Below are 143,188 nucleotides of genomic sequence, written 5' to 3'. Positions count from 1 at the left end.
AACAAAAAGAATGGTTTTTACCTCTCTACTACCTTCAAAATCTCAAGGTCACCTCCATGCCAGGACCTAAATTGTGCCAAGAATCCTAAAAGCCAAAGAGTCAGGAGTATGTGATTTTTAGTCTTCTCATCCATGTGGTGGAGTACAGGGACACAGAAGGTGATAGACAGTAAGTGCCAAAGCACAGGATCCAGCACAAATTCTGGAAGCTTGTTCCAGGGACCCTCTGCATCAGAACCACTGGGGGTGCCTACAACCAGGCGCTAAAAATACATGGGCAGAATCCCGGGAAGCTAGGCATCTGTATTTTTTTTAAGTTTATTTATTTATTTTGAGAGAGAGAGAGCACATGTGAGTGGGGGAGGGGCGGGGGGGGGAGAGAGAATCCCAAGCAGGCTCTGCACTGTCAGCGGAACCCAATCTCACACATCGTGAGACCATGACGTGAGCCGAAATCAAAAGCCACACATTTAACCAACTGAGCCACCCAGGCACCCCTGGGCATCTGCATTTTTACAAGAACCTCGAATAATCCTCATACCCACTGAAGCTCAGGTCCTCTCAATTATAGGCAAAAAAGAATTGCCTATAAAAGAGGCCAAAAAAAAAGATCCAAAGCAAAATGGCTCCTACATGAAAATTATTTTTCTATTTTAGTGACTCCTATAAGTTGCATATTTCCTACGTCGTTTTAAGTCATCTTAAAATTGCAGATTTTGTAAGTTCGATTTAGTCCTCAAAAAAATAAATAAAACCCAACTCTTTTGTCTCACAAACGAGGATAATAAAGCACAGACAGGTTGACAATGTTCCTTACAACAAAATATTTTTAGTGAGAAAATTTTGTGGATCCAAGAAGTGATTGACAACCAAATAAATTAGATTTCATCTCAGAAGACAAGTTACCAGCCACCTTAGTATTACCTGCAGAGAAAACAGATCTTGGGAAACCCTTTATCCAGAAGCTACAAATGGATAGCTCAAGACACAGAGATAATCTTTTGTTCTATACCAGGTATCTCTTAACATTTGAGCTAACATCTAAAATTTGGGAGATTTCACATAAAAATGCATATATTCAATTGCTTTTGAAAAATTAAAAGAGCTGACCATTTGGGGCCCACATTCCCAACTGGCACTTCTGTGAAGCAGCTGCCAAATGGCCATCCAACCTCCGGTGGTACACTCTCCAGTTTACTATAATCCCCACCAGTCCTTACTCTCTCCTGGAATTTCAGACTGAGGGTCAATGTCCATTTATCACCAGGCTTGCCGTTTTCGCTGTTCAGAAAGATTTCTTGTAACTCTCTGTGAACCAAAAGTACAGTAACAAATATAGACAATGAGGCTGCGTGAGTTCTCGGACCTTCCCATTTCATTAATTTTTATTGCCTGCCTGGCCACTGGGGACAATCTGCCACTGTGGCCTTAGTATCCGGTAGCATTTCCGTCCTGAGGACAAGTAAGCATGTGGCATACGGTCTGAACTCCAACTGAGGAGAGACCCCGCCTGGTCACCTGCAGAACAGCACCCTGGAGAGCTCACAAGCTTTCTATTCTGGCACGCAGAGCGGTTAGGCGTGCTTCTCCGTACAGAACACCACAGCGCTGTGTTTGAGGTAATTAGTTTGGCTCTAAAATTAGCAGTTAAATAAATGTTAATGAACAGCTGTTCCCAATAAACAGGATAAATTGAAATTAATAATTGCCGTATTCATTTAACTAATGAATTACCCACTTTTTAAACACACCGACATAACGTGTAATCTCCTGCCAAGCCAGGCCAGTCTAACGAAATTTATTTAGTGGCAAAATAGGGCAAACTGGGAACTGAGCAGGGCAGATACTGTGCCACGCGCTCTAAAGGTACCAAGAAAACAGAGGACCGCTTTGCCTCCATCTACTTTAAAAGGTAAAAATAGCTGACTGACTGTGATCCAAACACCAGGGAGAAGGGAGTAATTGCTTTTTGCTAAAAGTAGGATAAAGTTGTGTCACGTGTTTCCCAAAGGGCTTTGGTCCTGACACCCTCACCCTATCTCATCCCTTATTTGTTATTGAAGCTACTACTTGCCCATGACTCGTTAAGGAACCCAACCGGGTATTGACGAAGAAGTAGAGAACCACTAGAAATCTTGAGTTCTCAAGCAGTGAGAAATCATGAGCTCGGGAGGGACGTGGGTAGTCCTGACGATGCCAATTACCTCAGTTTCCCCATATGCGCAATGCAAACATCAGTATCCTCACGGGACTGTAGTGAGCTTCGCCTGAGGTCATACAGGTCAAACAGCATATTTATTTGCCACATAAACTGCTTATTACGTAGTCATTTCCCTCTACACCTCAAAGGAAAAAGCAGATTCCAAGAGGCCAACGTGCCAGTCAGCTAAACCTTGATTTGCCAGAGCCTCTGCATTCATCATTCACACAACCCTCATTTAGTGTGTCAGACTCTGTTGCAGGCAGGGATGCCACCGTGACAAGGGCTCTGCTGGGTGGGGTTCACACACAATTGTCCTCAAAAGGGCAGACACACTGGTGATGCGCAAGGATTTCCAGGTGAGTAACCTCAGGGGACTTGAGAAGTGGCTACAAGGCTATAACTAGAATAAAAGATGTGAGGAGACACCTCCCTGAGAGGACCCCGAAGCCAGCCATGGAAAGACCTCCAGGTAAAGAACAAATGTGAGGATCTTAAAATGGGAACATCTGGCATATTCCAGTTAGAAGATCAGTGTACAGTATAGTGACACTCTTTGAGTTTCATTTTTAAAAGGCCATTCCAGGTGATGTGAGACAAAGGCAGCAGGAATGAGAGAAGTAGGAGGCTCTTGCACACAGTGGCTTCAACTGGAGTTCATATACTGCCATGATCTACCTCCTGGCCCCCTTTTGCAAAAGGATCCTCACTGCCCCAGGAATTCCCCCAGCACACTTTGTTTGTTACACGATATAAGGTCAATATTGAAGGGGCGCCTAGGTGGCTCAGTCAGTTAAGCATCCAACTTCAGCTCAGGTCATGATCTCGTGGTTCAAGGGTTCAAGCCCCGCATCGGGCTCTGTGCTGACAGCTCAGAGCCTGGAGCCTGCTTCGTAGATTCTGTCTTCCTCTCTCTCTGCCCCACTCGTACTCTGCCTCTCTCTCTCTCTCTTTCTCTCTCTCTCTCTCAAATAAATAAAACATTTAAAAATTTAAAAACAAAAACCAAGGTCAATATTGACAGAAGGTGTTATGGTGAGTACTACACTCTCTTCCTCACTAGGAACTGACCTTGAACGGAATGACCGGGCTGTCTGCACAACTCTTAACCACCACCCCTGTTCACCCCTTTGTCCCTCTTCCTACTCACAACATCCACACGCTTGTTATCAGAGTGCTGTGCAGATGGGGAGACTCAAAATGGTTGTGCTTAAAATATTAAATAATCACAGGCATATGCAGTGTTTCAGATTGGCTTAGAAATGCTAGCCTGCCTGGCTTGAATCCCAACACCGCAATTTCTACCTGGGAAACCCTGGCCACCTCCTTCTTGTGTTGGTTTCTCCATCTTTGGAAGTGGGGAGGAAGGTCCCTACCCCTGAGAAGGTCAATTGTAACACATGAGAAGGTCAATTGGACATAAGCATGTCAAGCATATAGAAAATGCTCAGTAAGTGTCAGTTGGTACTAACAGGCTCTCAGTACATGGAGTTCTTCCCTGATTAACACAAATTTGTTCCACCAGTGATCCAGGTGTGGCTATGTAAGAGACAGTTGAGGGGTGCCCGGGTGGTTCAGTCGGTTGAGCATCCTACTCTTGATTTCAGCTCAGGTCATGATCCCAGGGTCATGAGACTGAGCCCTACACCAGGCTCCACACTGAACATGAAGCCTGCTTAAGATTCTCCCTCTCTCTCTCTCTCTGGACACCGGGGTGGCTTACTCAGTTGAGTGTCCAACTCTTGATTTTGGCTCAGGTCATGATCTCATGGGTTCATGGAGTCAAGCCCCATGTCAAGCTCTGCACTGGCAGTGTGGAACATGCTTGGGATTCTCTCTCTTCCTCTCTCTCTGTCCCTTCCCCAATTGTGCTCTCCCACCTCTCTCAAAGTAAATAAATAAACTTAAAAATATTTTTAAAAGATTCTCTCCCTCTCCCTCTGCCCCTCTCCCTCACTCTCTCTCTAATATTAAAAAAAAAAAAAGAGACAGTGGCCTTCAAAACTAGAAGCAAAGTTAGTGGTAAAATTACTTAATCGACAGGAGGTTTGGAGTTTTAGATAACAACTAATTTATAGATCTACTGGCAAACTCTTTAGTCTCAGCAGGCATTTCTTTGAAGCCAGTACAAGGGGCCCAAAACTTTACAGTAATCTAACATCAAGTGCAGGCAAAGTTAGGTGAGCCAGAACCCGCATACACACATGGGGGAGGTATACAATAGGATCGCCAGCTCAGAGGCAAATTTGGCCTTACCTGATATGTTCTGAATGTGCATAATTTTCAACTCACCATTTCACTTCCCAATCTCTCTTTTGGAGGATACCTGCTATGGTATGGATGTTTAAGTCCTCCCCAAAGCCACAAGTTGGAATCCTACCACCCATTCTGATGGTGTTAGGTGATGGGGCCTTTGGGAGGTCATCAATGGTTGGGTCATGAAGGTACAATCCTCATGAAGGTGTTTAGTGCTCTGGAAGGTCAGGTGCCAGCATGGTCTGGTTCTGGTGAAGGCTCTCTTCCGGGTAGGCAGAGCTGAGGGGGCTCTGCACAGTACTACCCAACTGTGAAAGTCGACTTATGTATAGTGAAACACTACAATCCCTAAAACATATTGTACTAGAGAAAAACAAGATGAAAAGTTGTATATGTGGTATAATAAATAAAAATAATGGTTTGTACTTTTATACACACATTTGCATGAAAGAAATTGCCAGTTGCCTTTTCCCCTGTTTTTTCCTAACAGAACCATGATTTTATTTATTGTAGCAATGAATGTGGCTGAAAGACTACAATTCCCAGCATCCCTTGCAATTATGCCCTAATGACTCAATTCTGGTCAGTGAGAGACAATCAGAAGTAAGTCCAAGTGAGACCTTCCTACATTCCTTCCACGTCTGGCCCCAGATGTGGACATAATGAATGCTTTTTCCCCAATATTGGACCAGGAGGGGACCCTGAGGATGGAGAAAATGAACCGGGGATGGCAGACTGGTGCCTGGATCCCTGATGACATGGTGCCAGCCCTGGACTGCCTGCACCCAGACTTTCCTTCTGTGACAAAGAAACTTCTATCTTACTTAAGCTATTTTTATTTGAGTTTCCCTATCACAGGCAGCCAAATCTAAATCCTAAGCAATACAGAAGCCAAATCCAACAGTCTGCAAAGATACACTCGACTCATTTCAGTTATCATCTGAAAGGAGGGCATGCCTGCAATTCCAGAAAGAAGTCCAAGGAAAATACAGCTCTTTCTCCTATTTCAGTTCTTAGAATCCATTCATGTCTCTGTACATCTAAGAATGGAGGTTAAAATAAAAGGGTACCATGCATGTTAAATGAAAACGAGAGAATGAGGCAGAGTCTGAGGAAGCAGCAGCTGGCAGGGCTCAGGGCCTCAGGTGCTCTGGAGCCGCTTCTCACTGAGTTGCTGTATGGAAGCCACAGAAGGGCCTGGCCATTTCAGCAACCACCTCCCCAGGGGACGCTTACCCACACTGTCAGCTGAGGACCCCCTTCGGACACACTGCACCTGCGGACTGACCGCCAGAAACCACCCAGCAGGCAGCAAGCCTGGTTCCTTCCAGATAAAAATGAATCCCAGCTGAGATATTTGCAGGGCTTTGTAGTCACTGAATCATTAGATCCCAGAAGGTGAGAGTTAGATTCATTTGCTTTCCCTGTCAGAAGGGTTTTGTCTTTCACCACCACTATTTCTAAGTCAGGAGGGAGGCGTATGGATGTAACAAAGATGATGTCATGTCAGACTTCTCCTGTATAGTCAGAGCAATGCCTTCCAATGCCATCCTGAGTCAGCCAAGGGCCGAGGAAGAAAGCTTGACTTACATATTCTGCTGGTCTTATGGTATCTCGCCAACCAACAAAGATAAGAGAAGCTAACGGGTTATGTCACTAAGATTTCACATCCACATTCAACTCACATTCACCAACTTTGGTTTACGTATTAGCAAAATCAGCAAGAAGTCCCAGATGTCTCAACAGTGGGGCAGAAATGAAGAGCAGTTTTTCCTGATTTCAACATGTCTGACCTCTTTTGTTCCAGATTTGACAAAACCCCAACCCTGAACAGCCCAACCATCAACTCCCTCTATGCACACACCTGTAAAGCCTCGCTTGCACAGACCAGTATCCTAACAAATCAGCACCCCCTATCTCCAACAGGCATTAGACCAGACCCAATTCTGCTGTTCCAGAATGACCACATCTTCACTCGTCCTAATTCTCCCATCTTCCACCTTCGGTCCCCCTGTTGCTTGACAGTCTATATCAGGACAATAGTGCTAGACAGGAACTCCCACACCTGCCACCTCAAATGGAAAACCTCCATGTGTCTGCACCCATCTGTTCCTTCTGTCCTCTTACAAGAGCAGAGGACGGCCCGCCTCCTGTTTGAGGCCAGTCTGCCACACAGGATCTGGATTCCCTACATGCCTCGCTTTGCAAAGCAATTGCTCCGTCTCTGGTGTGATCCATCTTTCCTTGGCTTCTCCCAACCCACGTTTACTCTAGTGAAGTAGAAGGTCTGATGTTGTTACTAGGAGATAGGGTCTCCTAAGAAATACTAGGGAAAGCTTCCCAGAAGAAGCAATGCTTGAGAGATCTGAAGGATGAGGAGCAGTTAGCTCGGGGGACAGGGGGGGCAAGAATATTCCATGCAGTGGGACCTTGCATGTTCACAGGCCCTATGATAGAATAAAGAGAGCACACGGTGCTTTCAAATTAACCTGTTAGAATCACTCATGTATTTTTTACTGGCAAAAATAAATCCTGAAGAAGCAAAGTCTTCTTGACACATTCTTAACAACCAAGTAATCTTCATCTGGGAGCTATTTTAGTCTGCTCAGGCTGTTGTAACAAAATGCCACAGACTGGGTGGCTTGTAAACAGAAATTTATTTCTCACAGTTCTGGAGGCTGGTAATCCATTATCAGGGCACCCGCATGGTCAGATGAGGGCGCTCTTCCTGACCATAAACTTCTCATGGCTTCTCATGGTCATGGCAATAATCACATTCAGGAGGGTTTCACTCTCAGGACCCAATCACCTCCCCAAGGCTGTGCCTCCTAATACCCTCACCTTGGGAGTTAGGATTTCACCATGAGTTTGGGGGGACACAAACATTGATATCATAGCAGTAGCCAATAAATACATGTGGCTATTTTAATTAAAATTAGTGTAACTAAATTTAAACTATTTAACAATTAAAATTAAAACTTTAATTATAAATTAAAACTAAGTATCCAACTCCTTAATTGCACTAGCCCATTTATACTGGGCAATACAAATGTAGAACATTTCCATCATCACAGAAAGTACAATCAGACCTTGCTTGTCTAGACCACTGGGAACAAAAGAGTGGATACAAGATTCATAACAACGTTTATTTGATTTTATTTTTAACTGTATTGTTTGCGTTAATTATAGGAAGATTAGTAAACTAACGGTCTTTGGTTAATGTCACAAATTTAGTGATCCATATTCTTCTATAAACTTGTTAGCAAACGCAGTTTTCCCTACAAGTAGTTTCCCTCAAACACTTTCCAAGTTACAAATCTACAATCCTCAGAAGATAACTATTTAAGCCGACCAACTCAGTATTACAAGTTCTTTGCCCATTTTGAGTGAACACTTGGAAATTCACCTTTACGCTGAAAAGATGATAGGTAGAGATTTCAGTCAAATTTTATATTTCCCAATGTTATTATTCTGTCCTTCCTCTTATGTCTCTAAAGGATAAAGAATAACCTGAATTCAAAAATACTTGTGTCAATATCCTCTTTACTCAATATTTCTCATCATGTGCCATAGAGCTCATTGCCTGTGGTTTCAACTTTAACTAAAGCTGTCTTGGGGGGTTTAAAATAGTTTTGTTCCAAAGCTGTGAGGTCAAGAAAATATGGCAAATACATGGCCAGGTGGCTGGAGGGCAAAGCAGAGGCCATGGTTAAGATCAATCCGGAGAAGCAGGCATGGGCAGGACTCTGGAGAGTTTAACTTGAACCTAATGGGCAGGAAGAAGCCACTCGAGTGTTTCAAGAGTAAGAAGGAACAAGGAAGAAGGAAAAACTTGATCAAATTCGAGTTTTCCAAAGACGATTCTGGTTGCTGTGTGGAGAAAAAGAACAAATAAGAGTTTGGAACAGGCCGAAGTAAATGCACACAGACCTCTTGGGAGGCTGTACATCAGTACTTGAGGGCAGGCGCCGGCCGGGTCATCAGCCAGAGGGTCACGACATTTCCCCAGTCCTAAGTCAAGAAGTCACAGGGAAACAAGATAGAATATTTGAAAAACAACCTCACAAACCTGAGTGAGTGGTCATTCCCACAAGATTAGGCTTATTATAAATACTTACTACTTATGATAAATACTGATTGAGACTCAAAAAAAGAATTTGTTGAAGGAGAATTTTTTACTTATAGGCAGCCCAACTCCTATCTCAGGATTCCAAAACAAAAATTTATGATCACCTTGAAATTTTAACCCAAGCAGGATTAACGACTGCATGACTTTCCCCTGAAATATTAAAGCAATTCTACCTTTTTTTCCCCCTATATTCCACACTCCTCCCTTATAAAGACATATGATGGTAATTTCCTTTTCTAGGAAGAGACAAATAAGTGTGGGCCATTTATAATCCTAGGATTCTTGGCAGACCACAGGGCAAATTCAGTCTACTTATGTGTCTTTTTTATCTGAATGATGCTTTAGAAGAAATTAAGAACTATTTTCCAATCAGCGAATTTCACAGAGAAAATTGCAATACTTTCTTCTCTTGAAAAAAATCTCAAGATCTGACAACAACGGAGCTTTCTTCAAATGAGGCAACTATCAGCTAGCAACGAATGCAAGCTGGTCCTTTCAGACCCAGAAAACCGATCCAGGTCGGGAAGATCTCCACTACCCACACACAACCTAGGTATTTGAATTCACACCCCCATTTGAGCAGTCAGCAGCAAGGTACTTTATTCCCTCGCCCTCTGCTGGCAAATCAATGCAACTGCACAAAACTACCACATAAATCCAGTCGGCTGATTACCATCTGCAATTATCAGGTCAGCCTCTCAAAAAAAAATTCTCCTCCACCATATTCCTGAACTTCTTCTACCATCCAAAGATATGCGTTCAAGAAACACAAACTGAATTTGACTTTAACAGACAACTATTTAGGAAGTGAACAAGCGCTTCATGGGATCAAGCCCCTCCACTGCACTATCGTGACAGCCCAGCGCCTGCTTAGGATTCTCTCTTTCCCTCTCTCTGTGTCCCTCCCCCACTCCTGCTTTTTCTTTCTCTCTCAAAATAAACAAACTTTTTTATAAAGTGAACAGGAATGACAAACAGCAAATCCATTTAAACCATTCTCTTATTACAGTTAAGATTTGTATGGAGCACCTGGGTGGCTCAGTCGGTTAAGCGTCCGACTTCGGCTCAGGTCACAATCTCGCGGTCCGAGAGTTCGAGCCCCGCATCGGGCTCTGGGCTGATGGCTCAGAGCCTGGAGCCTCTTTCAGATTCTGCGTCTCCCTCTCTCTCTCTGACCCTCCCCCGTTCATGCTCTGTCTCTCTCTCTGTCTCAAAAGTAAATAAACGTTAAAAAAAAAATTAAAAAAAAAGATTTGTGAAGAAAATGCAGAATTATTTCATTTGCATAACAAAGCCTTGATTTCCCTCCCCCCAAATAATCAGAACAAAATAACTATCCCCCACCTTCCTGCATACGATTAAAGCCTATCAGTTTGGTCCTGAAGTTTTGAGAGCAACACTACATTTAGTCACTGTGATGCTCAACTTCTGGTCACAACATGATACTCAAAGTAGCCATCACAGAAAAGGGCTCAAAACGCAAGAGGCTCTTTGTCACTGAGCTGATGCCAATGCAACCACCGTCCAAGCAGGGAAAGTCACCAGGCCTGCCCAGTCTGCATGCAAACATTTTATAGCCCACTGCAACCTAACGCACTTTGACAGCTCTATTTTGCTTTTTTTTAAATTTGTATTTATTTATTATGTTTTTTAATTTCTCTGTGCATTGTGGTGCTTGAACTCATGATCCCAAGAGCAAGAGTCTCACGCTCCACCGACTGAGCCAGCCAGGCGCCCCTGACCGTTCTATTTTGAAAGACATTTATTTAATTAGAGATTTCTGCTCTATTTTTACCACCATTCTCCTCACTCTAGAAGATAAAATATGACAGGAAAGCCAAGCCCTGCTTTGATCCCACCCTGCAAGTTAATCACCACATTCCTAACTAGCAGCAGAACTGCCCAAGAATGTAAAATGCCAAGTATTTTGCAGCTAAACTGGAAATCGAAAGGTAATTGCCAAGTGTACCTAATCCAAGACTCTGGTGGAAATACGATAAACCCCACAGGTGTGTACAGCCAATCCAAATTAGCAACGCTGAGAATTGTAATTCTTACAGAATTGTTTCAAGCCTTTCAAGTACAACCTGGGATCCCAGCAGAGCTCTGTCCATTAAGCAATTAATTAATCTTAAAAAATTGTTTGCCTTCAACTACATCTATTTGCTTACAATGAATGTACGTTAGTCTTTTAAACTACCAGCTTCCTGGGAGTCCCGGAGACCCTCTCCAGAGGCCCATGAGATCGAAACTCTTTTCTATTAAGACTAAAATTTTATTTGCCTTTCTTACTCTCACACATTCATGAGTGCGCAGTGGAGTTTTCTAGAGTCTACACGCTGAATGATACTTCAACAGACTGAATGAGAAGCAGATAGGAGAATCCAGCTCTCTTCTATTGAACCAGGTATTGAAAGAGATTTTCAAAAACATAGAACATCCCACAGTGCTCACTAGAATTTTGTCTTAGGAAGTGTGGTTATTTCTTAGGCGCCTGGGTGGCTGAGGTGGTTAAGCGCCCGACTCTTGATTTTGGTTCAGGTCATGATTCCAGGGTCGTGGGCTTGAGCCCCTCACCAGACTATGTGCTGAGTGTGGGGCCTGCTTAAGAATCTCTCTCGGGGCGCCTGGGTGGCTCAGTTGGTTAAGCATCTGACTTCATGATTTCATGGCTCGTGAGTATGAGCCCTGCATCAGGTTCTGCGCTAAGAGCTCAGAGCCTGGAGCCTGCTTCCGATTCTGTGTCTCCTCTCTCTCTGCCCCTTCCCTGCTTGTGCTCTGTCTCTCTCTGTCTCTGTCTCTCAAAAATAAATAAACATTAAACAATTAAAAAAAAACTAAACAATCTCTCTCTCTCCCTCTACTCCTCCCCTGCGAGCATGTGTGCTCGTGTGCACACATGTGCTCTCTCAAAAAAAAAAAATTTTAATGTAGTTATTTCTTATAAAAACTGTTACTTATGTTAATATGTTAATGGGCCATTACCTTTAAATGAATTAACATTTAAAATTTTTTCTCAGCTTTAGTTTCTAGTAAGGTCAATATAAGAAAGGTATAATCCACACCAACAAAAACTCTGAGGGGGCCTCAATAATTTTTAAGAGTGTGAAGGGATCGGGACACCTGGGTAGCTCAGTCGGTTGAGTGTCTGACTTCAGCTCAGGTCATGATCTTATAGTCGGTGAGTTCAATCTCCACATCAGGCTCTGTGCTGACAGCTCAGAGCCTGGAGCCTGCTTTGGATTCGGTGTCTCCCTCTCTCTCTGCTCCTCCCCCACTCACGCTCTGTCTCTCAAAAATAAATAAATGTTAAAAAAAAAAGAGTGTAAAGGGATCCTCAGATCAATAACTTGCAGAACCACTGTGTTAAACAGATTTCCTGTTGTTTATTAGATTAAGCAAGCTCTCTGCAAGCTGGTTTCATCTTAAATAATCTTTTTTGCATCACTAATGAAAAGAGGGGTCAGGTTCAGAATTCAACCCTCAAAGCTCCCTGCAGACCTCAGCACACTGCCCCTACTTGCCAACCCTACAGTCTTCACGTCTCCCATGGAGGCATTTCCATTCTGTCCAGTGGCTCAAGGACTGTGCTATATGATGATTACAGTCATCACAACCCATCATTTTTTCCACGGGTGAGCTTTTACCACTTGTCAGGCATGTAGCCTTCAATATCTCATTAAGAGGAGCTTCGAACAGGGCCTGGACTGTGATAAGCCCTCATTCAGTGTTGGCAGCGATGGCTGCCTTACAATCGTCTGAGGAGGAATGTATGCTAGTCTCCCTCATTTGCAGTTAGACACCTGTTACTTGCTCACGCGCACACAGCTACCAAGCGGCAGAGCCAGGATTCCAAGCCGGCTCCATCTCAGTCTCAAGTCCAAGGGCCAAACACTGCTGCTCATGCCAGTCTTTCTCACCCTTCGTGGTATAGATAAACCCTCTAGGGTTCTTGGTAAATGCAGATTCTGACTCATGGAGTCTAGGGTACCTGGGAGTCTGCATTTCTAACAAGCCCCCAAGAAGGCCAAAGCTGCTGGTCCCCGACGTACAGCTTAGAAGACTGTGCCACTGCCCTCTCATTAGCATCTTTAACCCTTTTTTTTTCTCTGCGTTCATTTCCCTCTGTCTTTACTGAGATGTCTTTAGCCCAATTAAAAGTGTTTTTCATCTTTGCCCCATTCAACAAGAGTCCCTAACCTTCCTTCAACCCCTGTTTTTTGTCAGTCGTTCACAGGCACTCAAACTACCTTTAGGACACCACTTTCACTCTTTTCTCCATCAGCTGAGCCAGTATTTCGAGCTGTCACAAGGGGGCACCGTCTGCTCTTCGGTAGTGCAGACTCAGCATCACAGTCTTGGTCTGGATGACCTATGGAATTGTGTGATTTTGCGAACTTATTATTAAAAATGGACGGGAACTGGGAAAATCAAATTGCAGGTGGTGACCAGAAGTATAGGTCTCAAACACAGCACAGATGAAATAGCAATAGACATTATGAAGGGTGCCAAAAGGCAATAAGAACTATCTGGCCTTAGTGCAGGCTTTATGACAGTCCACTGTGTTTGTCTGTGTAAGATTAAAAAAAAAAAAAAAAACAAGATGAAGAACTTGCCTGATTCCAGGGCACCTCGCTGGCTCACCTGGGAAAGCAGGTAACTCTTGATCTCAGGGTCGTGAGTTCAAGCCCCATGTTGTGTGTAGCGCTTAACTGAAGAAAAAAAAAAACTTGTCTGATTCCAGGAAATATGTCAAATATTAATTCTAAAGACAAGTTACTGGGTATTTTATAATATTTATTAACTACACTTTGAACAGAGCTCTGCCTCATTTTCCATAGATCACCTCCATACACACTTCAGGTATAAAAGCCCCTTACACCACTATGTTACACATATTACATAGTAAGAAAGATTCACTCGTCATGGAATCTAGTAAAATCCCATTCGCAACTGTATACGTATATATAACTTATTTGTAAATATGCATAAAGAAATATGTCGAAGGGTCTTCAGCAAATAAGCAGGGCTGTTGTTGAAGGGGAAACTCCAAGAGAAAATGTTTAGACTCTGGTCATCATCACAGGACAAATAGCTAATTCATATCAAGCACATAGACAGTGTCTATTACACACATTTCTACCATTCCCCAGGAGCTGATCCCATACCTTCCTTTGATAATTCATTACCTCGGGTTCCAGTTATTAGAAAGAAAATTAACTTTGGGGACATATTAAGGCTTTGGAGCCAAAGACAGACAACCTGGGATCTAATCCCAGGCCTACCACTTACTGACCACATGACTTTGAATTAGTTGCTTCCTAAAATGCAATGCTCAGGATTGAGTGGGCAAAGGCCTGGTAGTGGAGGATGTGAAGAATTCAAGGATTCAATATTCAATTGTCCAGGTAATCCCAGTACCCACATAACACAGGAAATGCAAATGACCTTAGCAAGATTTAAGCCAGTTCAATGGTCTCCAGTGTCATTTGGCATTTATGGGCAAGGATGGCTCTTTCTAAATAACTGCTAATGCTGGCTCTGAGTAAGAAATATACCCAAGGTTGACGGGAATGGACTGACTTTGATCAGTGTCATGAGACCCTACATAAGTCCTTTCCTCCCAGACATGCGCTGTCCCATACAAACATAGAACAGAACACTCAGCAGCCATTTCAGAGATGTAGATCAACTGTTCAAGGTTAATTACGACATAATATGAAAAAGCCAATTTACAAAGTCATCTGGTAGCATTTTGTCAAAGTGACGTATTACCTATGATATATCTTTGAAAATATACATATCAAGTTATCTGGGATGTGTCACATCTCATCCTTCCTGTGCAGCCTTCCTTAAGAAACCCAGAAACTCTCCTGCCTTTCAACTTTTAACCCCTTTTCTAGATTCTCTGAGTGAATGATATACTCTGGAGTTTCAGAGACGTACCTCACAGGCCTCAAGAGTAAGTGAGGGGTGCTCAGATAATAGAACTATGATTCACTCCCCTCCTGCTTCAAAAAGAGCTGCTTTCATCTTACCTGTTGCAGATATTGGGCTCCTAATAAAAGGTTTTCCACAGCTAAATTAAGAATCAGCCCTACTGACCACAGTATTAGCTTGGTACATGCTTTACATTCCCAGTGGTATCATCTTATGTGACACTATGGATGATCTTTCACCAAAGTACATACTGTCTCCTCAAACAGCGGGCCTCAAAGACTTTACAAGACATTAGTCCTCCTCCCTTCATATATCCACAATTATTACAATGGCTTCATAGATTCCTGTTGAACAACTGAGAGTAGTTCCACTAGAACATCCATCTTTACAGAGGCGGTCAGCTAACAACAACCAAGATAGTTCCATCAAAGACTGGGACTCAATGGCTACAAGTCTCCCCTGGCTTTTCTCATGACACCTGAAATCCTGTTTTACTGTCATCTCACACCCAAAAGCACGTCCTTCCCAGTGGCATTTTCGAAAGCTGTCAACAATTCCTCAAATAGAATTTTAAACCAAATACAGTATTATGCTCAAAAGTAAAGTAATTACATGGAGGGATGCCTGGGTGGCTCAGTTGGATAAGCCTCTGACTTCAGCTCAGGTCATGATCTTGTGGTTCGACGTCAGGCTCTGTGCTGACAGCTCAGAGCCTGGAGCCTGCTTCGGATTCTATGTCTCCCTCTCTGTCTCTCTCTGCCTCTCCCCCGCTCATTCTCTCTCTCTCTCTCTCTCTCTCTCTCTCTCTCTCTCTCTCTCTTTCTCTCTCTCTCTTTCTCCCTCAAAAATACATATTAAAAAATTAAAAAATAAAAAGATTAAAGAATAAATAAAGTAATTACATGAATCTGGACTTGGGTCAACTTGAACAATAGATATGAAAAAGCAGAGTTGTGCTGTCCAGTGTAGAAGCCAATAGCCATATGTGACTATGTCTATTTAAATACTTCAAATCAAATAAATTTTAAAATTCAGTCCCTCAGCTATCTTCACAGCATTTTAAGTGCTCAATCACTATATGGAGCTAGTGGCTACCATATTGGAAAGTATAAATATAGAATATTCCCTTCATCACAGAGAGTACTGTTGCATAACATTGATATCAAGGCGACCGAGTCTACCATTTCATAAAGTGTTCTGAAGGACACTAGCCTGGTAAGATGCTATAATCCTGTCTAAATTAATCTGGAAAATTCTGCCTCCACACCCCCTGCCTTACAATGTATCAGAGTATTAACATCCTGAAACCTCAAGACTTAAGCTCTAGCATCAGATCTAAGTTCGAATTCTAGCTCTGCCACTTATTAGAAGTGGGACCTTGACAGAGTTACTTACCATTGAACTTCAGTTTCTTCCTTTGATAAATGAACTTCTTTGAATTCATTTGAACTCCTTACTATTGTCATGATAATAAAATGAGATACTACATGTAAAATTTAGCAAGGTGCTTCACAAATACAAAAGCTTTAACAAATATAGCTCTAATAGTTGCTTTTTGAAATGCAGAGAAGCCCTATTTAACTTTGTTTAGTCCTGCATTTCCCAAATTCACTAAGAATTTCTTTAAGAATACATGGAAGAGAGAATAATACCGCCCCCCCCCCAATAAAGAGGCCTGTGCCCTAAGAACCTGTGAATATTTACCTCACATGGAAAAAAAAAGACTTGTCAGATGTGATTGAGGAAAGGATTTTGAGATGAGATGACCCTGGATTATCCGGTGGGCCCAATGTAATCACAGGGGTCCTTTATATGAGGGAGACAGTAGGCTCAGAGTCAGAGAAGGAGATGTGATAACAAAGCAGAAGTCAGAGGGGGCACCTGGGAGCAGATGCTGTTCTGCTGGCTTTGCAGATGGAGGACAGCCCATGAGCCAAGGAGTGCAGGCACCTTCTAGAACCTGGCCAAGAGGAGGAAATGGAGTCTCCCCTAGAGCTCCTAGAAGGAATGCGGTCCTGCTGACACTTGACTTTAGGACTTTTCATCTCCAGGACTGTAAGATGGTTCGTAATGTTTTAAGGCACTAAGTTCATGGTAACTTATTACAGCAGGAATAGGAAACTAATACAGAATACCTGAAAACATCTCTCAAGCGACTGATGTTCCGTTGCAAGTCTTATCTGGTGGGAAGAGCGGGATCCAGAATCGGGAATCCAGAGTCTAGCTCAGTTCAGCAACTAACAGTTTTCTAACTATTATCAGGTCAAAATCTCTGGGGCTTTTAAGTTTCTTCTACCAAATGATGACACTATCAACTCCTTTATCGGGGCGCCTGGGTGGCTCAGTCGGTTAAGCGTCCGACTTCAGCTCAGGTCACGATCTCGCGGTCCGTGAGTTCGAGCCCCGCGTTGGGCTCTGGGCTGATGGCTCAGAGCCTGGAGCCTGCTTCAGATTCTGTGTCTCCCTCTCTCTCTGACCCTCCCCCATTCATGCTCTGTCTCTCTCTGTCTCAAAAATAAACATTAAAAAAAAAAACTCCTTTATCTAATTTAAAAATTTTTATGACAGTAAAAATGATAAACCTACTTCATGAAAGTAACTCCAACTTACTTATTTCAACTTTCGTCCATTCCAAGTATGGGGGATGGGGGGGGCGGGGTGGGATAAAATAATGCAGAAAGTAGAAAAGTTTTACAAGAATGTCCTGAACTTTCATCAGGGATTTAGAACGAGGGGCTGAACAAGCATATGTTAATGCGCTCAGCAGCAAAGCTACCTGAACCAACATTGTGTACCCAGGTTGAAATATTTGGAATCAAGTTCTTGCCTCTTTCCCTCTCTGTCCAAACATCTTTTCTTTCAAAGATGTGGAGTTATGATATTCAGTCATTAAGGACATTTAATTTAAAAAATTTTTTTAACTTTTTATCCCTCCCAAGGATAAAAATGCAAGGACAAAACTTATAGACCACAAGACCTTCCTCTCCCATTTTAAAAAGAAAAAAGAATCCCAGACTCAGGGGTGGCAATGTACTCTTCCTTTCTTAACACACCATGGGGAAAGGAGCTCAGCGCCGCATCTCTGAATACTGCACATTTCTTCCCCCGTTCGGCTGGTGCACAGGTGATAGACGATGCCAGGCGCCACCTGCTGGATTCTGTGGACACAGCTCTCTAGTCCGTGCCGAAGAAACCATCCCATCAGGACTGGCAAGAAGGTGCAAAGAGTAAAATACAAGAAACCTCTGAACTGTACAGTTGGAGTAGGCTGTATGGTATGTGAATCATAGCTCAACAGAGTTCTTTTTTAAAAAGAAGGTAAAAGAAATGGACATGGCAATGGAATTTTGATTTTTTTTTTTAAACTAGATTTTCCTCTGAATGATGAGACCTGTCATTCCTTAAGGACCCACAACAAATGATACCCTACAAGAACAAAGTAGCTGTAGCCAGGGATGGGCTGACTGTGTCCAAAGCAGGATTTTAACCATTCTGGGCCCAAATAAATATTTTAGTCTTTTACTTGCTGAAAGGTTATTCCTTTTGTGCCCGTATAAAACAATGTGCCCTTATAAAAAAGAGAGAGAGAGAGAGAGAGACCTGTGTCATCTTCACTGCGATGAAATCAATCCCTGACATAGTGCTCTCCAGGATGTCTTTGACCAGGGCCTCTGGTTACATTATAACAAAAACCATAGCTACAATTATCATTCACATTGTAACAATGTAAGAACCAAACAAACTGTCAGGAAGGGAAAAAAAGGTCAAATTAAATACACCATAATATCAACAACAGCTGTGTTTCAATGGGACTTGGAGTGATTTTTTTCAAAAGAAAGTTTCAAGTTCTGCCTAAGCAGCCAAGATGTACCAACCTCCTTATACTCTTACTGTCCTTCACATCTATGTCCAAATGTTATCCTCCATAAAATCAAAACATGAACCATTAACCAAAAAAAAAAAAAAAAAAAAAAAAAATCCTTGGCAGGAAAAATGGCAAGACAATGTGAAAAACAAGAAGCATCAACCCCACAGCTGAGATTCGTGGATCCCAGCCTGTGCCCTGCTACCCAGGATCCAGCGGCCTCAACAAGTCATGTCCACAGTTAGAGCATCAGTCTCCCTACCTGGAAAAGTTTTGACCCACACAGCGCAAAAGGGCTGCATTCAGATATAACAGACTCACTTTTTAGGGGCAGGGTTCAGATCTCCCGGCTCCCAGTTGGCGGAATTTGAAATCTACAGGCTAGCTATCCCTACAGTGACTTCAGAGGTACCTAACCAATAGCAGAAACAGGAGGGGGTGCTGTCTTGTAGGCGTGGCCACCCAGACCCGGCCAGACCCATTCACCACTCATAGACAGACTGTCACTCAGCATGCACCTGCAGCCTGGAACAACACTCCAAGATGCTAGACCCGAAGTAATGGGATGTGCCAGTCAGGAAGACCCCACAGCCAGAGCTACTCCACAGAAACAAGGTAACAGTAGTCCAAAAGATAGCATGACCCGTGGCCCTGGGAAAAGGGAGCCTCAATGAACCAAAGCCATCAGCAAAGAAGGAAACCCAACCATGTGTCATGGCTCTTCCTCAACAGTGGAGTGGGAGAGAGGGGAGAGTAAGGAGTCGGAGTCCCTGAGGGCTAACCTAGAGAATGCCCGCACAGCCAGAGCTGGGCACACTCAACGAGCTCACCAACTGCTGGTCAGCAAAGCCCAGCCTGATCCACTCTGCTCCTCCCAGAACTTCCTGGGCAATGTTCAGAGCCTGCAAACCTACAGGCAGAAGGAGAGATTAACTCTCAGACACCCAAAGCAAACCCTGCTAACTCCTCTGATAAGAGATAGCTGTTTTCCGGTGTGTTTCATACGGGGAGACTGAATTCACAGCACTGATGAACTCAAAAAAGGCTGTGGCAGAGATGAGCAGGTCGGGGCAGGGCTGAGACTTCCCGTCTGCAGGAGGCCTCTGATGGTCAGACCCTCCCCCACCGGCTCTTAGTTTGCTTCAGGTGCCCACGATGGCCACCCTCCTTGCGGCACTGTCACTGAAGTTTCCTGTCCATTCATCTCTCCAGCTAGATTGCAGCTGCTTAAGAAAAGGAGCTCTTGCACTGCCTGCAGCCCCAAGGTTGAGCACAGATGTCTGGTGTTTGGCACAGAGGTGAAGTGGCTCAGTGAATATTCACTGAAAGAAAAGTACACAAGCTTTGTATCCCCAGAGCCAAAGGGCTCAATACCTGTTGTTGGACTGAACTATACGAGTTTCACAATGGTGATCTTAAAGAACACTACCCCACAGCTTCTTTAGGGGTGCAGGATAGCACAGTCCTTATGAACACCAGTTCTGGAACCCCAACTCTGGGGCCAGACCCACCCGGCTCGCAATCCCAACTCTGCCATCTATTGGCTGTGTGATCTGCAGACCCATGGGAAAGTCCTTTCAGGTCTCCATGCCTCAGCATCAGCATCTGTAAGAGGAGGGTCTTAGCAGTAGCACCGTCCCCAGAAGCTGTCCAGAGGTTCAGTGCACAGGACGCTTAGCACTAGGGTTGGCAGTTAGGACTCCTCCAATCAGTGATGTTATTATCACTATGCCCTGGACCTGAGCTATAGGGTAAACTTTGCCCAGCCCTGCTAAGAGATCCTACTTAGCTCTGCTTTTATCAAAAGCCACTTACGCACACCTAAAACTAATATAACACTGTAGGTTAACTACCCTGGATTTCTTTCTTTTCTTTCTTTTTTTTTTTAAGCCACTTAAAATCTTGCCCACCACTTTGCTTTGGGTTCTCTCTCTCTCTCTCTCTTTTTCTTTTTTTTTTTTTAGCATTTATTCATTTTTGAGAGATAGAGTGTGAGCAGGGGAAGGGCAGAGAGACAGAGAGACACAGAATCTGAAGCAGGCTCCAGGCTCTGGGCTGTCAGCTCAATGGAGGCTTGAAGCTGTCTGGGTTCCTTTGAAGTTTAAACTGGCTGAGGTCGTTTGCAACTTAAAATTTAAAAAAAAAAAAAAAAAGTCTATGGCTTACATTATCTGTTTTATTACTACAGCTCAATTTCCAGGGGGCTTCCTCTTAACGTCACCACCATGGGGGTGTCCCCATGGAAGAGCAGCCTGGGACCCATCTAGGCATTTGGGGGTGGGAGTGGCGGTGGCATTGCTGCTGGGGGCTTAGCATGAGTATGGAGTGGAGGCAGAAGGCTGTGTTGGGAGTCCATTTCCAAGCTGGGGAACCAGCACCAGAGACAACAAATTCTGAAACTCTCCCTTTCTCTCTGCTGACCTCAGATGTCCTCCTTCCCCGGCCAGCACTTTCCTTTGGGTCCTTCTAAACCACAATCTCTCTCTGGCTGCGTAATTTGTGTCTGTAAATCACAATCTCAGAATAGAATATCCCTTCTCCTGGAGCCAACTGAGCATTCTAAGAGCAGGGACAGATCTGCTCTTTACCTTTTATTTCTCCCTCCCAAATGACTCTTAAAAAGAAAAGAAAAGAAAAAAGCTTTATTGAGGTATAATTTGCATACAATAAAATCCACCCATGTTGAGTACACAAGAGTTTCCATACATTTAGAGTTGTGTAACCATCCCCACAATCCAATTTTAACACACTTCCACGACCTCAAAAAGATCCTTTGTGCTTATCTGCACTCACCGCTTTTCCCACCCCAGCCCCAGCCCCAGGAAACCACTAATCTACTTTCTGTCTCCGTATTTTTGTCTTTTCTGGACATTTCATCTAAAAGGAAATTTACAGCATGCGGTCTCTGTGTCTGGCCTCTTTTCACTTAGCAGAGTATTTCTGAGGTTCACCTATGTATGCTGTAGCATGAGTCATTCCTTCATGTGGCTGAGTAGTATTCCGCTGCATGAATGTAATTTACTTAGTCATTCACCAGTGTGGGCATTTGGTTTGTTTCCAGCATTTTGGGATGGGGAGGCTGCTTCCCCTTTTCATCCCAAATAACTACCCATTTTATTTCTGTATTGTACTTGCTCAATCCACCTCCCTCTCATAATTTCTCCCCACGATCCCTTCTATCAAACAGGAAAGGGGCTAGATGAGGCAACTTTCCAAAATAAATAAAAATAGGGAAACCTGACAAATGTTCGCTATGCATACAACTTAGTCCTATATTTCAGTGAATATGTTATCAACAAAGATCTACTTACAAATAAGAAGAAATGCATATGGTGGGTTTTCTTCCTTTAGGTTTGCTAAGTTATATCTAGCCTTTAAATGGAAATGATGTTAACATGAAGAAAAAGTGGATACAAGCTACATATAACACTTGTCAATACCTAGATGCACAAATGCTGATGTATCAAAAGAAAAGCAAAAACTTGGACTAGGTAATTCAGCTTGCCAATGGAGAAAATTCCTTTTTGCTGCAAGCATATAGTCTCTTTAATTTATTTATTTAAAGTTTATTTATTTTGAGGTGGAGAGGGGTGGAGAGAAAGAGAGAGACAGGGAGAGAGAATCCCAAGCAGGCTCCATGCCATCAGCACAGAGCCTGATGTGGGTCTCCATCTCACATCTCCACAACTTTGAGATCATGACCTGAGCCGAAGTCGAGTTGGATGCTTAACCGACTGAGTCACCCAGGCGCCCCTCATTTTGATTTTTATGGTTAATCCATAAATCCAGGAAGGATACTCAAAAACCCATTTCTAGCTTTCAAATGGTTCAGAAAATAATATGTATGTGTATATATACACATATAGGCACATATGTAGGTGTGTATATACATATATATGCATAGAGAGAGCAGATGTCCCAAAATGTTTATAATTGGTGAATCTGGATGAAGTGCATATGAATTGTACAAGGTCTTGCATTGTTTTTTCTGTAAGTTTGCAATTATTTCAAAATAAAAAGTTAAAATAAATTACCTCCAGAAAATGTGAAAAACTCAGGCTTGCAGTTCTTCAGGCCATACATTTGGTCTCTAGCTGGACCACCAAATTCGTCTCCAAGTCCATTTTAACAGGCTGGGGAAGAGCCACATAACGGGACTTAGTTTCCTTAGGCATCTTTTAAAGATCAGACTTTGGAGATGTTAAAGCCTTCTTGAACTCATGTAGGTAGCTGTTTGTCTTACCGATCTTCAAGAGCCTGGACCATCATAAGCTTGAAGCTATGATACAAAGGAGTATTTGTTTGTGGTCCCAAACCGCTGTCCTCCACATACTTCAGCTAGTGTATAATTCACACAGTGTCCATTTGCTTCCAGCAGTGCTCAGTGAGTTTCTGTGCACCGCCCCCCATGTTCCTCCCCATGAGATGGAGGGGGCCTCTTCGCCCCCCACAAGTGCTGCTGCTGTTGAGGTGTCTATTGTTTCACCGTCCAAAGCGCTAACTGGGGGTTACGGCGCACTGCTGGGACAAGGCACTGCCCCCCACTACTGTTTGCTTAAGCACCATGACTTTCCAGAAAGAAGGGGAAGGCAGACAGACAAGGAAAACCAGCACAGACAGCTTTCCCAATATTCAGGGGCTGCTTATTCTGGCAGTTTAGAGCTGAGATGGCTCAGGCTTTGAGAAATTTTTCAATGCCATTCCCTTAGTTTCCAGAGACAAATTGATAGAAAACAGAGCTAGTACCAGGACCCAAAGGTCAGACTGCCAGCCCAGCACTTTTTGTGTTGGACACAAAGCATTCCTGGTTCCGCCAGGCTTAGAGTAGGGCGTGTCTTCGTGGCGATTCCACAAACCCCTTTGCCCGAATGACCCTAGCTCCTCAGATTCCTCCAGAGCACCTTTCCACTGGCCACCATAGAATGTCAAGACTGGTTCTAGAATCGTTTTTTTTCTGTGAATCTTTTTTTCTACTTTAACACGTAACTTCCTTTAAAATGCCTAAGGCGCCTTCCCCATAGAAATTGTTTATTTTTCTTTTATTCCTCCCGTCTAGGTAACTCCTCTGGGAGTTCTGTCTGCAGAGCAGCCTAATTCATCATTTGGTTGCCTTCATCATCGTCATCAGTTGCTGAAATGGTATTCAATGTGTTCTAGCTCAGAGTCTAACTATCATCACTTCTAAAGAAACTTGCAATCGTGCGACTAAATTTAGAGTCATTTGTAATTTGATTTTTCCGTAGGACTTCTTTGCAGTTTTTGTTTTCCTTCCTCAGCTCTGCGTGTTTGCTCTCAGCCGGCTGCCGGTGGGGTAGGATGGGTGAAGGCAGCAGCCCATCTCCGCAGGGGGAAAAGCGGCATCTGTCCTTGCTTCAGATCAACCCGTGACATCCACATCCCCTGCGGACTTGTTAGAAATGCACATTCTTGGGCCCTGCTCCAGACCTGCTGCATCAAGTAAGTGGGTGATTCTGGTCCAGGTTTCTATGCAAAAGACTGACTTGCTCAGATGCGGGCTTTACTGAGTTACAGACGGCAGTCAAGATTTTAGAAACAGCTGGCTGAAAACGATTGCCTGACTGGTGCACGACACCCCTCCCCCCCACCCCAGGAACAGAGCCCACTTACATGTATGTTGTCCTCATTTATCATTTATGAGTCTCTGGGGCTTTGACCCCACAGGGCTGCCGATCTGACACGAGGCTTGCTAATGAGAGGCACCCGAGCAGCCCTGCTGCTCACCATTCAGTGCAGCAGAGACGCGTCACATAAGGCAGAGTCGGGTCCACGTTCTTCCACACTCTGCTCTCAGGAAACAAGCAAGGGGAGGGTCCAGAGGTGTCATCTGACACGGATGACAGCCTATTTATTTCCTAGGCAAAAGAGCCGGGCAGGAAGACAGAAAGAAGCTGACTTCTGTAAGGACGAGCCGCATGGAAGAGGGGATGCTGGCAGCTGCCTCCACAGACTCCAACTCCAGCACCATGAACGTGTCGTCTGCTCACCTCCACTTTGCCGGAGGGTACCTGCCCTCTGACTCCAAGGACTGGAGGACCATCGTCCCAGCTCTCTTGGTGGCCGTCTGCCTGGTGGGCTTCATGGGGAACCTTTGCGTGATTGGCGTCCTCCTTCATAGCGCTTGGAAAGGGAAGCCATCCATGATCCACTCCCTGATTCTGAATCTAAGCCTGGCTGATCTCTCTCTCCTGCTGTTTTCTGCACCCGTCCGAGCGACAGCATACTTCAAAGGGGTTTGGGACCTAGGCTGGTTTGTCTGCAAGTCCTCTGACTGGTTCATCCACACGTGCATGGCAGCCAAGAGCCTGACGATCGTCGCCGTGGCCAAAGCATGCTTCATGTATGCGAGTGACCCAGCCAAGCAAGTAAGTATCCACAACTGCACCATCTGGTCAGTGCTGGTGGCCATCTGGGCTGTAGCTAGCCTGCTCCCCCTGCCAGAATGGTTCTTTAGCACCACCAGGCTTCACGCAGGTGTGGAAATGTGCCTCATGGACGTCCCCCCCGTGGCCGAAAGGTTCATGGCAATGTTTGGTAAGCTCTACCCTCTCCTGACGTTTTGTCTTCCATTACTCTCTGCCAGTTTTTATTTCTGGAGAGCTTATGGTCAATGTAAGAAACGAGGCACTAAGACTCAAAATCTGAGAAACCAGATGCGCTCCAGGCAGCTCACAGTGATGTTGCTGAGTATCGCTGTCACCTCTGCTGTGCTGTGGCTCCCCGACTGGATAGCGTGGCTGTGGATCTGGCATCTGAAGGCTGGAGGCCCAGCCCCACCACAAGGTTTCATAGCCCTGTCTCAAGTCCTTATGTTTTCCATCTCTTCGGCAAATCCTCTCATTTTCCTAGTGATGTCAGAAGAGTTCAAGGAAGGGCTGAAAGGCTTGTGGAAATGGATGATAACCAAAAAACCACCAACTGCCTCAGAGTCTCAGAAAACACCAGCTGGTAACTCAAATGTCCCTCCCGACAATGTTCCATCTCCAGAGTCCCCAGCACCCATACCAGAGAAAGAAAAGCCTGGCTCTCCCTCCTCCAGTGTAGACAGAACGGAGAAGGCACAGATCCCCATCCTCCCTGATGTAGAGCAGTTTTGGCATGAGAGGGACACAGTCCCTTGTGTACAAGACAATGACCCTACCCCCTGGGAACATGACGATCAAGAGACGGGAGACTGTGATAAATAGATTTTCCAAGCAAAACAAATTGTGGTTAATGTATTTACTTGCACTGCTGCTTGTCGATACTGCAGACTTTACGACATAACCCATGGTCCAATTACTAACGCTAGGAATTACAAAAATGCTTCACAGTATGCATTTTCAAAATGTGCCATTTGGTAAGTAGAACACCGTGTTAGGAGTCATGGTGATGTTTCAGAATTATATCCTGGCTATCCAAAGAATTAACTTCAGTGTTGTGTGAAGATGCTTTCGTCACACGTGAATAGAAATCCCAGACACTCTGTCCCTTGTTCACAACTTCTCTCTTACTGGGTACTCCTTAGGACTACCCTGTACTGGCTGGAGTAGAGCTTATCTTTGTCAAAGGCTGGACTCCTTTACTTTTACTTTCTTCCTGAACCTGCTAGCCTTAACTTCACTTAGCAAACTTTATTTCACTTAAGCTCAAAATTTACTTTATGAAAATCCATGTAGATTTTCCATGCCTGAAGGTTGCCAGAATAAGGATCACCACTTCATTGTGGGCTGATTTCAAACCGTGGCTTATTTTGGCTAAGCTGCGCCTTACACTAAAACCTGCTTCGCTAGTCTTTGTAAAGAGGTCTCCGTGAGTCTTCATTTGCTAAGTCAGAGGATTTTTGCAGCTTAATTAGCATGACACTCTAAATTCTGATATGGAGAAAGAACTTTAAAAACCACCCTTTCTCTTCCCAATTACCTACGCTTCCAAGATGCAGGAGCAAAGTACTCTTCTACAAGCTGCTATCAATCTGTTCCTCCCGATACCTCCTTTCTGTCAAGATAAATATAAACTGTAGTTAATGACAAAAGTATTAATTACTGAAGGCAATCCTCAAGTATAAAAAAGGAACAGAGATGGTGATCTTCCTTTTGTTAAATGGTACTAAATGTCCCCTGAACACTGAACTCATTGCACCCTGCCCAAGTTTTAAAATACCTCAGGGTCTTTGTTACAAAGATGATCAAGAGTAACAAGGAAAAAAAAAATAATAGGAAAAGAAAAAATTCTATGGATACAGGACAGAATTTGGTTAAGAATAGAAAATAAACAGCACAAAGGCGATGGAGAAAGAAAAGCAATACTACTAAATTTTGTGTTCCCACTTTACCAATATAATTCAAGTAAAAGGCAACAACTTCATTTTACAGCAAGGTAAATCATACCCAATAAAACAATCATTATGATACATTTCTCCCCTATTAAACATAAGGATATTTATCCATGATTCTTGATTACTTTATAATGGAACTCTGGGGTATTTTCATTGTGTGGTTCCCTCAGAAAAAAAAAACTGCCATTTTGCCAAGCCATGGGGAACTTAAAATACAAAAATATGCTGTGGATGGAATTTGTGTTTTTTAAAAAATGTCCAGTCTATGGGTTTTAGGGAATGTTTGTCTTTACAAATGGTCGTGGTTTGCTTTTAACACAGAAGATAGGGCTGATTTCATTTTATCTGGTTCATTACAAATTTTTATTTTAAGGCTCACAAGATCACAAAGTACAATTTAACCCAAATACCGTTTTGTGAGACAGTTATACAAAGGGATTACCTTGAAAACTGTGGTGAACTATTTGAATTAGATTGTTCACTATATGATATAGTAAATGCTGGATGTGAGCTTCCACTGTTTTGACATTTTAACTTGTAAACAAATAAAAATTGCTTTACTTCAGATAGTTTTGGAGACTTAGAGCTGTCTTTGTCTTGAATGCGCCTTTCAAAATCATCACTTGGCACAATGGGGCTTTATGGGGAGGTCAGACCTTAGTATTGACATAGGTCTCAGGGTAAACTGTATCACATATCTTTAAGGAGTTTGACAGTAAGCGCCAAGTCAAGATGCGGATACTGAAACACAGTGTAATTATGATGACCTTTTCATTAAAAACCTAATATACAGAGTCCTGACTTGGTCTTTTAAAGAAATCTGCATAGTAAAGCTTGATTTGCACCTTAAATGAACAGTCAATCCCAAATACTTTACAACAGAAGTAGGAAATTAGGATAGGTATCACCAAACCGTTTTTTTTTTTTTTTTTTTCCACACTTTTCAACTGTGAGAAGCAAAACAGTGAGTGGGCAAACAACACTACGTGGAATTCAGAACAAAATAAAGCATTCTAAGAGCTTTCACTTTTGCTGGCCAGTTATATTCCTACAACAGCTGTGCTCCTTTTGGCAAACACTTCAGCTTCATGCCTCACAGAACTTAAAAATCACTCAATGGGTTTATACAAATGACCTTCAAAAAAAGGGGGGAAAACGGGAAAAACTATCTCGTTCATTATCAAATTGTACAGGTTAGGACCTTAGTCAGTTAATTATAGTTTCTCACATACATGATTTCTGTAACACTTAATATATTTAAGCTAAGTACTAAGTAATGTTAAGTGTGAATGAGTCTGTATGCATGTGATCTGTGTCTGTGTGCACAGAACATACAATCTACTGGTATTTCCTCATTTTAGGTTTTGCTGCAATCACAGGAGATGGGAGAGAAAAGGGAAGATACGTTATCCAATTAACCTATTTTTCTTAAACATGGATGTGGTACTCTGAAATGAGAAATCTATGAAGGAATGAGACAGGAATCTTTAAAGTGGGGAGGTACAGGGGCGCCTGGGTGGCTCAGTCGGTTAAGCGTCCGACTTCGGCTCAGGTCATGATCTCGCGGTCCGTGAGTTCGAGCCCCGCGTCGGGCTCTGTGTGGACAGCTCAGAGCCTGGAGCCTGTTTCGGATTCTGTGTCTCCCTCTCTCTGACCCTCCCCCATTCATGCTTTGTCACTCTCTGTCTCAAAAATAAATAAATATTAAAAAAAATAAAAATAAAAAAAAAATAAAGTGGGGAGGGACAGCTAGAAAGAGCGAGTGGAGGTCAAAGGTACATTCCACGGTATGATGTGCAGGGCACACTGAAAGGGTGCCAAGAAGACTTCACCATCAATTGTGTTAACATAGAGACAAAAACAAGAAAACACACGAACAAAAAACCAGCATCTTCTTGCTATGAGGCAGTAGGATATTGCTAAGAGACTGAGCACCAAAATGGTTCTTTACAAATTCCTTCCCTTTTATACTGCAAATAATTTATTATATTCAAGCCTTTAAAAACTATGTGATATATAGGATTGGAAGTCAACTTTCTCTGTGCCAAATTACAGTTGCTACTGCTTTAACGAACAGGTTTAAAAGATGTCTTTGTTATAGGTTCCACAACAATAATCATATACAATCCACATATATAAAAAGGGTTGGTTTATTGTAGTTCAAATACATAAACTGAACATTCAAACATCTTAAAATTAAACTTTAGAAACAAAAGTTTAACATTCAAACTGGAGTATAGTTTACAGGGAACACCCAAGAAAGATAATTTGTTGTCTAATCCAGAATATTTGATAAAGATCACTTAATGGTAAATAAAACGTGTTTAACCATCAGTCCTATTCTGGCCAACATGTTAGTTATGACCGTGGTTCCATACCTGAGAAGAAATTACTAAATAAATCTTCTCTTAGGCTAAATAAGACTTGGCCTAGAATTCAGAGGGGGTAATCAAAGCACGTAAGTGAACAAACAAAACTAAAGTGTTCTTTAGAGACAAAGGTAAAAGTGTGTCCATTATAATAATCTTAGCCTCTGGAAGATAAGAATTCAATTTTCAGTGTTTTCTCTTTTACCCGCTTTAAAAAACAAAATCAAAACAAAACAAACCCTAACTTAGGTTTTCTTGGAGTCTGTGGTATTTGCATCTTGCAAGTTCAAACCACAAATGCTCTTACGTCTTGCATGTTTAACACTGCTAGAAAGAACGTCACCAAAAGTCACTGACTTCCACACCTCATAAAAGGATGATTTTTAGCTTCAAGATTTTAGATTTACTAGAGACAGCCTATATTTGAGTATGTATGTCAGTCATGCCACACAAAGAAAAGCATAAATTATTTCCAAAGTGTTCTCTGTTCAGAAACTGTTCACGAATGCTTCTCCTTCTGTTCGTCAGATGGTTCTGCAATAGTCTGACTAATGCACATACATGTAAAAACCTGGAAATTGGCTCATGCAAGCGTTTTTGAATTAAGATACCCCTGTGGAAGAGTACTGAGAATTATTTTGTTGATCGTCTCGTGGGCTCTGACGCTGTGGGAGGTGGGGGTGGACCCCGGCGATCCAGGTCATCCACATAGGCCACAATCAGTTTACGCCTCTCTTCTGGCACACAGTCTAGTACTAGATACCGTTTGTCGTTCTGCAAAATTTTTTCTACATCTTTCAGGTGCTGATCAGATTCCTGGATTAGCTTTTTGGATCTGAAATAAGAAAACAAGTCCAAGAATTACTGACTGCTGTTCACAGGTCTTTCAGAAATGAGCTGGAAATGTCCATCTAGTTCCTAATTGTGTTTCCATTTTTTTTTTTTTTTTTTTTTAAGAAAAATTTCACTGCAGTGGTCACCTTTGTAAATCGCCTCAGCAAAGACTCCAAGGAGTGAAAGGGCCTCAGAAGCTGAATTACCCTCCCACCCCTACTGGTGGTCCCTCCAGATCAGGGCTGAGGGTGGGTGGGTAAATCTTGCCCGTGCTGTACCTGTTCTGTGGATGAACAGAGGACTTCAGTCTGCGGGGCTGCCAATCCCAGCATCTTTCACAAGCTTTCACTTTCACATCTTTCACTAAATTAACTATAAAAATGTAGAAAGAAGTCTTACTTCACATCTAATTTAAAAGCCCAAGCTGATGCAAAACATTAAGGATCCTGACCAAAAAATCCAATGACAAAATACCTAAAAACCACACCCTCAGCACTATCTATCCTCCCGTGCACATACCCTTCATTAAGATGTTTCCAATTTTTCTCTTAAAGGAAGAAAAGCTGGAGCATGAAACAAAACTGCTTTCCTGTGCACTGACTGCTAAGCATCGAGCATTGTAAACTTGTTTTCCTGATGGTAAAACGGTTGGGAATGTGGAACTACTGGGCACGTTACAGAGAAATCTTGTCTAGAAACTCTGATTTTTATCGTTTAAAATTTTTATTTAAAAGTATCCAGCAAATTGCTATCATCTGGAAAAAAAAAGTTTTTGCTGAGCTTAAGATGATTTCAAGCTTAAGAAATGTTCCACAACACTGAATAGTCTTCACAGGAGGCAGAGACAATGGACAGTGAAGGATTGTTTAAGAAATCTCTTCACAAATACAACTCTTATCAAGCGCGGGGGTACTCCTAAAAAAGCAGTGAAGTAAAAACAAAAGTGTGTTTAAAAAACTGGATGGGTGGGTAACACAAAATAAGAATTGACATCTGGGCCCTTTCTTTAAAAAAAAAAAAAAAAAAAAAAAAGTAAGGTAGACATGGGCTGTATTTGGCCTTTAATAAAATTGGCTTCTTCTTATTCCTAAAAATTAATAATGTCAACATGTGTGTGAATGCATAGAATGCTCTGGCCATTAGAGTAAAGACTAGTAAAGACAATGACTGCGGATATGAAACATTTCATTGCACACACCTATATGTTATAAATTTGGTCTCTTTCAAAAGCGTCCTGAAGTCAGCTTTGGCTGTGATGTACTTGTCTCTGATGTATTCTTCAAACTCTCTTTGTTTTTTCTGCAAAAGGACAGTAAGATTTAAAAAAAAAAGTCACAAATTCCAAAATTACTATCAATTATTTATTAAACCGGTAATTTGTAAGTCACATCATAAATAATTCCAAAGAAAAAGGCTAGAAAGTACATTTTTGTTCACACAGCATTCATTAAACTGCAAAATACGCAATGTACATTTTTAAGGCAAAAAGAAGCCAAGAACAAGGAACCACTCAATATATTAGCAGTAGCTAAAGCCCGAGGGCTTGCAATGTGCTGAGGGTTTTATCAGGATATCTCCTTTTGTGTTCCTAACAACCTCAAGTGGTAGACACTCTTGAAAATAAAGAAATTAAGGGGGTATTTCCTGTAGACTGTACTTCTATCTTCTAACACCAAGACAATAATGTGGTATAACTTATGGAGAACCCCAAATAACATTCATAACTTAGTACTAACTGATCCTGAGCATTTAGCTTTTCTAGTAAGGAACAGGCATAATGGGTATAAACTCTTTGGGCTAATATTAATATTAACAATAATAATAATATTAAAAAGTATTATTGTCAATTTAAACAATCAGAAAAGTTAGAAACTAAGACTAGACCTGTCAGCTATCGGTCCACCACTCTTTCCCAGCCATGTGTACTTTGTGGTCCACACATCTACAATTCATCTTAAGGAAACAGGGGGAAGAATAATAGCTCTATGGGGTTGTGCACCCTAGACCTAGAGAAACCAACTGGGAAAGGAGAATGATGGGGAGAAGGAACAAATGAAAGGCCAAGGGATAAAATAAGACTGCGGTCAGCTACCCTATCCTTGGCATCATTCACTATTTCAGAACCCAGGGGAGTTCACTTTCCACAGAGGAGTGAGAGTGTCCCAGAACAGGGCTCGGCTTCTATAAACTTCCCCCATCTGCAGTTCCTCTACTCCAGTCTCCGGGGCATGTAACAACAAAAGATCACATTATGGCATTCTGCTAACACGGCTCTGGTGCTCTGACAGCCTGGTATCCATGGCCAGGTTGAAAATGTCTATGTAGTGGGACCTGACTATACCAGAAACAAAAACTACAGCCTCAGTAAAGCTCTAACACCCCAGAACACAGGCTTAACCCCAAGGATGACATTTTTACAGTTTCTACTTTGCTGTCTTATTAATGTATAGCGCAAGATAAAAAATATGACCTTAAAATCCAGATTTACTTCTCATACTCTTAAGTTATTCACTTAAAACCATCCATGTCAGTTTAATCAAAATACATACTGGTGGTGCTGATTAAGCCCACATTTAATATTTATCAACTGACAGTAAATCTCAGACAAAATCCTCTTACCCTGTCACTGGAGGAGAACTTAATGCACCGAGGATCTTCCTTAATGATTTTTTTTACTTCTTTCCATGTGGATGTTAAGGTAATCTTTGAAAGGCAAGGAATAAAAAAAACAAATACAACTCACTTTCATCGCAAAGATCAAATGGTGGCAGCACATATGGTACACAGTATTGCACACTGACCTACAATCTCCTGTAATAATGCCCAAATGTAATTGGACTAGCCCAAATGTAACTGGACAGGAAGCAGCTTTAATACAATTTCTTTTTGTTGTTGGCCACAAGAGTTATATTCATGGTCCTATTTCAAGGTGGCCTAAGACAATCACCTGCAAACCCTGGATCCCCATAGGCAACACTGTAACTTCTGAAGAAACACCACCAAAAGGAGATCAGGTATCAGAAGAAAACGTGAACGACGGAGGGAAAAAAGGGACCATGGGACCAAACTGAAAATGGAGCAAAAGATGCAATCCACTCAGTCTATCATTCTATCATTAGGAGGGATCAATGATCACACAACAAAGCCCAATATCAATCACCAGGAATGTGAAAACTGCGGCAGGAAGTAATTTCTAAATAGTTAAGAATGCCATTAACATTTTACTTAAAAAAGAAAAGAAAAAAAAAAAAAACAGAAAAGAAAGTGTATAAAACCCATGCATTCCAGTAAGAGATCTAAAGACCACGACACTACAATGTTTTTGGAATTATTCTTAAAGACCCCATCTAGATTAAAACAAGGAAAATAAGAGACTTACTGCAGAAGTTTCATCTAGAAGTTGCCTAAAGTGCTCCCTCTTCTTTTTGGTAAGTGCTTCAATGTGTTCATTAAAAAGCTTCTCTTTCTCCTCTCTTTCCAACAAGGATCCAGATTCCCAACGGTGATCTTTTCGGAGAGTCCTCCGAGTATCAGACCATGACACATCTGAAGAACGCACCTAAAAACGTACCAGAAAATTCTATCACCAAAGATCTCTTTTTTCACATTTCAACAATAAAAGGCTTATTTATCTAGTTTAGGAACGATACAATTAATAACGGAAGCTTCTGGTGACTCCACCTTAAATAGTCACTAAAAATCTGCTTCTTTAAACCAGAAATCCCACCTCTCAGAGCTCACCCAAGCAAGCTATCAAGTATGGATTCAGAGGTGTAGAAAGATGAAGAGAATTACTTTAATCGTACTTAGGCACTCTATTTAACATCTTACCAACCTTGAGTAGGAGAAATGGATAGAAATAAAACAGGAAATATCTTGCTACAGAACTAAAGAGGTGACAGGAAAAAAACCCACCAACAGATCTTGAGCTCAAATTTGTACTTATCAACTACATACTGGAAGTGACATTTCAAAGCATAAGCAAGAATTAACATGGCCAGTAAGAGAAGACGTGACAGATCAGGCTGGTTCAACAACCAGCACAAGATTATGCTTCACTGCTGGTAATGGCAATACAAGTTACTGCTAGTTACACCACTGCCAATGCTAAGAAATATGGGAGGCTAAAAAGACAGAAAGGTAAGAAAGAAGAAAAATATAAAAACATTTATTTAATCAACATTTATCAAGCACCTAAAAATGAGTCAGCTGAACACGGAGCTTGGTACTGGAAAAACAAAGACAGACACTACCCCTTCCTTCAAAGGACTCAACTTTTTTAAGAGAAGAGAGGCAAGTAAGCAAGTAACGGCAAAAGCACATAATAAGTGCTGTGAGGTGTATGCTGACCACAGGGCAGGCAAGGGGAACAGTGAAAACAAATCTGCCTTAGATGGGTCAAGATCAGCCTCAAAGAAGAGTTATCTGGGTGTGCTCTTGAAAAATGAGTTTTCAAGCGCACTTGAAGTATTCTAGGTGGAGGGATTAGCATGACTAATGCCAGAATTCATTAAGTGTAAATATGGTTCATTAGAACTAAGTGCAGAAAGGCTAGAGCTTAAAGGGGCAAGAGAGAAAACCAAAGAGGGTAACATAACATGAAGGTGGTGGGGGGGTTAAGGAATGAAGTCATATATTATGCTAAGACAACTGAATTTTAGATGTTTGCAACCACTAAGAGTAGAGAAGCTTCTCTCTGTGAAAGCAACAGGGAGAGTGACAAAATCAGATTTGGTTTTTAGGATGATTTCTGTGACTGCGATAAAGAGAATGAATGTGGGGAAAAGTAAACGCAGGGAAAGAAATCAGTGAATGACTGTAACTAGCCAGAGAACAGAAAGAGGAAACTCAAAACATACCAGTAGAAGCAAGGGAAGAAATCCAAAGAACTGACAGTAGTAGTAGTAACAACAAGAGTCCTTATGAAAGAGAGAAAAGAAATAGTAGGAGAGATGGTGACACAGAGAGGGGACAAAACATGTGGACCATGGCCACAGCAGAGTGGCCTCGGTGCACTGGCTATACAGACAAAACCCTACACACCTCAGCAACCCTGGGTGATGTGCAGAAGCGCTGGCAAGAAAATTCCAGAGTATCTATCTCCTGGGGTCAGTACACCTCCAGTCTAGACCTCATACCATTTACATGTACAATCATTCATCACCACAGTGGTGACCCTAAATCACCAAGCAAAAGGTTTAATTCTATTCAGCACATTTTGTTTATTATTATGGCATGTAAGTGTGTAATAATTTAAGATGACTTCCATCAAGAATAAAAAGTTACCTTTGAGACTAAAAGATTATACATTTTTATATGTACAAAGAAACTTCTGAAAATGTTAAATAACAATGGTTTTCTTATTCTAGTGGGTGCTAATACTATTTTAAAACACTTTATGAAACAACTTACCAAATTAGATCTCTCAGATTCCATTTAAAGAATATTAAAATTTGCACTAACAAGACAACCTAATAGATCTCTAATATTCAGTACTTAAGGGACAGGGCTGGGGGTGGGGGGGGGGGGAGGAGAGGGGAGTGAGAGGAATATATACCATGTCAGATAAAAGAGCCTTGAAATTCTGGATAGCTTCTTCTCGTTTGTGTTGCTCTCTCTCTCGATCTATTTCTTTTGTTTGTTCTGAACGTGCCTTTTGAACCTCTCTTTCTCGTTCTCGAAGGCTTGCCTCAATGCGGGCTTGCCTTTCAAGCTCCTTTTCTTTTTCTGAGTCCAAATTCTATAAAGTAAAATTACATTATCAAGATATGTTCCCAGAGTAAGTGGCTTGCCAAATACAGAATTTCAAACCTGGGTTTTACCAAGAATATACATTAACACTGTACCTCGTTTCCAAATCAACTACATGTGCTAGAGATCCTTATATTAATTATACTGACAGGAAAAATTCCAAATCCCAAACAGCAGCTAATACCTTTATGATGCAATTAAGAATTTTCTTATTCCATATTTATAGTATAAATAAACACAATAGTTACCTTGGCTATTTTTTCAATGTACTGTTTGAAAAGGTCTTCTCTCATTGAAGAACTATCCACTGCCTTGTAACGTGGATCACTTTCTACTTTGTCTTTTACTTTGCTCCATCGGGACTGACTGTCCAAGTGATGATTAGATAACAGTTCAAAGAAATCCGATTTAATCTGTATTTCAAAACATTATCAGGGAATGGGGGGTGGGGGGAATCCACCATGAGAAATTCCTCATATGCAAATGTTTACAACCAGAAAAAATTGTTCACTTACCTTAAAGATGAGAATAATAACTTTTTAAATTCATTTATTTATAGTGGAATAAATTTTAGTCAAAAAGAGTATCAGAATTGCTCTTTCATGATAAATATAAAAATCAACAGACATAAACTCTCATTTAAAATCTACCAAACTCAAGATAAATCATTTTCTCCAGTCAAATTATTCAAATACAGAAAAAAAATTTTTTTAGGTTGTTAACTTTTTCATTTCAGCAATGCCACGTTTTTATAAGAAATAAGAATTTATATTTATTTTTAGATAACAATCAGGTTTATGAACTGACAGTAAACTACATTTTAACATCAAGTTAATAATAATGACTTATTTTAAAAAGTAGATGAATATAATTTTTGTTTGTTACAATAGGGGAATTTAGAAATAGATGAGCACAAATAACAAGTCTCATTCATTAGAAACTTGGAACGGTACTGCCAAATGTCTAAAAACAAGTAAAAAGCAGGGTAAATTTTTGTATTTTAATTAAAAAAAAATCAATGCCTGTACCCTTATATATAAATTATAGGATTTCTATGATCATAATTAATCATTACTTTAAAAACTATATTCAGATTTTTGGTATTTTTTAGCATTAAACATGTATACCTTTATAACTCAAAACTGTTAATAAATTAACATTCTGAGCCAATCAAGTACCAACTCAGTAAAATTACACCAAGGTTATTAAAAGATATTAATCCTTTGGTAGCAACATGTACAATACTTAGACTCCTTCTCCCAAACTGTAATTCTTATTTTTTTAAATAGGGGATAAAGAAATAAAGAAAGCGTTTATTTTTACATAACTTTGAGGACCTGTTTTAAAATTCAGTATCATTCAAGTTATCTTGTACGCCTATGAGGGGAGACACCAGAGGCAGGCAGTCAATTCAATAGAGAAGTCAGACCATGTCAAGAACCTCTCTTCCCTGTAGGAATTAAACATGCTGGCTTCCCACGTGACCAAAGGAATCAGAAATTAGAAATGGAATCACATTCTTTCTGCCTATTCCAAACTCTCATCTCCCCTAACAGAGAATTAAGAGAGGATAATGTCATTTCTGGAAAACACTAGTAAGATTATAAGAAAAGAGTTTCTTTCCTATTAGAGAATTTTTTAAAAACCAAGAGCTAATCAGCTGTGGATTTCTTTTACTACTGAACTTGGCTCTTAACTTTGTAGTAATAAGAAATACTCATAAATCCAGTATTTTCACACAATGAAAAAGCAACTACTTGATATAGTGATGTAACAATTTTTCTGTTCATCTTGTCTACTTTGTATCTGACATGATGAACACCAAATTCCTAGATGCCTGTGAAAACTAGAAAGCAAAATTTACAATATTTATGTTAAATAAAACATGCAAGCTATTTTAAACAGGAATCTTTCCAAGCCAATTTCCAAGTCAATTTATATTGACTTAAGACAATTTTCAAATATTAGACACAAAGCCTAAAAATGACTATCTTACAGTTTTAAAAATGTGTGATGTATAAACAGTGAATTTTAAATAAAATTAAATTTTAACTTCCTCTCACTGTGGATATTACCATTACAGGCTATACATGGCTTACCAAAGCTGCCATTTGTATGAGAACTATCAACAACTGCATAAATGTCAAAAAATTTAAGTTACCCATTAGCAGCAATCCAAGACTCCACATTCCCAATTTTCTTCTCTCCCCAAATCAAAGTACCTTACCATCTAGGCTGTTCACTTTAACAGGGGAAAACAGTCTCCTAAGCCTAATGTACTGTAAAATACTTAACTTGTTCAGAAGAAAATTTAAGTGAGGAAAGAGAGAAAAATGCACTTCATGAGAGGATTAACTCTATTGTGTGCAACTTCAAATGTGTTGTTCCAAAAGGTATCTTATTTGAACCACAGTTTTATAAAAATGGGTTATACAGTATAATAAAATTTAAAAAACCTTGAAGGTAGCTACTTTGGCAGACAAACCAGTCTAGCAAAAGTAAGCAGAATTTTAGGGGCATTTTTTATAAAATGGAAAATTACCAGTGAAAGCTACCTGCAAATGATTTTTCTCTTTAGCTTGAAAATGTCTACCAAAGGTGGGGGCTACTTCACCAAAAGTCAGTGTCCTTTACAGGTTTGTGACTTAGCAAAAAACTTTTATTATCTGGCTGTTAACTGCATTACCTCAATACTACAAACAACAATTAGAGAATCATAAGAATAAAGAAAGCAAATTCCAATAAACTAGCACCATGCTACGAGCACTAATCTTACTATTCAATTACATACAGCTAAAATGGGGTTTAAAAAAAAACAGTATAGACAATAAACTTCATAGGAATAATCATTAAAAGTCATTAAGAAACTAATAAAACTTAATTAACCAGCTACTTCTCAGACCGTGAATGTAAAATACACTGTATTTAAACTCTTAAAGATTTGTTCCCAGGGCCTAGTTAGTAAGTAATTTTGCATTCTTTAAATTGGCTGAGAAAGTTTCACTTATTTCCTGCCTCTTTTTTAAAAATTTAGTAAAGGTACAAAGCCAAACCTATAACTTAGAGAATTATTTTACAACCGAAAGAAAGTAAAGCTGAATATAGTAGGTTTATTTAGATGCAATATCTATTTAATTTACTTTAACACATTTTGGGCACAACTCTCATCACTTCATGAGGAAAAAAGACTAAAAAAATGTAAAGTACCGGAACTGCGGGAGGCTAAAGTCACCACACAGAGATACCAATTCTTTCCTCACTAGGGAATCCCATTATACTTTGCGTATCAGTGATTGACAGCTGTCAGACTGAACTGACTGACAGGCCGCACAGCACAAAACTGTAAAGTCTATCCACTTGTTATAAAACAGAATACACAAAATAGTTACAAAAAGAGTGTTTAGAAAAAGAACATTGGTTATAAATGCAAAGAGAAAAACATTCAATTTGTATAAAAGCAATCACACAGTATCAACTATTTATTTTACTTGGTATTCTTTAATCATATAAGGTATTACCAAAAGTCAAAAGTAGCAAACAATACATTAACATGATTCTAATTCAGCATACACAATGTTTACACAGAACTCAATTCTGCACATTTCCTGAGAAGCATAATCATTTGCAGAAAAAAAAAAAGTTAATGGTGAAATAATAATTCTGGAAGAATCTCCACTGAAGCCCAAGAAACCAGATAATCAGGAAATCTCAGGTATTTCTGACAAAAGTTATTTCATCCAATACTGTTGCTATTTCCAGTGCAGGAGGCTTGAGCCCATTAAGAATGGTATTACTTCCCTCATGACATTCCTTAATAGAATTTGTGATGTTTTAACTTTGTGGAATGAGAGCCCATTTTAAATGTCAAAAATGATTAGGCTTCAGAGGTTCTTCATCTCCATCCACAAAGCACACAGGGGGACTAAAGAGAGCGGCTGCGTGTTCTGATGGCCCGCGCACCTCCGGTGCGGTCTCCACCCGCCTGCCTCCCCAGTGGTGGGCTCCTCTCCGCTCCTGACACCACTACCAAGTGACATTTGGAATTCATTAATCTTTCATAGCTGACCTTTATTTCTGATAAGCAATAATTTATATGTAAGATATGTTTACTAAAAGATTAGAAAGTCACTAAAATGCTGTTAGAAGGCAAAAAAGATAAAAAAGCTTTTTAAAATTTAAAGGTTACCGCTTATTACGAATCTTGAATTTTAGCAGGCACCAGTGAGTAGAAAGATCTAACAGTCAGTTCCGGGTGTACTGGGCAAACTCAGTATTAATAAAATTTAAAGCAAATCTATGTACTTTAGTAAACTTATTAAAATAAGCATTATGGAAGTAAAGTGACTGAATACACACACGTAAACAACTGTAAAAGTGAACTTACAAAGCTAACCAGTCTGGGGGTCCTGTGATCTATGCCCATGAATGAGATCAGAAACATGGCCCCAGCTTAGTCTCTTCCCATTCACGCTCCTGTCAATCACCTCATCTTACCTTCTCACCTCTGGTCTTCGAATCTTCTTTCTCTTTCTTCCTTGCAGCTGCCACAAATTCATTAAACAAGGCTTCTCGATCTTTCATCTTTTCAATTGCTTTGAATCTTGAATCTTTAGCATGCTTGGCTGCAAATTCACTAAAAGTAGCTCTGTAACAAAATGGCAAGTGTGCTAACTTTGGTAGAACTATTTCTGCTTATAGAAAGGTATAGAAGAAGATACCATTTTTCCAGCCAGAATATGTGCCAAAGACTCACTGAGTCCCAACATTTGCCTAAAGAGTAAACAATGAGCTACAGAAAGGAGTACAAGAGGGCTAAAGGGTGAAAATGTGGTTGGTGATTTGTACGCTGTCAAGCATGACACTGGGGGATAACACATCAGAGAACAAAAAATGTATGTGCTTCAAGAGACTTAAGAGCTCATCTATTTCCACACTAAGAAGAGGCTGAGTCTTGCTTCTAGCCATGGTGGAGTTAACTACCGAATTAGATCTCCTTCCAGAAACAACTGTGAAAGAAGACAAATGTATGAGGCAAATGATTCCAAAACAGTGCATAATAGGTAGGGTAGTAGTAAGACTGAGGAAAGGCCCACTGCCCTATGCCGCCGGACAATTTCCCAAGGTACAGAGAGCTACAGTCCAAGCAGAGTACAGCAGTCCCAAGAGCTACAAGTAGTAAAGATCAGAGTCTGGGTGTTAAAATGGCAAGGGAAGAAGCTCTAGAAAGATAGTACCCAGTAAATATACCACAAGGTGATTCCCCATGAATAGATGGCCAAGGCTGAAGGGTACAATAGCAGGGAAAAACCGCATCCCCTGCCAAAGTGCTACCTGGTTAAGAGCAAAAAACAAATGTTAGAAACTGAGTAGTGCAGAAAAAGAACAGCATTAGGACACTAAAGTCCACAAAAGCTGCACAATGGAGACAAAGCTGGACTGTTGAGAAACTTCCAACTTCTGAGACCCACACTAACAAAGCCTTAAATCAAAGCTATATTCAGGTGATCAGCCTGTAACTAAACTGCCTGCAAAAACAAAAATCCACTCTTCAGAGTAAGGGAATAGACTTTCAGAGTGTCTATAATCCACTATTTTCAATATTCAATCAGACAACACTAAACATACAAAGAATGTATAACCCAAATCAAAAAAATTTTTCAATCCACAGAAACTGAACTGAAAATGCTCAGACGCTGTTCTGGAAGAGACAAATCCTTTAAAAATATTGTAAGTATATTGAAAGAATTTAAGAAAAATAGATTCAAAGAACTAAAAACATGGCCTTAATGAATGAATAAAAGGGAGTTTTAGCAAAGACACAGAAAATAGGAAAAAAGAACCTAAAACTAACTGAAAGGAAAAATTCATTGGGTGGGCTTAACAAAAGAGTAGACCTAGAATAAAGAGCTACTGACTCCAAATTAGATCAGTAACAGTTATCTCATCAAAAGAATACACACAAAAAAAAATTGGGGTAGGAGGGGAATAGTCTCAGGGATTTGTCAGATAATTAGAATTCTAAAAGAGAAAAGAATCAATCAGAACAGAAACAATGCTGATCAAAAATTTTCCAAATTTGATGAAAACATCAATGCATAGATCCAAAAAGCAAAGCAAGCTGCCAAGAAGGCTACATAAAAAAATGAGGCCTACGAGGGATAATGAGGCTCAGTATAAAAAAAAACTTTCTCCACAAATAAAAGGCATTTATAATTCATACATTTGGATATATTTCAATATTTGAAGCTTTCACCTTACGTAATAATTTGTCTTATAATAAATACTCCCATATTTTGCAAGTTTTTTTAGAAGGCAAAGCTAAATCTTACTCTCTCCCTTTAAAAACTGTTTATTTCAATACAAATATAGAACACATCTTCTTAGGTGTTAAAGCAAAGATTATATTACAACTTTAATTGTAAATAAACTGGTTAACTTCAGAATTTAGTATTTAAAACATCAACTGAAGATTACGAGTACCATTCATAGCTAACATTTGCTATTTTGAAGCTTTGCTAACCAAACCAGGATTCTAATAATCTTTTACATATAACTATCGTTACTCACAATACCTAATTTCATTAATTCAACACTTTTTAACAACAGGATACATTGCAAACCTGGTTTGAATAATGGATAGGTAAACTTAATAAAAGTTTAAATAAAATAAAAACGTGTATCCCAGGAACAGGATGACATACACGTAAGTCCACTAAATCTGTTTTGTTTTCACGATAAACTAAGCACCTTGCATTTTAATTTTAAGAGAGAATTACTACTATGATTAAAGAATAAACCTGTTTTTAAATGTAAAATTGGGGCACCTGGGTGTCTCAGTCAGTTAAGCATCCAACTTCGGCTCAGGTCATGATCTCGCAGTTCATGGGTTGGAGCCCCATGTTGGGATCTGCACTGACAGCTCAGAGCCTGGAGCCTGCTTCGGATTCTGTGTCTCCTCTCTCTCTGCCCCTGGCCTGCTTGTGCTCATTCTCAATCTCTTTCTCTCAAAAATATACATTAAAGGGGTGCCTGGGTGGCTCAGTCAGTTAAGCATCTTGGCTTCGGCTCAGGTTGTGATCTCACGGTTTGTGGGTTGGAGCCCCACGTCGGCTCTGTGCTGACAGCTCAGAGACTACAGCCTGCTTTGGATTCTGTGTCTCCCTCTCTTTCTGCCCCTCCCTGCTTGCACTGTCTCTCTCTCTCTCTCTCTCTCTCAAAAATAAACACTAAAAAATAATTTCTTTAATAAAAACATTAAAAAACTACAAATAAAATATAAAATCAATTTCTAAAAGTGAGAATCATTTTACACATATTTATATCATTTGTAATAAAATAGGTAAAATAATTATTTTTCACTAGAAAAGACTAAAATGAAATTTTAGCATTAGATGGTGATAGAGATTTTTACAGGACTCATCTCTCAACTCCAGAAAGTGCTGCTTGGTAAACAGACAGTCACCCTTTTCTCTCAGGGAGAGGTGAGGGTGGATAATAGTGGTAGGAGACTGGGAAGTGACCAGGAACTGACCCAAGGAGATATGCCTTGAAATTTCTTTCAATCCAAAAAGAAAAAAGACATAGAAATAGGCACTAAATTCTCCCCAGTCATTTTTTCCTTCAGAATAAACTCCAATGTTTTTTATCTACAAAACCTAGTTATAATATATAGTCTCTTCCCATTTCAAAGAGAATTTAAGTTAGCAGACATATTTTCTCAATTTTAAGTTTTTCCTCCTCATTTTCTGCTACTTACTAAATTTGGTCCTAATCTCTAGGGTCACGTTAAATGCATCAATATAGCAATACAGCACAATGTCCCAAGTGCTAAGACTTCTAGTTATGTGTCTCATGGCTTTATTTTCTGAAGTAACCTGCAAGGTACAGCTTGCTCCACCAATTCTGTCAGCCCCAAAAGAGCGCCCGCCTGGGTACTGGGATAGAGCAGTAACTTAATTTGTCAAATCCACAAAATGGAAATCTCTTCAGAGTCTCAGTTATTGTCAGATCCATAAGGGTTTTAATAAATAAGTGTATTTTGCTGAATCATTTGAAAATAAGCTGCAGACATCATGAGACTTCATCTGTAACTATTTTAGCATGCATCTCCTCAGAGCAAATCCTTTTTCCTCTATAACCACCGTACCCAAGAAAATTGTGAATTCTCTAATACCATGTAATACCAATCCATCCATGCTCAAATCTCAACTGCCTCCCCAAATGTCTTTTATAACTGAGTCACAAGTACTGACCCATGAACTCAATGTTTTGATTAACCAAAAAGAAAGGACCAAGACCCCTCGGAGAGTCTGAAACTCTACTCTCCCCTGACAAATGTTACGTTCTTCAGAGCTCCAAATACTCTATTAACTTTATTATCTGAGATGTGTATTAATGCCCTAAGTTTCTCTTCATGTTTCAAATATAAAATTATAATATTAAATATACTTTCTCAAACAACATTCTCTCCTCTACTTGCAATGACAAAAGTAACCGTTTCAACAAGATGAACTTTTATAAAAAGTGCCATTTAAACAAGACACTCCATAATTCTACCCTACAGTTTTAAAAATTATCCACGTTATGAGGTATTCACAGCAACCAAGTAACAAACACTATTGCCAAAACTAAACCATAAATAAAAAGTAATTTTCTCTTGCCTAGACTATTCTGTATTAACACTGGAATCCAGTTGAAATCCTACATTCACTTGGGTAAGGTATGAGACAAGCATATAAATCTATACTGGCTGTTTTAGAAGACTGAGTGAGATAATGAGATAACGTGTGTATACATATATGTGCTTCAAGTGCATGTATGTATGTATGTATAAGTTTGTACATACAACTTTTTAAGTGCACGTAAGATATCCGCTAAATGATGCTAAATATTATTTTTATGATGCTAGTCACGTAAGTTTTAAATGTCTCCTCTTCTTCACCCCATTACACATACTCAATAGGCATTAACAATCAACTGAAAATATCAGACAAAAACATATCTAGACACTGCCTCTCACAGAGCACAAGAGGTTCCTCTAAAGGAAATATATTAAGAATAAAGATTAGAAATACATAACCAATAATGAAATAAACTTTTCAGGTCCAATTATCCAAAAGATACATATTCTCTTAGCTGATCTTAGAAGAAAGCACATACATATTTTGAAATGTTACAGTAATGAACCATATACCTTGGATTAAATTTTGCTTCTTCCATCATTTTTTTGAAATCTTCCTTGGCTTGCATTATTTTGTTTTTCTTTTCCCTGCGTTCTTCCTCTGCCCTCGTCTTTACATATTGATCAAATACCTATCACAAAAATAAACCAATTGGGCAAGTTAGTCTTCCATAGGAATAATTTAATTACCAAACTATGGAATCTGTAAGAAAATACTGAGTCAATGTCTTTGTCCAAACTATAATAGAAAAAAAAAAATGAATTAGATATCTCAATTGTATGCAGATTATCTGTAGCAAGTCTCACTTTAAAACTTCAGTTGACAGTGTTACAGAAGCACACAAGCCCTCTGCTGAGACTTCCAGAACAAAGTTAAAAGCCCCTTTAATTTTCATTGTCCCTGATTACAAACTGAATACACGCATATTAAAAAAATTTCAGGGGATATAAAATATATAAATTACAATCCTTCCAAATCTCTTCTAGAAAAAAAAACGTTAGGAGTATGGAACAGATAGTTTACATTTATTTCTGTGCTTCTTTTTAAGACATAATTATCTCTACCAAAATGTAATGCTTTACATCTATCCCATATTTTCCCCCACCTAATCATGTACAGACAAGATAATAAACTGAACATGCACATCTATTTCCTTTCTTCCAATGCCAATACAATGACGAGAGGATTTCCCTTTTTAAGTCACAAACCAACAAGACCAGGCAAATGGGAAAAAGAAAGAGCAAGTCTTGAAAATGAAAAGCACAAGGATAAGCAGTAAAGGACTGGCAAAAATGAGAGAGCTGACCCAAATTCAGTGGTCAAGAAAAGAAAGAAACCAATTCTTTTTTTATTAGAGAATCCTCAAACAGTTCCAGAAGTGACAGCACCAGATATCCATGGAAGTGAGGGCAGAGTACAGCTACAATAAGGCTGTTTAAGAAGGAGTCCATCAGAAAATCTCCCTTGCCAACAGCATGTATCTGGGGGCTCTGCCACTCCTGAGCCTCAGTAAAAGGCAAGTGATTATTCTCTAGAACCAGGGTGGGCAATTCACAATCTGCTGGCCAAACTTGGCCTGCTGCCTATTTTTGTACAGCCCAGAAAGAGTTTTAACATTTTTTAAATAGTTAGGGAATAGAGAATTTTGTAACATTTCATGACATGTGACAATTAAATGAAATCCAAATTTTAGTGTCCACAAGTAAAACTTTATTGGAATAGCCAGGCTCATTCCTTCACATCTATCTACCTGTGGGTGCTCCTTCGTTACAGTAGCAGAACTACACTACTAGGACAGAGACCAAATGACCCCCAAAGCTAAAATATTTACTGTCTGACACTTTATTTTAAAATCTTGCTAATTCTTGCTCTAAAAGGTAAAGCAGTATCTCTCAAGGTAAAGGGGGGGGGGGGGCATACCTAATTTAACATACTAAAGTTAAGTTTTATTTTCTAATAAAACTAACAAAATATACTGTAATCATAAAACAAGAAAAACTTAAAGAACAAAAAGAAATCCTAAAAATTAAAGGACAGAAAAAATGAAAACTCAAATTAAAGGATTTCACAATAAAGTTGAGCAAGTCATCCAAAAGAAAGGGGCAGAGGTAGAAAATAGGTGAAAAGAGGGCGCCGGGGTGGCTCAGTAGGTTAAGTGTCTGACTTCAGCTCAGGTCATGATCTTGCAATCCATGAGTTTGAGCCCCGCATCAGGATCTGGGCTGATAGCTCAGAGCCTGGAGCCAGCTTCAGATTCTATGTCTCCCTCTCTCTCTGGCCCTTCCCCTCTCGCATGCTATGCTGTCTCTCTCTCTCTCTCAAAAATAAACATTAAAAAAAGAAAAATTAAAAAAACAGGTGAAAAGAAAATTTAAGTACGAGACCAAAAGGGCAAATTCTCTGTCCCAGAATGAAAAAATAAACAGGTTGGAAACAAATGCAAAAAAACAATGTAAGAAAATCTCCCAGAACTGAAAGACAAGAGTTTACATACTAAAAGGACCACCAAGCACCCAGCATAATGGGCCCCTTCCACCAAGGTACACAATCACGGTGAGATTTCAGAATGCTATACACTAAGAGGAGATCCTACACATCCACAAAGGAAAAATAAACAGGCCCATAAACAAAGGCCCATAAACTGATGGCTTCAAACACAACACTGAAAACTAGAAAAAGAGCTACGTCTTCAAAATCCTGAAAGAGAAAGATTTCCAATTTCAAATATCTTAAACAACCAATTTCAAATTAAGGGTACAATGAATGTTTGCAAACACGCAAGGCTCCAAAGTTTATCTCCCATGCATGTTCTCTCAAGATGCTATTACAGGGATGGAATGGGTCAAAAGGGAGTAAACCAAGAAAGAAAAAGACTTATGATGAAGGAAACAGGTGAAGTCTCTACCCCCAAAAACGAGATGAGGGAAATCTCAGGATGATGGTAAAGACTGGTCACCCTCAAAAATAACAGCTGTATGTCAGGTGTAGAGGGTAACCAGTCTGAAATGAAGCAAGTCACACGCTCTGGAAGAAATGTCTTTAGAAAGATAAAACTGGGCAGCACTCTATTACTTTTCCTAGCATATTTTACAGAAATATTTGTCTCTTTAAAGGTGTGCATGTACATCTTTAGAAAAAGTCAAACAAAAAATGTTCTTTACAAAACTGAAAACTTTATTCCAGGTCAGGCCATGTCTGTCTACCAATCTTTAATAGCTGTATAGAGATACCTACAACTATCTCACCATCTCCCGTCAGGCACATTGGCCATTTTCAGCACCATCCCAATACAGCACTGCAATAAATCCTGAAAGCATGTGCAGGCTGACCCATGTGGAAAAGAGGGTTCTTCTCAAGCCCTCTCTCCCTTTTTGGTATATACTTTCTTATTTGTAAAAGTAGTGAACTACAAATAAGCCCAATGAATTTATATTAACTTTCTTTTCAGAGGCTGGAGAAAACTTCACAACCCTTCCTCTGGGATATCCCACACCAAGGTTAGGAATCGCTAGCTGAGATCACCTTCTCAAAGAAAATTAGGAGTTCTGGTATGCTTCCAAGCTTCTCCTAATTATTTGTGTCATGCTTCCAAATACACTTGAGCTTTTTAGGTCCCCTATTTTAAGCGGTTATTTTCTTAAAACATCAACTTGTGAATGTTACAATAAACACAACCAAAGTTGTTAAGTTTTTATAAAAAATTTCTAGTAGACTTCTATAGATGTGATCAAAACATCCATATTAAAGAGCTACATCGTCTAAGCCAATGTAGCTTCCAGGGTGCTATATTCCATTTCTTTTTGTTTTTATTATTTTTTCAAACAAATTGTTTTGATGTTTATGTATGTTTGACAGAGACAGAGGGGGACAGAGGGCGAGCAGGAGAGGGGCAGAGAGAGAAGGAGACACAGAATCCAAAGCAGGCTCCAGGCTCTGAGCTGTCAGCACAGATCCTGATGCAGGGCTTGAAACCATGTACTGCGAGATCATGACCTGAGCCAAAGTCGGATGCTCAACCAACTGAGCCACCCAGGAGCCCCTTCTTTTCGGTTTTAAACAACTTTACTGAGGTATAATTGATATACAAAAAGTTGTTCATATTTAATGTATACAACTTGTGAGTTTGGAGATAAATATACATCTAGGAAACCACCACAGTCTATGACGTAAACATATCCACCTCCAAAAGGTTCCTCCAGCCCTTTTGATTTATTCTTATTTTTAAGTGATATTAAAAACCCTTAACATAAGATCTATCATCCTAGCAAAAATTTCAGTATACGATATAGTACTGCTAGTTATAGGCACTATGCTGTACAGACCTTCAGGACTTAGCCATCCTGCATAACCATTTCCATTTCTTAATCTACATAATTACACAGTATGCTCACTTTGTGAAATTTATGACATTTAGATTTTAATGTATGTATATTTTTCTTCAACATAGAAGTTTGTGAAAAGTATGGGTGTGATACTGTGTTTTAAGAAAATATATATATTTGCCATTTCCAACATGGATGGAGCTAGAGTGTTATGCTAAGCAAAATAAATCAGAAAAAGACAAATATAGTATGATTTCACTCATGTGTGGAATTTAAGAAACACAACAAATGGCAAAGGGAAAACACAATGGCAAAGGGAAAAGAGAGAAGCAAACCAAGAAACAGACTCTTAAGTACAAAGAACAAATGGATGGTTACCAGAGGGTAGGTGGGTGGGGAGGTGGATTAAATAGGTGACAGGGATTAAGGAGTGCACTTGTGATGAGCACCAGGTATACCTGGAACTAATATTACAATATATGTGAAGTGGAATTTAAATTAAAAAGAAAAGAAGAAGAAGAAAAAAAAAAAATATATATATATATACATATATGGTCTCTGTCCTGGCTCCTGGCAAGAGCTCTTAAAACCCTTTTAATTTCCTAAGTGATAGGAGAGACAGGAGCCTCTACTGTTGTACCTGGCTTTTGTCCTGTCGCTGAATTAGATAAAGGAGAAAAGAGCAAGTTTATGTTATTCATACCAAGCCCCTTTCAACTACATCAAAGTTAGTGTCAGGAGGTGATTTCTGGAAAGTCTCTCTAGATAACCACAGGATGGCAGATAGCTGCCAGTGGAATCAACCATGTGATTAGAACACTGGAACTTTCAATGGCTGGTGACTGAGTCCAATCACCAATGGTAAATGATTTAATCAACCATGCCTATGTAAGCTGTCCCCATAAAAATCATAGCCAAAAGCATTCAGAGAACTGCGAGCTTGGTGAACATATCCATGTACCAGGAGAATGGCACACTCCAACTTCACAGGGACAGAAGTTCAGGGACTCAGGACACTTCCAGACCTCATCCCACGTCTCATCATCTGCCGTTCAACTGTACCCCTTATCATATCCTTTATTATATTATAAACCAATAAACATAAGTGCTTCCCAGAGTTCTGAGCCATTATAGCAAATTATTAAAGCTGAGGAGGGGAACAGGGGAATCCCTGAGTTGTAGCTAAACTGAAGTGTGTAGAAGGTACTACTTGTGATAAGCATTTGAAGAGAGGGAAGGTCTCGTGGGTCTAAGCCTTTAATCTATGGGATATGATTCTAATTCCGTGTAGTGTCAGAATTCAATTTAATGGTAGGACACCAGCTGGTATCAGAGAACTGACTGATATAGAAAAATACCTACACATTTGACGTCCAAGTATTCAATGTATAGAGGAACAGAGTTTTTCAAGACACCTCTATTATTTCATTTCATTCTCATTTCAATTTAATTCAATTTATACTTTGATACTGATCCAGTAAAGAGTGGCCAAGATGGCCAGTTGACAATGAGTAACTATATTGGTAACGTATTACTATTTGTAATACATCGACCTTAAAAAGCTCTCAATAACACATACTACATTAAAATGCTTATTTTTGAAATAAGCTACCTTTTTTTTTTTTTTTTTTTTTTAAGGAGGCTTCATGCCCACCACTGAGCCCAACACAGGGATTGAACTTACAACCCTGACATCAAAAGTCAGATGTTTAACCGATGGAGCCACCCAGGTGCCCCCAATTTTAAGTGTTAACATAACTAGTCTCTACCTCAGAGTCTAATATCCTGCATGGAAATGGTCTGCTTCTGTTTAAAAATGTTATTCAGTTTAAAACTTTGTCAAAACAGGGGCACCTCAGCAGCTTCGTTGGTTAGGCATCCAACTTCAACTCAGGTTATGATCTCACAGTTCGTGAATTCAAGCCCCGAAGTGGACTCCCTGCTGTCAGCATAGAGCCCACTTCAGATTCTCTGTCTCCCTCTCTCTCTGCCCCACCCCACTCTATCTCTCTCAAAAATAAACATTAAAAAAAAACTGTCAAAACAAAAAACAAAACAAAACTATTTCTGACTCCTCAAGTGATCTTTTATCAAAAACAAGATTAAATGAAGAAAATCTTAAGTTAAAACTTATGGTTACAATTATATAAAATACTTCTAGAATGATGTAAAATATACATAAATATACAGATACACGTAAATCTACAGATAGCTAGAAAAGTAAAAGAGATGCACTTGCACACAGACATTTTCAATAAAATTGTTAGTTGTTTTAAATCAAAATACAAATTTCAGAAATGGAGTTACAAAGTGCAAATACACGACCTAGATACTTAATATGTAACTTAAACTTAAATTTAACTTAAATATGTAACTTAACTGGTTTCTCCCTGATTTTACACTCTCATGCAAATAAAACTAACTACTAAAAAAGTACACATATTAATTCCAAATGTTTGCTTCTCCTTTCATTTCTTACACTCCAGTTTTAAGAATTTTACTCAAAAAGGATGAGAACCTTTAAGTAGTCTTTATTTAAATGGAAAAATGCTTGATATTTTTCGTCTTTTTAAGTATTACTCTTAATAAGAGGTAACACCACCAGCTTACAAAATGCCTGTAAAATTGGGAAAGAATTTTAGCTCTCAATACGCACTTGTAATTTAACTCGGAAACTATAACACTCAGCAGCATGAAGAGTCACATCACTAAGGTTTTAAAGTAATCCTTCAGGGATATTTAGGTTAAGCACTGCTGCAGGCGTTACACATATAGCAATGAACAAAGTTCCAGCCCTCAGAATTTATATTCTGCAGCCGCAGAAGACAGTAGATAATTTTAGATAATTAGAGCTGTGAGTGCTATAAAGGAAAGAAAGCAAAGAGACACATGGCTCAGAAGGCACTTGGACAAGCACCTGAATAAAATCATGGGGCATATGCAAACACCTAGGGGAAGAACACTCCAGACAGAGGAAGAGCCAAGTATCAGAATGTACCCAGCTTGTTCAAAGCACAACAAAGGAACTGTGGCCAGAATGAATGAATCTAAGACAAGACCTTCAAGAACTATGAAGATAAGAGTGTAAGTATAATCCTACAAGCCATGATAAAGAATTCCAGTTTTATCCTAAATGAAATGGTAAGCAATGTACATTTTTTGAGCAAGGGAACAGTAACAGTGCCTTAATTTGCCTCTTAAATGTAAAATTAGTCTGGCTGCTATGTGGAAAAAGAACTTGACTCCAAAAAGCAAGAACAGAAGGAAGCAAAGAGGTCAGTCAGGGGCTACACAGATGCTGAGAAATGGTAACGGTGCCCTGAACTACAGTGTTAGTGCGGTAAATGGTGAGTAAGTTGTATTTACAAGCTTTTGGAGGTAGATTTTGCTAACAGACTTGAAATGCACAGAGGGGAGAAGTAAGGAATCAAGGATGATTTATACTTTTTGATAGAGACCATTACACACAGTTTAAAACACACACACACACACACACACACACACACACACACACACACACACCCCTACTGTGTTTGAAATGCAGATGCAAGTACCTTTGGAAAATCATGCTTTTCTATTACACAGACTAAAATACATGTCTGGCACAATGTAAATTTCCTCTCTTTATAAAAAGTTTGTGATGAGACCTACATGCATAATGGCACAAACAGTGCAGAGAATTACGCCAACTATTAAATTACAAATCAAGAATAGACTACCAAATGAAATCTTGTCGTAGCTCAATAGCCCTCTAGCAAGTAGTTCAACATACTCACCATTCTACAGAGCTCAGTGTCAGGGTGGTCCAGGTAACTCAGAAACTATGTAAGTTGGAAATATGCAAGGATTTAGAGGACGAAGTGATCACTGTGAGAGGATATGTATTGCTGAATCATCACAGGAATAATGGCACTCAATAACATGGCAAGTCTAATTCATGTTGACACTAAATGAGCAGAGACCCTGAAGTGTCCATCAATTCTTTAAGCTTATGATGAAGAGACATTCTAACAGATGGTGCTTAGATGTAGACTTGTGTGCTTAAAACGTAAACGGGTCTCTGAGTGTTGTCTACCTACCACACACACTCATGCATATATACTGGCACACAGAGGAAGGCTACAAGACCAGGGTCCAGTCATGGTCCAATCAGTCGGGTAGGATTGTAGGTGTTTCTTCTGCCTTTCTACTCGTCTGTATATTGCTATTTTTCTACTATAAATCTGCAACATTTGCCCAGTAAAAAGTATATTAATAAACGCATTTAAAATGAATTTTGAAAACTCCCTGATACAACATCAGCATATTATGAGGCACAAGGACAGGATACTCATGAAGCAATACCCACGTCCATAATAAAGGCAAAAATATGCAAGTATTTCTGAGGCAGAAATGCCCACAGAGAGGGTAAATGTGTTCTAAGATATGAGACTATGCATTTTGAGTACTGTGTGTGTAGGGGGGGAAAGGATGGCATTTTATTCCTTACGTTTTTAAATTATGCTGTTAAGGGATATACATTTTTTAAATAATGTTATTTTCCTTTTACCTGTTTTCTCTCTTTAGGATTGAGAAGTAAGTACCGAGGATCAAAAACTATCTTGTGCAACTCCTTCTCCCACGTTGAAAAAGCAGACACCTTTAAAATAAAAATGTATTGCCTCATAATTAAGTTGGCTCTAAAAACATAAAGGTCATATAATTTTCCTTGAAATCTACAGGACATCTGCTTAAAAAGGAGGCATAATAAAAACCATACTGAAGTTTCCATCACTAATAAATGACAAGCAGTGGGAGGCTAGCAACAGCAAATTTCCACACTAATTGGCTCTGAACATTTCTGTATTATATACAAATAACACACACCTAATTACTCATTAAAATAACCACTACTGTGTGACATTTTAAAAATCAGTACATCAGAAAAAGCCTTGAAGATTTGCATTTTGATTTCCCATGCTTGCTCCAATCTTGTGAACAATGTTGCAATTTTAAACTGAACAGTTAAACTTATTCAAATGAATCTGTGAACATAACCAAAACGTCAAAACCCCTCTCAATTAAGCTCTATTAATAATATCATAAAGTACCAGTTCTCCTTTAACCAAAAGCCATTCTGAAAGTATTAAAAGAAAAATTACATATACCTTACCTATCCCATGTCGTCCGCCACTCTGTAATGTTAATACTCTGTTAATACTCATCTTATATTACTCACCAAAATTTAATGACCCAACAAATGTTGGATCAACATTTGACCCAACAAATAACATTAAATGTTATTTGTATTTAAAAGGACAGTAAAAAGGCATTTAGTCAAACATGATACGATGAGCCAAGAAAAAGGCTGCTTGAGAGAGTACAGTAATTTGATAGGCTTCCCTTACCTCCCCCCCCAAACATGAGCACTAACCTTAGATTTGACCTTTTAGCAAGACATATTTATATTACTTATACAAAACAGAAATATCTCCCCCAAAGATTGTTTTCTGACCCCTCTCTCTAGCAGCATGTCCTTGAACTGCTTCATTCGGGCCTCCAGAGGGACAATGGCCCTTTCTCGGGCAGCTTTAATTTCAGCTTCCATGGCAGCTTCTTTCTCTGAATCAATGTCTTTATTATCGTCTCTCCTATAAAAAATAAAATATAAGGCATCAACTGACAAAATATTAACAAGGAATCTTACTAAAATCTTTAAATCAATGGAATATTCAAGACTCACTACTGAGCAGCATATTTTTGGCAAAAAAAAATTATATTGAGGGTTTCAAATGAACTCTAAGGGATAGGCAACTTTCATTATAATAAAGTTATATGAGCTTCTAATGATGTTACAATGGCTATATTGTGCTGTCTCTCTGTCTGATACACAAAATGAACTACCTTACTTTCAAAAACAAAAAAAAACTAACATTGCAATAAAACTCTATGTGTTAGAAACAAACAGCACAAAACATAATTTTTAGTTCTTGAAATGATATAGGAAAAATAGTATTTTCCAGAATGTTTTACATTATAGATCCGTAAAATATTTTTATCTAATAAAAACTGGTATAAGTCTTAGTAATCTCAAATATTTATTTTGAAAATAAAATGCAAATATCTGCAAACTTGGCCAAGTGGTTATGTGAGATATATACCTTACCTACCTGACATCTTTTTTACTCACTTTCTGGGTGGTAAGTTGAGATTTAAGTTGAAGGACAGGTCCCAGAGAGCAACATAGGCCCAGGAGTAGTTAGATGGAATTAGAACTGTTCATCAATGACTAAACTACTTCTTTTTCCTCCAAAAATGCACCTCAGGGCTAAGGACAACCCTGTTGCTGTATGGTACTCAAGTGAGATTATAAACATGAAATTGAGTCACCTCTCAAACATCTGCACTATGAAGAAGGCCCATTCATATGAATAATCCAAAAGAGAAAGTAATTCAATAATATTTGGGTGTGTCTGAGCAGATCTTCCTCCTTAAATATGATCTGCTAAGTATCAAAATGAAATTGGTTCATACTCCCTACACAAACTTAAGGGAATTGGGAAAAACAAAACATCACAAATCTCAAAAGCATGCTATATAGGGAAGTGAAGGTAGCCCAAGAGATTTAAATGGCTAACCCGCAAATATGGTTAAGTGAGAGGTAATTAGCAATTTAGGGAATGAATCAAAAGAAATAGAAGACATAGTCCGTGACCTGCAGGAACTTAGCGAGATAGGCTGTGACCTAAGATATGCACAAAACAAACAGGTAAAAGTAATTTGCCAAACAATATACCCTCTTATAATAATTTATTTAAGAACTATTTAAATAAACAATTAAAAGACATCCAAGAAATATAACTAATGAAAACAAATAACCTTTACAGAATTATACTAAATGAAAATGTCACAATACAAACTATCACTATCTATCTCAATAAAAGAAAGAAAGAAAAACTAAGCCAGGAAAAATAGGCTTTTAACTTTGTACCTAAATAGAGAAGCTCGGGCAATCCACATAAAGGACTTCTTTGACATTCTCCTGATAAAAGCAGTTAAAAACCTTACAGAGTTGTCTATAAGAACAAACAATTAAAAACAACCTAAAAGTTTAACATTGTAGGAACATCCAAAATTATGGTTACATAAACAGAATGAATACAGTCATTTACAATAATTAAGAAAACAAATGTCTTATTCTAATTTTTTTTTTTTTAAAGCACACAAAGTCAGTTGATTACAACTAATAAAAGTATTTACATATTTGGTCAAGAACTAAAAAGTCAACTGCAAAAATGAAAATAGCTGTGTTACTTTGGTTGATTATGAGTGACTCTCTTTAACATCTTAATGTCTTTAATATTGTCACTAATGATTTTTTAAAAAGAACCACCCTTCCGAGGGTTTGTCTCACTGATTTCCTTGCCATAATTTGGCTGCATTCAATCTGTCCTTTTCAGATAAGGACTATGGATCATCCAGTTCCTAATAATGTCTTCAAACTTTCCGTTTTGCTGCTAAATAATGGTCCCATTCCTCCCCTCCTCCCGCCACAGCCAAATACCATCTACCTCCCACCTATGATCCCCCTTAATTAGTAACATTCCTATTTCACTCAACTACAGAGCACTGGCCAATCTAATGCTCCCACTTATGGCAGTCTCTTTCTCTCAAAGCTCGTTCTAAGCTCACACGTTCCCTCTACACCAGGTATTAATAACCACAGACTCAAGGAAGAGCTAGGTGACAAGTATATAAAAAAAAGAGGGAAGTCTGTGTATCTATAACTATGAACTTTCTGAAATGGTGTCTGTTAGGGTCTACACTAAAGGAGGAAGTTCATTTTTTATAAAATTCCAGCTTAATGAATATCTGAAAATAATTTATCAACTAATTCCTAAAATGTCACTTGGCTTCATAATATACACTTAAATAACCAAATATTCTGCAAATCTAGCAACAGTAAGGACACCATTTCTACACTCTAAAGCAAAGCTTTCTAATATCAGGCCTTAGAGAGCAATCATGACTTCGGTCTCCTAACAACATACATATTAGTTGTCACATCCACAAACTGACTGTGACTTAATTAATAGCTATAATCTGCCTGAATTACATAAACTATAAGTATTACTTACTTCCGTTTTTTGGCTTTAACAGGTTCATCTTCATTAAGTTCTTCCATTAATTCCTGTTCTTCTTTAACTGTAAGATCAAATTTAATTAAACCTTGTCAGAATATAAAAATAAGCAAGCAACAATCGAAATACTTAAGTACTCATCCTTCTGCTACCCACTACCAGAACACTTGCTTTAATAGTATGAAAAAGTAGGTACAATTTATAGTTCACTCACTTGCACTCATAGAGAATTGCCATTTTTGGATGGACAGCATTGTCGGGGTCGGGTGCCCTGGCAAAAACGTATCAGTTATTATTATGAAGTTACATGCACATATTACACAATCTTTTCTTTTAAAAAGTCACCGTTTCCATAACATATCCATCCCATAATATTCTCTCCTTTATAAAACATTAAACAAAACACAATTCTATACTTCTTATATTAATCTTCCCTTTATATTAAATTTCTAATTCACTTTGAAATGTTTATTCATGACACATGGGAAAAACTAATGCCTAGTGTCTTTAGCAACAGACAGGGAAAGTTTCACTGATTTGAAAGTGACTCCTAAGCAAAAAATGTAGCACCAAATATACACAATCCATGAAGACTTCTCAATTATTATAAATGACATGGATGAGAATTTATTTCATTGGAAGTATTAGTGATTCATTTATGCTTCTACATTTGATGAAGGGGGGCTCTATAAAAACAATCATATCAAAATGAAGGCAAATTACCAATAAAAAATATGCAATCAAAATTATGTATAAATATTGGTATTCATTATATACATTGAAATGCTGCCTGAACATGAGGTACCTTAAAAGATAATCTCTTAAAAAGGTTTGTCTTTATATTGTCAGAAATAAGGCTTGCCTTCCCTAAGTTTCAATTACTTTAAAAGACTAAGCTTTGGGGTGCCTGGGTGGTTTAAGTCAGTTAAGCGTCTGACTCTTGATCTCAGCTCAGTCCTGATCTCTTGGCCAATATGGAGCACCACATCGACCTGCTTAAGATTTTCTCTCCCTCTACTTCTACCCTGACCCTGTTCGCTTGCTCTCTCTCCAAATAAGTAAACAAATAAACAAAAGACTAAGCTTTCATAGTTTACCAAATTTTGTACTTTACAAAAGTTTAATAACCAGTATTTTAAAAATACTCTGTACAATTTTATTTCAAAAAATATTACTATTTACAAAAGGTGCTAAAAGAACACTGAGAAATGTTTTAGTATTATTAATAAGCAAATAGCAAACCTTAGCAAAGCCAACATTATCTTGGACTAAAAATCTTGATGAGGCAATTAAAAAAACACACATATGAATATCTTACAAAAAAAACTGTCCAAATTCTCTATTTTTTTTTTAATAACTCTGTTATTGAACTCAAACTAGCATCGTGGACTATTTCCCATTTCTCATGGACTATAGCCCATTTCTCAAATTTGTTATATTCCTTGAAAACAGCAAGCTTTCCTAAATGGCCTCATATTTTCTATAAAAATATTAAAAGAATGTTAAAATTAGAGGACAAATTCCTAATTGAAAACTTACTTAGTTTCTTTACTTCTTCCATTCCTTTTTTATGAGGTGGCTCCTGAATAATTTTGTCAACATCCGCCCTTCCAATCAGATCATCAGGTCGGTCCCACATAGAGAGACGGGTGGTAGGATTATAAAAGAAGACCCGCTCATCACCAGTCCAAACAACACACCTACAAATTGATTCAAATATCAGTTTCTCAGGTTATGGAACATATTTGACACACAGGTCTCTTACTGTCATCCAGCTAAAGGAGAGGTGGTGGTGGTGGTGGTGGTGGGGACACCTCCAGACAGCAGGAGTTAGCCAAACATGACTTTTAAAGGAGAGAGCTGACTGGCAAAGGTTAAGAACAGCAGCTCAACACATTAGTGGATAAAACCAGGAAAAGCAAAGTAATTCATATAATTAGTAACTTGGTCTGACTCACTCAATCTGAGAGTGCTGCATTTTTACCTACCACAAAAGATGAGTTCAATGGCAACAAACAAGAATGCTATCAAGCAGTTCTAAAGCTAAAGAACAGACCACAGCACAGTATCTATTACATAGTTCTTCTATATATTTCTTACCAAATCAGAATTTTACATACTCAAATGCAACCTGCTATGAAATCTTTAATATCTCATTATATCTAATACAAAAAATAAGAAAGTATTGACTGCACTATGATACCATAGCCCACTACAGTTCACTGTTCCTGTTAATTATAACAACAAATTCAGACAAAATAGAAAAAATAAGAACATATCTGTACAGTTTTTAAAAAATAAATATTTAAGTTTGGAAGAGAGTCAATGTTTACAGCAGCAACTGCAAGGGTGTAAATTTCCCACTTTTCCTCCCTGAAATCTCTGCCCCGAGAGCCCCGAGTCACACAGTAGCATGGTCAGAGTGGCAAAGACAGCAAAACTTCCAGTAGAAACCAGGTCTCTATGGTCAGATAATTAAAAGTTCATCAACAGCTGCCAAGCCAAGTTAATCCAGATGTTGAAATTATCAGACAAAACCTCTATTGCTGAAATAATCAAAGACTTTCAAGAAGCAATTATAACTGGAGTTCATGAGATGAAGAAAAAACCTGAATGAAAACATGGTTCTCATTACTGAAATAGAAACTGTAAAAAAAAAAAAAAAACCCAAAAATTATAGAGATAGAAAATACAGAAATGAAGCAAAGGAAAAAGACAAGCCAAGAAACTTAGTCTTATACCACAGAGAACAAACTGCTGGTTACCAGGGACACGGTGAGTGGGGAGAAGGGTGAAACAGGAGATAGAGATAAAGGAGTGCACCTGTGATGAGCACTGGTGTGGTATACGAGTGCTGAAGCCACTACTTTGTACACCTGAAACTAATATAACACTGCAGGCTAACTATACTGGAATTAAAATAAAACTAAAAAGAAAAATACACAATTGAAATTCAATTTCTCTAGCATAGAGATGAGAGGAAATGATTAGTGAACTAGAAGATAGATCAGTAATTATCCCACCAGAAGAACAAAGGCAGTAAAAAGAATCAACAGAGATTCAGGAACTAAAGTGACTATGTCAAAATGCCTTATGTAAACGTCACTGGGATCCCAGGAGGAAAGGATATTGGGGCAGAAAAAAATTTTGAAGACACAATGCCCCCCCCTCCAAAAAAAAGTCCAAATTTGGTAAAAGATACAAATATTAAAGAAGCTCAGCGAACCCCAAGCAGGATAAACTTCATGAAAACCATACTTACAACCAACATAATCAACCTGGTAAAAATCAAAAATAAAGAAAAATCCTTGCTAGTTGCTAGTAGTTAAGAAAAACTATGGCACACTACAAACAGGGGAACAAGTCCAATGACCATGGATTTCTTACCAGATATCCTAGAGGCAAGAATACAGTAAAACAACATCCTTAAAGTGCTGGGGTGGAGGGAAAAAACACTGCCAACCCAGAATTCCCTATACAGCATAAACATCCTTTGGGAACAAGGGCAAGAAAAGATATTCCCAGATGAATAAAAAATAAGAGACTTCATCTCCAGCTGACTATTAATGAGCATGGGGATTTTTTTTGGCGGGGGGGGGGGGAATAATGGAAATGTTCTAAAATTGAATACGGTGATGGATGCACAATTCTGTGAATATATTTAAAATCAATGAGTTGTGCACTTTAAATGAGGGATGTAATTTATCTCAATATAGTTATATTTTTAAGAAATAGCTAGACAAAAAAAGTATATGCTACAGGATTCTCGACACGATATTCTATAAAATACAAAGTAATCTAAAATAACAGAAAGCAGAGGGACACTTAAGGATGGGATTAGAGGGAGGGATGGACTACAAAGGGATACAAGGAAACTTTTGGGATTACTAGAAATGTTTATTTTGATTGTGGGAATGAACTTGAACTATTTCAGCTCATTGTACTTCGACAATTGTACTTAAAACACATAAAAATGAGAAATGTAACTTTTGATATTGGGGTTTAAGTTTGAGCCCCACGTTGTGTAAAGAGATTACTTAAAATCTTTTTTAAAAAACTGACAAAATGTGTAATGTACTACCAAACCAAAATCTTTTGTGGAAATGGACTAGATATGTTTTGTCATGGAATCCAACAAAAAAAGCAAGGCTCACCGATCCTAGGGAAGACAAAATGCTTCTACTTCTGATCTCTCTTTACAATTAATTTTAAAAGCATAGGGGAAGATAAGTGTTATTATGTTCCATTAGAGTAACCCTGAAAGGGGTACCTGGCTGGCTCTGTAGGGGGAGTTTGTGACTCCTGATTCTCAGGGTTATGAGTTCAGGTCCTGTGATGGGTGCAGAGATTATTTAAAAATAAAATCTTTAAAAAATAATTTTTTTAAAAGAATAATCCTGAGATACTTAAGCCATCTTGTTAGATGTTTAACTTTACTGGGAAAAAACCTATCCTAAATTTTCTATGCCAGTTTTTAAAACACTATTTAACTGATATAAACAGTAGTAACTACTTTAAGACAGAGATTCTATTTTACTAATTGATGTTGGCTTCAAAATACCAAAGTGTGCCAATATAGCTCCAATATAGCTCCAACAGTACTAGCGGTAAATGTGCAGTGACGTTTCAGAATTAACAGGGGAAATAATGGACAAAGAATTGTGTCAAAAAACTGCCCTGTGCTAATAATATGAAAGATAAAATGTTTAAGGGTGAAGTATACTACTATCTGCAACTTTTAACCCATGAAAAAAATAAGAATGGTTGGAGATGCATTGAGGGATGAAGCAGATACGATAAAATGTTAGCTGTAAAAGTTAGGTGGTCAATGTTTGGTGCTCGCTGTTCTAGAAACATTCAATGTTTCTCTCTGTTTCAACTTTTTCATAATAAAATCCCACCGTAAAAAAAGCTCTGGAAACAGCAACAACAAAAAACTTACAGAAACACAACAGCAAGCTAATTAATTAGTAGACCTGTGCCACTCTCAGTATATGCAGAAGAGAGTAAAAATTAAAAGATAAATTTTCCTAAGTTAAAACGCAACATGGACTACAACACACATAAAGCATGGCAAATACAGGCAGCCCTCACTCTGCACTTTGTGGGACACTGTAAAAATAACTGCAAGTTAAATCTGTATGATGCAATCCTAGTAAGCAATGGAAAAAATTAGTTAGTCCATGACCTTTAAAAACTTTTGTTGAAACATTAAAAATTCTCTTAGAACCAGAAACTAAAATTTACTGATCCTAAGGAATACAAAATACTAAATTTGACCTCTTACTTTAAAAGAAATAATCAAACTAATGCTGTGAAATACTAGGGAAAAAAAATCCCAACACAAGTAAGGGAAATATGAAACTTCATGTTTTACATTTAGCTTAACTCTAAAAAACAGTTCTTCAAAGAGCAACATCTGAAGATACCAAGAGATAGATAAATCTGGTTATCCAAATGAAGTGACATACTCTGCTCAGCTGAGTAATTTGTTTTTTCTTTTTTTAAGATTTTTAAATTTTTAAGTGTCTCTAGACCCAGCTTGGGGCTTGAACTTACAACTAAGATCACAGACCAACTGAGCCAGCCAGGCACCGCATGAGTAATTTGTTTTGCTTAAAGTTACCACTTACCCATTTTATAAGAAATAGAAAATAATTAATTAAGGAATTAAAGTTCTACTGACAATACATTCTTTCACTGACAAAACTTGGAAAATCATCTGGACAAGCAGGTATCCTTCATGTATTCAGATGGACTATAAAAGCACTAGGAACACATAGCTGCATATGGGGACGTGGACTTCTTAAGACCCAGAAGCTGTAAACAGAAGATCAATAAATTTGATTTCATCAAAATATAAAATTTATGTATGAGAAGACAGCAAAACAAAAATGAACAAATAGGGAGAAGCTGTAATGTATGTAAAAGTCAAAGGCGTTAAGAGAATGCATAATAAGCTCTCTCCTATCATTAAGAAAAAGACAAATCCACAAAAAAGATGAGGAAAACTGTGAAGAAGCTATCGACAGCCAATGAACATGAAATAAACTCAATTACACCATGTATTCTGGAAACATCCAATAGGACTCCTTTTCTTAAAAGGTTACCAAAGATTTAAATAGAGTATCCCTACACTGGTGTGAGGGAGAGAACACTGGTAGGCTATTGCAGGGAATATTAACTGGCACAGTCCAGCCTGTCCCCCCAAAAAACCTTTCTGAGGTCAACTTAGCAGTATCTACCAAACTATTAAAGAGGAGTATCACTTGATTCAGCAACTTCACTTCTAGAAATCAATCCCAACAGAAATGCTTGCAAGTGTTCACAAAGAGATATGTGTAAGGATATCCTGAATGTCAATTTTTGTAATGCTGGAGGGGTGGGGGAGGGAAGACAAACTAATCACCCATTTATAAAAAAAATTATACATTTATGGAAAATCATGCTATCACAAATATATTTGTACAAAAACAGCAAAATTTCTGGGACATATTTAGTAAAAAAAACATGGAAAATATATTGTTTTTAAGACACTATAATATGCACGCACACCACACATAAAACTCTATACACATGTATACAAACAAATAGCAAAGGGTCCAGAAGTTGTATGAAATCAAATTTTTATTAATGAGAAGGCTGGGTGAAGGTGGAATTCTGTAATTTTTTACTTCCTGTAATTCGTTCATATTGTATGTTTTTACAGATTCACATATTCTTTTCTAATATATGAGACTGACGAGAAAATAAAGCAGGACACAAAAACTATAGATATAAAACAGAGAAAAAGAGGTTTAGAGGATAATAAATACAAGAGACCTGACATGCAGATAACATGTTCCAGAAAAGGAAAAAAAAAACAGGTAAAAAGAAGCAATAATGAAACAAACTCCAAAAGACAATTTCACTCATCTGGAGAGAAACCCAAACTTGAAAACTGATGAGGCCCACAAAGCTTCAGCCTGGTCGGTTTGAAGTTGGTTACCAGCTTTTCATGTACAATACTCAAACTCAGAAACCACAACCTAGGAAAATATTCGCTGAATAGACTCTTTCCATAACTTTGATTATGGATCCATGGTAGATATTTTGCATAATTATTTTTAAAAATGAGGGTATCACATTGGTAAAGTGAAATATACAGAAAACAATTATTCCAAATGCCTTTAAAACACAGTAATTTGACTACACATCCCTGGAGGGACATATCCTGAACATAAAAATAACGGGGAGAAAAAAAAGCCTGAACGATCTTCAGTATCGCACTGTTAATGACAGTGTTGGTACTGTTATTGTGTGACCTGTTGTGTGAGCAAAGCAAATGAGGGGCACCTGGGTGGCTGAGTCAGTTAAGCATCTGACTGATTTCAGCTCAGGTCATGATCTTAGGGATCCTGAGATCAAGCCCCATTCTGGGCTCTGGCTGGACAGCACGGAGCCGGCTTGGGATTCTTTCTCTCCTCCTTTCCCTGCCCCTTCCCCGCTCACTGAGGCCCACAAGCTCCCTCTCTTTCTCTTTCAAAATACATAAATATTCAAAACAAACAAAACAACAAAAAGAAAAGAAATAAATATGTCACTATTACTCAGAAACAGGATCTTCAGCAGAAAAGGGGATACTGAATTAAAACAGATGATGAAATTCAGTAAAAATCTTGTACTAAACCTGAATTGCAAGTAATGATATGAACTAATGATGTATCTTTAAATGTGTGCATGTTCAGTCTGTGTCTCCCAAAGAGACTTAATAATGACTTATTCAGTAATAACACCTATCCCTAGATCCTATAAATGCCACTTCCCACAAAAGGAAACCAGGCTCCACAGCAAAATGGCCAAATCTAGGTCTGAGACAGGAAATACATGAGGAAAGCCAGGAACATCTTTGCCAAACACAAAGTAAGGAAGGTATCAAAAACAGGGTTATAACAAAAAACCCTGGAGTCAACCTTAAGAGGTTTCACCCAGCCAAAGATGAAACAACAGAACTTCAATAAGGATATTAACTGTAATGGATAGAAGCATATAAAATATATTAAGGGGCGCCTGGGTGGCTCAGTCGGTTAAGTATCTGACTCTTGGTTTCAGCTTGGGTCATGATCTCACAGCTCATGAGATCAAGCTCCACATCGGGCTCTGCACTGACAATGCAGAGCCTGTTTGTGATTCTCTCTCTCTCTCCCTCTCTCTGCCCCTCCCAAGCACATGCTCTCTCTCTCAAAATAACCTTTAAAAATATATATAGTTAAATGTATGAATTTACAATACTCAAACCAACTCATTATTCTGAAAACTTCAGCACTATTGACATTTGGGGCCAAATAATTAACTCTTGTAGGGAGCTGTCCTGCACATGGTAGGACGTTTAGGAGTATCACATCCCTACCCTCTAACGACTAGATCCTATATACTATTAACACCTCCCAAGTCATGACAACCAAAAAACATCCCCAGACACTGCCAAACATCCCCTTATGAACTATTCTTGCCAAAAAGATCAAATCTGAATCTCATCGTTTCTTCTGTATCTACTTGATAGTTTGCAGGAAAATCAGGAACAGAAGACTCAAAGAATACCATCGGGATGCAACAATAAAATCCAGACTGTGAGTCTCCATATAACAAATATATTTATCTTTTAAATGACAAAAATGACAAAGAAAAAGCAATGAAAATACAATGGAGGGGAACCTATAGATTACTAGACTTAAGAAACAATTCACTACAACATGTGGACTGTGTATGGATTACATAGGCTGGAGCAGGAACAGGAGAGAGAGCATTGATGCAGGTAGAAGAAGGGCAAACCAAACAAAAGGAAAGAAAAAGTCTACCATTCAACTCTTCAATAAAAAGTCAACTTTATACAGTTCTATAAATGTAATCATGTATGTGGATATACACACAAAATCAATTTACAAGTATTTTAAACAATAAAAAGTAGATTCAGAATCTCACAGTGGCTCAAGTCTGTAACTATGTATGACAAACATTAACGAACAGTACCATGAAAGGAGGAAGACAATGTAGCAAATGAGTTTTAGGTTTGAACACCAAAATATTCATTAGATAAAAACATCTACTTGACATATTTGTTTTTTAAAGCATCTTTTCTTTCTAGATGATAAAGTATGTAACAATCAAATATGGTAATTAAGAAAAAAAGAATTAAATGGGGTGCCTGGGTGACTTGGTTGGTTAAGCGACCGACTTCTGCTCAGGTCATGATCTCACAGTTTGTGAGTCTGAGCCCCGCGTCGGACTCTGTGCTGACAGCTCGGAGCCTGGAGCCTGCTTTGGATTCTGTGTCTCCCCCTCTCTCTGCCGCTCCCCTGCTCATGCTCTGTCTCTCTCTCTCTCTCTCTCTCAATAATAAATAAACGTTAAAAAAAAATTTTTTTTAAATAATAAAAAAAAAAAAAAAAAGAAAGAAAGAAAGAAAAAATAATTAAATAAAGTAACTTACTAAAGTAAGCCAAGTACATACCACGGAGTACCAGGAATAGGGGTAGTAGCTACTGGCTTTGCCTTCTGGGCAGCCTTTTCTTCTTCAGTCATCTCCTCTTCTTTGGGCTCCTATAGGAAATGATGTTACTCCCATTTATTTAGTATCACAAAACTATACTGAATTACTACACAATACAAGTAACACTGCAAACACCTCAAAGTGCAACCAACATAAGATTGGTTAGTAGCACATGGAGTACAGACTCTGAGTAAGAATTTCTAAGAAAATTCTAACTCCTTGCTCCCTAGACAGAGCGCATTCTACAACAGCAGATGCCAGCAACAGCAGATGGTTCTATCTTCCATCTGCTTAGGAGCAGAAATGGAGAACATAGTATAGAAAATTAGAGAAGACCTCTTCATTTAAGGTTATGTCTTTCTTCTGCTAACTTCCTTACTAATAAACATGACTACCTCTGGTCCCTGACCGAATATAGGAAGCTTTGAAAAAGCAGAGCTCTTTCAGTACTGTATAGAGATCATTCCATGCCAGAAGACAGATAAAATATAACATTCCCCAAATATAAAACTGTACTTATAATTTTACCATGTACCAGTCTATAAATAATCAGGAGGCTAGAGATTGGGTCCATGCTCTGGTCCAAGGCCCTTTCTTTCTAGGGGCCGTGGTTTATTATAAGTAATTTAACACAATTTTCAAAGGAAAAACTACATGACAAACTTCAAAGAACCCTAAAACTTCAGAAAGAAGATTATAACAATTAAGTGAAACTGTATCAGATACGTTTTCAAATTACAAGTAAATTGTACCCAACAATTAATTCTGGCTCCCAGGTTAACGGGTCGTGGCCCTTTACCTCCTTTATCTCCTTTATTGGCTCTTCCTTAGGGTCTTCCTCCTCCGTCTCCATTGGCAGAGGTTCTTCAGAAGGTTCTTTAATTGGCTCTTTAATCTTCTCCTCTAATTTTTCTATTACAAAGTTAAGACAATGTCACTTGTTGGTTTTTGGTGTAACTTTCCAAGAACTTTCAGAGACTAAGCAGGTAAGATATTCAGAACTAGGGGTGCCTGGATGGCTCAGTCAGTTAAGCAACTGACTTCGGCTCAGGTCATGATCTCACGGTTTGTGGGTTCGAGCCCCACATCGGGCTCTGTGCTCACAGCTCAGAGCCTGGAGCCTGCTTCGGATTCTGTGTCTCCCTCTCTCTGCCCCTCCCCCACTTGTGTTCTTGTCTCTCTCTCTCTCTCTCTCTCTCTCTCTCTTTCTCTCTCAAAAATAAATATAAAATGTTAAAAAAAATTTTTTTAAAAAAGGATATTCAGAACTAGAAGTTATTAACCACAAAGATGAAATGTTCTTCTCTGTATCATCATCAATTTCAATCTAAAGCACTGGTAAACTTCAAACTCCTCACTATACCATGAGAAAACTGTCACTCGAAAAGAACCACTCATTTCAGAGAGACATGAAGTCTTTCAAGCCATTCATGTATCATTTGTAGCAATGAGTCACTCTGTTGAAAGGGATGAGATACTAAGATACTTAGAAACAGGAACTGGTGGTAAGAAAATTTTGAGTCTTCTTCATCCAAGACTTCAAGGGCCTCCTGTTTTCTTCAGGACACATACAATATTCATATTTCAATATACTACCAATGTCAGTAATTACACAACAGAATAATTATGTAATTCCTGACAACAGAAAAAAAAAAAATCTATGTGTGTGTATATATGTGTAATTTAAGATGGATGAAAAAATCACAAACATGGAAGTGGAACTGGCTTTTTAAATAAATACATGCTTATGAATTCGGTAAAAATAAAGAATCCAACAACTACAGAATTAGCAAATCCTGCAAATGTGCTAAAAAGGAAGTAACTCGGAATTTCAAATAGCACTCTATTAATAGCATCCCAGTTTTTACTACGTCTCAACAAGTCATGAAAACTATACCTTTTTCCTTTAGTTCTTGGGGTTTTTCCCAGGTTGATTCTAATGTTCTATTATTATAATAGTATGTCTTGCCATCGGCTGTTTTATATTCAGTCCACTCAGAAACTGCTGTTGCTCCAGCTAAGGTAGCAGGTGAAGCCGCAATAGCAACCTGGGGATGGATCATAGGTACGATAGGAGGGGCCATTCCTGGCAATACACCTAAAAGAAGAAGCAGCAGCAGTTAGGTCCAAGCATCAAACTGCAATGCAAAATAAAACTCTAAGATATGAGCTAAATCCTTCTATTAAATATTAATAAATGAATGAGCAAGCTGGAACAAAAACAAATCATATAAAACGTGAATCACTTAATGCTATTTCCCTGTTCAGTTCTAAAGTCTAAATTCAATTAGATTCAGAAAATCAACTCAAGAAGTAACTTAAGAACAGTCAAAAATTCGGGTCACATTTAAGATGAAGTCTTAACCATAAACTATAAAAATCATGACACATTCTCTACATGTGACTAGAAATGTATTTTTATAAAAGATTTCTCAAATTGTAATGAAATCAAGGTAACAAGCATATTTCCTGAAGCAAAATTATTTCCTAGTTCTAAGGTACCTAAAAGGGTACGAATAAAATTCTCAGTTTTAAAGTAAAAGACTGAGTTCATTATCAAATCTACTTCAACAGATAAGTGATTTAGTCCAATGTCCTTTTTAAGTGTTTTGTCAGTTTAGTCTTTTCCTTAAAAAAGGTCATTTCTTCTATTTTTTTAAAAGATAAGCCAAGGTTAATATTCTTTTACAATACAGCTAAACAAGCTGATATTACACAAATAATTAAGGATATATGAATCCAAATTGAACAAAAACCCTCAAAGCCTCTTCTAGGATTTAAGTTTCAGGCAGCTATCTTCAATAACTTTACAATGTAAATTTATACTACACACACAAATATTCACACACATATACTCACTAGCATGCAAGCATAATCACATCACTTTACACATGGAAATGATTTTTTTATATTTAACTTAAAAACACAGATCAAAATAACAAAATTAAATGTTATGAGTATGAGAATGAAGTTGTTTACACTTATTACAAAAATTAAGATATAAAGTGATCTGACCTTATTTGCTTTTGTGAACCAAAGAAGCTAATACTACAGGCAATCGGGAAAATTAAGTGTTGGCCAAATATGACAACTGCATTTATACTGCTCATTAAAAAGAAAAATATAAAAAAATCCACTCACTTGGGCAAAAGGAAATAAATAAAAAGGATAAACAACAACATTCACTACCATGCCAACTTACAGACAAAACAAACTAAGATGGTTTTAAAAATTACCGGTCTTGGTGGTAGCGACTGTCTTTACATACGGGCAGCTGACTATTTGCATCATTGCTACACCTGTAAAATGGATAAGCAAGCATACGTTGGAAAGCTGCCATGGTATGTCGGCTACCACTGGGATTCAGGGAAATAATTGACCACTACAATTTAGGATGCTATTTCCAATGAAAAAGACCAAGAATGGAGTAAAATTTCTTTGTGTTTGACATTTTGTGGGAAGTAGTGCCAAATCTAAGGATAACTAATTCTAAATTATAGCATCAATTACCTTTTTATCAAACCAGCTCTGACAATATTTGAAGGAGTCTCAAGAGTTTAAATTCAATGAAGGAAGCCCCTTCATTATACAGACGTAACAAGTTCTCACGTGGGACATTCCCCCACAGGACATCAAACCCATGCTGCTGCTGCTTAGATACCAGTGAAAGGCAGATGCAGCATGACACTGACAAGACACTTTCTCTGTGCTGCTAAGTGGGAACTACATGCAGAAGCTGAGGCACGGAGCGTAACCATGCAGAAGTAGAACAAGAGTAAGAAAGGACAAAGAGGGGTGCGAGAGAAAGGAAGACAGTAAGGTATGAGATGGATTCAAATATTCCACTGCAAATAACATTTTAAATAAATGGGCATAGATGAAGAGAAGGGTAGCATTCAGCTAATGACAAAATATCCATGTTTACTGCCTGCTCTGGGGAACGGCACAGGCTTGAAACAATGTTGAAGCAGGCTGTTAACATAAAGAGAGCCCCTTTAGTATCATTAATGACTACATGGGCTGATTGTTTCAGAAACCTCTATTATTTAAGCCAACTAAAGGAGTAGCACTTGTATTAAAGAATGGAAATTACGTACAGTTCTTAGAAGAATGAAGACTCATCATGATGCATTACAATGGTGATAAAAAGGGAATGAAAGGGAAAGCTGGAAAACTAAGACTGATTAATTGAAGAAATCCAAAATGAAGTGTGAATTTAAAAAAATTTTTAAAAGAAAAGGCCAAAGGCAGGAGGAAAGGGAGTTCAGGGATTGAATTATAATTTCTATTTGTTTTGGCTGAAAAAACTAAACCTAGTTTGGTACCAATAAAAATTCAAAATAATATACTATTTGCCCCACTAAAGTACAGGAAAAGAAATTTCTCTTAACTTAGAGGTGAAAATTGAAATTAAACCCCTGGGTTTGTAAATAATGTACCTAAGTTCACGCACACACACACAAAAATACTGCCAATTTTTGAAAAATGTCTTTAATTTCATAATTACTATTTTAAATAAAGAATATTAAAGCTAAACTTTCTATTAACTCTGAAATGAAAACAAAAGCACTGGATCATAAAAGCATGCTGAGTTAAGTTATATGTATAATTTTGTTTTCCCTGATGTTGTAAGAAAGCAATGGAAAAATTCATTTGGTTAAGGAAGTTACAGCACATATTAAGTTTAAATTAGTATAAATACTGCCATCTGCAGGACCACTGAAACTATTAAGCAAGCACTGGAAATTTAATTCTTAGACTATATGAACTTTATTCTCAAAAAATGTTCTCCAAAACCATCCCCCAAAAAGTAATTTTAACTATTCAACTTAAACAGAAGAAAACCAAATCTATTAATATTTAGGCCTAACCACCATTGTTAAACATAAATTGGGCCAACACAAAACTCCTGTATTTGACTAACAACACATAAACCATACTGAAAGGTCATATTATATTTCTTCTCATGCTAAAAACATAAGATAAACTTCATGTTTTCTTTGAGGGTGATTACATACAAAAGAGTCACAAAATTACCACATATCTAAATGTTTAACCTTCTATTTCAAGGGAACATCTGTTCAATTTTCCTGTAACTTTACCCTCAAACTGTGTTCTACTAGGAAATTAGAATATTCCATTTAGCATTTTGAATAGTTCTGATGTCACTGACAGTAAGTTTCTTAAATTCCAAATTAAGATTTTATAGTCTTAGAAGACGTGCTAGAATTCTAATCCAATCCAATCCAATTCTATCCCCAATTCCAACTCTTATTCCTGTACTTCACCTACAATTCTTCCACTCCTTTCCTTTATCTTGTTTGACGATCCCTTCCTTAATCATTCTCAGTAGAGCCATACATTGCTATTACAGATAGAACTTAAAACTCCAAGATAAATTATATCTAAATCTTTCCTGTCACCTTACTGCCAAATTGATAAAAAGAAAAAAAAAATGATAGAAAAAGAGATCAATCCCATCATATATGAAAGATTTGGGAAGGAAAAAAAACAAGTATTCCCTTTCTTTCTTTTTCACTAAAGCACCTTGGAGAACCAAATTAAAAGGGAATAGGAGAGGCACCTGGCTGGCTCTGTCAGTACAGCGTACAACTCTTGATCCTGGGGTGTGAGTTCAAACCTCACATTGGGTGTAGAGATTACTTAAAAATAAAAATAAAATCTTTAAAAAAAAAAAAAGGGAGAATGAGAAAATGAACATTAGCATCAAAGATGACTTACTATATAAACAAATATTATGATTACTTTCTAGAAGACATTAACTCTCTTTAAAGAATCTTTGGCAACCTGGACAAAATTTTACAGATTATCTAACTCAAGGTCTCTTCCAAATGACCTACAAAATGACATTAGTGGCTGCCATTAACTAAATGCCTGTTACTGCCAAACTTCATAGGTACCACCTCATCTGCTCAAATGGTCACCACCATCTGTTCTAAACTTTAAAGTGGGGGTAAGGGTCAGAGAAGATCATGACATCAAAACAGAGATATAAGTGAAGGGATTTTATTATAACAAAATTCAACATTCTATAGAAATGAATTTTTGCTACTCTGTACCTTTCACCCACTGGTCCTGTTGAGAAACTTCAAAGCAAAACAAAGTCCTTTTAGTAAGCCTCTCAATTACTTCAGCAATATTATTATGCTACCTCTCAATCTCCTCTCTACAGAATTAACAACCCCATGCTCCTTGAGATCATTCAGAATCCAGTATCTGGTCTGAATACTACCCCTGACCAAGACTGGGAGAGGCTATGACTAATGTCAAGCTATTCTCCATGTATCACTTAGTTTTCTACAAAAAGTATATCCAAAGGGTACCCAAAAGCTTGTCTTAAATTTAATTTTGAAAAAGGGTAATCCCTAGTATGAGGAAACTTTTTGGTTTCCCTTTTACTTTCTTTCTAGTGATGAGTTTCTTAAAACATCGCATATTGGGCATTATCCGACACTACATTAACAATGTGCAAAAGGTTTTCCTATAGGGAAAAAAAAAACACCACTAATTCTTAGAATTTTGGTTTTTCTTTCTTGCTAAGGTATAAAATCTAAGTGACTGCCTCTTTTCCAAGCAGGCACAAGGAAAAAGACAGTTAGAAAAGCGGTTATAATTAAAATATGTGCAAATCTAAGAAACGGATGTAGTACAACCCTCTTCTTACATAAAAACTAGTACAATACAGTGGCAATAATAGTGGGAGGAATGTGAAAACAGGAGACAAGAGGCCTACATTCTATTTATCTTTGCCACAAACTTCACAGCAAAAACTGTGAACACGAGGTCTCTACGTCAAAAGCTTCCAGTTGTAATACTAAGAGAACAGACGTGGATTAAGGGATAAACGTGTTTGTCAACAACAAATGCATTCAAATTAGGATGCCCAACACTGTCACTGTTTAATCCCTACAGGGAAAATTCTACTCCACAATCTCACTAGAATTGCTTAAATGTTTACACAGTGCAGGTTATACTTCCCTTCACAACTGTTACAAGGGTTAAGTTCTGGCTTTGCTTTAGATCAATTTCTTATAGTTAGGTGACTAACACTTTCCTCCCAGTAAAACAGTAATTAAGAGCATGGTATTTGGGTCTGGAGCACCCAGCTCAAATCCCAACACCATCACTCATTAGCTATGCGTCAAGGGCAAGTAATTTAGCCTGTCTATGTACCTACCTCCTAGGATAATTGCAAAAATTAAACTGAGTTATCACATGTAAAGTGCTTAGAACAGGGCACAGTATAGAAAATCACTTAGTATCAGCTATTAAGAACTTGTAATTTCTCAACTTTACAGACTCAATCCTTTAAAAAAAAATTGCATTTGAACATAGTTACAGGAAAAGATGATCATTTTTAATTCATTGAGGCCATTATCCAAAAATGAGTGTAGCTTCAAATGTGGCTCTAATTTTAAGACATGTAAACAACAACAAAAAAAGGACATTTACCAAAACTGAAGAGAAAATATTGCCGTTAGCCATGAATCTTTTAAAAACATTTCAAACAGGTGAGATTCAAGGCAAATTTCAAATGCAACAGACACATGAGAACAAACTAACTGACAATATGAAAACATAGCTAGAAGGACTATTCTCATCCATTGATTTACCTGGAAGCGGAATTGGCATGCCAGGAAGGGGAACACGAAACGGAGGTACCATGACTGGTGGAAAAGCAGGTATTGCGGCTGCTGGCTGAGGTACTGAGTGAGGAACAGCAGGAGGTAACGTCTGGGGGTGCGGCTGGGGAACAGTTTGCACAGGTGTGGCTGTAGGAGCAGGAGTTGAAACACTAACTGTAGGCGTAGCAACTGAAACAGCAGAACTTGGGGTCTGATCTTGTGTTGTGGGTGCTGATAAAAGATAAAACAAAAATATGTATCATTCCTTCATAAACCATTTCACTATATTCATTCATCATTCACTCATTCAGTTAAGTATTTAAGAGCCCATTCCATGCACTGCAAGAAATCTGTAAAAAGGTCTCTGTCTTCTAGAAGCTTGAAGATAGTTAAATGAAATATAAAAATTAAAATATAAAGTGAAATGCGATAAATGTATAGGAGTATAAATCAAGACGCAAAGACCATTTCTAACTGTGAGAGGGTACAGAAAAAATTATATAGTGTGATGATAGGCCTTGAAAGATTAGGATTTCAACAAGGACAATGACAGAGTGGAAGAAGAAAATAAGTAAGTGGTGGGAAAAGTGAGTAAAAAGCCAAGAGGAGGTAGCAAAAGGGAATTGTTTAGAAAATACAAGGCAAGCAGTCAACTAGTAAAACAATAGGCATACCAAAAGAACCAGTGAGTTATGGCTGGAAAGCAGACCAGAGGCATAAAGGAGAAGGCTTTGACAGAAGGCTAAGGAGTCTGCACTTTACTGGGTAGGGAAAGGAAGAAATTATGTAAATGTAGAGAAACGACCTAGAAGAATGCACACCAACATGTATGTACTCATTACATCTGTGCATGCCTTTCACATTTTGCTACATATCCTTCATTAGAGTTTAATTTTTTTATAAGAATGCATTCATGTGTTATTTGTGCGACTTCATGAATGTAAAAGGGGTGCAGGGGAGGCAAAATGAAGGTTTCTGTATGGAAGAGAATTAATCAGTGTTCATTTGATGAATTAACCTGGCAGATGAACAGGAAGGAAAGGAAGAACAGAGGTGGGAAAATCAATTTCAACCTACGTGGAATTGTCCAAACAAGGAAGAACAGAGAGAAAAAGATATGCAGTGACTAATGACTGACTATGAACAAATGGAGTAAAAAACAAGTTGGGTTTCTCTACAGTTATTTCAAAATAAGAAGGTAAAAAAAAAAAAAATAATAACAACTCAGGTTTCCAGTGTGAGAGACCAGGAGAATGTGAAATTTGGGATAATTTATTTCCAATATGTTATTTTTAAGTATCAAAAATAAAACATTTCATCTTTAGTTATCACATTTAAAATCAAACTGTGACCAAAAAATAAAATTTGTATTTTATACTTCAAAAGTTACAGTACTCAAATGTTATAAAACAGTTTTGTAATTTTATAACCCATTTAGTTCTAACACAAAACTCATTTTTGGTAATTCATTGGTAACAAATATTTCATGGGTTTTTGTTTTGTTTTGTTTTGTTTTTGATGTAGAGAAAAATTTCAAACTACCTGTACTGGACTAAGAACGAATTTATCAAATCAAATCAAATAAAACAGTGCATTCCCAATCTGTATGCCAATTTTATCCTAAGGGAAAGCGCACTGTTTAATACAAGCCACCCAATACTCCAACTGACAAAATTTGTATCTTTTTTCAGCTCCTAATAATGAAAAACTCACTTAGGCTGGGAAGATGTGAGCAATTTCATACTTGTTAATGAGGGACTCACCTTGGCTAAATAGACAGCAGGGCCAAACAAGTATCTTCAGGGGCCCAGGAATGAATTGTTGGTCTAGCATAGACCTAGCCTTAGGGTACAGTATCATATTAATATAATTTTATAACAGTGTGAAAAATACAAATTACATGCAACATTTGCCCAGTCCCATAAATATACCACTTAGCATTTGTAATCTACTGTAATGGCTGAAAATATATCTAGTTATTCTTCCCAACTTCCCTGAGAAGCAGGATTTCATCAGCATTTTTCACAAACTTGCACCGGATAAAATTAGTTTATGCTCAACTGGGGCTAAAATATAAATTTCTTAATTTTTATTTTCATTTACCCACAGGTCTATACTGCAGTTCATACAGTTACATATTTTTTTGTTATGGTAATAATATTTAGATATAATTACTAGAGGTAATCTTACCAGAGGTAAGATAAAAAAATACTGTAGTCAGGAAAGAACAGGAGTTACAAAAGCACCAAATTTCAAGCGGAAAAGAACACCAATGGAGATGGCAAAAATTTATTCACTCAACCCATTCCTCCTGCTGACACAGGATTTTCTAAATTTGATTAGTGGCCATGAGTCATGAAAGGACAGAGATAAAGGCAATGAAAGAATTCAATGGGAAACTAGGAGAATGGTAGCTAGGACTTAATGCTCAGAAAAATTCCTACCAACTCCTTTTGCTAAAATAACTAGTAAAATGCTAGGCCTCAAAATATACTACTTATCCAGCCTCAGATCTTAATGAAAAAAGACAAGCGAGTGCAACAGATGGAGAAATACTAAGATTGTAGTAGGACAACACTTCAGGATACTGAACCAAGTGAAATAAAAACAGACGTCCGGAATACTCAGAAAGAACATCAAAATTAATGTTTAAAGGCAGTAAAAAGAACACCCTTTTGCTATTCTGTTCTTAGAATAAAGGCCTCCCAATCACTGAAGGGCAGTGCAAAAAAGGACAAAAAGGAGTTCTGAATAGAACAGCTCATAACAGCAAGACAGGTATGGGCCTATATGGACAGACCATTCCAACACAGAAATGGAATATAGGACAGTTAAATTATTTCACCTCCAACCTTCCTTAAAACAAAGTACTACTATTTCTCCTTCCTAAGAAGAAAGGGAACAAAGCATAAGCAACACAGAGTCTCCACATAGAACTGCAATGCTTTTATTAATCCCTTTCTGCCATTACCACAACAGGTACCCCATAAAACTGGCAGTTTCCTGTCTTACCACACAGGTTTTTAGACGCACTAGCCTCTAAAATGGCAAAGCCCCTCAGCCAGCTGGCTATGGTCACTGTTACGCTTCTCTATCAGAATTCACCTTAGCTAAGAAAGAAAAGACTTATAAAGCATTATTTACATCTCCCTACTAAGTGCATTTTCCCCCAAGCTGTTAACAAAATATCAAGTGCAGCCATTAAAAAACTGTCTCCAGGGGCGCCTGGGTGGCTCAGTCGGTTGAGCATCCAACTTCGGCTCAGGTCATGATCTCGCGGTTTGTGAGTTCGAACCCCGTGTCAGGCTCTGTGCTGACAGCTCAGAGCCTGGAGCCTGCTTCAGATTCTGTGTCTCCCTCTCTCTATGCTCCTCCCCTGCTCACATCCTGTCTCTCTCTCAAGAATAAAGATCAAAAAAAAAAAAAATTTTTTAATTGTCTCCATATTAGGTATACCTTACTTCCTCAGTTACTTTTTGTATCAATCAAATGCAATAAAATTGGAATCTACTATGATTGAATCTCTCTCATTTACACATTTCTTTCAGGATAAAACACACTAATAATTCCCAAGTCCCTGAAGCTAGGGCACTTTTCTTATTCTCATCTATTATCGAGGTAGCAAGATAATCCAACTTCTAATCACCTATAGGGATAACTATGCATCTTCATACCAGTATCATAACAAATAATCATATCAATAAAATCATTATTTAAATATTTTGGACCTCAATCTCAGCCTATAAATTAAAAAGATACATAAAGATATATAAAACATATATATAAACAGAAATCTCCCAAAGCTAATAGTATACATATTAATGACAATTGTTTCAAACAAATTAAAATCTTCTCTCCCCATTCCTAAAATCTATTATTACCTCTCATCCTTTTAGAAAAAGTCTAACCTTGAGGCCTCTGTGACATTATACCTGAAAATTCTCTTACCCTTCTGACTGCTTCTATCTCCACTCCCCATTCATCTGCCCGTATCCCATTCTAAAACCTACCTACCTCTAAATGAGATTACTGAAAAGTTCCTACTAACTTCCCCTTATTTCAATATTACCCCTCACCGAAAAAAAAGAACACCAGAAAAATCTTCCAGAACACTTATGCTAGACCCTGGAACCTGCTCGCCTCACCCATTTGCCTGGTTCTTAAAACTCTCTATAACCTGGTCTCACTCTTACTCAATCTGTTAACCAATATAACTCCCCCTCCCCACCTCAGAAGAGCTTCTTAACAATCCAATAAACTGCATTTATCCTCATCTCCTGACCTTTGTTTATGATGTTCCCCTTACCTGAAAGACCGGTCTTTACTTTCAAATCCACTCAAATCCTACTGCACATCCTTCACGATCAACCTCAATACCCACAGTCCACCCACTTACTTGTCTCTCCCTTTTCTTGAATTCCTGCACCTTCTATTTTCACCATATAGCTGTGTACACTACTCTCTAATTGTTTCACATGCATTATTCTTGCCTCAATTAGAAAAACTGGAAGCCCTGTGAGACAGGAACCAAGACTTCTACTTATGTTACAAACCCCACAGCACCCAGAGTTATTACTTGGTCAAGATGGATAGCTACTCTGCACTTCCTAGTTTAGCTTTGTGAATTCCAACAGGACAAATAATTTCTTCTACTAATGGAAATTTCTGTTCTTTTTTAACCCAAAAGGCTTAATGTCAAAAACGTATTTTAAGTAACGTGAAGGATAATACCTGAAACACTAGGATCATTTTGCAATGCAGTCCCTACCTGTCCATTTCTCTAACCCCTAAATGAAAATACATGCTGGCTGGTACTCACTTGATACTGTCTGCGAAACCGAAGAGGCAGTTGTTGTGGTAGAAGTGGTAGAGGATGGGGTGGATGATGATGTTGAAGTGGACACTGCAGGTGCTGGGCTACTGGTTGTAGGGGTGGAAGCTCCTACTGCTTGTGCTTGTACTTGCGCCTGCACCTGTGCCTGCGCCTGCGCCTGAGCCTGTGCTTGCGCCTGGGCCTGGGCCTGGGCCTGGGCCTGGGCCTGAGCCTGGGCCTGGGCCTGGGCCTGCGCCTGCGCTTGAGCTTGTGCTTGTGCCTGCGCCTGAGCCTGCGCTTGAGCCTGGGCCTGCGCCTGGGCCTGCGCCTGGGCTTGGGCCTGAACCTGAGCCTGGGCTGCAAGCATAGGTGTCAGTTCTGACTGCTGAATAACCTTAACTCCATCTGGTTTGGTCCATGCAGATTCACGTGTCCGAGCATTATAATAATAAACCTGCAGAGGAAGCAAAATCATTGGTATCCCAGAATCTGTCAACTATCATTAAAAAACACTAACGCAACTATACCTTCTCTTAAGAAGTATTAAAAAAAAAAACAAACAAAACTTAGAAAAGAGGGAAAAAAGCTTAGAGAAGAGAAATTGGCTGTTGAAACCATAGGTAATGATAGGTATGAAACTATTAAGTAATTTTCCCCTTCTCCCCCTTCCCCTAATTTTCTATAATGAGCACACTACATTTTTAACACAAAAAGGAAAATCGAGGTTCTATTTTATGCGGAAAGTTAAAAGCAGGCCTTAGAATGCTCTCTTCAGAAAGCCCTGCTTGCAAAGCTGGCGTGTGACTGGCATTTGGAAACCTGAATTTCAAGAGGGTTCCCATCATTCCCTGAAAACCCACAACCACCTTGGCTCAGGTGAGCTTCCTTGGTAGACAACACTTCACACGTGTTGTAACCATTCCATGCTGGAGGAATTAAACATGTCCTATGTAATTCCATTGACAGGATTCTTAGAAGCTTGTGCTTGGTCTCCTCCAGTCTTTGCCCCATGTACCTTTTTTCCTTTGCTGGTTTTGCTTTGGATCCTTTCACTGTAATTAGTCTTAGCTGTGAGTACTCTTATATGCTGAGTTCCAGAAGTCCTCCTGGCAAACACTAAACCTCAGAGTTACTTTGGGGACTCAGAATCACAGATGAACATGTACAAGCACTCCAGACAACCTTATGTCTGTGCAGAAGTCTAATCCAGTGAGCCTTTCTTGAGTTCTACCCTATCCAGTGCTTATCTGAGACTCATTTTAATTGGCAAGGATACTGTCGTTGATCTCCACCTGCCAGAACTCTTAACTTTTACTCTTGTCACCAAGATCACAACCTAAATATACTTTATAATTTACCTTCCCATCTGGAGTTTTATTTTCAACCCATATCTCCTCAGTAGGAGGCAGTGCTGGAGTACCAGGAGCAGTCACAGGAGGCATTCCTGGTGGAAACATCATACCCGGAGGAGGAGGCATGGTTCCCATGGGTGGAGGCATAAAAGGTGGTCTCTGTTAATTAACAACAATAATAATGGTCATTTGTACTTCTCTTTTTTACCTTCAAATTAGTAAATTCTACCCAAACATCAAGTACTATAAGAGAAACTAGTTTCCCTCTAGTAGTAAAAACTAGTCCATGCAAATATATTCATCAAGGTTATAGAAGTTACTCTTTAACAAAAATGACTACTAAACAGACTAGAAGGAAATATATGAAAATACTAACAGGGTGAATAGCATTATGGGTGAATCTTGCTTTATTCTTTACACTTTAACTGCATATTTCATACAGTGGGCACTGGCTACTTTTCAAAAGGAAAAAAATGAGTCATAGATCTTGTTTAACACTAGGCACACCAATGCCTCCATAGGTCACCTATCGCAGGAACCAACCATAACAGAAACATTATTTTATAAATAATTTTCTAAGAAAAGAAAAATCGGCTCTACCTAACCCTTTTATTCTCTTTTCCCGTAAGAAGCAACTGTAAGCTAGGAAAATATTCGTCATTTTCTATTTTTTGAAGCAATACTAATAATGTAGCTCAAACACATAAACATCAGTAACTTTAAAAGACACAATCAAATAGTTACCCATTTTACTTTTAGTGGAAAATAAGAATTTAAATGACATAACATTATAATTAAAAAAAATCCTGGAGCCATTACTGATCCAATCCTCTCTCTGATAATTCCTTCACTGTCATTCTTCAATGACTGCTGACACAAGACCCTCAACCAAACAATTTAACTGAAACTGCTATATCTTAGCAGAAAAGTGGCCTGACATTTAAAAACAGATTCTGAAAAGGAATTAAAAAGATTTCCTCTATAATTTATGAGTAACATTAAAATTCAATTATTCAAAGCATCTTATTCTGTGTCATGCAATGGACACTATAATGTGAAAATGCATTTCCTTTTCCTAAAAATGTCTTCTTTTCCATACTCCAGGTTTTTCTGGATTCAGTTTCATGTCTTTCCAGCATCAGCACACAGACCCATGTTCTCTGAAATAACCACCCCAAATAGGTCTCATGCACCGTTAGCTGGAAATCATTTGGATTTAAAGTAAAACCACACAATTATCCACAGAGAACAAGAAAAGCATCACAACATTAGAAAGTATCACATTACAAATCTGATTTATTTCCATTAGAGGGTTACATCAGTCCATTACATTTTACAATATTCTACAAGTAGATTTAACTCTTGAAAGCACAAATAAGAAAAAATCCACCTATAACAAGTTATACCAGTCAGTAGGTCAAAAAGTGATTTCTTCTAATCCTAGGAAATATAAAAGCATTTAACATTTTGTTTAAGGGTGGGGGTAGGAACTATCCATTACTTGGAAGGCAATACAATTATTAAGCAAAATATTAAAATTTTGTGTCTCTTCCATAAATATAACCCTATCTACACTGAGTTAACATCGCTTAAATGCTACATCATTACCCTTTTCTATTTTTAGTAAGTTCATTCTTGATTATCCAAGCAAATGGAGGGCAGATGACAGCACTGTATTTATTTGGTTTCAGGGGTGTGCAGGCTGGATAAAGTAAGAAAACAAAGATATATACTCAAACAAAAAGAATACATTCTCAAAAGTAGACATTTGAGACTTGATACCTTCATGACATCATTTCAGACAAATAAATGAGTCTACATAAACTAGAGTAGAGTATTATGCTTCAGGTTAAAATACCAGAAAAGTTTTTATTTAAGGAAATCCCACAATAATTCTATTTCTAAAATTGTAAGATAACCCTACTTTTGCCCCAGGGAGACAAAATCTAAATTCTATCCTAGGCATCATTTTCCTGGGAGAACTGCTCAGAAATACAAATACTTCATAATATTTAAATACTTACTGGCAACATTTATCATTGAAAACATATTACCCCCCACTCTATGTATTAAGATTTCAAACTTCGTTTCCCATAAAGACGGATTACTAGAGACAATTCTCAAGATATAAGGCAGGTAAGAACTACCCTACTGATTCCTAGTTTTATATGTATGTTTTTCTATGGTTTTTCACCATCTAATAAATTCCCGTTCAGAATTTCTATACTAATTATGTTGTTACTACTGCTTTTGGAGCAACACATTTACATATGGATGTTTTCTTTAGCTCCCATTTTCCTATAAATGAGACTAAGAACAAGTTTTTAAGCAAAACTCATACACAATATCAATACTGACACTGACAAACAAATGACAACTTCTACATTCTTTACCTGGAGGTGTGGAGGGCCCATTGGTGGAGGAATCCCTCCTGGAGGAGGCATTGGCGGCATATTGGGATCAAAAGGAGGACGTCCAAAGGGGGGCCGAGGTGGTGGTGGAGGGCCTCGCATCATACCAAAAGGGGGAGGAGGTCGCATGAGAGGTGGTGGGCCTCGCATCACTGCATTTGGTGGGGGAGCCGGGCCTCGGAACCTCAAGGCCTGCTGTTGAGCCATCCTGTGTGGGAAAGCAATGTATAAATTTTTCCTTCTCAAACATATAAAATATAGCTATTCATCTCTAATTAAAATCAAACTTAAGAGGCCCTTAAGATCAAGTGGAGCTGGAAAGTCATCATTTCACAACCATCGTGGTAAAAAGTGCATCAGTAAGAATGATCAGTGGTCACCAAATCCAGGAGGAAATCTGGATAAGGAGGAAATCTGGATAAGGATGATATCTGATGGTCTTAAAATGTCTCCCCACATGCTATTTTCAGTTGCAGGGCAGGATGAAGAAACATCAACTACATATTAGGGAAACTGGGCAACACCCTGACCAAGTGATCAAAATTATTATCACCTAAAAAGAATAAATGGGGGTGCACCTGGCTGGCTCAGTCAGTTGAGCTCTGGACTCTGGATTTCGGCTCAGGTCATGATCTCAAGGTAGTGAGATGGAGTCCCACGTCCACCTCCTCGCAGGGTGTGGAGCCTGCAGATTCTCTCTTCCTCTCCCTCTGCCCTCCCGGCTCATGCGAGCACGCTCTCGCTCTCTCACTCTCTCTCTCTCATAAATAAATAGATAGGTAAATGGACACCAAGTGACTGAGAGGGATACACAATCACCTATTCCGAGCAAGAATGTATAACCTCAATCTAATTATGAGGAAATATTAGACAAATGCAAAATGAGGAATGTTCCATTAAAAATAAGGGAGAATGAGGGCTGTATTCTTCACAAATGTCAATGTTATACATAAAAGACAAAGGAAGGCTGTGGAAATATCATAGATTTTAAAGGACGCTAAAGAGATGACAACACAATACTAACTCTAGACTGGATTCGGTACTAGAGAGAAGACATGCTAATAGGATATAGTGAAGTAATGGGCAACGCTGGGATATGGAGAGTAAGTACTGTTATCTGTGTAAATTTATGAAGTTGTTAACTTATCATTACAGAGGAGAGTATGTCCATTCTTAGAAAACAGACACTTTACTATATCTTACCCTCAAATGGTTCAGAGTAAAAGAGAACATGCATACATGCAAATAATAAGGCAGAGAGGTAAAATACTAAGTGTATTAACTTCATTTTTGCAACTTTTGGAAATTACTTCCAAGTACAAAGTTTTTACAGGGGGTGGGGGGTAGCAGCTTAAGAGATCACGAATATTCTTTAAAGGATAAGCCCTTCGCTACACTGAACCCCATCCCATCCTTCAACCTCTAGGTCATCACCCTGGTTTGTTTTTCCCATGGCATTTAAACAGATAGGAAGTATCACATAAATGGTATTACCTATCTCCTCTCACAAGTGCTTTTTTTAAAAAACAAAATTTTTAAAAATATTTTATGCTACCATGTATCAGGCAGTGCTCTAAGCTCTTTTTAAGTCATTTAACCATCCTTTTTTTTTAAATTTTTTTTTAACGTTTATTGATTTTTGAGACAGAGAGAGACAGAGCATGAACGGGGGAGGGTCAGAGAGAGGGAGACACAGAATCTGAAACAGGCTCCAGGTTCTGAGCTGTCAGCACAGAGCCCGACGCAGGGCTCGAACTCACGGACCGCGAGATCATGGCCTGAGCCAAAGTCGGACGCTTAACCGACTGAGCCACCCAGGTGCCCCTCATTTAACCATCTTAACGCCGTGATATGGATGCTACAGGTGACCCTTGAATAAAACAGGTTTGAGCTGCACGGGCCCACTTACAGGAGAATTTTTTTCAATAAATTCAGTACAGTACTAAATTACGTTCTCTTCCTTGTGATTTAACATTTTTTCTCTAGCTTATTTTATTGTAAGAATACAGTATATAATACATTTAACATACAACATACGTGTTAATCAATTGCTTATGTTATGGGTAAGGGGTCTCAGACAAGAGTAAGCTATTAATAGTTAAGTCTTGGGGGACTCAAAAGCTATATTTCAATTCTCAAATTGTGGGGGGTGGGACAGCATCCCTAACCTCCACATTGTTCAAGGGTCAACTGCATTATCAACTTCATTTTAAAGATGAGGACACTAAGGCACAGAGAAGTATCACTTGCCCAAGACCTCACAGCTGGTTCAGCAGTAAAACCAGGATTTGAACACAGGCAAACAGTTCTTAAACACTACACCATGCTGTTTATGTAAGCCTCTCTAGAGCAGGAATTCTGTCTTGCTCTCCTGTATATTCCCAGCACATAGTAGGTCTCAATATTTGTTGAATAAGCCAATATTTAGGCACTATTGTACCTAAATTACCTTACAAGTAAGGTATACACATTATAAAAATTATTTTTAATATAATTTCCTTATTCTTCTCAAAAGCTACTATAACTCTTTATATATGAAATTTACATTTTTGTGCCCATGAGATTAATAGTTACATTCCTTATGTATATCTGAAAATAATCATTTTCATACTCTCTTCTCACCAGGCTCTTCCAACTTTCCTACATCCTTCAACCCTCTGCTTAAGATTATCCTTTGAACTTTCTCTAAATTTTCCACACTGTAGTTCAATTCTGTCACAAAAAAATCCTAAGAACTAATATGACTTCCATGAGAACACTAGGATTGTAAACACATCCAAGAGCTACTATTCCAAGAGTATTTAACCAAATTTGCAAATTATCCTGCACTCGGGATTGCAAAGTACGAGGTAATAATGGTGATGGCAAAAAGAAGTAAGGATGGGATCAAAATAATCAGTCTTCATATTATACACACTCCCTAAAGACAGACAGGAAAGTCTTAACCTCTGGGCAGAAAAAAAGTGAACCACCAAGGAAAGATACTGTGTTTCAGTCTCAAGTTAATAATGTACCTTAATCTTCTGATTTCCTTTGAATCTGCCTCTCCCTTTACAGAAAAATTACAGTAATTCTTTCTTTAGATTTTCACTTCCTAGTTACAGGCTGAAGTTAAGTGGTGAGGCTTTTGAATCACAAAAAAAGTCAAATCAGGACTCTGCCTTTTGTTGTTAGGCTAGTTACATAATTTCTGAGCCTGAGTATACTCAGTATTAGTATACTAATGTAAATTAGCAGGGGCAGAGAAATAAGACCTATCTCCTATCTCCCTGTTCAATGAGATAATCCCTGTGAAGCATTTAGGATAGCATATGCTACCCAGTAAATTATCATTACCTAGCACAGCGCTCAACTTCAAAAAGCAATGTCAATTTGACTAAACAGCTTAACTTTCAAGTCTGCCACTAAAAATGGTGACAAAATTCACAGAATTTCCTCCATCAACAGCCTAAAGGTGCCACCTTCTGATGTCAGATATGTATAGCACACGTGTTGAGCTCTCTGTACACGCAGTTGCATCCCAACAACCTCACCAGAAACTTCAAGTTGGAGTAAATGAACTGATAAAGTACTTGGAAGAGCACCTAACACTTAAGCCCCCTGTAAGCAGGAGGTATTATTACTGTGGCCATAACATTAGTGTAACAGTAGTGTTAAATGGTATTAACGTGAGAAAGCTAGCTATACTGTAGTGTTAGCTACATTACTATAATTACTATTATTAGAATCTCTATAACCTGACCTCTACCGACCTATTTTTTGATCAAATACTTTAAATAAAAGTTCATTACCTTGAAGCCTGTGCACTTGTTCCCTCGGCCTGGCATGCTTTACCCCAGATGTCTACATAACTGGCTCCTTCTCATTCGGCCTCACTTCAGATGTTACCTCAAACTCTTTTCTAACCCCAAACCCAGTCCCTCTCTGGCTCGTAACCCAATTTGCGTTTTCAATTATGATACATGTTACGAAGAAATCTTTCACTTGTTTACTTCTGTGTTCTGTCCACCCGCTAGTATATAAGATCCTTTTTGGCATACTGCTGCATCCCAGGGCCCAGGACAGTAACTGTTCAAGCATTACTCCTGCAATGGTCATGTAAACTGGGTACTTCCTATATACCAAGCACGGTTACATGGACGGTGTTTGTACTAATTCTTGTAGTCCTCACAATCCTCATAAACTTACCAGTTAGGTAAGTTTGGCACCATTTTTACAAAGGAAACTATGGCACAGAAAAATACCTTGTTTAAGGGAGCTGGCTAGTGGTAGCACCAGTGTATTCTTATTCCCATTTTACAGTTGAGGAAATTGAGACTCCCAAGTATCTTGTCATCAGACAAAGTATTAACAGGTAAACAAAGGCCTTGGATAAAAGATCTATACAAATACGACTCTACAAAAGCGTTCTTAATGGTCTTCAACCATTAAGGGACGGGTGGCATTTGGACCTCTAAATAAATTTTGTCTACTGTAGGTTATTTGCATCCCTACCACTTCTAACCTTTTTGGAAAACAGAAGGCTCCTTACAAGAATAGAAGACTCTTTTTTTTTTTTTTACAAGAACAAATGTATCTCCCTAGGATATACAATCTCCCCAGTGGTGAAGACAATGCTGCAAATACTTTAATAGGAAGGACAAAAATAGAGAGATGCTACATCATGATATATGGGAGTCAAATTATGTGGTAAGACTGTGAGGAGACCTAGACCCTACCAATTACTCAGTGACCTTGAATAAGTCTCTTCACACTTGGGAGGTTGATCTCATTTGATATGAGGTTAGTTCAGTTTAGAATTTAGATCAATCTTAATTAGCATGGAAGCTCCTTGAGGACAAAAGTTTTTGGTCTGGTTCAAGGCTCCCCTGCCAGCAGGTACCTAGGTCAGTGACTGTCACAAAGCACACACTAAATGTAGGTCCATAAGTAAACCATCTGTAATCTCCTATATTCTTTTATTTACCATATATCCATCCAACACCTCCCTTGCCAGGCACTATGGCAGACACAACATGATACACATTAAGAATACAAACACAAAAATAAGCCTCAATTTGTACCATCAAAGAAGCCACATAAACAGATAATTTCTCTTACACCATGAGAAATGCTATAATCAGTTATTTTATATAAGTAAAAGTTTTTACAATATGCTCTGGAAGCAATTTCCAACCCAGGAGGCTAAGATCTAAAATATTTGCAAGAGAACACCTAATTTAGAACCCTATTCAAATCACTTTCACAACAATGTCTAGACTACTAGTAACAAAGTCTAAAAGGCTACTCTGTAAAATACTAAAATGCAAAGTAATGTTCCCAATAAGGAGGTAAGTAACTATTCCCTTGAGATCACAATCAGTAATAAACTTTCCATCACTAATACTGAACCACCCTGACAATACACTTTGATCACTCATTACTAAGGTACATATGGGGTTTAAAGGGTATGAAATTCGCCCCTGAAAGAAAACAAGATTTTACTCCTGTCAAGTAAGGATTTCTCTGTGTGACAATTCAGAATTGAGAAGACAATTTTTTCCTGAACACTTGAGTAACAATACCCATTTCTTTCTACAATTTCATCTTGAGCTCCAGACAATACTAGAGAGTCCTCATAACCTACACTGCTCTTTTTCATTTTCAAATGCTGACAATGGCACAATTCAGAATGAGAGCTGAACATCTGAAATGTCATTTTCCCTTACCCAGAAAAAAAAAAAGTACCAAACATACATAAAGCTCAGTATCTCTTTTCCTCAAAAACCACTAAAGAATTTTACTTTATCAAGACACTTTTACTGTACCAGATCTTAATTACAAGCCCCATAGGCACTAAGATACCAAAGGAAGAAAGGTCACTGCACTCTTTAGGGCAATGGCGTAAGCACGAGAATGGAACAACGATCCAGATTGCTGGCTCTGGAGCCTGACTGCCTGGGTTCAAACCACTTCCTGGAGCCACAATTCCATCAATGCGACCTTGTCCTACTTCCTCGACCTCTACAAGGTTCAGTTTCCTCACCTGTACGATGGGCCAGTAACTTAACTGAAGAGGGCTCTGGTCTGTGGCCTGCAAAAATGACAATAGCCAACTACCCCAAAGGCACACAGAAACACGTACCAAACGGCTGTCGCTATTGCTGTTATTCACAAATGCGGCATGAGGCATAAACGGATGAGAGAGAAAGGAAGAAAACACACAGGAAGTTCAGAAAAAGAAGCGATGAGGCGAAGAAGTAACAGGACAGACGTGGGGACCCCCGAGGGCCGCGGAGGGCGTGGGGAAGACTGAGCCAGAAGTGGCGAGGGATCCCGAGGAGTTAAGTGCGGAGTGGAAGGGGTCGAGGAGGGAAAGCCCGGCCCTCGGCGGAGCTGAGCCGGCAGGAAGGTTGAGGTGGGCCGAGGCGGAGGCGGCACGAGGCTGAGGCGGGGCCCCAAGGCGGGAACGCCGGACCCGGCCCGCAGGCCGCAGGCCGCGAGGGGCGCTGGGGCCCAGGGAAAACCGCAGGGCGCGCCCGGAGAGGGCACAGGAGGCCGCGGCCCAGCCCCGGCTCGGCTCTCTCATTCAAGCCACCTTCCCCTTCCCCCTTCGCCAACCCCATGCGGTCCTGGCCCCGAGCCGCTGCGGCTCCTCCGCCCACCCCCCGACCGCGGATCTCCGCGCGGCAGGCCTAGCCCCTGGGGCCCCACTGTGCTGAGATGTAAGGGAGGACAGCGCCCCTTACCTGAGCTCCCCCGGGTTGAATCGCTCACCGTCCCCCCCGTCCCCGCCACGCTCCGCCATTACAGAGGGCCGCGTTCATCCACCCGCCGACTGAGCGTCCCCGATTGGCCGGTCGGATCGTCAATCCCGTGCGAGGGCGGGGGAGATCGCAGAGATCAATGAAATGATTGGTGAAGCTTTCCATCAATCTTCAGGCTGAGGGCGGTATCTGCCTTGCGATTGGCGAAATGGCCCGCCGACTTTGAAAGCGGTATCCAGACAGCCAGGTGATTGGTTACTCGGAGGCTATATGGGAAATGAGACTAGAGCAACGAGAAGCCGCCGGCGCCCTCTCGCGGTAAGCAAAATTAGGTCCTCCCACGTACTGCCGGGCCTGCGGTAGCCACGTGTCTGCCGGCTTCCAGGAAAGCCAATTGTGGAGCCATGTTGGCCGCTTATGGGTAATAGTGGCTCAGGCAGAGACCCTTTCCATTGCGAGAGCCAATCAAAAATCGACCTGAATTGGACCTAAGCCAATCACAGAGTTGCTGTGGAAATCAGCTATTTCCCAGCTTTTCAGAATCGTGTGTTCAGTGACCACCCGTTGATAGCCACGTTATTAATAAAAGATTATTAACTACCAAAGTGTCTCCTAAAGTGTATCGTCATCTGATGAGTGTTATAAGTTGCCGTATTAAGACAAGTGGGAGATGGCAAACCTCTGTGCAATTTACAGTAGAAAGCATCTGCCCTTCATGCCTCTCTGAATTCAGCACACCCTGGTACCCAGAAGGAAGTCTGTTTATTGCTCTTTTTATTAAAGGGAAAATGTAAATAAATAAATAAATAAATAAATGGAAAATTTTAAAATAAAGCTGTAGGCTCTAGGGTATTAAAGGCATAAAGATGATGAGCCCTATCTATCATGAAGGAATTCAAAATATTAAAATAATAATACATAATTTTTAGTCAGACCTAACCACATGTACGAGGCACTGTCCTGAGTACTCTCCATGTACTAGCTCTTTTAAGTCTCATAAACACTGAGAGGTGGGTACTGTGAATAGCTACAGTTTATACATGAAACTGAGACACAGAGAACTTAGGTAACTTCACAAACTCGCAAATGGCAGAGCGTAATAAGGGCTCTCTCCTCTCTTTCTCTCCTCTCTTTCTCTCTCTCTCTCTCTGTGTCTCTCTCTCAAAAATAAACATTAAAAAAATGTTTTTTAATGTAGTAAGAGCTAAACACAGCTTCAACTGGTGAAGGAAAAGAATGCAGAGCGCCTGGGTGGCTCAGTCGGTTGAGCGTCTAACTTCAGCTCAGGTCACGATCTCTGCGTTTGTGAGTTTGAGGCCCGCATTGGGCCCTGTGCTGACAGCTTGGAGCCTGGAGCCTGCTCATTCTGTCTCCTCCTATCTTTGCCCCTCCCCCACTTGTTCTCTCTCTTCTCTCTCTCTCTCTCTGTCTCTCAGAAATAAACAAACATTAAAATAAAGTTTTTTTTTTAAAGAAAAGAATGCTTAAAATTTCACTGACTATATGACATCCAAACAAACTGGAGCCTAAGAGTGGGAGTTAGATCCCTTTTTCAGTAGCAGCATACATCCCCAAATCATGCCAAACTATTCTGAGAATAATACTGATATAGATGGCTCATGACAAACTATTCCCCAGTGCTGAGGGGAAATAAAGCATCCCAAAATAGATACCTTATAGAAAGCAAATCAGTGGCATGTATAAAAGATGAAAACAAACTGTCAGTTTGAATGAATGGAAGAAACACTTCGCAGTTGTAATGAAAGTTTTATCATTTGATAGTTTTATTACTTATATCTATCTATAGAGAGAGAGACATTAAGATATTTATATCTTATTTTATCATCTTCTTTTTAGATATGTAGAGCAGGCATACCTATATATATGTACCATATGTATATGATTTTATGTTTAAGTATTTCATTGTTTCATTGCCATAGCTTATTCACATAAACATGAGCTTGAAATTTGCATATTTTGCACTCAACAGTTACACAAAATATACAGCAAATATCTCATCTGAGCTGCATCTACAGTGAGCCATTTTATTGAATCAATGTGAAAATATAGTTAGAGGGGCTCAGTGCATCTTGCAAGAGACCAAATGCAGTTCCCTATGGCCAAAGCATGATAACTCAGGTTACCGAAAATGTGCATAGCTGCACAGAACAGAACAACAAATACTACTGTTGCCAAATTGGCAACAATTGAATTACAAAGCCTGAAACTTAGTCTGTCAAAGTGAGGTAAAGAGACAGTGTTTGTTTAAGACTAATTAATATCATCAGGGCTTTAAGTTTTGGCTATGAAGTCATCCTGCAGAAGTGACTCTTGAAACGTGGTTCCAATGCAGAATCCGGCATTTCTGAACACCTACCTTAAACCTATGGTAGGTACTTTGCATACACTATGATTAATCCCCTCAGCAGCCCTACAGGCAAACATATTGTCACCAGTTTATATGTGGAGAAACAAAGGCTCACGGAGATTTCATAGCTTGTGCAAAGTGACATCCACACAGCCAGTAAAAAGTGAAGCTAGGGTTTCAAGCACAGATGTATCTCACACCAAAGCCAACTGGGGACTGCTAAATCCCACCCAAACCAGAAAGATAGCATAGTTAACAGACCATGTCTGCCTCTTTCCTCTAGACTGAAATACTTTGAAAGGACTCTATTTTCTTCACTGAATCCCCAACATCTAGCAGAGTGTTCATTCACCTGAGAGGCCAGTGTTGTCTACTGGGCTGTGCAGCTATATTATTCCTCGTTGGGGGAAATAATGGTCTTTGAAACATTGGAAGAGAACTCAGTAATGGAGATACACCTGCTGGCTACCTAAGAGGCAATATGGATAGCTAATTGATGAAATGAGATCAGGATTCTAGTCCTGGCTCTATGAATTACTGGCAGCATAATCCTGGGCAAATTACTTGACTTTCCATAGCTTCAGCTTCTTTATTTGGAAAATAAAAGAGCTGCCATTAGGTTTCATAAGTGTCCATTTACCATGGCCTAGGCAGCAACGAACAGGCCTCAATAAGTAATATTTGTTAACTGAGTTGCTTTGGGGCATTTTGCTAGCTGATGCTTTACCTAAACGGTTAAAATCAAGATAATTTTCAGCTTTTTGCACATGTCTACACGAAGACATTGAGCTATCAGCTAAGAAACTAGAACAATATTACTCTATGAAGAGTAAACATCATACTAAATCAACATGTGGGTCAGAGGCGCAAATAAGAATAGTAGCTTACCCCTGCTTTCTTTCTTATCTGTGTCTAGTTGTCTATATCTGGGCAACAAGTTGCCCCCAAATTTAACAGCTTAGAGCAACAAAATTTCTTATTTCACAGTTTCCATGGGTCAGGAATCCAAGCTCGGCCTCTAGCTGGAGGTCTCTTGTGAGGAGGCAATCAGGTTGTCAGCCAAGGGGGAAGATTCACCTGAAGTTCAAGGATCTGCTTCTAAGTGCTCTCATCTGGTTGTTGGCATGTGTCACTTACTTGCAGGTTCTTAAAAACTGAGGACACCCCCATGGATGTCTCCATGGGGCTGATGACAACATGGCAATTTGCCTCTCCTACCATAAGCAATCTAAAAGAGAAAGAGACAAAATGCCCAAGACAGAAGCAACAGATTTTTTGTAACTTAATGTTGGCAGTGAAATTCCATCACTGCTGCCCATATTCTGTTCACTAGAAGCAAACTGGTAAATCCAGCTCACGCTCAAGGGGAGGAGATTACCCAAGAGTTGAATGCCATCGCCAGGGGTCATCTTTTAGCTCTCAACTTCCACCTTACTTCTCCAGAAAGCAGTGTTCAGAGAGAAAACCTGACTTCCTGCTATTTCCCCTCTTAGATTCTTTTCCTGTAACACCCCTCATGTCTCTGTAACATTCCAATCACTTGTTACTACATATTGTAACAATGAGCAGTGTGTATATGATATGTTTTACACATATTGTCTTGTTTATTTTCCTGTCAACTTTTTTTGTTTTTAACGCTGAAGTACTTTAAATTATAAACATCGTAACATTCTACCACTAAATACATCAGTATGTATCTCTTAAAAAAATACATAGTTTTCTATGTATCAAATATAACATTTTCACACCTAACAAAATTAAGGGTAATGCCAAGTCTATATTCACATTTCCCCAGCTGTCTCTAAGATGTCATTTTTAGCTGGTTTGGCCAAAGCAAGATCCAATTCAGAACCATGCAATGCATCTGGTTGCTATGTTGCTTAGGTCACTTTTAACCTACAAGAGTTCCTTTTATCAGGACACTGACTTGCTGAAGATACCAGGCCAGTTCCACCCTCTGGATCTCTCTGATTGTTTCCTCTAACCCTTGCATTTCTGGAAGCTGGAACTTAGATCCGAAGACTTGGTTAGACATAAGTTGAACATTTTTATGAAAAGAACTTCATAAGTAGTGCTGTTTATTTCAGTTATAACACACCCAGAAATACAGGCATATCTGATTATCCCACCCTTAATGATGCTGAGAGTGACACTGGGTTACAGCAGTGACAGCTCTATCCTTCCACCGTAACCAGTGTACTATCTGCACTGTTAATAGTTACATCTGGACTCTAGTCAGAAACCAGGACTATTTTGGGCAAAATTGGATGAACAGTAATCCTACCTATCAACCATTAATTTAAACGGTTTAACGGTTTTATCTTTCCCTGAATCAATATTTCCTCGGGGTGGCAAAATAACAAGTTTCTAATTATATGTTACCTTCTATGTTTACTACCTAACAATTCTGCAAATTGGAGATTTCCCTGAACAAGAGGAGCTATTTACTTACCCAAAAATTCAGTGTGTATTTTAAAAGGTAGATAAATGTGTGATTCTTTCCCTTTATTTGTGAACTTTCAAAATAAAAAGGTGTTTTGAGAGCCGACTCAACTAGAGACAAATTGGGTGTTTTTCTAATTCCTTTCTTTAAGTTTAACATAGACTCATGGGTTGTCAATAGATTCATTCCCTTTCAATTAACTAAAATCAATAATAATTTTTGATGCTCAAATTTCCATAGATTATCCATTTGTTCTTCACAACAATCTTCTTTTTTTTAAGTTTATTTATTTATTTACGTTGAAAGAGTGAAAGAGAGAGAGAGAGACAGAGAGAGAGAGAGTGTGTGTGAGCGGGGAGCAGTAGAGGGAGAGGGAAGGAGAGAATCCCAAGTAGGCTCTGCACTGACAGTAGGGGCTCAATCCCATGAACACTGAGATCATGACCTGAGCTGCAATCAAGAGTTGGAGACACAAATGACTGAGCCACCCAGGTGCCCCAACAATCATCTAAGTAAGGTATCATTACTATCCCCTTTTACATATCAAGAAACTGGGACAAAGGGAAGTTAAGTAACTAAGAAAGGAAGTAACTAAGCTGGCTCAGAGAGTAACTTCAATGTCCAATTGAATCTAGATTCCAAGACACTAGGGAATGAATTCATGTTTTTTCAGTTCATTTCTCTTGAATGTAGCTCAGTGCCAGTCAATAAATCAGTCAATGAGCAAACTGATTAATTGATGATCATTTCTAATTGACTCACAAAAAAAGTTATAATACCAACTGAAGACTTTCAGATTAAATAACGTAATGACTGGGATTAACTTCAAAATAAACAAGCGTATGGGAATGCAAGCTGGTGCAGCCACTCTGGAAAACAGTATGGAGGTTCCTTAAAAAACTAAAAATAGAACTCACTCTATGACTCTACAATTGCACTACTAGGCATTTATCCAAGGGATACAGGTGTGCTGTTTTGAAGGGACACATGCACCCCCATGTTTATAGCAGCACTATCAACAATAGCCAAAGAATGGAAAGAGCCCAAATGTCCATCGATGGATGAATGGATAAAGAAGATGTGGTACACACACACACACACACACACACACACACACACAATGGAGTATTACTCGGCAATCAAAAAGAATGAAATCTTGTCATTTGCAACTACATGGATGGAACTGGAGGGTATTATGCTAAGTGAAATTAGTCAGTCAGAGAAAGACAAAAATCATATGACTTCACTCATATGAGGACTTTTAGAGACAAAACAGATGAACCTAAGGGAAGGGAAACAAAAATAATATAAAAACAGGGAGGGGGACAAAACAGAACAGATTCATAAATATGGAGAACAAACTGAGGGTTACTGGAAGGGTTGTGGGAGGGGGGATGAGCTAAATGGGTAAGGGGCACTAAGGAATCTACTCCTGAAATCATTGTTGCACTATATGCTAACTAATTTGGATGTAACTTAAAAAAATTAATAAAAAAAATAAAAATAAAAAAATAAACAAGCGTAGGGAAGTACAAGGCAGGAGAGAGGGTCATAGATGAAACAGGGATGACTGTACCTTGATAACTGTTGAAGCTGGGTCATAGGGAAGTGATAGTTTATGATGCTATCCTCTCTACTTTTTAATAGTTGAAATTTTCCACTAACAAAGAAAATATTCTAAGGCTTGAAACATTGAAATGTAGGGAACTACATAAAAGAGTGTTTAAACTGGTACACAGCAAAGTGTATCTGCTTATATTTTTAGTCTATAGTCTGACAAAAGATAGGAGAACAAGAGCAAACTGATGATACCAACTATTCCAACACAAGCTAAATTAGATATGTAAAGAGTAAGGTCTCCTCTGTAGTCATAATGGTAACTATACTTACCATAGTGAGCTTTGCATAATGTATAAACTTGTCAAATCACTTTGTTATGCACCTGAAACTAATGTAACATTATATGTCAACTATACTAAAATAATAAAAATAAAATTAGAAAGAATAAGAGCATCCTATTAAACAGATTAAGGTAACAGAAATCTCCTGTTTGACTTTTTCATTGGAAAGCTGATAACGATGCTATGTATAATATTGTTTAAAGGCCAAAACTTAGAGAAAGTCTGATCACTACAAAAGGAAAAACCTGTGAATCTCTCTTCTAGAAGAAAAGATATTCTCAAGAGAAGGATTTAGCCACAGAAACCAAACTGAAGAGGCAGATGAAAAGATGCCAGGTCACAAAACGCACTGGAGTTTTGACATCCATTAAAAATATTGTTTCTAATAAATGTAGAAGCAATGAGGAAAACGGAAAATCACCGTTAGGATACCAAAGTAATCATGCTGCAGGCAAGTTCTTCTGATGCATGCCAAAATTAGTGGATGAAACTGTAAAGACAAACAAGGTACTGCATAGGCTCAAACTATCTCCACCCAAAATTTATAAAATACTGCAGTGGTTTTAAGATATGCCAATGAATTCTTTGAGACTCCTCCCTCCAAAAGGTGGAAGTTGATGTTCTTCTCCTTGAGTGTAGGCTAAACTTAGGGACTCTACCTAACAGAGTTTACACTTAGAGTGAAGAAATATGGCACAAACGATCTCAACCAAGTGCTCAGGGTTAATATCTTCAGTGAAGGTGTGCACCCCTGATACGATGTGATGAGGAGGTCTCTTCACCTCCGTGGCATTCCTCCCCAAAATCCTTAACATCAGTCTAAACCTGAGGAAACATTAAACAAATAGCAATTAAGGGCATTCTACAAAATACCTGACCGATATTCTCCAAAAGTGTGTAAGTCATGACAGAAGGGGAAGGACTGAGAAACTATCACAGCTTCAAGGCAGCAGAGGAAATGTAACAACTAAATGCAACGTGGTATCTTGGATTGCCTCCTGGAACAGAAAAAGGACACTTGTGGGAAAGCAACGGAGGAGATTTGAATAAAGCTGGTAGTCCAGTTAGAATTGTGCCTTTTGGTTTTGATAAATGTACTATGGTTGCATAATAGGTTAACATTAGGGTATCTCTGTGGTAACTTTGTGTCTCTTCTGTAAATCCAAAATTATTTCAAAATGAAAAGATTTCAAAATGTGTCATAAGCTTCCAGACAACTAGCTTTCAGTGGTGCTAACCAAGGACAGAGGGTACAAACCACAGGCATATTCTGAGGTTTACCTTAATTTATCCATCTACAAGCTGAGAAGACGAGATGAGACACTTATCCAATGATGAGGGCAAGTAACGCAAAGAGATGTCCCTAGAAAAGTCTCGGCTACCTAAGTGCCGAGTCCTCGCAAGATGCCCTTGATCTTGGGAAATACTTGTGGTTAAGGACTGCACTCCTAGCTTTGCAGTCTCCCCAAAAGATTTTGTCGGCACAATAAGACCAGAACCAAAGTCAAAACACTCACTTTAAAGTGAGCACGTAAAGACCCATCTCCATAAACCAGAATGCCAGTTTATTTACAGAGAATTAGAATAGTCAGGTGAGCCAGATGTCCCTGTCCTCCCTGTGGGCCAACTTACAGAGCCAGCGAAATTATCAGAAAACAGCTCAATGAGATTGGAAGCAGAACAAGGGCAGTAAGTTATTTGATTTGAATTTTTAATAACAGTGGGTCATGACGGACTGATAATTCACTATTCCAAATAGAGATATACCTTCCATTTAGACCACCTCTGTATGCTCTTGCATCGGGGATCTCTCTGCTCTTCCTCTCATGTGTACCAAAGCCTACTTCCCTAACTAGAAGGGCATTTTATTTATTTATTTTTTTAATGTTTATTTATTTTTGAGAGAGAAAGAGAGACACAGTGTGAGCAGGGGAGGGGCAGAGAGAGAGGGAGACACAGAATCCGAAGCAGGCTCCAGGCTCTGACCTGCCAGCACAGGGCCCGACGAGGGGCTCGAACCCATGAACCATGAGATCATGACCTGAGCCAAAGTCGGACACTTAACCGAATGAGCCACCCAGGCACCCCTAGAAGGACATTTTAAAAAGAAATGTGCTCTTTTCCATTCTGCTCTGTAGGGAACAAACAGAAAGGAAGTCATTTTTATCATTAACATAATTGATTGATTCAGTCAACAGACAATAAGTGGTTGACAAGCTCATGAATTTGTAGACCCTTAAGATAGTTCCATTGACCACCTGGGATCTATGGATCACAGAGTAGAGGACACCTGCACTAAGACAACTATCTATGTTTCGCTTCCACAATTTTTCCTCAATTGGATACCATGTGGTTACTTAGGCCTCCACTTATTAAATGGTAATCGCATTCCCTAAGATTACCCTAATTTGGATTTGTCCTGGAACAGTCACCTAGTCATCTTCAAGCTTTGGTTTTATTAACACAGATGACTGGATCTAAGTCCACTGTGTATGCATTTTGCTAGAACCTTTGGATTTGTCCCCAGAATACTCAATGACACATTTACAACATCTTGGTTATTGATCCAAACAGTACAGCAAATCCACTGTGTAAAGTAAATACTATTTCTTTTACTGAATTGGTCAAAGGGAGCCCTTCTCTTTCTTTTATTAACAACAATCCTGTCTTTTATGGCTCATTCCAGCCCCAAAATCATACTATTAAGATTTTGTTCCTCAAAATTAAAACAACATCATCTCAGGAATCCTTTTGAAAGTTAATATTTAAGACTTGTTTTAAGACTATCTGTCACTTGTTGTTATATTATATGTTATATTACACTTGTTTTATAGACTATCTGTCAGATACAAATTCCCTACATTGCTACCTGAGAAGTTACAAAAGGAGTTTACTGGAGAGCTGATAGGAATCTCATCTGGTCCAACATTCTTTGTCTATGGATGAGGAAATAGAGACCCTGAGAGATTCTTAACTTTCTCATGGTCATATATCCAGTTAGTGGCAGACACAGGACTAGAACCCAAGTCTCTACGACTTTACTTCCTTGGTTAAATCTGACAGAAAGCTCTGTCTCTCAAAATTTATAAAACTCAACATCTGCAGTGTCTCATTAAGCTTCACACAAGTGTCAGGACAGATTGAGGCAATCACTGTTTATTGCTCAAGTAATAACTCACCATTTTAGAAGTTACTTGAACTCTTCTTCATTACACAAAATGTATCAGACCAAGGGTTCTAATTTTGGATTCAGAAGATAATTAACTTGTCCATTTGGCAAATCCATTCATTTGTCCCTTTAGCAAACATGTAATGAACATTCATTTTGTGTGAGGAACTATCATAGCTGCTAACGATGCAAGATTCATTGTCCACGGAGTACAGTCTAGAAAAGGGGTAAATAAGCCAAATCTTAGCCAAGACGAATGACTAATATTTACCGAGTGATTACTACATGCAAGCATTTTACATGGAACTTCGCACGTAACGCCTCATGACAGTGAAACGCAGCTGTGACTTATCATCTCCGCTTTGCAGATGACATTACAAAGGTTAACTGAGTGGCCTGAACTCCTACATTAAGTGCCCTATTCAGGCAATGCCACACTACTACATTTGCTTCCAACGTTTATGCCATATGGCTTGGAACTCAGGCAGAAATACAGAAGGGGCAACTATATTTGGAGGGAGACTGCGCTGTGGAGGTGGAAACTGAGGCAGCAGAAAGGACTAGGAAAGGATGTATTAAGGACAGTGTTTTGGAAGTAATTTTAGGAACTACGTGACGGAAGGACTAACATATAGGGGAGTGGCAGGCAGCAGGACTGAAAAGGTGGGTGAGGTTCTATTTTATTCTGCAGGTGATAAATTATTTGAGAATTTCAAGCTGGGGAGTGACAGGATCAGATCTGCTTCTTTTTTTTTTTAATTTTTTTTTAACGTTTATTTATTTTTGAGACAGAGAGAGACACAGCATGAACGGGGGAGGGACAGAGAGAGAGGGAAACACAGAATCGGAAGCAGGCTCCAGGCTCTGAGCCATCAGCCCAGAGCCCGACGCGGGGCTCGAACTCGCGGACCGAGAGATCGTGACCTGAGCCGAAGTCGGACGCTCAACAGACTGAGCCACCCAGGAGCCCCAGATCTGCTTCTTAAAATGACCGCTTGGATTACAGTGCAGATAAGGAGTTGAAACAGAGCAAGCTTGAAGTCAGGGAGACCTAGAAAGCTTTTGTTTTTGACCACGATGGGGCTTTGAGCTGAAACAATGACCGTGAGATGGAGAAGAGGTAGCAGGTTCAGAAACTATTTAAAAGATAGAATCCAGGGCCAGGCAATTGGGCAACCAACTTCCGCTCCTGTCATGATCTTGCAGTTCACGTGTTCGGCCCCTGCGTGGGGCTCTGTGTGCTGACAGCTCAGAGCCCGGAGCCTGCTTCAGATTTTGTGTCCTCCTCTCTCTCTGTCCCTTCCCCACTCACACTCTGTGTCTCTTTTTCTCTCTGAAAAAATAAATAAACATTAAAAAACTAAAAATAAAAAATAAAAGAATCAGGGCGCCAGGGTGGCTCAGTCAGTTAAGCATCCAACACTTGGTTTCAGCAGACGTCGTGATCTTACGGTTTCTGAGATGGAGCCCTGTGTCGAACTCTGTGCTGACAGCCTGGAGCCTGCTTGGGATTCTCCCAACCCTCTCTCCCGGCCCCTCGCCCACTGGCGCGCTCTCTCATAATAAATAAATAAAACCTTAAAAAAAAAATAAAAGAATCAACAAACTCAGTGATGGGTTGGATTTGAGTGTGGGACAGGTGGGGAGTTTTAGGCAACATTAAGATTTCTGACTTGGACAGCCTAGGTAATACACAGGGATAACTTCTCCAACTTTACAGATCAAGTATTAAGTACTAACACACACACACACACACACACACACACACACACACCTATATATGCAGTATAGTACAGATGTATATTCTAAACAGACTTGTTCTGGTTTTAGACTTTGATTCACTCTGCTATATTCAAATTCCCTTGCTAATGAAATCTGTTATCACCAGATACTGTAGGGTTTTGGAACAAAATAGAAAACAGTAGAAATAATTTACCCACAGCCCAGTCACTTGCGCCAGATCAAGACTCCACGAGCTTTTAATTAGCAAGCTTCCAGGACTGTCATGAAAGGTCACAGCTCCCTTTATGCAGAAGAATCTGTTAGGCCAAAGTATTTGCACTAAAAAGTAAACAACAAAGCAAATCACTATTAGTGGAATTCACTATTAGTGAAATGACACACTCACTCATTGGAGAAATTTCACAGCCTTTCTAATCTGTACTAGCCCTACACTAGGGATATGGAAACAAACCAACTCCTGTCCTTAAGGAGCTGGTGGTCTAAGGAGGAAGACTAAGAAGCAAAATTGGCAACACAGATGATAAGACCTCCAGCAAGGATTAGCTCAGATCCTGGGGAGCCCAGCAGAGGGAGAGGGGCAAGAGACCCAGCCCTGTGGGCAGGGGGCTCCTCGTCGTTGAGGTCAGGCCGGCTCCTATGTAAGAAGCATGTGGGGAGGCATTTTGGGTGGCCAAAAAGCATGGGGTGAAAGAAGGACATTTTGACTCATGGCACCATTTTGTTCTAGAGGACATTTTGATGCTGCAATATTGAGAAGTAAGCAATCAAGGCACCAGGACCGCTGTGGCTTCTCTGCTGCAGGCTGTCTGGGTTTGAATCCTGGATCTGCCTCCTGCCGGCTGTGTATTTTGGGATAATTCACTTCCAGTCTTTGTGCCAAAGCTTCCCCATCATAAACTGGAAATAACAATTATATCTCTACAAAGAGTTACTGTAACGGTGAAATGAATATAAGCCCATTTAAAGAGTTTAGAACAGGGCTCATAGTAAGTGCTCAATAGACGATACCTATTACCATTACTATAAATATAATTTTTATTCTTTTTTAATGTTTATTTATTTTTGAGAGAGAGACAGAGACAGAGACAGAGCCCAAGCAGGCTCTGCACTAACAGTGCGGACGTGGGGCTCGAACTCACAAACTGTGAGATCATGACCTGAGCCGAAATCAAAAGTCGGGTGCTTAATCAACTGAGCCACCCAGGCACCCCTAAATTTTATTCTTTTTACTTGATCTCCGCTTGCTTTATTTATCTCTCCATGCCTGGATCCTTCTCTCTGTTTTATCTAGCTCTCTCTGTTGCATAAAATGCTCCCAACTTTCTCACAGGTAACCAAGAAATAAATATAAACTATTAGTCTAGCGTCCAGTTCATAATGGCAAAAATAACCAACACAAATTAAACCTAAGAACGGCTATGGTTGTGTGTGGCAAAATATGGTTGCTGACTAAAAACTGACCCAAAGGTCAAATCTTCAAGTGCTAATTTGCAAAATTTGTCTAGGAAAAGTTGGGTCTGGAAGAAATAAAAGTCACTGAAGGACCCTCATGAAAACAATACAAAAATTGATAAAATTTGATGTAGATAAAACTGCTGGCTGATTCAAATCTTCACTCTGAAATTTAAGTGAACACTCAATTCTGTCTGAAAGACAGTATTGTTAGTTTATTATTATTTATTATTAACTTAGTAAATGAAAAATCAATAGCAAAAATGGTAAAAAAAATATTTCATAATATAGAAAGTTGACCCACATATTGGTTGATGTTTTGGGGGCTTTATTAGTATTGGAGTTTGTTGGAAGGTATGGGGGCTATCGGTGTTTGCTCCTGAAAAAGCTTTCTCAGTGAACATATAATAATGTCAGTGTAATTTTGATTCAATGTCAAAATGCCACTAGGGCCCAAGGGTTGGGATGGGCATATAGGTGAAGACGTGTGTGGGTGGGAGGGTGGGAGAGGGTGTGCACACACACAGATGTGTAGAGGGAAAGTTAGGGGAAAAAAAAAAACAAAGGCAGCATGGCTCCAACAAAAAAACAGCAGAGCAGAATATCCCTCATGCCATTAGGAATCTCATGTTATCCTAACTGATGGGCCAGAGACAGAGCAGTGCACAGACTTCAAGATCAGACATGCATTGAAAAAGGGTCCTATTGGGGCGCCTGGGTGGCTCAGTCGGTTAAGCGTCCGACTTCAGCTCAGGTCACCATCTCACGGTCTGTGAGTTCGAGCCCCGCATCGGGCTCTGGGCTGATGGCTCAGAGCCTGGAGCCTGCTTCCGATTCTGTGTCTCCCTCTCTCTCTGCCCCTCCCCCATTCATGCTCTGTCTTTCTCTGTCCCAAAAATAAATAAAAACGTTAAAAAAAAAAAAAGAAAAAGAAAAAGGGTCCTATTGGGGCGCCTGGGTGGCTCAGTCAGTTGAGCATCCGACTTCGGCTCAGGTCATGATCTCGCGGTCCGTGAGTTCGAGGTCACGATCTCGTGGTCCGTGAGTTCGAGCCCCACGTTGGGCTCTGGGCTGATGGCTCAGAGACTAGAGCCTGCTTCTGATTCTGTGTCTCCCTCTCTCTCTGACCCTCCCCCACTCATGCTCTGTCTCTCTCTGCCTCAGAAATAAATAAACATTAAAAAATTTAAAAAAAAAAGAAAAGAAAAAGGGTCCTACTACTTACCAGCGCTCACCCTGCAGAAGTCACCACCTCCTCAGACCCCAGCTTCCTCATAGGAAAATGAAAATAGCAGTTGTACTCACCGCCTAAGGTTATTATAAGGCCCACCTGAGTTAAGGCCATCGGGGCAAGTGCCTGGCGCGCAGTCAGGCCTCAGTGTAGACGTCAGCTACCATTGTTTTTATGTGACTTTTTCAGCGTGTATGTGCTCCCCGAAGTTACTCATCCAGCTGGCAGTCAGCTCTGAGTAGCTTCTGAGAGGGGCCTTCAGATCCTGTTTCTAGGCCCCTCAGCCCAGTTTCCAGGCCCTCAGCACAATTGCCACGCTTATCATCTGATCCCAGCGATGTTGAGCCGTATGTTGAACACAGAGCAAAGAGAGAGATATAAAAGAGGAGAAATAAAGGGCACTAGGGTCGTGGCTGTTAGACATATGGGGTACATCAAAGGATTGTCAGGCAGATGGTGAGCAGGGCAGCGGTTCAGGGCAGGAAAACACCTGGGTAACATGCACTAATTAGCTGACAGGTGGGTCAAGGACTGGAAGAGGCGGGAAACAGTATGTTGTTTATTCCCCAGAATCAGAGGCTGCCTGAGGCCAGATTCCCTAATACCCCTACTCCTCCCAGCTGAGTTAGTAAGAATAGTTACAAAGAGCTGGTAGTAACATTAACTCTCTGTTCAGACTAATTGGTTCCAAGTAAGAAGCAGTTAAGAACATGTTCTGCTTCACCTTGAAGAAGCCCCGGCCGGGTGCAGAGAAGCTTTGCTGACAGGTTTGATAACTGGGCCTTTCAAGAAGGGCTGGGAGCCACTGTGGCCTCACTAGTACTCCGCTTCCTCCGGTCATATCTCCCCCGAAACTAAAATACAGCTTGGAAAGACAGCTTGGTGCCCTCACAGTCGCTGTGGCTTCCTCAAGCCACGACACGCTCTCTCTTTTATGAGGCTGCGGGGCTATAATTCTCATCCCCTGACATTTATGGGAGGCTTCATATTAGCAAAAGGCTTTACAGCCATTTTTATGAGGGATGCCTCCCCGGGAACTGTCGGGTACAATCACCCAGACTGAGGCGAAGGAAACAGAGCAAAGCACACATGTGTACAGCCCTCGCCTGCTGGCCGGCAAGGAGCCAGGGTCGGAGCCTGCAAATGCCACTTCTCTTCAGCCGCGTGTCAGACCTGATTTTCTTGCCCTTGGCAGCTCTCTCTATCACCATCTTCCATCTGTGGCCAGTCCCCAGGTCCCGAAGGTGCAGCTCCCACAGGCACCTCCCGGCCTCCGTTTCTGTCCATCTCCGCACGGTCGCTCTGGCCCAGTGTGACTCCCGCACGGCCCCATCTGGCTCAGCATCCCAGTCCCGTCCCCTTCCATTAACCACACACCCGAGACAAAGTATATTTACCTATTAGATGCTTACTTACTTGTTTAACGTATGCACCTTTGTGAACTTTCTTGTACTTCTGGAAACATTTGTATTGATACCCTGTAGCAAATATGTTGCATCATAAAGAATAATCTTTTACAAACAAAAATAGCAAACTTCAATAGCTTCCTCTACAGAGTAAGATTTACTCTGAATAAAATCCAAGTTCCTTTGCAGACCGCAGGGTCCCTTCATGACCTGGTCTTTCCTCCACTCTGTCCCCTGCTCCGCCCTGGATTCAGGACCCACCAAGCTCTTTCCTGCCTCCAGAGTTGACACCCCCTCCTTGATCTGCCTGGAAAGCCTTTGGTCCTGTTCTCAGCACTGCCAGCTTTGTCTCCCTTCCAATCTCAGCTCACACGTCACCTTCCCAGCCTATCCTATCTTAAAGTGTTCCTTCTCCCCTGTTTCCCTGGTAATTATTTTCAGAGTACTTTGAACAACCTTAAAATATTTCTTATGTGTTGCCACATACACAGTCTATCCGCTTTGCTAGAATGTACATCGCATGAGAACAGCGTGTATTCCTCACTACTGGATTTAATGCCTAGCCCGGTGTCTGCACAGAGGATAAGCTCAGTAAATACCTACTGAGAAATTAGATGAAGTAATGAAGCAATGTACTGAAAAGCCTCTCTCCTTCTCTGAACCCCCTGCTAGTCTTCATTATTGCCACTAGAGGGCAGCAGAGACCCTGAGTTTTCTACTCTCTGATGTTTATGCTGGGAAACCTCCAGAAAACTTTGCCAAATAGCAGACGTGGGTTTATCAGGAATTTCAGGAAAATGTCCAGGTTTACAAAATCTTTCTTCTCCTTGTTCCTGAAGCCTTCTCTGCTCTGTACCATTTATAGAATTTTTTTTTTTTTTTTTTTTTTTTTTTTTTAAATTTCAGGCTGACAACACTTCTCAGGAAATGAAAGCAGATGTTGTATTGCCTAAGCCAAAAAGAAACCCAGTGGCCTGGAGCCTGTCCCTTCCTGCCTGACAAGTTAGTGTGGAAAAAAAAAAAGACACACCGATCCTGACTGGCAGCTGTTTGGGACTTAAGGATTTACAGCTCTCCCTTATGGTGTGTGGGGAGGAGCAGGTACCGGCTAGGCAGCTGCTGCTTGTGTTTTGAGCACTTGCAAGGGCTGTGTGTGTGTCTGTGTGTTTATGGTTCTGTCTTCTGCTTGTATGTCTCCTCTTTTTGTTTAACAATCCCCCCACCCAGGGCAAGAAACTCACAGTCTTTGTGGGCTCTGTGGGCTCCTTCACTAAGAATGCCCACTGAACCCAGGTAATCAGCAGCAGAAATGGCATCCACACACCCTTAGAACGGTGTTTTCATTCACTGTCTGTCCAACAAATACTGACCGAGTCCTATTCTGTTCTCTGTGGGTACAGATGCTCCATTTGATTGAAAGAACAGTCACTAGAATCAAAAGGGAGGCAGGGGTTCTCAATCTCAGCAATATTGACATTTGGGACTAGATAATTTTTTGTTGTGGGAGCATCCTAGGGTGTTTAACCACATCCCTAGCCTCTGCCCATTAGATGCAGGTAGCACCGACCCCCTAAATTGTGATAACCAAAAATGTTTCCTGACATTGCTAAATGTCCTCCTGGGGGGCCAATCTTCACCAAAACCTTGCAAACCACTATCCTGAAGATCATGACGGATAACTTTGGGGATATCTTTCCAGCCTGGGTCAATGACCCCTTTCTCCTCGCACTGTTCCTCCTCCCTGTCCCATGCTTGCAAGTGCTGTGACCTGAAGCTTAGAGACTTGGTATATTGGTCATCTGACCCAACTTAGGCCTCTCAGCTTCTCTTCTCTGGGAATTTGAAACTAGGACCTAGGTACTGACTACCCCCTGGGTTCTTTGTGGGGCCAAAACTTTAGGGCCAATTTAGAAGCTGTGGGTGAATGTTTGATAACATAGGGCCAGCAAGCAGAAACATTCTACTGCAGAGATAAGAATGAAATCGACTCCACAGAAACACAGAGGAAGAGTCAGAGACAAGTCACCTAGTTCTAGCATTTTCTGGACAGGCCAAACTTCCTACCTTGGGTAGTTTAAGAAATTCCTGTACATTTATAAGTAATGGCTCTTTCATGCTGGGACAGTTTCTTGTTTGTTCTGTTACTGGCAAATGAGTCCTAACTGCTATATTCTCCGTGACCTGGAACAGAAATCATAACCAGGAAACGAGGGACCTAGGCAGTTGAAGAGCAGTATTTAGTCCTCAAGGCAGCTCCACTCTCCTCAGCACAGGTGCTGTTTTCTCCTTTCTCTCCCAAATGGCTTCCTCACCCTCTCTAGAGAGTTTTCTCTTGTCTTAACCTTACCTTGTACACAGCCTCTGTGCATTGGCCTTGACTTAGCTTCTGGTTGTCCATTCATCACCAGCTTGAGTGCTAACAGCAAACCCAGGCCAGGTTTCTTGGCTCAGATTCCTGACCAAGTGAGTCTGATTGGCTCATGTGGCAAACATGGCTGGCTGGCCCTCCAACAGCCATCACTCCCCATCAGTTTTGTTCAGGTGAACAACCCCAAGTGGCAAACTAAATTAATTTGTAAAGCAAAAGATATAAGAGGAATCTTCAGGAAGGGGAGGCTTATGGGAAAGAATTTTATCCTTGATGTAAGAAGGCAAAGCCAGTGGAAGAGTTAGCCCATGTCCTTCCTGCTGGGTTTGGACATGTCATGTGAGGACGTGATACTTGAAGCCATGGCAGCCATTTTGCAACCATGAATTAAAGCCAAGAAAACCGCAGAGAAACTGACAGAGGGCTGTAACATCCTTGAGCCGACAGATCAACCAACCCTTGGAGCCATTTACCTTTAGACTTCTTGTTACATGAGATAATTAGATGTCCTTACAGTTTTAGCTACTTTGACTCAGGTATCCTGTTACTTGAAGCCAAAAGGATCCCAACAGATACAGGACAGCTCATCTTTTCAGGCCAGGTCACTCAGGTCCTAGGTCACTAGCTGGCTATCCTGCAGATTTATTGCCTTGCAGTCATGCCCCTACCTCCGGACCGTATGTTTGTCCCTCACCCTAGCCTTTTATGATGAAAATTTAAAAACTGACAGAAAAGTTGAGAAAATAATACAATGAACACTCAAATATGCTTCACCCATATTCATCAGTTGTTAACATTTAGCTCCGTACATTCACTGCACGTAATCCCCTCTATGAGGTTATTTTTTAACTGAATCATTTGAAAGGTGGTTAGAGACTATGAAGCTTCACCCCATAGGATTTCACCATATACCTCGTAAGACACAAGGACATTCTCCTACATAACCAGTAATGTCCTTTGGAGCTTTTTTTGGGTTTGCCTTTGTTTTTATTTTCATCCTTATCCAGGATTTGTCAAGAATCACATGCTGGTTTAGATGAACATAAGGGAAGGGAAACAAAAATAATATAAAAACATGGAGGGGGACAAAACATAAGAGACTCATAAATATGGAGGACAAACAGAGGGTTACTGAAGGAGGTGTGGGAGGGGGGATGGGCTAAATGGGTTAGGGGCACTAAGAAATCTATTCCTGAAATCATTGTTGCACTATATGCTAACTAATTTGGATGTAAATTAAAAAAAAAATTAAATTAAAAAAAAAGAATCACATGCTATTTTATTTTATTTTTTTTACTTTTTTTTAACGTTTATTTATTTTTGAGACAGAGAGAGACAGAGCATGACCAGGGGAGGGGCAGAGAGAGAGGGAGACACAGAATCTGAAACAGGCTCCAGGCTCTGAGCGGTCAGCACAGAGCCCGACACGGGGCTCGAACTCATGGACCGTGAGATCATGACCTGAGCTGAAGTCAGACACTCAACCGACCGAGCCACCCAGGCGCCCCAGCACATGCTATTTTAAAGTCATCTCTCTCTCTCTCTCTCTCTCTCTCTCTCTCTCTCTCTCTCTCGGTGCCTGGGTGACTCAGTGTGTTAAGTGTCCACTTCAGATCAGGTCATGATCTCATAGCTCGTGAGTTCGAGCCCCGCGTCGGGCTCTGTGCTGACAGCTCGGAGCCTGGAGCCTGCTTCCGATTCTGTGTCTCCCTCTCTCTCTGCTCCTCCCCTGCTCATACTCTGTCTCTCTCTCTCAAAAATAAACATTAAAAAAAATAATAATAAAGTCATCTCTCTCTCAAAAGTCTCTCCTTTATTCTAAAAAAATTCTCCTGCCCTTCCCGTTTTTTGTTTTTTGTTTTTTCTTTTATTGGTCTTTCCTGCCATTGACTTTCAGGCCAGTTCTTTTATACAGTGTCCACAATTTGGGTTGTCTGGTTGTGTCTTCCATAATTCTTCAGAATTATATCCAGTTAAGATTTTTAGCAAGACTCCACAGAGGTGAGGCTGGGACCATCTCAGCGCATCACAACACAAATGCCTTTCTGTCCTTTTATTGGTTACACTAAGCTGAATTCGTCAATTGAGGTGCTGTCTGCTAGCACTCCTCACCGTAAAGGCATCTTTGCCCCTTAGTGATGAATGAGTAATCTGCGGGATGGTACTTTGAAAATATGAGAGTATCTGGTGTCCCCAACATTTTCAGCGACTGTTTTAACAATCATTAATAAGGCTTGCCTGAATCAACTATGATATTAGTGATTGCAATAATCACAATTAAAAAAGCTTTATCATTTTTCCATGTTTTTTAGCTGTCATTCCACTGTTCAAGAAGAGCTTTCTCTTCCGTCACACACACACTTCTGCAATTCTCTTGAATATCATGATGAACTCAGAATATTCATTACCACTGATTTTCTTTTTAATTTTCATTTTGTCCCAAATTTGTCCCCTCCCAAATGGGAGCCCCTTCAAATTGTTTTCTGGGTCCTTCTGACACATCCCTATCTGTTTTTGAGCACTTCCTTGCTCTTCCCTCAGTGAAAGTCCCAAGCTCATCTTCTACTTTCCTTGACCCAGACCTGGAATCAGACCTGGGTCCTTTCATGAGAAAAGTTTGCTAGAAACCAAGAACTGAGTGATAAGAGTGCTCATTGTAAGTGGGATGTCACTGCTTCTAGGCCCTTTCAGTAGACAGAGACAGGAAGTGTATTTTATTTTAGATCATTAATTTATCTCAATCCCCCCATTCTAATAGAACATCACAGGGTTCTTCCTCCTTTCCCCACATCCCTATTTTATCTCCTTTCTCTCACATTGAAAACTCTAATTTTCACCAACATCAGTATAGCTATTCATTTACTGCTCGTTATAATACACCCAATAGTATCAGAATTATTATGTCGATACCACTACCAACAAACTTACTAATGAAGTACAAGATTGTTTGAAGCTTTTATTTTATCCTTAGAGTCTAGCCCCCTAAAAGTAACGGTGTGTCTAAAGACCTTTAACCTTGACATAAGTTCATTTGTTTATCTTCAAATTAGGATTTTCCTGTCCATGTTGATTTCTTTTAATTTCTTTCTTTGTGGTAGTGGGTTTTTTATTATCTTTATTTTTAAAGATTTTATTATTTTTATTTTTAAAAATTTTATTGAGACATAACTGATATATAGCATTGTGTAAGTTTCAGGTGAATCACATAGTGATTTGATATATGTATGTATTGCAACATAAGTACAACAGTAAGTTTAGTTAACATCCATCATTAAAATATGGAATACCTCATGAATTTGCAGATCATGTTTGTTTAAGGGCCCTGCTAATCTTCTCTGTATCGTTCCAGTTTTAGTATATGTGCTGCTAAAGGTAGCGGTCAAATAACTTTATGAATATGTAAAATGTTCTGTAGTTCAAAAGTTAAATCATACGAAAAGGTAACCCAGAGAAGTTTTCTTCAATCCTCATATGCATGAATTTTATTAGTTTCTGGTTTATCCTCTCTTATTTGCAAAAAAAGAAACAAATATATACGTGTATGTGTATACATATGTATGTCCTTATTTTGCCTTTCTTTTAATTCAAATGGTAGTTTATGGTATACACTCCTTTGCACTGTATTCTTTTCAGTCATACTGCTCTCTGTTATGTATACACAAGTCTTTCATAACACTAATTTTTCACTATACGGTCTATTTTATTTTCCCTATCAAATATATTTGTACTCACTTTATTTTAAGGGTTAGTTTTATATTAAAGCTAAAATAGGGGCACCTGGGTGGCTCAGTCGGTTAAGCATCCGACTTCAGCTCAGGTCACGATCTCACGGTCTGTGGGTTCGAGCCCCACGTCGGGCTCTGGGCTGATGGCTCAGAGCCTGGAGCCTGCTTCCGATTCTGTGTCTCCCTCTCTCTCTGCCCCTCCCCCGCTCATGCTCTGTCTCTCTCTGTCTCAAAAATAAATAAACGTTAAAAAAAATTAAAAAAAAAAAAAGCTAAAATAACCTTAGTCCCCCCCTCTTATTTTTGTTATTTTCTATTGGTTTCCTAACAATATTTAAATTAGTTAATAATTTCTTTTCTCTTATCCCAATGCACCAGTTTCCCATGTGAATACATATCCTTTTACCCTCACCAGTAACTATAAAATAATCAACAAGTATATTCTGTTTTATATCTCCGTTACCCTTCTGGCCCTTTAATTATTGTATAATATCTGCTGGGTATGTACTCTTCTCATAACCATCATAGTTTTATGGGTGATTACATAGTTATGCTCATCATTAGTCTTCTTGTCAATGCCCTTCCCTTTTGGTGGTCTAAAACACCTTTCCTTAGGAAATTCCTCAGGAAGGGCACATGGAAGCAACAGTCTCTGGTTCTATCATGTTCATAACTTTTGACATATTGGCTAGATGTAAAACCTTTGCCTTAGGATTTCTTTCTTTGAATCTTTTCAGTATGCTACTTTATGTATTCTGGGATAAAGCCAAAGACAGTCACTTAAGTCATTTGGTATTTTGACTAAATGCCCAAATCATTTTTTTTTTTTTTGTAAACTTCAGACATCTCTTAGAATATATCTTGACAATCTTCATTCAGGATTGATTTTCTAGGTACTAGTGTCAAATCTTTTTATTTCAGGAAAGTTTTCTTAAATGTTACCTTTTTAAATTTCCATTGCTTTTTATTTTCTTCTTCATGCATCTTCTAATACATTATTCAACCTATGTATGTGTGTGTTGATTTTTTTTTTTTTACTTTCTTACATTTATTTATTTTTGAGAGACAGAGTGAGACAGAGCGCGAGTGGAGGAGGGGCAGAGACAGAGGAGACACAGAATCTGAAGCAGGCTCCAGGCTCTGAGCAAGTGTTCAGCATAGAACCCGATGTGGGGCTTGAACCCACGAACCGTGAGATCATGACCTGAGCCAAAGTTGGACACTTAACTGAGTGAGCCACCCAGGTGCTCTAAGAAATCTTTTTAAATTGCCTTGTGCTTTCTGAGATGTGATTCCTCTGCTCTTTTATTTAGGCTTTCTTTTTCCTTTCCTCTACTCTTTTTCCTTTCTTTTGAATTGAATACTACTCTCAGAACTCCACCCTTTTTGCCTGAAAAGGAGCTTGTAATTTTGAAAGCTCTCACGCCCCAGACTATACCAGCTCCTTTAGACTCTATCTCGAACCCCACAGAGCCACAGCTTTGTTGGAGTGTGCAAGAGTCCTTCTGGTTCCAGTTGGTCTCAAATTGCTTTCCTTTGCATTTCACTGAGTCGTGTTGTCAATTCTAGAATTGTGTTCTCACATCGGTCAGATACCTCCCTGCTCCCTCCTGCCCTGACACGGATATGCAGAGCAGTGCACATTTAGTAGTTGGTGGTGTTCCTCCACTTGCTCGTGTTTGGGGGTTCGCGAAGATACCATGTTCATCTAGATTTTTGCAGGTGTTGACCTTGGGCCTTGGATTTTCCCATTAGAGTTTGTCTTTTTTTATGGCGGCAGGAGGATTTCAGAAGATTTAAAAACCTTGCTGCCCCTGTTACCATCTTCCCACCACACCCATTGATTTATTCGTTCATTCATTTATTCAACAAATAATTTTGAGCCCTGAATTGTAATCTTATGCCTTTTCATATTCTCTTGGTACCATTAACTTTCAGGCCACTGCTGCTTGTTCTGGCCTGACTGCCATTGTAATTACCCGTCCATTTAGGCGCATACGTACGTATCTGCCACCTAGGGCTAATGATCCATTACTGGGAGAAGCCAAGGGCCCTCCCCCCATTACCTCTGTGCAACCATACTGTGTCTCTTGCTTCTCTTGCCACATCTGGACTTATAAAATACTACAACATAGCGCATTTAATCTGGCTTCCCAAATGGCTGCTAAAAGGAATGCATGAAGATACTTGAGGCATAAGAGAGTTAACTTCCTTGGAGCAACCATACCAGTGGGAAACAGAAAAAAGGTTGGAGCTGGCCAGATAGATTCCCTCTACCTTCTTCCCTACCTGAGACTATTACAAGGCACCTCTTCTTTGTTCTGCCTATCCTGAGACATCCATGAAGTTCACTAAGGCACCATCCGCCAGCCAAGGAGTGCTGCATAGCTCTGCACCTCCTCTAGGTGGAGGTGTCTGTTCTCCTTCACACAAGAGTCAGGTACAGGCTAATAGCTGCCCCCTGAAGCGCAGACATGTGTGAACAATGATGGGCACCTAGAAAAAGGAACGGGAACCTCAGAAATCATCAAATCATCACCTACCACCCAGTTCCTTCCATTACATCTTTGCCAGATGGTCTACACTCTGCTGGACTAACCTCTGTGAGGAGGTGTTCACAATCTCATTTTCAGCCTTAATTGTTTGAACTTCTCTTTTCCTTTCTGTTTATTAATTTTAAGTTATACTTATTGATCTATAATTTATATAATTAACAATATAAATTGTGTTACCTTAAAATATAACTATAATTATATATAAAGTATATATAATTATACAAACTACAAGTAGAAATACAAACTATAAATTATAGTTTACATTATAATAACATCAAATTGTAGTATATAATTCAGTACATTATAGATAACATAATTATAAATTATCATATATAATTTAAAATTATTAATATATGCTATAGAGTTATATACTATGTAGCATATAATATGTAATTATAATTATACTTAATTGTATTTATTAGTTATAATTACATATTATATACTATATTATATATAATTATAATATAAACTCTAATTTATAACTTAATCTATAATTTCAATTTTATGATTTAATCTATGATTAACCTTTTTGGGTATAAAGTGACTTTTGATGAATGCATGTACCCCTGTGTGACCACCAACGCAATCAAGTAAGAATATTTGCATCACTCTAAAAAGATCCTTTGTGCTACTATATAATCATTTCCCTCCTCTCACCTCCAGCAACCACTGATCTGATTTCTGTCCCTATATTTTTCCCTTTTAGTGCATGTCATATAAATACAATCGTGTGTACCCTCTTGTGTCAGACTTCTTTCACTTGATCCAGCCATGTCGTTTCACCTATCAATAGTTTGTTGCTTTTTATTACAGAGTTGTATCCCCTTGTAAGGATGGAGCACAGCTGTTCATCTGCTCACCTGTAGATGGACACATGGATTGTTTCCAGCCTTTAGTGATTATGAATAAAGCTGTTATAAACATTTGTATACAGACTTTTTTGCGGACATATGCTTTCCTTTTTATTGGGTGGATAAGAATGCAGTTGCTAGGTCACATGCTAAGCATATGTTTAACTTAATAAACAACTCCCAAACTGTTTTCAAAAGTGGCTATATTGTTTGATATTCCTAGCCGCTATGTATAAGATTATCTTTCAATAATTTTTACAATTTGACAAGTACTACACGAACCCATGCTCATTATTTAAATAAGTCAATCAACACAGACAGGCAAAATTCCCATTTGTCTTCTTAGCAACCCCTCTCCGCTCCCTAAATGCAGCCACTGTGACTGATTTGGTGTGTGCAAAAAGTATTTCTTATTTTGAGAAAAATTAAAAACTCTTTGAAGCACCACATCCAAATTCTAATCCCTCCTAGAAGGCATGGCAGTGTGGCAAGACTGCTGTCACTGGTGTCAGCCACACCTGGAATTTAGTCCTGGGTCTGCCACTCTCTAGCTCCAAACAAAGTGTGGAAATAGCAGCATGCATATAATTAAGATGGAGATATAAATATCTCCTTATAATTCATATATGAAAATAAAATATTTAAATATACATTATATATATTTGAGTTTCCATTTGCCATTCCTAATTAATATAGATTTCTAATTTCTCTGCCATTACTGGACAGTAAAGGTTAACACATTAATAATAGCAGACTGCCTTGGACCCTACACAAGGCACATTAGTGTAAAATATTCATCTGGAACTTAGTTGTCCAGAAAAGTCTGCAGGAAAGCCTTAGGAAGACGAATAACGGGAGCAGCGACTATATATAGCCCATTTCTAATATTTATAAATTCGCTGTGACCGACCAAATGCAATCATGAGCTTAAAAGTAGTGAAAACTTAGAATGGTGAGTGCCAGGGGCTTGGAGGGAGGGGGAAACGGGGGAGTTGCTGTTCAACAGGTATAAAGTCTCAGTCACGCAAGATGAGAAAGTTCTAGATCTGCTGTATGACATCGTGTTTATAGTTAACAACACTATACACTCAAAAAGCTAAGAGGGTAGATCTCAAAGTATGTTTTCTTAACACAATAATCAAAAAGGGAGGAATGTTAGTGGAAAATTTGGTAAAATCCTAGTGAAATCTGTAATGTAGTTACTAATATTGTATTAATGTTAATTTCTTAGTTTTGACAAATAGATCATGGTTATGTAAGATGTTAACACTCAGGGAAGCTGGCTGAAAGGTATAAACTAATTCTCTGTACTATCTTTGCCATACTTCTGTAAGTCTAAAATTATTCCAAAGTAAAAAGTGTATTTTTTTTAAGTAATGAAAACCAAGTCACCCACACAAGGGTATTCGCTGTATGATTTTTATAATGACAAAAATTGGGGGGGGGGGCGGGGAGAAATCATTTAAGAAGGACTTGACTAAAAAAAATTAGTATGTATCGTATAGTTATTAATAAGATAAAGTTAATGGTGAATATCATGTAACAACATGGAAAGCAGTGCATAATATATTAAGTAGGAAAAGAAGCTTACCAAAGCTCATTTGTGTATGTATGTATGTGTATATATATATGTGTATATATATATATATATATATATATATATATATGTATCCATATATATATACACACACACACATATATATATATATATATATATATATATATAAATTTTATGTAAAAGATATGTATGTGTGTGTAGGTTAGTATAAAAGATGCCTAGAAAATTAAACCCCAAACTGTTTACATGGTAATTTATTCAGGTACTGGTTGAGGGAAAAGCTATGTCCATTTTTTATATATGGGTTGCACATATAAGTTGTGTTGAATATTTTATTGAACTCAGGACAGCCCTTGGTCAAGAGAGGCTCCCACCTCAGAACTCAAGAGTCTGAAAATCACAAGCGCACAATGCAAAGGTAAATTTATTAAGGGATCCGGTACCCTCTGCTGACACGGAGCAGCCACAGTCCTAGAGTCCACACTGGTGACTTACACCATTCAGGCCACAGGAAACGTTTCTCTGCATCTCTTGCCCTCTGTTCTAAAAACAGTAGGTGACTTTATCCAAACGTCATGAGGAATCGTGGGTTGTTCTGCAAACATCATGGAAGGACATCGCTTAGGACTGTCAGGAAAATCTGAGCTGTGGAAGCACTCCGGTAAGAGAAAAGACAAATTAATTAACTTGTCAAATCCTTCCTCTCACATATCACTGATGTTATAGATTCTTGCATAATAAAGTACCAATTGCCCACGAGTGTTTAGCATCTATTCTCTTGCTTTCTTGAAGTTCCAGTTTGCAGACCTATAAGTACTCACAAATCACTGCAGAATTTGCAATAGTCACATACAGCAGCCAAAGAACAGTATGCAATAATAAACCAAACATCCCTAATTCTTTTTTTTATACATAGTCTAGACACAGCATGCTTAAGCATGAAGCATAATCCAATTTTTTGCATTAACAGCTGATGGTCACAGAACACAGGAATTGCCAATCATTTTATATTTATAAAAATATCTTCTAAGATATAATTAAATTTTAAAACAAGTAACTAAGCTCTGTTTGAATAGTTTTTGTTTAAATTTTACTGTTCATTAAATATTATTTCGTTTTTGCTCCTTAATAACTTTTTGAGACATTATAGGAAAAATAATTTTAGCTTTTCAATATTTTAACATTTGCTTTAATTACATTTTGATGAAATACAGGCAAAGTTGGAATCTTTTGAATATGATTGCATTTAATCTTTTAATCCTATAGATCATGGAGAGTGACAACATGCTGGCATTGGGAGAGAACCACACATAATGAACGTGGAGCTCAGAAAAGGAAGGGCTGAAAAGAAAACAGAAAAAAAGCGGTTGGCTTCAATTGTTTTAAATTGCAGGCAATGAAAGTGAGCAGACTTGGGCTAAGCATGACCCACATGCAATTTACAAACATTACAAGTTATTTACTTTATGAAGACTTAGTGGCTGAGCAAAACAAAAAAATGGGCAAGGAAAGTATTCCTAGCAAATCTACAACCTGAACAGATCAGATCAAACACTTGTGGCTTTATGTACTTGAGTAATGCAGTGTTTTTTTCCTGATCAAAGTTGATAATGAAAAAGATAATATAAAATTCACAACTTAGAAAAAAATAAATGTGATTCTGGCCTGCCCATCAGACAATAAAGAAATTACCAAAAAAAAAAAAAGAAAAGAAAAAGACAAATTGGATCAGAAAACTAAAAACTTTGAATTTGTACTGTTTATTTGAAAGTCACCCTAGAAAATGTCTGTCATGACCTTTTAAAATCATGAGAATGCATCCAGAACAACATAAGTTACTTCAAATTATTGGTTATGAATTCTCCATTGGATAAAGATGGGAGAAAATGTTATATTTCGTATTATAATAAAATGTTTTTTTCAAATGGAGAAACTATAGAAATTTTGTTGTATTTTAAGTTGAAAGACAAAATATTATGTTACAATTACCACACATTTCCCAGCCAATCTTCACAAGTCTAGCTAAGGAAAATGTTTGTGAGTGGAAATACTTAGTTTCTCAATTAAAAGAACACACAGTGTTACTTGCAACCAAAAATAAACAAAACCAAACAAAAAACCTGTTATGCAAACACAAGAACTGTTAAAAAAAAAAAAAGTCTAAAGTAACAGTAAGTGAACAATAGTAATCTACAAAGAAACTACTAAACACAGATATAAAATACTGCTGTGATATTATTAAGAGAATAGTAATAGATGTTCCATATTTAGCCAACCTTGTGTGACAACAGCGACAAAATAGTCACAGATGACAATAGAAATGTTCTAGTTTAGTAGAAAAAAATGACTTTAAAATTTGACGCCAGAATAGCCAAGTCTGTAAGATAGATAAAAGCTAACCTTTTAAAACCACATAAAAGGAAGAGAATGCAAAATAGTATTAACTGATGAAAGAAATTATGCATAAAATTCTAAAAATTAATAACTTATCTTTAACTAGATTATATTAGGACAGATCATACTCAACAACATTCATTATACCTACTGTCAAACTATCAGAAGATTAAAATAGAAGAAATCAAAATTAATGAGTATTTTATTGGTGATGCCATTGTAAAAAAATAGAATTGCAAAAATAACTTTGAGTTTTAGTCACTGGTTTAAAAGAATAACGAGGGCTAGCTACTGAGAATAGCAGTTGGTAAAGAACAAGCATTTTTGTGAGCCACGGACAAAGCACCAGTTGAATTTCTTATTAAGACATGTTCTTGAGGCACCTGGGTAGCTCCGTTGGTTAAGTGTCTGACTTCAGCTGAGGTCATCACCTCAGAGTTCCGGGAGTTTGAGCCCCGCGTTGGGCTCTCTACTGTCAGAGCAGAGCCTACTCCAGATCTTCTGTCCCCCTCTCTTTCTGCCCCTCCCCACACTCTCTCTCTCTGTCTCTCTCTCTCAAAAATCAATAAACTTTGAAAAAATATAAAAAAAAGAAACATGTTCTCATCTGTGCCAATAAGGGAGTGCATCTTTGAACAATTCAATAACTGCAAAGATATTCTCTGGATCTGCCCAAATAGGAGGCATCATGAGGAAAACCATGTCATCTCTGCCATGACAACTACTTTTGGACACACAAAGACAATCCTGATTAAACACCATTAACGCAAGATTTAACTTACACATGCTAACAAGATGGGCTAGAATTGTGCAAGAAAGAAAAGATGCTTCTTATGTTAAAAAAAAAAATTGTGATCTTCAACAGGAAATTATCTTTGATTTTGTAGTATCCACAGTTACCTGGTGTGAACTGTTCCTAGTATTAATAATGTTAGGCAAAGCTTGCAGGAACTCCAAAAGCTTGCACTGACAGGACTTGGGCTATTTTGCCCTTCTAAGATTCATTTGTGTTTCATTTAGAGAAAATGGTTTAACTAAATTGAAATAAAGTGTATGTGACACTTGTGATAAACGTGGCATTCCTAAAAATATTAGAAAATCAGAAATGTAAACAAAAACATTCGCAGCACTATAAAAGAGAATATTCAGAGACAAATAATCTCCAAACTAATTGCTACTGAGATTATTTTGGGGTTATTAGAAATCAACGTGTAATGTCAATTCGAGAGAGATTTGAATAAGTCACCTAACATATTGCCATTTTTTTGGTGCTCTTTATATTCCGGCTTTCAAGTTTTTGAGAAAAAGAACTCAAGAAATAATTTACAGGGGTGCCGGGGTGGTTCAGTCAGTTAAGTGTTGGACTTTTGATTTCAACTCAGGTCGTTATCTCATGGTTCATGGGATCAAGCCCCATGCTGGGCTCCGTGCTAACAGCGTGGAGCCTGCTTGGGATTCTGTCTTTTCCCCCGCCCTGTCTGCCCTCTCCTGTGCTCTCTCTTTCTCTCAAAAATAAATATATAAACATTTAAAAAAGAAGTATTTTATAGTTCTAGATATTGCTCTTAGAGAAGTTGAAAATTACAGCAAAAGTGATAGTGATTTATATGATGAAATAAGAATATTTTATAACATTTTCAATGGTAATAACTTGTCATGAGAACCCACCACACTATCTGAACTTTAGTAAAATCCACTGCTGATATCTGAACATAAATGTTACTACATAACTTTATTGACAACTATTGGCTTACCAACTTTTCTCAATATTAAATTAATTTAAAAACGAGGGGGCGGCTGTGTGGCTTAGTTGGTTAAGCATCTGACTCTTGATTTGGGCTCAGGTGATGGGCTCTTTCACACTTTATGAGATCAAGCCCCATGTCAGGCTCTGCACTGAGTGTCTGGAGCCTGCTTGGGATTCTCTCTCTCTCTCTGCTCTTCTTGTGCTTTCTCTCTCAAATAAATAAACTTTTTAAAAAATGCAGATTTAAAAAAAATAGATTCTTTAAAAATTAAAAAACTTGTAAAAAGGACAAAAGAGAACTACACCCAATTAATTTTGTTATGAAGGTAGAAGGACAGGAGTGTGTGGGTGGCTCAGTTGGTTACATGGCCAACTTGATTTCTGCTCAGGTCATGATCTCGCAGTTTGTGAGTTCAAGCCCCACATGGGGCTCTGTGCTGACAGTGTGGAGCCTGCTTTCGATTCTCTCTCCCCCTCTCTCTCTCTCTGCCCCTCTCGAGTGCTCTCTCTCTCAGAATAAGTGAATAAAACTAAAAAGAATGTTAGAAGGACAGAACATATTCTATTGTACTTAACAGTTTGTTAGCATGTTCATATCTTTTAAAGTTTTAGACATCTGGTTCCCCATTTATATTTTTGCACCTGGTCCACAAATTCAGGGGTGGCCCTGATTGAGCATGTATTAATTTTATAATTAATACCACTAATAACTACTATTTACTAAGTGCTTATTATGAGCTAGGCACTGAGCTTGTTACTGTTTGTACAAGAGCTCACAACACCTCCGTGAGGTAAATATCCGAATTTCACTTCACAGCTAGGGAAACTGAGGCTTGGAGAGGCAAAGACGCTTGCCCAAACACTGTCAAAGCCGAATTAAGTTTACATTCACGGTGCCCATCCTGATGGAGACTAGTGCTAAGGGCTGACGGAACACCAGGGAATGAGCTTTCTAAGTGCGGGGCCTACCTCTGGGAAAGATCTCTCTCTCCCCCAGATCATGCTGCCTGAAATGCCACTATTATGCACTGACTGCTTTTCATTTTCAAGACTTTCCAGTCTGCACCTAGGTGGCTCAGTCAGTTAAGCGTTGGTTCTTGCTTTCCTCTCAGGTCATGATCTCAGGGTTTGTGGGAACGAGCCCTGAGTGGGGCTCCATGCTAAAAAGCACAGGGCCTGCTTGGGATTCTCTCTGTCCCTCTCTCTGCCCTCCCACTCGTGTTCACATGCACACTCTAAATAAATAAATAAGTACGTACGTATGTAAGTAAGTAAATGGAGTCGAATCTTGATTTCGGCTCAGGCCATGACCTCACAGCTTGCAAGATGGAGCCCTGCATTGGGCTTTGTGCTTGGGACTCTCTCTCTCCCCCTCCCGCCTTCACTCACTCTCTCTCTCAAAAATAAATAAACTTTAAAAACAAAACAAAGACTCTCTAGTCTCCGAAAGAAACCAGTGAAACTGGAAATACCCCCCTTCCCAGGGAGCCTTAAGATGATAATATATGAAGCCAGTAGTATTTCTCATATTTTTTCCACCAAAGTAACCTACCAGACCAAGAGTACATTCCTAACCCCCAGGCATCTGAAGGCTCCACTCAAAAGATTCTTATCAATTTCTTTAAAGTCTGGTGCTGTCTCTTTAAAATCATACATATATTTTCCCCTATACTGTGGTGTGTGTGTGTGTGTGTGTGTGTGTGTGTGTGTGTGCAGTTTTTCCTCTTCCTGTCTTCATGTATTTCCCGGCTTCAAGTAAAAACAATGCTTCAGAAGAGATTCTATGTTCACCTTAGAGTTCAAGGACTCTGGCATTCTGCCTGCTCCTCTGGTTTGAAAAGCAGAGCCTTAAACTGCTATCTGCGGCTACCTTGCTGGGGTTTACTTGACCCTTAGGGGAGCTCAGGGCCCTGCAGGAAAGGGAGAAGCTAGATTAACTTCTTCCCAATTTAGTCCAGGACCTGTCCCATTTGTCTTTTATTTTAGTCAGCTTCATAGTCTACCTCTGACTGTTTTGAAGGGAAGTGAACACTCTGTCATTACAAATGTGTAAGCAGACTGGGCACCTGTTTGCTTGCAAAGCTCTGGGAGTTGGCAGGGGTGGGGCAGGCAATGAAGGAAGGAAACTTTCGAATTTGATATCCTATGATCCTGAAATTATCTAAGTCCTCTGCAGCTGCAAGTTCAAGGAAAAGGTACTTGATTCAGTAAATATTTATTCAGCTCTTCTTAAAGTGCCAGATACTATACTAGGCAGTGATGAACAGAACAATCTTCTTGAAACTCAGTTTCCTAGGAGAGGTATAAGCAAGCAGGTAACTGTAGTACAGCCTACAGCCTCATACAGGAGAAGAATGGAAACTCTGGAAGCTCAAAGGAGGGTCATCAAGCCTGGGACAGTATACATGGATCCTGGTAGGCTTCTAGGAAAAGGTGACATCTCAACTGAGGTTTGAAGAATGAGTAGGAGTTAGCCCAGGTCCTTCTGAAAGTGAAAACTCCTTCTGGAGTTGGCACTAATTTCAGCTAGCCTCAGGTTGCTTCTCTGCCCTGCTACATTTTGTTTACCCATTCTACTTGTCAACTGGGATATTTAGGAACAGAGACGCTAACTTCTTTTTTTTTAAGTTTACTCATTTTGAGACAGGTGCACGTGTGTGTGTGCGTGCAGGCACACGCGCGCGTGCGCGCGCGCACACACACACACACACACACACACACACCCGTGAGGAGGGGAGGAGCAGAGAATCCCAAGCAGGCTCCACCCTGTCATCATGGAGCCTAATGCAGGGCTTGAACCCATGAACCACAAGATCATGACCTGAGCCAAAATCAAGAGTCCATCCATTGCCTAACCAACTGGCCACCCAGGCGCCCCAGAAGTGCTAACGTTTTAATTATCATTTGGAACCATGGGGGTGAAGAGAGAAAAAGGAGTCCATCCCATTACACAAAACTACATCAGAAAGGCAGGCCAGACTCCAGGTTTTTGGCATCAAAGTTACGGGGCAGATCCTAAACTCGTTTTAGATATCCACAGCTGTTTAACAAAGGGGAAGGGGGGTGTGATTTGTGCTGTCTTTGCCTCATGGGCTGTGAACACAAAGGAAAGAAAATATTTTTCAGTGAAGAAGCAAGCTTCTCCCTCTAGTAGTATGTTTTTTGGTCATCACACAGTAGACAGCCAAGCCAATAATCCAGTCTGCAAAATTGCCAGCTAAAAAAACCAAATCCTTTGAAGTGGCTAATGAATACGCTCTTTTTAACTTACTCCGATCACATTGCTGAGAGCTGTACAGTTGCTCCTGGGCAGAAGTTTCACTAATGTAGGGATGTTGACTGGCCACTGCATCAAATATTTATCAAGTCACAGATGGGAATCTACAAAGAGTTTGCAGAGAGGTTTAGCGTCTCCCTTTGGTTCTCAGGGAAGCACGTCAGCACCGCAAAAAGCAAGCCCACAATCACATACCTTTAAGCTGATGCTGATGGCAGCTGACCCATTTTAAACAGGTTAAATGGGGCTCCACTTAAAGAAATCACTGTTTCTTCTTAAAGTAAAAGTAGTACATCTTCACTGTAGTCGTTTTCACAAAAAACCTTTACATTAGAAGAAGAAAGCTCACCCTTAATTTCGCCATCCAGACATATTGTGCCCATCTTTTAAACAAAACTTAAATCCTACTGTATCCGATGTTCTAATCAAGTTTCACGGTTTTGCTTTTCTCACTTAACAATAGATTCTTAACGTCTTTGCCCAACATTGAGTGCTTCTCTACAGCATATTTTTATATATTTATACAAGATTCTAGTTCATGAATGTGCCATTATTTACCCAACCAATTTGTTGGGGTTGGACATTTAACTTGTTTCTGGCTTTCCACTACTGTAAGTGATGATTTTGCCAAGCATCCTTATAATTAATTATTTGTGCCGAGTGATGGTGTTTTCTCAGGCAAATGAGTGGAAAAGGAATTGCTGGGTCAAAGAGCTAGTCCGATACACCAGTTTACATTTCCCTGATCAGAGTCTGAGAGGGCATGGGGCTGTTGCTTTGAGTGGGCTGTCTGCTCATCTGTCCCAAGCGGGGTTGGTCTGTGAGGTCACCAAGAGCTACAAATTGGTCCAGGAGTTTGGGGGTGGTTGGTTTGTACATTTGTTTGTTTTTGTAACAGCCTCCTTGAAACTTGAACTTTTTTCCTCTTTAATTTAACAGCTATCTTATTTCGCTAATCTCCCATCTTTATTTGGTGACACTGGAGAGAAAGAAGGATCTCTTCAATGATAAACAGAGCCCTTGGGTTCATAAGGAGTTATGGCTTGCTGTTTGGCATTACCACAGTTATTGTGCCGGCTCTATCAGTATCTTTTTCCTCTAACAATAGAAGGCAAGCTGCCTCCAGCAATTGAAGTCTCCTGCAACAGAAGTTCAGTGATATGTAGAAAAAAGTAGAGGAGGGAGGTGTCAAAATAAGATTGCCAGCTTTTTGTTTTGGCCAAATGAAGATATTAACTAACAGTAAACACTGGTCATTTACTATCATCAAGTAATCACTAAAGAATGTGCATTTAACACACCAGAGAAGAAGGAGGAGGAGAAGCAGGGTGGGGGGGGGAGGGGGAGTGGGAGTAGGGGGGAGGAGGAGGGGAGGGGAGGGGAGGGGGAGGGGAGGGGGAGAAGGTAATTCCAGAACAAAGTGCATTCTTACCTAGGAAAGAACAATTGGCATTCTTGTGCTGACATACACATTGCCCTTATTTTTCTTGTCACAAAGGATTTGGAGACAACCCTTTGGATCAGTATCAATCTGTGGACCCTGGCTTGAGAACCACTGTCTTACAGGCTTGTGACTATGTCTTCCACAAGGAGTGGTATCTGGCCCAGTCCCCTTCCTCCCTGGACAAGAGAGAAGTGAGAGAAACCCTCTATCCCTTCTGGAAGTCTATTCCTACTTGCTTGGTCTCTGTAGCGTTTCCAGACTGCAGTAATCTGGGTATCATTTTTTATAGCTAGCACATCTCCATAAACCACCTATATTGTTATTTATTTAGCATTTGCTTTAAAGCAATACTTTCTTAAACCTCAAAAATCTTTTTTAATATTTATTTATTTTTGAGAGAGAGAGAGAGCGAGAGACAGAGTGTGAGTGGGGGAGGGGCAGAGAGAGAGACACACACACACAGAATCTAAAGCAGTCTCCAGGCTCTAGGCTGTCAGCACAGAGCCCGATGTGGGGCTCACCCCCACAGACCGCAAGATCATGACCCAAGCCGAAGTCACACGTTCAACCGACTGAGCCACCCAGCTGCTCCCAAAATACTTTGTTTTTGATAAAGAAACTTGGCAAATGTTAAAAATAATATCATTTGTCATAAATACAGTGAAATGTGTTATTAGATTCTAGATCTAATTTACTTGCCAAAGATTCCGGGACCGAGTCCTGTACTTTCTTGGTTTCAAAAGAGAAAGAGATAGAGATTTAATAGCAAGTGAAAGGTGTTAAAGATATATTAGCATGGATATGAGACTCTGCCCTGGGCAGAATTATAGAAATTGAGGGACAGTTGGCATGGAAATAAACTTCTCACTATGCGAGGTCATGTGTTTTAATGCTTTGTATACCACTGGTAGGGGTGCCACAGTTTGGAAAGGACCCATCAAGTAGAAAGAGAACCGAGCTTGGTTTCGAGCCCTGGCCTGGCTGTTTTCTGACTATGAATCCTCAGACAAATCACCTCTTCTTAGAAACCTCAGCTTCCCCTGCTGTAAAATGAGAAGATCAGACTCTCCACCAGGGATATTGCAAGGAATAAACGAGAATAAAGCATTTTATCATGTCTAAAATGCTATACACGTCATGGAGGACTGGCCTCACTTGTGAGAGTATTTTTATTTATGGGTATCTAATCTTTTCTCCAGTGGCCCAGAATATACTTCCAGGCTAAACTCATCACAATAAAATTAGCAAGTGGTAAGCCTAAAATTAGTAGGTGGATTAAAGCCTTTAAAAATGAATTACTGGATCCCCTATCATGTGGGATAGAACCGGGTAGGACTGAACTAAGCATTCCTAGGAATTCTGATCACTTGATCAATGGCTCTAATCAAGACAGCAGGAACCACTCCGGTTGCTTCTAGTCCCTTGCACCTAGTTCACACCTAGTTCACGGTGTGGCACATTGGGGATGCTCAGGAAATGCTGAGTGCGATGAATGAATGAACCGATAGGTGAATGAGATAGCATCCCTATGTTACACTTCGGTCTTGGGAGTAGGTATCTGTGGCTTTTTGCCACCTAGTAACATATTAATCATGTTTTTTAGTTTTCTATATTTTATGATGCTTTGACATCTTGGGACCTAGCAGACCCAGCAAGGGACAGCCCCTCCCAGGGGTAGCTAATTCAACTTGCTAGTGAGCACTCTTTTAATATGCAAACCAATCAATCCTGAGTCCGTATCCCCCATCTGCCTCTTTTCTCAGACTCCTGCAGTGGACGCTATCCTCCTGCCTTAAATCACCCTAAGGCCAGGTATGAGATAGCTAGGGACCACCTCATTAGCCCAGAGCCCACTAAAATAGTTCAATTATTCGAACTACCCAATCTTAAACCTGGTCAGCTGGTTACCCTTTCTTGCCCACTCCTTCCCAAGAAAACCAGCGCAAAGGCTTTTGCCCTGCCTTTTTTTTTTTTTAAGTTTATTTATTCTGAGAGAGACAGAGACAGAGAGAGTGGGTGGGGGAGGGGCAGAGAGAGAGGGAGAAAGAGAATCCCAAGCAGGCTCTGCATTGTTAGCGCAGAGCCAGACATGGGGTTCAATCTCACGAACATGTGAGATCATGACCCGAACCAAAACCAAGAGTCGGGTTTTTAACCCACTGAGCCACCCAGGTGCCTGGCCCTGCTTTCTTTTCTTTACTCTTGCCTCCGCCACCCCCCCCCCCCATGCTTCTTCCCTGTGGCCCTGCTTGGTGTGGCTCACCCCTTCCTCTTGGGAACTGTGGGTAACAAACTGTCTTTTCAATGGCAATCCTTTCTTGCTGTGTTGACGTGGCCATATCTGAATAACCAACTCCAGGTATACTTTAAAGCAAGGATCAACCTTGAGAACACTCCAGTTGCAATTCATGGTTAAAGGAGAGTTGATCCCCACTCCGACTCAGGGAGGAGTGTACAGGGGGGTCCGGTCTGAGCCCACCAACTCACGGAATCAGGGTAGTCTCAAAAATGAACACATGAGCATATTAAAGTTGGAACAAGTGTTTTGCTAGGACAAAAACTCTTGATTTTTTTTTTCCTGCTGGATTAGAAATTGGGAAAGCTTTAGGTCTGGAGCTATGCAGCCATTTTGCTAGCTGGAGGCAAAGAGCCTGTTTGAAATGGGGCCAAGCTGAGAAAGCAGTGCCAAAGGAGGAAGAGAAATCAGTTCCTCGAGGCTTCATTTGAGCCAACCCCACCCCCAGACTTTCCTGTTCCCTATTTTTAAGACAATTTAGATTGGGCTTTCTGTTCTTATAAATAAAAGAACCCTAATTTACAAGGTTTTCTTTCCCCCTTTCTTGATGCCCAAAGCCACATTTGGAGACATTTATAATTGCAATTTTAATTAATTCTGTTCCATAGTTAGCACATGCCAGGCACTGTGCTGGGCCCTAGGGACACAACATCTACCAAAACGCTTGAAGAGCTTGAGTTTTTATAGGCAGACAGACATGCAGACCACCAGGAGAGGGTGGGATAAGAGCGTTCATAGAGGTTCATGCAAAGGCTGTGGAGCAGGGAAAGAACAATCAGATCTGCCTGGCACTTCTTCTGTCCTGGATTAGCCACAGCCTTGACTCAGCCCAGTCTTGTGGGGTGTCTCTCCCACCTGCAGGAGCCTCAGCTCGATTGAGTGCTAGCATTCAATGACAACTGCCTGTGTCACTGTGCCCATGGTCGTGTCATTCTCTTAAGGCGGATATTATCCTCTCCATTTTAGAATGAAGATTCCTCTATTCAGAGACTTAGCTAGGGTAAACCACCCCAGTCAACGCAGTGGTCGACCTTGAACTCATATGTAGAATATCTGACTCCAGAGGCCCCACACTTCATTGTTAGGCCACTCCTCCATATTTGCTGAGGACTCATGCATGCCACGCTCCACCCCAAAATTGTAGAGGGGCTTTCCAAAAGCATTCACTACTTTACAACAGAATTGGCTACATTCTAGTAGATGGCAAACGGTAGTCAATGGAGAAAAATCTTTTTAACACACAACGTTATTTTGCGAACCGCGGCTAGTGAGTAAAATGAAGTCCACCTGTGTCTGTGCACGTATTTGCTCAAGACCCCAAACTCTCCTTTGAGACGTCTCTCTGCCTGGTGGTCCTCTGAGAGGGGGGCAGCCAGACGCAGCCCTAAGTGGAGAAGAACCCCTCGGGCCCCAAGATCAGGACTGCCTGTGGTCAGAAGGGACGAGGGGAGATTTCCGACTGACACCGGTCAGCAGCGAATGGTGTCTGTGCTTCGAGCAGAGCATGTGCGGCTTTTGAGAATTTCACTGTGCCTGATGGAGGCACCGGAGGCAGCTTGAGCCCCAGGCATATCGGCCACCTTGGCAGATTTCCTTCTTAAGCTTCGTGTTGGCTTGTCAGCCTCATCATCCCAAACCAGTTAAACAAACAATTTATTAGACTGGCAGCCCCTCTGGATGCTGCAACTTTTATATAAGGGACCGTTGGCTTTTCCACTTTCAACTACACTATAATGATTTTCTTTCCAGAGGAAACAGCGTGGATCCTTCAACTTGGGTAGAAGTGTATTATATGGGTGTGGCTATGCAATCCATATACTGGCTATGAATATTCATAGGCTCCCAGAGACATATCACATCAAATCTGTGCAAGGGAAGAAGGATTTCACTTTAAACTCAAAGCTGAATAAGATGCTTTTAAATCATCATTAGGTTTTTATTATAAATGAATGCATTTATATTACATTTGGATTCGAATTAGGAATAACTCACACAACGCATAATTAGACAACTTGCTTTCTTCCCTTAATGGTAGTTCTCAAAGATCTTTTTATGATCATTTAATTTTGAGTCTTCTGAAATACATGTGAACAGACACATTGGATTTTGTAACACATTACCGCCTCCTTTATGTCAAAATCGCTGCTCTAGTTTTCTTGACAACTAAGAATGGTCTTATTTCTTTCTGACACTTTTTCCAATGATTGGTCAGGATCACTGGGACTTCACTGCTCTGTTTTGCAATCACAGATCTCCTTGGAATTTAGTGTTTGCTCCTCTAAATTCCTAATTGTACTGTTCACTTGTCACAAGAGAAATACAAGTCTTAATAATGACAGTTAGTGCCATCTGCTCCAGCTTACTCTGCGCTGCTCACTGTGACCCACTGTGCTGCGTGCACGGTGTCTTGTTTACATCTTGTAACAAACCCAGGGGCAGGGCTGCATTGTTCTTCTCACTTTAGAGTTGAGGAAACTGAAGCTCAGCACGTTTAAGGTACCTTTCCCAAGAAACCTCACTCGGGAGAAAAGGATCCAATTTGCCACTCATCCCAAGTCGGCACACTTACCCTGCCCACTGGATCTTTCATTCCACACACACCTGAGCCCCTTCCAGGTCCCAGCCACGGTCTACACATCTACATGCTGGAGATACAGTGGGGAGAGGGGTAGACAAAGCTCCCTGAGAATGGCTGGCAATCTCCCCAGGTTCTCGATTAAGGCTGAATGGTGACTCTGGACTTCCCACCCCCCAGGTGTGGTGTCAGGGCCACACCCCGGAATGACTGCATCCCCTGGCCAGTTGGAACCCACAGCTGAGCATCTCTCGATCTGGGGCTGGGATTTATTTCCATGCTAGTTCCGTGTCTGCACCACTCCAAGTTCTTAATAAATATTTGTAGTTGTTGCTTGACATCTGGGCCTCCAAAAGATGGGGAGGGAGAGTTGCTTCAGAGGAGAACACCTCACTTAAATACCCCTTTAAGAGAGTTCCCGCTTTGATTTCAGGGTTGACCTGAATTTGCTCTCCTTCCTTCTTCTCTTGCAAGTGCCTGACAAGACTCTGAGGATGGTTCAGAAGGCACCGGCATCTGACGCTGCACACAAGTGTTTCCATCCTTTCTGAGGACCAGGGCTATACTCCCTCTGGCCTGATCCTTCCCCTTCTAAGGCTGCCACTTTCCAGGGGTCCGGATGGCTTCCCACCCCTTGGGTCTCCAAAAAAACAAGAGGGGAGTTAAGGAGGGAGCCGCTAGAATCTCAGGCCTTGCCATCGGATTCACAGTGCCAGCCTCTTGATCAGCAGAGAGGGGGAGATGAAAAGACTCATCAGCCCCTCCCGCTCTCTCCTGTCTCTGTCAGAACTGCTTCTTCAGCCTCCAAAGCATTTGGAGCTTTCCCACGGCAGGAAACTAAAATGCTTTTTTCCCAGACATGATAGCTCAGGTTCTTCCCAAGCCATGGGACCTGTCTGTCTTCCATTGGAATCTTTCATCTTCGTTTACATTCCCTCCTTTCAGAGCTTCTTCAATAATTGATGGAGTTCTGAGTGGCACGTTTGGCTGTGGCATCTGCGTGGCTGAGTCAGGCTGGGGAGGGTGCAGGAGAGGAAGGTGGCGTTTCTGTGGTTCCTGCCCAGCGGTAGCCCATGCTCCCTTCTCCACACCCCCTCCTCCAGCTCCCTTGCCCAGCACAGTGTCCGGCAGAAGAGACCTGTATTGGGTCAGGTGGTGTAGACACAGAGGCTGCGATGGGAATTTTTGTGCCAGTGACTTACTGAGGACCACCTTCAGAAGAAACCTGTAATGGAGTGACAAGGAGGAGAGACAAACAGGGCAGGGCAAGGGGAAGAGTCGGACAGATGGGGCTTAGAAAAAGTCCAGCCCAGACCTAACCTCCCCTGGAGCTCTGCAGGATGAATTGCATCTCAGAGGTTGTCCTGCCCAGGTAAAGGGGCTGGGCTCTTATGCTCCCCTTCCACCCCATCAGTCAGCCAAACGCCACACCTGCCCTTCAGCTGGGGTGTAGACTCCCAGGCATGTCCCACCAAGAGGCTCTCTGCAGCCAAGAATGACCCTTTCGAGACAAATACAAGTGTGAAGGACAGTAGCAGCCAACACGTACAGCAGCTGGGGACAGCTTGTGGAGGCCTGGTAACGGGACCCAGGCTGGGTGCTAACAGCAGGTGCCATGGTGCTCAAGATCTAGTTTCTGAGAATGTGAGGGTGACTAAGCAGTTCTATTCATGCTGGAGATACTGGGCTCCCTCTTCCCTCCCTCCTTCCTCCCCTGTTCACCTCTCATCCTCCTCCCCACTTTTTCCTCCACCTTCCCCCTGACCTTCCCTCCCTCCCTCCAACAGATATTTATTAGCAAACCAGTCCTCAGGTAGCTTAGAGTCTATGTAAAGAGACAGGCAGTGGACAGGAAAATGAATAAACACTCAAGATAATTCCAAACTGAGATCATTTCTCTGAAGGAAGTAAATAGAGAATAACAGACAAGGTGGAGAGGGATCTATTTTTGGTTAGGTAGTCTAGTCATTTTCTCTGAGTAGGTGACTTGTAAGCTGAATCTTGAAGTTAGAAGAGACCTTGGTAGTGAGAACTCAGGGCCCAGGGGATTCCAGGGAGGGCAGGCGGCCACACGAGTCTACAGGAAGGAGGTCTGCAAGCTCTAAGAGTTGACGCAAGGTCAGACAGACGCTGGGGGAGTAGGACTTGGCCCAGATGATCTCAAGCCTTGTGGGCCATGGGAAGGGTCCTAGAAGTGATTTACTTGTAGTTGGAAACCTTACTCAGCTGCATTCAGATGTGCCAAGAAAATGTAGTCTGTTTACTTCCTCTCATGGATCTAATCTTAACTGTCTCCTAACTCCAGCAGAAAGTTGACTTGTCAACGTTCATCTCTCACTCTCATAGAATGCCAGGACATGCTGGCCCCTTTCCTCCCCAAGATGACCTCCGGGGTATGCGCAGCTTACACATGGATCCTGGTTGTGGCCAGGGGAGGGCATTGGCCCTAACGTGGGTCCTTGTGAGGGTCTTGGAGTCGTTTTTAGGCCCTGCAGCAGGACTGCTTGCTCTCCCCTTATTATGTCCCTGCTGCAGAAGGCTATAGCTGGTGAGCATGCCTGTGTTTACCCCCAGTTGTATTCTCTGACCTCCAACACCCCAGCCCAGGTCCCTGGCCCCAGTCTCGATCTTACTGGTGCTGCACACCTGCATCCTGCCTTTGACTCCCATTCTTCCCGGGACTTGGAGGTCAGCCTTGCATCTTCACCTTTTCCGAGGTCACTGATCTTTCCAAACATCTCTACCACATCTGTCCACAGAGCACATGGGAACTGCTGGACACTGTTCGTGCTGTAAGGGGCCTATGCTAGATTTTTTGTGATTTAGCTCTATGCGTGCCATGACATCAGTTCTACCCTGATGTGGCAGTTCCACACATGCCTGGATGGTACCCTGCAAAGTAGAGACACACTCCCCATTCTCCGAGTCCAACTCAGAATCAATTAGCCAGGTGAAAATGCCCGTTAATCTACCTAACAGAGGAAACCAAGCACACGTGTTTCACCATCTCTGTCCCCTAATTCCTCTGGCGTGGATTTCCTGCCTCACTTTTCCCTTCCTCCAGGAATGGCATCACCATTCACTACCACCAGAGGCAGCAAGTGCAGATTAGTTGTTTGAGAGTGTTTTAATGGGCGAAAAAATGATACATTGGTTTAATATTTTCAAATTATTATTCCCATCATAAATGGTGTAAAAAGATCATTGCAGTTGCAGTATAGAAATTCAAGGGGCCAAGGATAGAGGCAGGGACCATCGGAAGCTGGTTTGTAGTTCTCCAGGGCAGATATTTGTAGCTTGAACTGGATTTGCAGTACAGAGGAGGAGAGTGAACAGAAGTGATGCATAGTGTGGGTGTAGATGTGCCCAACAGTCTATGGAACAAGCATTTACTGAGCACATGCTCTGAGAAAGGGCCTGGAAAGACATAGAGATGAGAAGGACATGGTGCCTGTACTCAGAATGCTTGCAAAATAACAGATAATAAGAAAAGACATGTAAACAACTAATGTCACACTAGGTTGGCACTGGAATTATGGATAAAGGAGATGAGAAATAGGAATCCATAACAGTAAACCTCCTAGGTCCAGTAACGGTTAATGCATCTCAATACCATCATTCCTATAATAGTTATGTGACCTTGAGTAAGTTGCTTAACCTCTCTAATCCTCAATTTCCTCAAAACACAAAAAGACAAAACAAAACAAAGCAAAAAAAATGGGGGGGATACAATGATAAAGTCTACTTCATAGGGGTGTATGAGGACTCAATGAGATTGTATGTAAAGCACTTAGGATATCGACTGGCTCATAATATATATATATTATATATATGTATATATATATATAATATATATACTTATATATAATTTTATAATTTATTTATATTATAATAAATAAATATATATTTATTAATAATTTATAATTATTATTATATAATTTATAACAATATATTTATTAAATATATATATATTTATCACCCAACAACCTAATTGAGCACCTGTATTACTTCACTTCCCTGAAATACACTGCCCTGACTGTACACTCTATTTCCACAGAAGGGCTTCCAGATGGTGCAATCTTCCATGGCAAAGACAATCTTAATCAGCCACTGGTATCCACCCAGCACTGTCTGCCTAACACTTGTACTGAGGATGAGAGCTGAGCCCCACTATTGTAGAATCTCAGATCTGATGGGAAACAAAAGGCTTAAGTGTGTTAATAAGGAATAATACAAGGCATCACTTGAGTTAGTGATTCACTCAGCAAATAATTTTTCAAGGTATATAGATTGTTAATAGTCGTGTTCAATCCCCCCAGATGCCCTCTCAGAGAGGCATTAGCAATCTGTTTCACAGATGAAGAAACTGAGGCTCAGAGAGAGTACATAATTTACCAGAGATCATGCAGCTAGTAATGCTCAGATGTCTGACTCCATAGCCCACACTTGTATGTAAGTGTTATCAGGCAGTCTGTAGCTACCTCTTGAACACCAGCTACATACCAAGACATTGTGCTGAGCTCAAGGTGCTCACTTTGGGCTGGTTTCAGACTGTGATATAGACTTGCAGAAAACAGACAGGCTAGGAGGAACTCTGGCCATGGAGGAAACCCAAAAGAGCTTCTTGACTGTATGAGACTTTAGGCAGGTCTCATGACTTCTGTGTACTCTTAGGTAGCTTTGGTCACTTTCCTTTATAAAACATTGCCCCAATTTGATAATCAAAATGGTCAGTCACCATGTTTTAATAAATATGTCTAGGGGCGCCTGGGTGGCTCAGTCGGTTAAGCGTCCGACTTCAGCTCAGGTCACGATCTCACGGTCTGTGAGTTCGAGCCCCGCATCAGGCTCTGGGCTGATGGCTCAGAGCCTGGAGCCTACTTCCGATTCTGTGTCTCCCTCTCTCTCTGCCCCTCCCCTGTTCATGCTCTGTCTCTCTCTGTCTCAAAAATAAATAAACGTTAAGAAAAATTAAAAAAAAATAAAATAAAATAAAAAAAAATAAATATGTCTAATATGACTTAAAGTTAAATGTTTGTCTCTCCCCCCTTAGACCTGGAGTTGGGGGTGAGATGGGATAGGCTTCTATAAGTGCCTCTAATTCTCCACCCCCACCCCAGCTCCTGCAGGGCCAGGCAGGCTGAGGAAGAAACTTTACTTCTGTTCTCACTGGATATAAAGTAAAGTAAAGTTCTCACTGGATGATGTTAATGTTAGACTTGGCAGAAGGGTAAGGCTGACTCTCCTGGGGGGCTTTCATGTGTTCTTTGGAGACTCCATCAACATAGATTGCTCTTTCAGTTTCCTTGACATGAATGAATGCATTCCTCTTCTGTTTGAATGCTTATGACTCCATCCATAGCCCTGGGTATCTTGGATTCCACTCCCTGTACCGAACTCCCATTTCCTCTTCTGCTGGTCCTCTTGAGCAGAATCTAAGAAGGTCCCACAGTGATGCTCTCTTATACATGGCCCATATCTGATCATGGAAAACACTCATGCATTCTTTGTTCCACTACACTCTAAGAGAGCAATTACTTCCCAAGTTTCAGCCCTCCATTCAGCACTAGATGCCACTTCAGCCAACCTCAGGCTCTTGGATTTCTTGGACACAGTTCATACCTCTCCACTGCACATCAGAAGCAGTAAAGCACTCGTTTTAAGCACTTCTAAAAAAAATGTTTATTTATTTATCTGGAGAGAGAGTGAGAGAGAGAGAAGAGAGAGAAAGAGAGAGGATCCCAAGCAAGCTATGTGCTGTCAGCACAAAGCCCAATGCTGGGCTCGATCTCACAAAGTGTGAGATCATAGCCTGAGTTGAATGAAGAGTCTGACGCTTAACAGCCTGAGCCACCCAGGCATCCCTCATTTTACGCTCTTTGAGTGGTCTCCTTGAAGTCTTTTTCCTTGTGCTCCCGTGAAGTGTAGCCCCACTCCCCTCCCCTTGGGGTAAAGAAATCCTCTTCAAAAATCCTCTAATCTCCAACTAACAGTGCTCATACACACCTTGAGGTGAGGGAGGGGGTTCTCAGGCACCTACTTCGAAAATGTTTGTATCTGGTTCCAGCACCTCACTTTAGAATGTGCCTCAGCCAAAAGTTCCCTTTTAATGTCTTACTACACTTACAACTCAGTGAATGAGCTAATGACTCATTCTCCCTTGGGGTGGGTGGGGAGGCGCCCTTAAACAGCCATTACAAGCCCTTGGTTCTTCTCTTGACCTCAGCCCAGTTCCTCCAGGTGACCTTGGAGCAGCCCTTTGTCGCTCTGGGTCTCAGCTTCTCTCAGTGAAATGGAAATCAAATCTCTGTTCTCGCCCTCTCTCGAGGGAGGTATTGTGAGGAATAATAAGGCAATGCCTATAAAGTGCTTTAAGTACTTCGGGGAAAGACGTTGGCTAAATACCAAATGATAATAATAACACCGGCATCATCCTCCACATTATTATTCATGGGTGGAGAGGAGAGAGCGGTTGCTGATGGTGTCTTTGCTCTGTGGGAAGGAGGACTTCAGGCCCCAGGACGCTCTATCAATAAGTCAAAGCCAATAAACCCAGAGCACGGGAGGTGGGAGCTATCTAGTCACAAAGGCTGAATGTACACGCCCATTTGTATTTGAAATGACAACCACCAGCTCCATTTCTCATTTTTTATTTTTATAGTTAGCGCTCAGAGCAGCTAGAATTGAGGGGAAATTGTGTTCCTTTCTGGGAGATGGGGGAGCAAGGAGATGCTTTTTTTACATGTTCAATTTTGCTACTCATCCCTCTTAGCATAGCTTTTGTATGTGTGTGTATGTGTGTGTATATGTGTGTGTATATATGTGAGATATATATACACTCTCCCCACATTTGCCTCAGCTCTGCTCTCCATCCCACTCATTCCTGAGCCGGAGCTCTGACCAGCAGGCAGGACAGCAGTCTGGTGGGAGGTAAGGAGCAGACAGGTCCAGAGATGAGCTTGGCAGACAACCAGACCTGTCAGCATAGGCAAGGGGAAGAAGGTGGTTCCCTAAAGCTCCCCTAGAGCTGATCCAAACTCACTCATTCTTTTGTTCCTCAAAAAAAGAGCATCACAGTGTATCATAGATGTGTTCGGTGCCACAGTTAACATGGGACAACCCTTGCCAAAATTCAGTCCCTTAAAATCCTACGAAATCTTCATTGGAGACCCAGTAGGACAGCGCAATTCATTGAACATCTTTACCAAGCAGCGCATCTAACAGAGGTCGATAATGCATTACCTTCAGAAGCCTTTGTCCCAGATGATTCCCAAGTTTACACTTTTGGTTTTAAAGGAAAGTTTTTACTCACCACCACCCCAGAGGAGCTGGGGATTGTCAGGAATGCACAAGATTGTACCCAAATGTACACGTATCTTCAAGTCTGTGGCACTTAGTGCTGTGGACTTCGAGTCTGAAGACCAGCTTTCAGTCCAAGTCTACTGCCTACATCCCGTTTCTCTAAGCCTCAGTTTCTTTATATACAACTGAGGGGAAAAAGTGGCTGTTCCGTGTATCTCCCAGAATTGCTATGGGATCACAGGAGAGGACGAAGTGAGTGGTAAACAGCGAAGCTCTGTTCAGAGGAAGCAATTCTTACTGAACTCTTGCTCACAATGTGCCCAGCACACTGCTGAGTGAAGTAGCTCCCTATACAGCTGGAAATGTGAGCAATCAATCCAGCTGCGTAGGCGTTTGAGGAACTGCTAGTTTCTTTTCCTTTTTTTTTAATGTTTTAATTTATTTTTGAGGGAGACAGAGTGTAAGTGGGGAAGGGACAGAGAGAGAGAGGGAGACACAGAATCTGAAGCAGGCTCCAGGCTCTGAGCTGTCAGCACAGAGCCCGACATGGGGCTTGAATGCACGAGCCGTGAGATCATGACCTGAGCCAAAGTCAGACGCTTAACAGACTGTGCCACTCGGGTGCCCCAAGGGCTTGCTATTTTCAATTCTAGGAACCTGTGGGTGGTGAGATAACAAGAACCCAGTTTTGTTACCTTCTTAATTTTAAAATTTTACTCAACTTAACATTTTTGTGTTTATAAACTATATAGTATCTTTGCAAAAAAAAATCCAAACAACAGAGAAAGATATAAAGAAAAAATTGTAAATATGATACAATCTTACAACTACGAATTTTTGGGGTTATAGCCTTACAAACTTTTTGCTATGCATTCACACACATACTTTTTTCCAAAGACGGTGCCTTTCATACACACTGTTTCACAAACTGTCCTTTTGTCACTGAGCTTTTCACCTAACAGAACTGGACAGCTTTCCACCTGCCTTTGTTTAGAAGGCTCTCTGACCAACTCTGGAGGTGTCTTCTTGAGACACAGCATCCCCTTTGAGCTGTTCTGGCATCCCTTAGGGTCCCTTTGATGGAGTAGAATCACTTTCAGCAGCCACAAAAAGCGAGAAACTTCCCCAGCTTAAAGCAATCCCAGATTGGGTACATTTACAAGCCCTACTTGCTAGGTTCCGAGACACTGACATCTTGTCATTTTCCCCCTCTTTTTCAAATTTCAAGTTGAAGTTTGATGTTGAATTAAAAATGTTGCCAGGGGCTGCCTGCAGGGCCCTCAGGCTAAAACAGTGGCAGCATCTGCCAGGGGAGACCCACAGGTCCTTCTTCGGACCATGGCAACCCACAGCTGGCATCTGAGCCCAGCAGAGGAGGGGAGAGACGTGCATATGAAGGGAAATTCAAGGATCACTACTTTTTTAAAAAAGCCAGACTTGGCACACGCTTCTCAACTTTATTTAGGTTTTATGATTAAATACCTGTGAGACATTTAATGATTTTTCCAAGAGGGTGGAGAAGGAACAGTGGCTTGTAGGACACATGCCAGACCTCGTTAAATGTCTCAGGACCCGGGAGGAAGGCTGTGAAGGGGACATGCATGGAGCTGGTCAACAGATTTCTTTCACACAATTGGGCTGTTTGCTGGGAGGATCAGAAGAAAAGTGCATGTGGATGTGCTCTGGAAACAGGAAAACTCTCTACAGATGGAGCCTTGAATCCACCCACATGCCTGTTTAAGCAGAGAGCTAACTGCTAGGACTCCTACAACGGAAAGGACTGGAGTTGCCTCTGGAAAGAGGAACTGGGAGATTAGAGAGGAATGGAGACTGACTTTTCACTCTAGAACTGCCCCCCCCCGCCCACCTTTTTAAATTGCATACCATGTGCATGATTTGCCTTTCAATATCATAGACACACAAACAAATTCAAAGGAATCTTGGCTCCTGGGACCCATCCATTAGCAAAAATATCCATTGGGAAGGGCACTCTTTCCTTAACTCTCAAATCATGCTAAAGCCCACTGAGTCTTCACTGAACAGAACTGCTAGCCTCATTCTTTGCAAAAGGAAAAAAAATTCAAACCAAATAACCAGCAAAAATTCTTTAATTATTATTGTCATTATGATTTGGTGTGCTGTATATTTTCTGATTGTGGAAAAAATGGAAAAGAAGTATAATGACCTCAGATGGCATACATAGCTGTCAACTAATGAGAGTGACTTTTGAATGGGTCTGTGACTGTACTATATTACCTACTATCGTTATTATTTATAACTAATATTATATATACTATACTTCTAATATACTTAAATTAATATACTTACTCTATCATTGCAGCTTGGTCTCAATCCCAGCTGTGCTACCTTAACAAATTACTTAACCTCTCTGAGCCTCAGTTTCTTCATATGGAGAACGGGTGCTAACAACAGAACCTGCCTCACAAGGTTGTCATGAATTAGATGACAGTGCATTAGGCCTGGCACAGCAAACATTATTCTTATTATTAATATTTTCTTCATTACTACTACTTGGGACAGAACTGGAGGTTAAAACTGATTCATAGGCATATTGAGGCACAAAGGCCGCTGCTAAAAAGGAAATGGAAGCAGTGTGGAAAATGCTAAGTCTCCCAAGATCTAGAAATCCTATTAAGAAAATCCACACAGCTCTCATAAGCAATGCCTGTCTAGGTGTCGTGCCCCTCAGTGTGTCTTTGTTCTGATGTACAATTTTATTTTTACAACCCTTAACTTCACATCTTTCTCCCCCAGATGCCATCTTGCACAACAATAATGGGGCCAGCCATTGCGTCCTTTGAGTACCCAAGATTTAGCTTTTCTTGCTCTAGGGTGAAAGCTACTCCTGGTGATGACTATGGTGAAATGAATGCTGGGAAAGTCCTTGAGGGAAAGATGGACCTAAAACTCCTCATCCTTTTTTTTTTCTTTCTTTCAACAAATAATTACTAAGAGTGGCAGGGACTCTTCTAAAACTGTTTTTCACAGCTAGGGATGATTTTGCCCCCCACCCCAGGGGACATTTAACAAAGGCTGGGGACATTTTTGGTTGTCACAACTAGGTGCTACTCCTGGCAACTAGTGGGTAGGGGCCATGGATTCTGCTAACCATCCTACAACACACACAGTTATACAGCCCAAAGGTCTTAGTGCTAAGGATGAGAAACTCTGCTCTAGTAGTTTGGGAAAGTTACATCCCAAAACAATGATCTTTGACCTTTAGAATATAAATTCTACAAGGAGTCAGAAAACAGACTATAAAAATAATACATACATTAGAAATAAATAAATTAGAAAATTTATTGATAATAATACAAAAAAGACAAAGTTGAGCAAGGTAAAGAGAATCAAGAAAATTGGGTGTGGGAGTATTGTCCAGGATGATCAGAAGGTGAGTGGTTGGAATTTGAGTAAATATTTGAGGGAGGTGAGGAAGATAGGCAAATAGATTATCTGTAGGAAAGCATTCCAAGCAGAGGGAATACTTACAGCAAAGACCCTAAGTCAGAGTGGACTGGTGGGTTTGCCAGATTGTCAAACAGTGAGCAGGGGATAGAAGTAGGTGAGGGTGAGGTCAGAGAGGTAGCAGGAATCTAGAACATGGACCACTGTGAAGACTGATATTTACCCTAAGGGAACAGTTGTGAGCATAAATGTGACATGAACTGACTTATCATAGCAATTTTGTTGAGAATGGATGACTGAGGGGCAAGGGTGGAACCCCATTTGTCAGGAGACTATTATAAGATATAAGGACAGCCTGGATTGGGGTGGTAGCTGTGGAGAAAGTGAGAAGGGGGCAGATACACTTTGAAGGAAGAGCAAACAGGATTTGCTGATGGGTTAAACTGAAGAATTACACTGAGGTTTTTGGCCTGAGCCCCTGGAAGGACATAATTACAATATACTGAGATGGGGAAAGCAGGGGCTAGAACAGACTTAGTGAGCAAGACAAGGAGTTCAGCCCTGCACATATTAAGTTTCAGGTGTCTATCAGACATCTGAGTGAAGATGTCAAATCAGCAGTTAGACACAGAAGTCTTTAGTTCAAGACAGAGATGAAGGCTGGAAATGTACATGTGTGCATCAACAGAACTGAGATGGGATTTTTTTTAATGTTTCTTTTTGAGGGAGAGACAGACAGAGACAGAGACAGAGTGAAAGCAGGGGAGGGGCAGAGAGACAGGGAGTCACAGAACTCAAAGCAGGCTCCAGGTTCTGAGCTGTCAGGAGAGAGCCTGACGTGGGGCTTGAACTCACAAACCGCGAGATCATGACCTGAACCAAAGTCGAACGCTTAACTGACTGAGCCACCCAGGCACCCCTGAGATAGGATAGGATGAGATGACCAGCAGGGTGTGTGTCAATGGAGCAAAGGTCCAAGGCACTGCAGTTAGGAGCTTGGAGAGAAAAGGTGAAACTTGCAAGGAGAATTGTGAAGGATTAGCCAAAGGTACAGGAGAAGAACAACAGAATGTGTCATACTGAAAGCAAAGTGGGAAAGTATCAAAGAGAAGGGAGCAATCAACTAGTCAAATACTGCTGATGGGTTTAAGATGCTGGGAACAGTTTATTAACCATTGGATTTAGCCAAGTGGAGGTTACCGATAAACATGATAGAGCAATTTGAGTGGAACCTGACTGAACTGGGTTCAAGAGAACTTGAGAGAAGAGGAATTGAAGACAGGAAGTATAGACAACTCCAGAAAAGTTTTGATGAAAAGGGAAACAAAGAAATGGGACATTAGTAGCTGGCGAGGGGAATGGGGTCAAGAGCAGATTTTTGTAAGATGCAAATAATCTATAGAGGGCAAAAAACTGATTATGTGGGGAAACAGGACAGACTCACTGGAGTTATGTCTTGAAGTAAGCAAGAGGAGAAAGGATTTAGTGCAGAAGCAAAGGTATTGGTGTTAGATAAGAGTATAGAAAGTTCATCTATTCTAACAAGAAGGAAGGCACGTTAGGTGGTGAAAGTGTTGGGAGGTTTAGGTTTGGTTACAGATTACTTCAGTTTTCTTATTGAAGGATAAAACTGACTTACCAGTTAGAAATGAGGATTGCAGAGGGGGAATGAGAGACTTGGGGAGGACATGTGTGAAATAACTGTCTAGGTTGTAAGAGTATAAATGAACAAAGGTAAGCACTGTGGTTGTCTGGTAGTGGCCCACTTGAGTTTCAAAGTCACCCGTTTAAAGCGAGACTTTAAAGTGTGGTTATGGAATTCTCTCCAGCACATTCAGCTACAAGGATACAGGCTCAGAGTAGGTCAGTGTTGGAACCAAAGTTATGGTTTTCACTGAGTATGATGAAGTGAAAGAATAGCAACGGAGGATATATGAAAAGGAATAATTATCATAATTCCTCTCAGAATTTGAGCTGTTCATCTTTTAATAATACATGGTTTTATAACGTGGGGGTAATCTTGTAACACTTTGTTGAGTCAGCCAGATACCAAATTTGGCAAGCTTTTTGAAATGAATTCTAAGGTCTAGAGATATTATCTAGTCCCTTCTTCTATCTGCTTCCTAAGCAGGTAAGACTCTTGTATTCTGTGTCTCCCAAGGAGATACAACCATACCCACAGAAAAAGCAAGACTAATGTTTACTAACCCAGCTTACAGAAGTATTTCCCAAATAGCTCAATCAAACTCCCCTTGCTCCCATTTAAATATTTTCTCTTCTTGCATTCTTGGTAGTAATAAAGAATTGTTTGCTCACTTTTCTTATTCTCTTTTGTGTTATTAATTAATTTGTTGAAGAAATGCTAGTACTATCTACTAGAAGTACTATGAACTACATACTCAGTGTAAAATGGTGGGAAGCTGTGATCTTTTATCTCCCAACTATACAGCCATGTGCTGAAAGCAGGTAATTTCAATACATGATAATTAGAGACATGATTGGAGAGAAACAGAACCTTATATGAACACAGAGCACCAAGTTAGAGGCACTAGCCTAGTCAACGGGCAGGAGAAGAGGGGAAGCTCATGGGAGGCTTCCAAGAAGAAGAGATGTGAAAGCTGAGTAGAAGTTAAGTGAAAGTAGGAGAGACAAAAACCA

The 143,188-nt window shown here is 39.9% G+C and overlaps 2 protein-coding genes and 1 non-coding gene across 8 annotated transcripts; 1 reads left to right on the top strand and 2 right to left on the bottom strand.

Annotated features, from left to right (window-relative positions):
• The first annotated feature begins 24,244 nt into the window (after positions 1-24,244).
• On the top strand, positions 24,245-25,595 carry GPR151 (G protein-coupled receptor 151). The gene has a single exon (XM_007080010.3). It carries the CDS (start codon positions 24,324-24,326, stop codon positions 25,593-25,595), a length of 1,272 nt encoding a protein of 423 aa, XP_007080072.2. The 5' UTR covers positions 24,245-24,323.
• A 3,261-nt stretch (positions 25,596-28,856) lies between these two features.
• On the bottom strand, positions 28,857-89,645 carry TCERG1 (transcription elongation regulator 1). 6 transcript variants are annotated; one of them, XR_444753.3, is made up of 24 exons: positions 89,282-89,645; positions 82,536-82,761; positions 80,149-80,301; positions 78,797-79,244; positions 73,966-74,208; positions 69,568-69,630; positions 68,229-68,429; positions 67,131-67,243; positions 66,293-66,381; positions 58,342-58,502; positions 57,017-57,073; positions 56,800-56,866; positions 55,653-55,703; positions 54,177-54,312; positions 53,232-53,321; positions 44,873-44,991; positions 40,174-40,324; positions 35,928-36,092; positions 35,486-35,668; positions 33,308-33,487; positions 32,548-32,631; positions 31,127-31,227; positions 30,207-30,300; positions 29,838-29,929 (listed from the first exon to the last, which is right to left on the bottom strand). XR_444753.3 is itself a non-coding variant. In XM_007079956.3 (23 exons), exons 1-23 carry the CDS (start codon positions 89,338-89,340, stop codon positions 29,728-29,730), a joined length of 3,342 nt encoding a protein of 1,113 aa, XP_007080018.2. In that variant the 5' UTR covers positions 89,341-89,645; the 3' UTR covers positions 28,857-29,727. The 6 variants fall into 6 exon arrangements, 5 of the variants coding, with proteins under 5 accessions (XP_007080018.2, XP_042842431.1, XP_007080019.2 ...); XM_007079956.3 differs by lacking the exon at positions 30,207-30,300 and having other exon boundaries at positions 28,857-29,929; XM_042986497.1 differs by lacking the exon at positions 30,207-30,300 and having other exon boundaries at positions 28,857-29,929; positions 73,966-74,124.
• A 21,007-nt stretch (positions 89,646-110,652) lies between these two features.
• On the bottom strand, positions 110,653-110,756 carry LOC122232086. Its single transcript, XR_006209436.1, has one exon. It is a non-coding gene; the product is annotated as a U6 spliceosomal RNA (small nuclear RNA).
• Positions 110,757-143,188: the final 32,432 nt, after the last annotated feature.

The sequence above is a fragment of the Panthera tigris genome, chromosome A1, assembly GCF_018350195.1.
Source record: "Panthera tigris isolate Pti1 chromosome A1, P.tigris_Pti1_mat1.1, whole genome shotgun sequence".
Lineage (NCBI taxonomy): Eukaryota > Metazoa > Chordata > Mammalia > Carnivora > Felidae > Panthera > Panthera tigris.
This window is presented reverse-complemented; position numbering and strand designations above follow the sequence as displayed.

What these genes read in the sequence shown, in the direction of transcription:
- GPR151 (XM_007080010.3), top strand. Translation starts at nt 24,324, where the DNA reads ATGGAAGAGGGGATGCTGGCAGCTGCCTCCACAGACTCCAACTCCAGC.
- TCERG1 (XM_007079956.3), bottom strand. Translation starts at nt 89,340, where the DNA reads ATGGCGGAGCGTGGCGGGGACGGGGGGGACGGTGAGCGATTCAACCCG. An exon ending in GTTAAAGCCAAAAAACGGAA is followed by an intron (nt 55,704 to 56,799) that starts GTAAGTAATACT and finishes TGCTTTTATCAG; the next exon opens with GAGAATGTCAAAGAAGTCCT. An exon ending in ATCCTAAAGAGAGAAAACAG is followed by an intron (nt 44,992 to 53,231) that starts GTAAAAGGAAAA and finishes TTTTTGTGATAG; the next exon opens with GTATTTGATCAATATGTAAA.